At 39.4% G+C, this 131,769-nt stretch overlaps 1 protein-coding gene, 2 long non-coding RNA genes and 10 other non-coding genes across 13 annotated transcripts; 10 read left to right on the top strand and 3 right to left on the bottom strand.

Moving 5' to 3' along the window:
- The first annotated feature begins 50 nt into the window (after positions 1-50).
- On the top strand, positions 51-123 carry trnav-aac. Its single transcript has one exon. It is a non-coding gene; the product is annotated as a tRNA-Val (tRNA).
- Positions 124-641: 518 nt separating this feature from the next.
- Positions 642-4,538, bottom strand: LOC119775487. The gene is made up of 3 exons (XR_005279660.1): positions 4,484-4,538; positions 3,305-3,995; positions 642-706 (listed from the first exon to the last, which is right to left on the bottom strand). It is a non-coding gene; the product is annotated as an uncharacterized LOC119775487 (long non-coding RNA).
- Positions 646-718, top strand: trnav-cac. Its single transcript has one exon. It is a non-coding gene; the product is annotated as a tRNA-Val (tRNA).
- trnav-aac lies at positions 3,346-3,418 on the top strand. The gene has a single exon. It is a non-coding gene; the product is annotated as a tRNA-Val (tRNA).
- On the top strand, positions 3,935-4,007 carry trnav-cac. Its single transcript has one exon. It is a non-coding gene; the product is annotated as a tRNA-Val (tRNA).
- Positions 4,525-4,597, top strand: trnav-aac. Its single transcript has one exon. It is a non-coding gene; the product is annotated as a tRNA-Val (tRNA).
- Positions 4,598-5,112: 515 nt separating this feature from the next.
- trnav-cac lies at positions 5,113-5,185 on the top strand. Its single transcript has one exon. It is a non-coding gene; the product is annotated as a tRNA-Val (tRNA).
- A 528-nt stretch (positions 5,186-5,713) lies between these two features.
- On the top strand, positions 5,714-5,786 carry trnav-cac. Its single transcript has one exon. It is a non-coding gene; the product is annotated as a tRNA-Val (tRNA).
- A 287-nt stretch (positions 5,787-6,073) lies between these two features.
- On the bottom strand, positions 6,074-7,552 carry LOC119775486. Its single transcript, XR_005279659.1, has 3 exons — positions 7,451-7,552; positions 6,862-6,963; positions 6,074-6,363 (listed from the first exon to the last, which is right to left on the bottom strand). It is a non-coding gene; the product is annotated as an uncharacterized LOC119775486 (long non-coding RNA).
- Positions 6,303-6,375, top strand: trnav-cac. Its single transcript has one exon. It is a non-coding gene; the product is annotated as a tRNA-Val (tRNA).
- trnav-cac lies at positions 6,903-6,975 on the top strand. The gene has a single exon. It is a non-coding gene; the product is annotated as a tRNA-Val (tRNA).
- On the top strand, positions 7,492-7,564 carry trnav-cac. The gene has a single exon. It is a non-coding gene; the product is annotated as a tRNA-Val (tRNA).
- Positions 7,565-22,126: 14,562 nt separating this feature from the next.
- Positions 22,127-100,465, bottom strand: LOC119775492 (neuronal acetylcholine receptor subunit alpha-7-like). Its single transcript, XM_038273488.1, has 10 exons — positions 99,980-100,465; positions 90,759-90,898; positions 74,158-74,202; positions 59,339-59,448; positions 43,227-43,306; positions 38,532-38,699; positions 27,481-27,675; positions 26,902-26,988; positions 26,104-26,213; positions 22,127-23,256 (listed from the first exon to the last, which is right to left on the bottom strand). Exons 1-10 carry the CDS (start codon positions 100,056-100,058, stop codon positions 22,645-22,647), a joined length of 1,626 nt encoding a protein of 541 aa, XP_038129416.1. The 5' UTR covers positions 100,059-100,465; the 3' UTR covers positions 22,127-22,644.
- Positions 100,466-131,769: the final 31,304 nt, after the last annotated feature.

Raw genomic sequence — 131,769 nt, 5'->3', positions numbered from 1 at the left:
AATCCTTACCCATACTTGTCTTTCCATCCATTGGAGGATAGAAAAGGGGGGTTTCTGTAGTGTAGTGGTCATCACGTTTGCCTAACACGCAAAAGGTCCCAGTTTCGAAACCTGGCAGAAACAGCCTTGTTGTTGAATACCTGTTGTAAGCATCCACCCTAGGTGTGTGCTCAAAAACAACAATTTTTTCAAACCTTTTTATTTTTACCATTAGCCACCAGCCATCACGGTCAGCAAAACTGACTCTTGAAAAAACATGTCAACCAAAATAGATTTTCATGTTTCATGTTTTAGGCCTTTTAGTATTTCAGTGTAGTATGTGGTGAAATGGCAAACATGCAAATAATTGACAATAACTTTGTCTTGAATCAACCGTAACTAACCCATGTAAAGAAATCCACACACTAGAGGCTGGATACAATAGAGAAAATATGTATCGTCCCAATTGTGGGATATGTGTTTTATTTTCACCAACAGATAACTGGCTAGCTTACAACAGTACCAGTCAATCCTCTACACATTCAAATGGGCTTAGTCAGGTCCAGTGCAATGTGCAGAAACTCCACATTGGTATTCCTTGTCTGAATTTTTCATTAATCCTTACCCATACTTGTCTTTCCATCCATTGGAGGATAGAAAAGGGGGGTTTCTGTAGTGTAGTGGTCATCACGTTTGCCTCACACGCAAAAGGTCCCAGTTTCGAAACCTGGCAGAAACAGTTTTTGGTGTTGAATACCTGTTGTGACAGAGTTGTAAGCATCCAACCTAGGTGTGTGCTCAAAAACCAGCATTTTTTCAAACCCTTTTTATTTTTGCCATTAGCCACCAGCCATCACGGTCAGCAAAACTGACTCTTGAAAAAAACATGTCAACCAAAATAGATTTTCATGTTTTAGGCCATTTAGTATTTCAGTGTAGTATGTGGTGAAATGGCAAACATGCAAATAATTGACAATAACTTTGTCTTGAATCAACCGTAACTAACCCATGTAAAGAAATCCACACACTAGAGGCTGGATACAATAGAGAAAATATGTATTCTCCCAATTGTGGGATATGTGTTTTATTTTCACCAACAGATAACTGGCTAGCTTACAACAGTACCAGTCAATCCTCTACACCAGGGCCGGCGATTGCTATAGGCGAGCTAGGCAATTGCCTAGGGCGACAAATGTGTTGGGGGCGCCCTCTAGCGTCGCCCTTAGGCTTACTTCCCATTAATCATAGAATTAGAAAAAAAAGCGAATTAAACCGGTTATGAAGCGTCCGTCAGTTTGACTTAACCTTACGTATATATAAATAGTAAAATATGAACAAATAAATATACCACCGTTTTTTTATTTATTTTTTCACATTTAAGAGAAAATCGGAAAAGAGTCTAATCACTTTTCAAGCGCCCTCCAACCCGGAAGTCGTGACGTCAATCACTGCAGCATGTACACCAATATTTTGGAATGAAATTGTAAGCAAACAGATATTAAAAGTAAAACAAGTGAAGTCTGGCACTTAACTTTTCCTCCTCCTCCTGCCGCCGCAGTCGGGCCCATCTTAATCATCCACTCAGAGTACCGCTGGTAAGCGCACACAGACTTTGTAGCTTGTCCGGTCAGTTAAAAATAGTAATTGTGAAATCCGTGTTGTAATCGGAAGCATACAAGCTAGTTAGCTTGAAAAGTAAATAAAGTTTCAGACGTGCTGGGTGATGATGTGTTCAGATTGGCTCAGTAAAACGACAATTAGGTTATCATGATGCGTTCAAGTGTAACGTAAAGAAAACGGGAAATTTTGTTTTTGGCGAGAAATATGAGTAATACAGTTGTATATTCCTCTATATATAATTAAACTACTGATGCCAACATTGATTAAAAATTACATTTAATTTAAAATACAATTATTTATTTGTTAAATATTTTCCTAATCACTAAAAACATGATGAAAAGTGACAGTAGACAATACATTAACCAACAATTGTGAAAATATATTCTAGTTAGTTTTATGTCATTTCCAAGTGGCCTATTACATTAGCCATGTTTATTGAAGGCTAGAAACGTTTTTGTTATGCTCACCTGTTAAGCAATAGAAGCAATACCAGTTCTGTTAAAAACATTTTGTTGCATCGTCTTTCCACCAAATAACAAAAAAGTATCGATAGTGGTATCGATAAAGACTCGGATCGATAAGGAGTATTGATAAAGGTATCGATATCAATAAATATTAACGATCCCCATCCCTAATGTTGACATCATTTTTTTTTCTCAGTATATATGCAGCAGAATTATGTGCTATATTATTAGCTTGAGAATGGGTAGAAGATACTAATATAAATAAAATATTTTGTAGTGATTATCTGCATTGAGTATTCAAAAGGGATGTACAATAATCATCAAAATATATGAAGTTATGGCTGTTCATCATAGAATATGTGAACAAAAAAAAACAACAACTTCAAACTTTTAATTTTGTAATGTATTCATAAAAGCACTTTTGTTTGTAGAGGGTTAATCCTTTCTTTAATCACTAATCAATGTCCGAAATCAGGGTAAATATACCTGATATATTTTATTTAGAGGAAAATTTTGTTTAAATCTCATTTCTATTTATGTTCAAATGATTTAATTGAACTGGAACAGAAAATTTAATTTAATGTTTATCAATTACTTTTTTATGTAGTCCTTGGTTGAAGAATTTCTTAAATTTATTATTTTTTATTGTTTTTTGGTAATTTCTGAAATTTATTCATTTAATATTTGTTTAATGTGTGTTAAATTTGTTAATTGTCTGAAATAAATTCATTCAATGATTCAATCCAGTTTTTTAGCTATACTTTACCTAAGTGTCCTTACAGATGGTTGAAAGTGTTTTTGCACAGTCCTAACTTTGAGTGTGTAATAAATTATTTAAAATAATAAAAAAGAAAAGGTACTGAAACCTATTCTGGTATTTGTCTATACATCACTCCATGCTAAGTTACAGTTTTTTCTGAATGCTTAAACACAACCTTGATACTTATAGCACAATTTCTAAAACTATTAATACTTATAGCAAATCCACTCACTGAGTTCACAAAACTAAAAGAACAAACACTGCTTTGCACTCAATTTGCAATTATGTAACACACACTTTGCACAACTGTAGGCACAATTCACCGCACGAGGGGGGGGTGCAAAACTCAATCTCGCCTAGGGCAACCAAAGGGCTAGAACCGGCCCTGCTCTACACATTCAAATGGGCTTAGTCAGGTCCAGTGCAATGTGCAGAAACTCCACATTGGTATTCCTTGTCTGAATTTTTCATTAATCCTTACCCATACTTGTCTTTCCATCCATTGTAGAATAGAAAAGGGGGGTTTCTGTAGTGTAGTGGTCATCACGTTTGCCTAACACGCAAAAGGTCCCAGGTTCGAAACCTGGCAGAAACAGCCTTGGTGTTGAATACCTGTTGTAAGCATCCACCCTAGGTGTGTGCTCAAAAACCACAATTTTTTCAAACCTTTTTATTTTTGCCATTAGCCACCAGCCATCACGGTCAGCAAAACTGACTCTTGAAAAAAACATGTCAACCAAAATAGATTTTCATGTTTTAGGCCATTTAGTATTTCAGTGTAGTATGTGGTGAAATGGCAAACATGCAAATAATTGACAATAACTTTGTCTTGAATCAACCGTAACTAACCCATGTAAAGAAATCCACACACTAGAGGCTGGATACAATAGAGAAAATATGTATTCTCCCAATTGTGGGATATGTGTTTTATTTTCACCAACAGATAACTGGCTAGCTTACAACAGTACCAGTCAATCCTCTACACATTCAAATGGGCTTAGTCAGGTCCAGTGCAATGTGCAGAAACTCCACATTGGTATTCCTTGTCTGAATTTTTCATTAATCCTTACCCATACTTGTCTTTCCATCCATTGTAGAATAGAAAAGGGGGGTTTCTGTAGTGTAGTGGTCATCACGTTTGCCTCACACGCAAAAGGTCCCAGTTTCGAAACCTGGCAGAAACAGCCTTGGTGTTGAATACCTGTTGTAAGCATCCACCCTAGGTGTGTGCTCAAAAACCAGCATTTTTTCAAACCTTTTTATTTTTGCCATTAGCCACCAGCCATCACGGTCAGCAAAACTGACTCTTGAAAAAAACATGTCAACCAAAATAGATTTTTCATGTTTTAGGCCATTTAGTATTTCAGTGTAGTATGTGGTGAAATGGCAAACATGCAAATAATTGACAATAACTTTGTCTTGAATCAACCGTAACTAACCCATGTAAAGAAATCCACACACTAGAGGCTGGATACAATAGAGAAAATATGTATCGTCCCAATTGTGGGATATGTGTTTTATTTTCACCAACAGATAACTGGCTAGCTTACAACAGTACCAGTCAATCCTCTACACATTCAAATGGGCTTAGTCAGGTCCAGTGCAATGTGCAGAAACTCCACATTGGTATTCCTTGTCTGAATTTTTCATTAATCCTTACCCATACTTGTCTTTCCATCCATTGTAGAATAGAAAAGGGGGGTTTCTGTAGTGTAGTGGTCATCACGTTTGCCTAACACGCAAAAGGTCCCAGTTTCGAAACCTGGCAGAAACAGCCTTGGTGTTGAATACCTGTTGTAAGCATCCACCCTAGGTGTGTGCTCAAAAACCACAATTTTTTCAAACCTTTTTATTTTTGCCATTAGCCACCAGCCATCACGGTCAGCAAAACTGACTCTTGAAAAAACATGTCAACCAAAATAGATTTTCATGTTTTAGGCCATTTAGTATTTCAGTGTAGTATGTGGTGAAATGGCAAACATGCAAATAATTGACAATAACTTTGTCTTGAATCAACCGTAACTAACCCATGTAAAGAAATCCACACACTAGAGGCTGGATACAATAGAGAAAATATGTATCGTCCCAATTGTGGGATATGTGTTTTATTTTCACCAACAGATAACTGGCTAGCTTACAACAGTACCAGTCAATCCTCTACACATTCAAATGGGCTTAGTCAGGTCCAGTGCAATGTGCAGAAACTCCACATTGGTATTCCTTGTCTGAATTTTTCATTAATCCTTACCCATACTTGTCTTTCCATCCATTGTAGAATAGAAAAGGGGGGTTTCTGTAGTGTAGTGGTCATCACGTTTGCCTCACACGCAAAAGGTCCCAGTTTCGAAACCTGGCAGAAACAGCCTTGGTGTTGAATACCTGTTGTGACAGAGTTGTAAGCATCCACCCTAGGTGTGTGCTCAAAAACCAGCATTTTTTCAAACCTTTTTATTTTTGCCATTAGCCACCAGCCATCACGGTCAGCAAAACTGACTCTTGAAAAAAACATGTCAACCAAAATAGATTTTTCATGTTTTAGGCCATTTAGTATTTCAGTGTAGTATGTGGTGAAATGGCAAACATGCAAATAATTGACAATAACTTTGTCTTGAATCAACCGTAACTAACCCATGTAAAGAAATCCACACACTAGAGGCTGGATACAATAGAGAAAATATGTATTCTCCCAATTGTGGGATATGTGTTTTATTTTCACCAACAGATAACTGGCTAGCTTACAACAGTACCAGTCAATCCTCTACACATTCAAATGGGCTTAGTCAGGTCCAGTGCAATGTGCAGAAACTCCACATTGGTATTCCTTGTCTGAATTTTTCATTAATCCTTACCCATACTTGTCTTTCCATCCATTGTAGAATAGAAAAGGGGGGTTTCTGTAGTGTAGTGGTCATCACGTTTGCCTCACACGCAAAAGGTCCCAGGTTCGAAACCTGGCAGAAACAGCCTTGGTGTTGAATACCTGTTGTAAGCATCCACCCTAGGTGTGTGCTCAAAAACCACAATTTTTTCAAACCTTTTTATTTTTACCATTAGCCACCAGCCATCACGGTCAGCAAAACTGACTCTTGAAAAAAACATGTCAACCAAAATAGATTTTCATGTTTTAGGCCATTTAGTATTTCAGTGTAGTATGTGGTGAAATGGCAAACATGCAAATAATTGACAATAACTTTGTCTTGAATCAACCGTAACTAACCCATGTAAAGAAATCCACACACTAGAGGCTGGATACAATAGAGAAAATATGTATTCTCCCAATTGTGGGATATGTGTTTTATTTTCACCAACAGATAACTGGCTAGCTTACAACAGTACCAGTCAATCCTCTACACATTCAAATGGGCTTAGTCAGGTCCAGTGCAATGTGCAGAAACTCCACATTGGTATTCCTTGTCTGAATTTTTCATTAATCCTTACCCATACTTGTCTTTCCATCCATTGTAGAATAGAAAAGGGGGGTTTCTGTAGTGTAGTGGTCATCACGTTTGCCTCACACGCAAAAGGTCCCAGTTTCGAAACCTGGCAGAAACAGCCTTGGTGTTGAATACCTGTTGTGACAGAGTTGTAAGCATCCACCCTAGGTGTGTGCTCAAAAACCACAATTTTTTCAAACCTTTTTATTTTTGCCATTAGCCACCAGCCATCACGGTCAGCAAAACTGACTCTTGAAAAAAACATGTCAACCAAAATAGATTTTCATGTTTTAGGCCATTTAGTATTTCAGTGTAGTATGTGGTGAAATGGCAAACATGCAAATAATTGACAATAACTTTGTCTTGAATCAACCGTAACTAACCCATGTAAAGAAATCCACACACTAGAGGCTGGATACAATAGAGAAAATATGTATTCTCCCAATTGTGGGATATGTGTTTTATTTTCACCAACAGATAACTGGCTAGCTTACAACAGTACCAGTCAATCCTCTACACATTCAAATGGGCTTAGTCAGGTCCAGTGCAATGTGCAGAAACTCCACATTGGTATTCCTTGTCTGAATTTTTCATTAATCCTTACCCATACTTGTCTTTCCATCCATTGTAGAATAGAAAAGGGGGGTTTCTGTAGTGTAGTGGTCATCACGTTTGCCTCACACGCAAAAGGTCCCAGTTTCGAAACCTGGCAGAAACAGCCTTGGTGTTGAATACCTGTTGTAAGCATCCACCCTAGGTGTGTGCTCAAAAACCAGCATTTTTTCAAACCTTTTTATTTTTGCCATTAGCCACCAGCCATCACGGTCAGCAAAACTGACTCTTGAAAAAACATGTCAACCAAAATAGATTTTTCATGTTTTAGGCCATTTAGTATTTCAGTGTAGTATGTGGTGAAATGGCAAACATGCAAATAATTGACAATAACTTTGTCTTGAATCAACCGTAACTAACCCATGTAAAGAAATCCACACACTAGAGGCTGGATACAATAGAGAAAATATGTATCGTCCCAATTGTGGGATATGTGTTTTATTTTCACCAACAGATAACTGGCTAGCTTACAACAGTACCAGTCAATCCTCTACACATTCAAATGGGCTTAGTCAGGTCCAGTGCAATGTGCAGAAACTCCACATTGGTATTCCTTGTCTGAATTTTTCATTAATCCTTACCCATACTTGTCTTTCCATCCATTGTAGAATAGAAAAGGGGGGTTTCTGTAGTGTAGTGGTCATCACGTTTGCCTCACACGCAAAAGGTCCCAGTTTCGAAACCTGGCAGAAACAGTTTTTGGTGTTGAATACATGTTGTGACAGAGTTGTAAGCATCCAACCTAGGTGTGTGCTTTTCAATCGAACCTGCAACCCTAGAGTCTCTCTTTCTCCCCCCCCCAAGCAGACTATTGTTCCCCAGCTTAGGTTCAAAAAGACTGTTAGGTTAATTTGCTTTTCTACAGTCCCCTTAGGTGTGAGTGTGCGTGTCAATGGTTGTTGGTCCTGTTTGTGTCTGTGTTGTCCATTGATAGACTGGCAACCTGTCCAGGTTGTACCTTGCCTCTTGCCCAATGCAACCCCACTCGGGAGAAAATGGATGGATGGATGTTTTACCAGTCATAAAGTGAGTTCATAAAATTGTGTACCTGGAGAATACATAACCAATATACAGATGTGGACATTATTACAGTAATGGATATTTGAAAAATGTAGCAACATCAGAGATGTGCAAAATGACAACAGCATGTTTTTTAACTGATTAAGGTTTATATCAACACATTTACTATCTTTTGTACATGCTTGTCCCCTTTATTCCACTCTTTCTCATGATTGTAGTCTTTGTTCACTTTACAATAAAAAATGGAAATAAATGAATAAGAAACAGTTTTTAAAAGTTCAGAACTCATTCTTTTCCTGCTTTTTGTGTTAACTATCCTGGTTGCTAGGCACATTGCGTACAGTAGAGAAGGCCGCTGAAAGGTTGACCTGGTTGAATTAACAGCCAAAACCCTTTCGGTCTCCTTATTTTAATGGACTTTGAAGGATCCAGTCCAGGTAGACCGCGTCCTTGGAAGACGCAGACCATAAATTCGAACGCAGCGTCCTTTTCCCTTGCTCCTTTCTAGACTCCTCTGTCTACACCTGCTCCCAATTTGATAGCCTGGTCTTTGTTTCTGTCTCCCATATATATATTTCTCCTGTTTAGTCATTGTTTGCTGGTTCCTCGTCGTCATCTCTTTGTCCTTCATGTGAGTTTTTCCTGACGTTTTTTGTATTTTGGTATATTTTTGGCCTTTCCTTCAGTTACCACCTTTTCTTATTAAACTTGGAAGAAACTGCCTCACGTTCCGTCTCTGCATTTGGGTCCCTCAAGCCTCCACCCAACCTGACACGCTTGCTGTGTTTCCTGTGAGGCTCCATGAAAGGAGTTGTATTATTTAGTCTCTGGTTCCAGGAATCTCCTTAAAAACACAAAGAGATAAGTATAGAAGGCCTTTTCTGAGCTACCTGGCTCTTTGAAATAGCTTTTACTTAACCTGAACCTTTGGGTTCGAAGTCTGTGGTCCCTTTGCCACCAGGGAAAGACATCCCTACATATTTATCCCATATCGACACAGAGGGTAAATTGTAAAACCAGTTGTTCTCTTATTACCTCATTTAGCTTGTCTGAGCATCTAGTATGTGTGTTTTTTTTCCACTGCTGAATAAATGTCCCAGGGCTTTCAGAACATGGGACCTATAAGTAAATTAATTTCCCCAGGATTGCTATTAAACTTGTAAAACAAATCCAAGGGCTTTCGATATTAAAGGGGCTTGTGAAGACATATTTGATATTTATATCAAAATAACCTTTACTTTTCATTGTTTTTTTTTTCAGACATCACAAAAAATATTTAAAATGTCTCATATGCCAAGAGTGCACAAAACAAACATGAGATATTGTGAAAGTTAATTATGCAACTTTATTAACTTGTCTTCTGGGCTCCCCTAAACCTACTTAGTGTTGATATAAAAAGCCCTTACTTTCATTATCAGTGTTCATTGCTGTGTATCTCCAAAGTTCATTTGTTTCCCTAATCTGATTTTCGATTACACATCCAAATGATAATGAGTTTTGCTCAGTCTCAGAGGACTGCACAGCATTAAATTGATGTCTCTCGCTGTTTTTATCATACCACTGTGTAATTAGTTTGATCCTTTATTATGTCAGTTCATTATAGCTAGAGCTGTACATCATTTAAAGGAAAGAATCGGAGCACAAATGGTGCATGTTAGAGCATTCCATTCCTTTTAAAAAGAAATTATTCAATTCTGATTCAAAATAAGCTAAGGTGGATATGTATGGGTTAGGCCGGATAATTAATCGGTGGGTGTGCTAGATGTGGTCCGCACTTTGGTTCTTCCACCTTGGGTGGTCTTCTTATTAAGATTGACCTTTATGATTCAGCAATACATAGCATACATAGGTATTGTGCTCCCCGTTTTGTGACTGAGTTTTTAATTTTCGGTTATCAGTTGTTCTGTTTTGTTCTTTGGTTTATTTTCTATTATATCCAAGCAGTCTTTAGTTACTTTCTGTTGCCCCCTTGCGGTTGTTTCCTTTCCCCCTGGATTCCCTCTTGTCAGTTCCACTCACACCTGCTCTTTATTCAGCTAATTAGTGGTCATCTTTTGTCCTGCTACTGAACCTCTGCAGTCACTCAGGGATGGTTCCTTGTTGTTGATTGCTATTTCTTCATATCTGGCTCCCCATGTAAGTTTTACCCTAAAGGTTTTTGGTTCTTTATATTTTGTATATTTTGCATTTTGGATGTCCAATTAAATCAATCAAAACTCATCTCTGCTTCATTCATCTCTGCATTTGAATCCTCAAGCAATCCTACCACCATTGTTGACATACATACATACATACACACACACACACACACACACACACACACACACACACACACACACACACACACACACACACATATATATATATATATATATATATATATATATATATATATATATATATATATATATATATATATATATATATATATTGTGGCCACAAATTAGTACTTCTTGGGAACAAATTAGCGTTTTGTGGCCACAAATTAATATTTTGTGGGAACAAATTTCTCCAATGTCAGTTCTTGGGCTCCATAACAGAGGGAGATAGTGCCCTCTGTTTTTTTCCAGGAAGATTGTTTCTTCATGGGAAACAATCTTCAGAACACCTTCTCAGAGGTGGCTCTGCTGAAGATCCTCATCACAAGTCCCATAACCACAGTGGAATCTGAGAGGTGCTTCTCAACACTGGAGGATCGAGACTTTCCTCAGGAAAACAATGTCACAGGAAAGTCTCAATGCCCTGGCCATGGTCGCTATGGAGTAGAACCTAATCAAAACCATCCCTGACTTCAACCATAGAGAAATTTGCTTCTCTCAAGGACAGAAGGGCATCATTTATGTACAAAAAGCAAACCTGTGCATAAAAAAAAGTTTTTGTTTTTATAGTGTTTTCATAATATTTTTGTAGTTTGCATTCATGTAAATATACTGGTGTTATACCTTATTATGTGTTTTATTGTTTTTTTTTTTTTGTATACGTCTATTTTGAATTTATAGCCCCCCTGGCGAAAACTCAAACTGCTTTCACCCATTCATTCATTTACATACTGATGGTGCTAAGACAAATTGCAGCCACAACTTCCTTGTGGCACATCATCCCTGGTGACAGAAGGCCCTCTGACCACCATTGGTAGGCAATGCAGCAGAAGTATTTTGCCCAAGGACATAATGACTGAGATGGACGATATCCTTAATTGTGTTCATAAAAATTGTTTTACTTTTCCCACTGAATAGCTGAAGTATGCATTTTTGTCATGGTCCTGGTGATGATGGTAAGCTTTTTAATCTGCCTCTGCTCACCTGACTAATTGGCCGGGTGGCTGATTATGGCCAATCTGTTTCACCTGGTTCCCGCAGTTTCTTATGCTGTTTGCTTCCCTTCCATCAGCGCCAGATTATTCGAGCTGTTTCGGTAAGTGTTTTGACATTCTGATTCTTACTTGTTTTCTGCCTCCGGATAGTCATGTTTTTGCCTTGTCCCTGTGTGCTCTGTCAGTTTGTTTTTTGGACTGACTTCCTGGATTCTGCTGGTTGACGAACTTGGACTGTGTTACAGACCTCGGCTTGGATTCTCCTTCGTTACCTCTTCGGCTCTCTTATCTCCTGGTCTGTCAACCTGGTTTGGACTGTACTTCGGCTTTGGATTATCCCTCATGGACACTGTTGTTTCTTCACATCAGCTGGTGCCAGCTCCTCACCACACGGTATTCTGAAGCAGTAATGACCACAAGCGGCGGACAATCTCCCTCTAGATTTCTCCTCTCCCCCTGGAATCGGACTGAACTATCAACCAGAGAATCCGTGATCCACCCCACAGACGTTCAGCCGCTCACTTAAATTTCAGAAATATACTTGTTTGGAAGCCATCCTGATTTTGTGTGCTTGAATATTGGGTCCAAGGTTCTGAGGTCATTACACATTAAGTAAGAATGATTTTTTTTAGATGCAGCATTAAATTATTTGCCATTTTTGTTTTCAAAGATTAAACATTTCCTTTCATAAGACAATAAAACCTAATTTTAGGATTTATTACTTTAATATAGTAATAAACTTTTTCTAACTTTGATCTTCACTTTTCTGTAGGTCTCATGGCTGATTTCATTCTGATGTTAATATTGTCCCAGTGACTACTCAATATTAAGAGTGACCACCTTCCTGCACCAGTGTGATTTTAGGGGTAAAATACATTCAGATTGCTGAAAGTAGATTTTGTATTTGCAAGCTGAGAACACCACCCTTGAGTTCCCTATAATACTGGGCACTATGCCCCTGATTTGATAAAAGGTTTTCATATTTTTAAATGGTAAATAGTCTGTACTTATTCAATTTACATTCAGTTTTATTCACAGCATTTAGCAGCAAGAGAGTAAAAACTGCCTTTTAACAAAAAAAAAAAAAAAACTCCAGCAATACCAGGCTCAATGTCAGCTGCCTTGTACCAAGGCTGACAGGGGCTCAAGGAGACAGAAGGAGAAATACCATACAAATAAGCACAGACCTATAAATATTATTTATTTCAGAAAAGGTATTGACAATCCAGCTTCTAAGATGATTCTGTCTAGGAAAAAAAAGGGATCAAAGGGATGAAAGAGAGCACAGGCAGTTATTCATAGTAAAAGCTGACCCTAAAGCTATGTCAAGGAGAATAAACTGGACCAAATGAACTAAGCAGAATACATTGATCAAAATAATCTAGTTCATATTGCCAGATTTGGTGTGTGGCTTTTGTACACTGTGAGCTTAATGTTTTCAACAACCCTTGATGTAAATCCCAGTCAGATTTATTTTAGTTATTGTCTGCATTTCACTTTTCTTAACTATTTTCCTTAAAAAAAATCCAACATATCAATTTCAATTAATTGCTGATCCAGCCTGATAAACTATCAAGACATCAAACAGTAACAGATGCCTTAGATACTTTACAATTGTTGTTTTTATAGTAATCTGCTGCAAAAACCATTCGATTTCAGTTGGCTTTGTCATGGTCCTGGCACTGGTGGCTTGATTGCTTATTCCACCCACCTGTTTAGCTCTGCCTGCTCTCTCATCATTGCTTATCCCTTCCACCTGGTTCCAGCCCCTATATATACTGTTTGGTTTCAAGCTTCCAGTGCCAGATTATTCTAGCTGTTTTGGTAAGAGTAACTCTAGCGTTTAAACTACTATAGGGCTTGGGATCCGCGTTGCATTGTGGGACGTGGGGGCCATGTTGACTGCTATGCGAACGTAAACATAGCGCTGATACAACGTTGTTGTTGAAAGAAGAGACATAGAAGTAGAGAGAAAAAAGATGTTAAAATCCCGAAAAAGATCTGGAGTTTACCGGGACACATTAAATAGAGAAGCCACGGACCGGTATGTTGACAAAATCAGCATTATTTATAATTTGGATCCATATGAAGTTCCAAACAATGAGTGGAGCACCGATGAGTGAGCGCCTATACTTCAAAACAGTTCAGAAGCTACAAGTCCTTGGAGTCTCATGTGCAGTTCACAAATGGATGGGTTCAGGAGCTGAAGATAATAAAGCAGCAAACAGTGGGAACACAGTAATCCCTACAAAGGTAAGCTGTGCTCAGACGGGCTCTGGAACCTGCTAGTTTAGTAATTGCTAACCGTTAGTGCTAACAACCACTCACGGATGTAATGTACTTTTAACTAGCTGCTATGTGTTTCAAAGGTGTAGTTAGTAACGTTAACTGCCAACCCTCCCTAAACCCTCCGGGTTTCTCACGTATTTGAGCCTTTTCCCACTGCCGTTTTTATTATTTTCCCGTAAAAGATCCCAACCTTGAAGGAAAGAAACAAAGCAGGCTATAAAATAAAACCGTGCATCTGCAAATGCAGGGAACACAGTCTCATTGACATCGAGAGACTGTGGAAAGTTATGTTCGGTCGTCTTACAGCCGCGATCCAAACTACCCGACGACTCTTTATCTCTGACACTTGGTCTCCGTGGTTGCGCCTCTAGGCAGGAAAGCGGTGGAAAGTTAACCCATTTAGTATGTTTTTCCCATGGCGATCATGTGTTGCGCTGTTACAGCCCACAATACAGCAACGGTTTACTATGGTTGAAATCAAGTTAAGGTGAAATTAATCAAATTAAAACACGGCTGAGAGGGAGTACAGTACGCGGTAGTTGTAGGCAGTAGTCTGAGCAGCGGTAAAGGAGGCCATCAACATGGCGGCCACGCAAAGTAATTACGTCATGACGCCAAAGCCCTATTCTGATTATTCAGTTTGTGACCTGTGTCTGTTTTGTGGATCCCGAGTTTTGCTTCGGCCCTGTCTGTTCAATTAGTCTGATCGGCTCTGGACTGTGTATTGGATGCAACTGGCTTACCGAACCTGGATTGTTTTCCTGACCACGGCTTGGATTCCCTCATTGGTACCTCATCGGCTCTCTGATCATCTGTTAAACAAAGTTCTGGTTCGACTTCGGCTCCCTTTCTGGAAACACCTGTTCCTCAACGTTGTTTGGCTTCAGCGCCGCTCTTCTCACTGCGCTTCGGGGGCCGCGCCGGCCGGCAGCGGAGGCCCATCTCCTTCGCGGATTCCTCTCCACCCTCTGTGATCGGACTGAACTCTGAACAAGAGGATCAGTTTAATCCGCCCCTGCGGACGCGCCGTCGCACGCCGCTTTTTAATAAAGTCTGTCGTAACTCTTCCAGCTCTGTCTTTTGAATATTGGGTCCAAGGTTTAGAGCTCCCTGACAGGCTTATCTTACGTTTTTTGTCACTAAATGCTCTTTAAATGGTGAATTAGTGAGAATAACCTCTGAGGCTACAGGACCACATCAGACTTAGAAGGTATAATAAGCTAGTTTCTGAAATGGATCAGAATTGTGAATTCTGTGTGATTCTGTTATTGCTCCAATTGGAAACGATTTTAAACGAGGGTCAGGTGTGTAGTCTACAGTATATTATAAAAAGGCATCAGTCTGTCACAGTTGATTATGCATCAACAGTGTCACAAAACAGAGCAAAGATTATTTATTGCATTTGCTTAAGCTCTTGTATGACTCAGGTGGTGTTTTCTGCATACAAATCTGACACAAATAGAGAGAAAAAGAGACAGAAAGAGAGAGAGCAAACTGGTCAAGTTTGCAGGGATGGGTAGAATAAGGACAGTGCTTCTCTTATATTTGTAGTCTCTGAAATTATAATCGGCCAATTCAAAAGCACCATTACTCTACTGAGCTGCATTTGGGATACGTGTGGATGTTTTGGTAACAATACGTGTGTACAGAGAATTAAAATGACTAAAATCAGATTCAAAAGGGAATTTGTATCCCACCTGACTGGCTGGAAAATGAAGACTGACTGAGCCAACATTCAGACGGTGTCCTGCATATTTACCCACCTAATCTACAGCTAACCTATTAACTCTGGCTCCAGATTGTGTTAGGCATTAATCTCCGTGCTGCAGTTTGAGGTTTTGCATTTAACTTTAAACATAATCTTGCATTTGATATGAAGAAAGCTTCAAACATTTACTTGTGTTTCACCTGGTCAGTCACTGACATGCTTATCTTAATGGTAGCAGCATTTTGGAAGAGAAAATCTACGGACATACTGGGAAAAAGGGCCTTAGATATAAGGGAAGAAATGACCATACAGTATAACAGCAGGATGGGGGAAGAAGTATAATATACCTTCTACAATGAAAGTATGTTGAAAAGTATATGTCTAAAGAGAAGTCTTTGTTCAGAAGTTTGTAAAATGCATTGGACAAACAGGATCACAAAGAATAATGAACAAAGCATCCAAATTGGGAAAAGATATGGAAAATTTAAAACGGGCTTAGTTTATAATACAATATAACATTTAACATGTCTCAGCGCTGGTCATCTGTATAAGGAACAAGTATACCATAACTACAAATCTAAGAATGTAGATCCCCCTTAGTCTACAAGCTAATTAAAGGAGAATTCCGGTTTTTAACACTTTTAGCCCATTTTCTGTAGTGTCCAGGATGAAATCGAATGATCGACACCAAAATTTTGACAATTGGTCCTGTCTCTGCTTTTTGGCTAATTTAGAATCCACCCCTGCTTCAGAACGGCTTCCATAGAGCATGTCCGATAATGTCCTTAAAACAACCTTAAACGTTCTTTTTTTAAAATATGCTACTCACCGGGTCGTCAGCGCTGTTCAATGACGTTCCAAAAAAAGTTTCGTAAAGAAAAAACGTTCCTGTAGTGTTTTATTTAGCATTTTGTAAATCCCATTGAGTTCTGTTGGAATAGTCAATATTCCCCTGCCACCGGAAACGGAAATGGGGCCTGTTTACACAGTTGTAGTCTTTTCGCTTCACTCTGTGTACTCCGACGTCGAGGTGCTAACGTCTCTGTTAAACACTTTAAAAAACTCTGAAAATGGAATACGAAAGGTGGATTCTTGATTCTCGACGATTCTTGAGTCTCGAAAAGCAGAGACAGGACCAATTGTCAAAATTTTGGTGTCGATCATTCGATTTCATCCTGGACACTACAGAAAATGGGCTAAAAGTGTTAAAAACCGGAATTGTCCTTTAAGAGAAAGCATTAAGGTAACCAGAAGAGGTATTAGGAGATGTCTGGCCTCTATACTTTGCTGAAAGAGAGCCATAAAAAGCTACACTTTATTAAGACATGTACCAGCAGGGACTAGATTCAGACTTTAGCTTATCAGAAAATGTACATAGTTAAATAGGGAACATTAAAGAATTGTGACTGGAACAAAGGGAACCCCATCTAGCAGGATAGTACCATACAGTATGTTAAGGGTTACATTGCTTTAAATCAAAGCATGTTCACCTACAGTAAATTCAGTTGAGACCCAGTAGCAGTATGTGCAATATTTTGCTTGTATTTCACATACATATCTAATTAGAAATATTTTAAAAATTTTACGTCGGTATAAGTCATTTTGCAAGATGTGTCACGGTTGGGCTGAGGACCCAAATGCAGATATTAGTAGGCAGAGATGTGTTTTGGTGATTTAAGGAAGTACTCACAGGCAACTGAGGCAGAAATCCAAAAATCCAAAATAACGAATACAGAAAAAAACAGAATCTATGAGACATCAGGAAAAACATATGAGGAACCAGGAAAATACAAGGAACCAGCACTGAGGAGCTGCACAGGGAGAGTATATATATCTGAGACAGAACAAAGACTGGAGTAATGAACTGACAAGGAGCATGTGTGGATAGAAGCATCTAGAACAGGGATGGGCAACTCCAGTCCTTGAGGGCTGGTTTCCTGCAACATTTAGATTCATCCTTGGTCCAACACACCTGAATCAAATGGTTGAATTACCTCCCCATTATGCAATCGATTTCTCCAGAGTCCTTTAAATTATCTGTTTACTTGATTCAGGTATGTTAAGTCAAGGACATATCTAAAAGTTCAAGGATACAGCCCCTCCAGGACTGCAGTTGCCCATCTCCGATCTAGAAGGAAGCCAAGGGAAGAGGAAACAAACACAAGGGGGGAACAGAGAGTAACTCAAGAACAAAACACTGCTAGAAAACAACTACAAATACTAAGAATAAACTAAAACAGAGGGCAGAACCCTGACAACCCTTGGTGAGCAGTGAGGGAACAGATTGGGGTTAAAGGGCCTGCTCAGATTCCCAGAATGGAGGCTGTGGGGATCAAACCAGGTACTTGCAACCTTCGCAGAGCACAAGCGAACTGCTCTAACAACTAGGCCAACAAGAATTCCTGACAGACTATAGACTGAGCAAAAGGAAATCAGTTTATTGTGTTTAAACATAAAAGCAAGCAAAATAATAGCGCTTTTTGGTTTCTTACTCATGAAACAAACATTTACAGTATGTTTTTCGTGACTATCTGTTAGGGAGAATGATGCAGAGTGAGAAGAGAAGCAAAGGCAATAAGGAAAGCGAATATGGAACACTGGTTAAAGAAATTATTTATTTTTTTAAAACAAACAACTTTCATTTTTTAAATGTTGCTCTTTGAGACTGCTTTGTTTCCTGTCTTAAATATCACAATTTCACCATTTATTTTATCATTACTGTTTTTCACATTTCAATCTTATTTTTGTCATCATACACCCAATGATTAGAAGTTTTTGCACATAAAAAAGACAAATAAACATGAATAAGGACCAACTATCATGCCATCTTAAAACACATAAATACAACTAGTTCATGATTGCACCAGATCTCTGCAGATGACTCCTTTACGTATAGATTCTTGTCTTATTCTGTATTTTCAAAGTCATTTTTTTCCCATTCTCATTCTTTTCCCATATTTCTTGAACCCACCATATAAAATAAATGTATGCATTTGATGCAAAAAGATTGAAATTATTTAACCTGATTTTAACAGATATGTAAACAGCTATCCTGCTTATGACCTTAACAAATTGTGAATAAGAAAGCTAACCTTTTCTGGTTAGAGCTGCAGAAGAGTTCTATTGCTCAATAGAGCAAAATTACCTTTATTGCTGCAGTACTGTAAAATTTGCTTTGCTCAAAATGAATGAAACTCTAAACCAGAGCTAAAACATTCCTACCATTATTACCTATAAGTAGTTTTTTATTCAAATTTCCAGAAGAAATACAAAATGTCCTCTTTACATATAACTGATGAGTTATCTTCATTATTGGTTTTATATTATTGCTGCAGTACTCTAAATTTTGCTTTGCTCAAAATGAAAGAAACTCTAAACATTAATTCACTTTATACAGAAAGGCTTTACTTTTGGTTCTTTTAAATGTTTGTTTCAAAATTGAAACAGGTCCATCAACAATACTTACAGTTTTTTTACAGTCGCTAGGACACATTTCTCAATACTTAGGTCACTTTTTCAAAACTCTTCACACAGTGAGCACAACAGAAGTATATGTGGGCTAAACTGTGGATCATTTATCATTGCTTTGGCACAAAATGCATTCAATGACTACATCTTTCAAATTACATTAATTCTTTTCTCACTTCGACACAACAACCGCCAAAACTCTGTGTACCTACAGGACAATTTGCACATGCTTACATACTGTTTTCAAAACTGTTAAACTTATGTTCAAAACAATAACATAATACAAAACTGAATAAGACAGCAATTTGCTACATTTCTACAGGAATATTTTAATGAAATATATTTTACATCTTAAAATTAAATGCTATAAAAATAAGTGGACAATTGGACCAACCACAGCTGATTCTCATTGTAGATGAACATCTACACAGGTGTTACTCTTTCAATTTCATTACAAAAGGAGACAACTGCTGAATAGTTTTGTATTGTGATGTAAACATGGACCCAGCCAGAAACAGAGAAGTGGCTGAAAGAGGAAGAAGAGGGGCTGGGAGGGGGCGAGGAATACGTATGCGTGGTGGAAGAAGAATAAGAGGAAGACCAAGAGCTGTAGTTTCAGATGAGATCAGAGCTACTGTAATTGATCATGTAGTAAATCATGGTCTCTCAATGAGAGAGGCTGTACAGAGAGTGCAGCCAAATCTGCAACGCTCAACAGTGGCATCTATTGTTAGAGTTTTCCGGCAAACCAACAGGTAACTTGTATTCTGCAAGGGCATTTGACTGAGTTGCACATTACAGAAGTAAATAGACTTGTGTGTAATTGCTTCAGCATTTCTGCTTAGGACTCAACGGTTACCTCACACAGGTGGGAGAGGAAGGATGCTCACTGATGTGCAGGAAACTGCCATTGTTGATATGGTCATCAGAAACAATGGCATAAAACTCACTGAGATTCGAGACACAGTTTTGGCAGACAACATTACTTTTGCAAATATTCACAGTGTAAGCATCACAACTATTTCTAGAGTCCTGAAAAAACATCAGGTAAGGATGAAACAGTTGTACACTGTGCCTTTTGAGAGGAACTCTGAACATGTCAAGCAACTCAGGAACCAATATGTCCAGGTAAGATCACAATAAAATACAGAACTGTTTTTGAACAAAACACACACAAAGAAATTTTTTTTTGGTAATGTTTACTACTGTAACAGCTTATGTTGCCTTGTGGATTTATTTTCATCTTTGTGGATGAGGCAGGTTTCAACCTGGCCAAAACACGGCGACGAGGAAGGAATGTGATTGGGAAGAGAGCCACAGTGGATGTCCCGGGCCAGAGGGGTGCCAACATCACAATGTGCGCAGCAATATCCACTGATGGACTGCTGTTACACAAACCACTAATTGGGCCATACAACACTGAACGTCTCCTTGCGTTCCTGCATGATCTCTATGGAAGGGTTGTGCTAGGTGAGGAAAGAGATGCAGAGAGAAGAAATCCACCAACATTTATAATTGTATGGGACAATGTGGCATTTCACCACTCTCGTGCAGTCACCGAGTGGTTTGCAGCCCATTCCAGAATGGTGTCACTTTTCCTCCCACCTTACTCTCCATTCCTCAACCCCATAGAGGAATTCTTTTCCTCATGGAGGTGGAAGGTTTATGACCACCATCCACATAATCAAATGTCCCTCCTGGACGCAATGAATGCTGGATGCCTGGACATATCAGCAGAAGATTGTCAGGGATGGATCAGGCATGCCAGAAGATTCTTTCCTAGGTGTATTGCCCTAGATGACATAAGATGTGATGTGGATGAGAACCTGTGGCCAAATGGAGAAGACCGAGTAGATTAGCATTACTATTGTATCTGTATCAGTGGATGATGTGAATACAAATTCTTGTATTTTGGAATTACTCCTAAAAACAAATAGAAGACATAAAATATATTGAAGCATTCTGCATCATGTCTGATTCATTCCAGTAACCTCTATTGCAGTGAATTATTAACCGAGATTGTATAATGCTACATGTTGTTAGTGTTTTTTAGGTCATTGTTTTGTGGGTGACAAAGTGTGTTTGTTGGCTGTCAACCTTTGCTAGTGTTATGGAAGAATGTGTTGATTTGAGATATGTATGAAGTGATTTGGTAGTTTTAGTGCATTTTGAATGTGAAATGAACTGCTGTGCCAAGCTGAAAGTTGGTTTGGAGAACTGTGTGAAGAGTTTTGAAAAAGTGACTTAAGTATTGAAAAATGGGTGCTAGCGACTGTAAAAAACTGTAATACTCCATGTGCATTTTTTAAATTTCCAGTGTGTGTGTTAGTAGCGGATATGCCAGCTCATTTTCAAATCAGAAGAATCATGAAGGTTATCTAGCAGGTGGTAGCGTTTTGTCTGTTCTTGGCCAATTGATTTAATATAATTGTATTCAATCTGTTGCTCCAGTAGTTATGCTATGTCATGATGCTTTATTCCTCCTTAGTGTGTCTTACATCTTTTGTCATGGCTAAGTGCCACTTCTGAGAGGTTCACCTTTATGCATGACAAGCTGGAATCAATTTGTGTCTCATACCACTGCGGATCAGAGAACAACCGAGGGGATGGGCGACTTTTACAGCTTATTTCAGTCTCCCATTAATCCTTGTTGCATTTGTTGTCAGAGATTAGAAAGTGTTTGCCTTTTGCTAGGTATATAAAACAAAATGACTAAACAAAGCTCTGTGAAAAACACCAGATTTGGGTCAAATGCATTGACGTCAACAGTATTGTTCTGATGAAAGCTAAGAACTTGTTTAAAATCATGTCCGGCAGTCAAAAGTTATGCCTTTTATTCAAAATGTTTTGTCAGAACATTTCAACACAAAAAGATAAACAGACAACCTTCAAAGGATATGCTTTGTTAATAGATAAGACACACACTGTTTCAGCTAATTACACTAAATATATGTCAGTACAAATCATAGATTCAAAGAAAAATGTTGAGAATTCCCTTCTGGCAACATTTTTATGGATTAAATAACTACAAAGTCACAATTTGGGGTTACTTTTACTCATTCTGATAAAATTCCTTTTAATACATTGTTGATACAGAACCTAACTTTGATTTGCTAAAGGAAGAAGTGAAATGATTAATACAGACAGAAGCAATAAGGAGGACATGAAATGCCCTGTTGATTAAATTGTGGCATTAACGTACATATGTACGATAATATGTGTATATATTGTATATGTATTTGTATATGTGTTTGTGTATTTTCTTTTTCTTTCAAATATTGGTTGTATTCTTGGTTTTGTTTTAATGTATATTTTTTCAGGACCCCAGGAAGAATAGCTGCAGCATAGCTGTAGCTAATGGGGATCCTTTCAATAAAACTAAAACTAAAACATTATGAACAGTTTAGTTTGTGCCTTCAAGTCGTTTGCCAATAGGAAGACGTTACCTGGATATAACCTAAAGGAATATCTTCGGAACAGCTCCAAATGACACAAAACTAATATAGGTGAGTAGAACATGATGTAATTAACGTAAAATCAAGGGCCCAATATAAAAAAAGCAGCATTCCCCTTTAACAGAGCATAAACTACGAGATGGAGAGAGAATAGGCAAAGGGAGAAACAAATGTTAGGAGCTTATTCTGAGAAGAAATGGAGTCACAGTGGTCACAGCAGGTAAGTGTGCGGTGCATTAGGGATAATGTCGAAAAGTGCATCAAAGTGATTTTCTACATTATTAACAATAGCATTTAGCATCATCATCCCAGAAAGCCTTAAAGAGGAAAATTATCTTCCTTATAGAGAAAAATGTAAAAACATAACAAGGATTCTATGTAAAGAGGTTATAACAATAAATCAACATCCGAGGTTTTAACTAGAATTAGTCATAGATCTTTGTATAGCACAGATTTAATCATGTTTGGATTCTTTCCACAGTACTCTTTCTTTTTACGTCTCAGAGAGGTAACAAAGTAAGCTTATGTAAAGTCTTTTGAAACAGCCTCAATAAAATTTGGAGCTGACATTAGAATAGTGAATGTGCAAATGATAGAGAACAGAGAGAAAGCCACCAAGCATAATCGATCCACCACAGCAGCAGCAAACTTCCACTCACTGCAGATCTCCTCCCCCTCATCCTGGTCTCGGAAGCGCCTAGATATGTACTGCACTTCCTCAAGGATGAGTGAGATTTCAGGAATTTGCTCCAACAGCAATGTTCGTGTATGATCTGAGTGAATATCAGGCTGGGGAGAGCCACTGAGATGGTTTCCTCCCCCTACCCCTCCTTCTCCGCCAACTCCACATGTCACCAAGCCTGAGTCGGTGCTCGGTGGTAAGGTAGGGTTGTCTGTTCCCATAGAGTGGTAGCCAAAGTAAATGTTCATATTTCCATTGGTTGTAGTTGCCTGCGTGGAAGCCTGCCCTGGAATAGTGCTCATCTGGACGCTGGTGGCACTGGTGTGGTGCAGAGGAGAGTGAGAGTATTTGTAAGTTGGAGGGTTTCTAGAGTTCATTGTCATTTTATTTTCTTCTCCTGGCTTCTTCATACGGAGGAACCATGCACACCAGTTCAGTAGAATGACACGAACCTAGTTAAGAAGAAAATGAGATAATATTTTATGATATAATTATAATATGAGGCCAGAAATTACACATTCCGCATTACAAAATGCCACAGAAATGTAAATGATTTAAGACAATTCTCCTCTTTGAAAAAGAAAGCAGGGGTTTAAACAAAGCTCAGTTTGTACATTATTATTTAATTTCTAAGAAAGAAAAAAGCTATCTTTAACTGAGTTTATATGAAATTATAATGGTCCTCTATCTAAAACAAGGCACCAACTATAATTAACCACATTCAAACCAATCATAGATTTTCTTAGCAACAAAATGATGTGGACTAATCTGAAGCTTAGATCTTACAAAAAAGATATATGAAAACTTGCATTATCCCACATCCCTCCTTCATAGATCATACTTTGCATGGAATTCATCACATCTACAGGTGCCACATGGACCATACTGCCCCTCTGCATATAAATATGCAATGTCAGATGAATAACATTAACGCCTCACCCCAATAACCAAGACAGTGTCTTTAAGAGAAGGAGAAGATTGTGATTGTGAAATAAAGGTGTTGGAAAAGTGTCTGAGGTGAATGAATGGAAAATGATTCAGTAATCAATGAATGGAATGGGTGAAGGTAGCATTAATAGCATTACTTGAATCTCAAAGCTTGCCTGAAAACAAAGTTAGTCACATACTATTGAAATGCAGACTTTGCTCAGAAAGTAATTTATGATGTCATTTCAGAATCAGAATTAATTAATACCTTGCGGAAAATTCTTTTCTTGCAGTGCAACCATTTGCATAGGCGCATAGTAATTGAATATGATACATTACACAAGTTATTGCCCTTGTAGTGTCGCATTGTAGAGTCTGGTTGCAGCAGGGATGAATGACCTGCTGTAGCACTCCCTTTTACAAATAGGATGTAACAGTCTTTCACTAAAGGAGCTACTCAGCTTCTCTACAGTCTGGTGCAGGGGGTGAGAGGTGTTGTCCATGATGGGTGTGAGCTTGGACAGCACTCTCCTCTCACCCATTTCTTCCACTGAGTCCAGAGTGCAGTCTAGGAGAAAAACTGCCTTTCTCACCAGTTTGTCCAGTCTCTTTCTGCCCCGCTCTGCGCTGCCAGGGCCCCAGCAGACAACAACGTAGAGGAGGGCTGATGCCACCACAGAGTCATAGAAAATTTTAAACTCCAAAGGACTTCAGCCTCCTCAGGAGGTAGAGGCGGCTCTGGCCCTTCTTATACAGGGCATCGGTGTTATGAGTCCACTCCAGATTATTTTTGATGTGAACACCCAGGTATTTGGAGCTCTCCACAGTTTCTATGTCCTGTCTCTCCTGGATGTTCACAAGGGAGTGAGGTGGGGGGTCCTCTCCTGAAGTCAATCACCATCTCTTTGGTCTTACTTGTTTTAAGACACAGGTGGTTTTTCTCTCACCACTCCACAAAGTTCATGATGACCGATTGATACTCCAGCTCATTTCCCTCTGAAACACCGCCTACAATGGCTGAGTCATCGGAGAACTTCTGGAGATGGCAGCTGTCCGTGTTGTAGGTGAAGAGGGGAAGAGGAACGGAGACAGAACGGTGCCCTGGGGGGCCCCGGTATTGCAGACTGCCACCTCTGACTGACAGCCGTGCAGCCGCACGTACTGAGGGTGTTCGGTGAGGTTGATGGTCCAGGCAGCAAGATGTCTGTCCACTCAAGCATCCTCCAGCTTGCACCTCAGTAGCTCTGGTCTGGTGGTGTTGAAAGCACTGGAAAAATCAAAGAACATGACTTTTACTGTGCTCCGGGTGGTCTACAGTTGGGTTAGCACCTGTTGCAGCAGGTAAATGATGGCATCCTCCACTCCGATTTCAGATCGGTAAGTAAACAGTGGCGGATCCAGGATGGTGCTCACCACAGTGTTCAGGTGGGCTAGGATGAGGCGCTCCATGGTCTACATCAGGTGGAAGGTCAGTGTGACTCTAAAGTGGGCTGGTTCCTGGGGATGAAGCATTTTGGGAACCACACAGGAGGTACTCCAGAGAGTGGTGGCCACCCCCAGGCTGATGCTCAGGTTGTCATTGTGGCTGAAGACCCTGCAGAACTCATCAGCACACTTACTCAGCAGCCTTAGGGGAATCCCAACCGGTCCAGAGGCTTTCCTCTGTATCAGTCTCTTCAGCTAGCCTCTCACTTGCATCGCAGTGACAGGAGAGGGGAGGGGGGCAGGAACGTAGGCGTCTTTAATGTTTGAATAAAAAAGGTCCAGGGTTTTATTGTCCCTTGTTTTACATGTGACGAACTGGGTGATCATCGGGATCGTGGAAAGGAGGGAGGCTCGATTGAAATCTCCAGTTATGAGCAGGAGAGAGCAGGGGGTGCTGTGTCTGCAGCACCCCCGCAAACTCAAGTCGCAAACTCAGTGATGTAGCAGAGTAAGGCCAGAGACAGTTAAGCACTCAGATGATGTTAAGTGATCCAAGGCAGGCAGAGCACACCATTGTAGCCAAGCAAGCGCAGAGATGGGAAGACTGCATTTGGATTGAGCTCTGCAAGAGCAAAACTGGCGGAAAAAAGATTTGTCCGAGTTGAGCGTTCACTAGACAACTATTAAGTAAGTTTGTGGGAGATTTGAAAGCTGCACACCTGTCTCCAAGTCAGATTGATAACTATGAACTGATGTTGGTGGAACAACAAATATTACTAAGGGGATTACTGTTGCCCCTGTATAAACCCAGAATTTAAACAACTCAGTCTTTGTATGCATAACATTCATTAAAGCTTTTAGATGATAGCAGTTAGTAGAATGGAGGTAATTTTTATTTTGTTCAGATTTTCACACATAGTTACTAGTACAAGTCATTTTTAACGTACCCATTTAGGCATTTTCCCTCCTCTAGGATCATGATGGTGAAACTGTAGAACCAGTACAGTTACCACCACAGACAAGCCCACAATCATCATGGTGCTGGCAAAGTACTGTGCTGAGAAGAAATGGGAACATATTTACAAATCATGTATTCTTAAAAGGGTGATGAAAACTATGACATGAATAGAAATTGTAGCCATTTTTTTTTTAGAAATGGGGCTGAAAGCAGATTTCAAATCTACAATGCATTTAAAATGAAAGCGATACAGAATGTAGAACACAATTAATACATTTCATTGTATTTTTATGATAATGTGCAAGTCTGTTTTTCTATATTACAGCTTCTGTTCTTCTGCTATACAGACCTATCCAAATTTCATATATTTTCATGTTACATCATAAGTGGGTGAAAACCTATCAGACGGATTACCATTGAGCATCAATTCGAATTCGTTACACATCTTCTAACATGACAGACACATTGCTAATGGCTTTGTTTTATATGAGAAATTTGACAGATGACATAGGGCAACAGTTCTATCTGCTGCCTTCCCTCTCATTTCCAAGCCCACTGTCTTGTGTGCTCTAGTGTGCATTAGTGCCGTCTGATTCAGATAACCAAACAATTACTTGGTTCACCTCTAACTTTAATACAAAAACTTTTTTTACATGCATTCCTTTCATTCACCACATAAAATTAATCAGGAGTAAGAATTCACAAATTTAGGAAAGTGCTATAGATGTTATTTTCCTCTATCTTCTTGTAATGAGCTTTATTAAGTTACAGATAAAGGATGTCTTACCAATAAGAGGAACGGAGTCTGAAGTGGCAGGCATAATTTCTGCAACCAGCAGCATGAACACTGTTAGAGAAAGCAGCACAGTAATACCTAAAGAAAAAAAGATCAGAACACATGAACTGCTGTAATCATCTTTCTTTTCTCTAAGCTAATTATCAATTTATAAGACCTAAATATAAATGCAACTTCTAAGATAAGTATATGTTTCTTGAAGTGTTTGTGTTTCTCTTCAATTTGACCTTGTCTCACTGAGCAGCATTTTGAAAAAGCTGTCATTTCTAGGTTCAGGTGGTTATCTTCTGCTATGTTTATGATGCGGCTTTGTATTCATCTGCCAATAAACAGGATGCCTGAATGCTTTTCTGCAACCTTATTATCACCATTAGCATGCATAATTACATACAGAAAATTCTTAAACAGTGTTTGGAATGCAGATTACTGAGATGGGGAAGATATATATAGATATATATATATATATATATATATATATTTTTTTTTTTCCTATGTTGATGTCACTGTCCTTTTGTGTTAGTATAGTATTATTTTAATGGGGGCACAATATTGTGTGTTCTTAGTCTGTACCTAGTGAGATCTTTTCGCCAGAGTCAGCAGGAAGCAGAAAGACCAAAAGGGCTAATCCAGAAATTAGCACACAGGGAATGAGGAGGTTAAGACCATAGTACAAAGTCCTGCGGCGCATAGTGACGGTAAAAGTTACATCAGGGTAGGGTTCCTTGCAGCATTCATAGTACAGCTCATTGCGTTTCCCTGGCACACCTGGGGACAAAAATGTTATAAGTGTCAGAGGTTGACAATACATTTGTTGCTTTATTTTTTTATATCCTTATTTATTATTCAATATGAACAGTAAAATTATCACAGCAGTATTAGTAAGACGGGAAAGCTGCTGCGAGCTAGACCTGTTTTTTTGTGCCACCAAACTGAGCGCACCATTACCAATCGGAGCACACAGTACAAGACTTTTGTGCAATGCAATCTCACACACAACTAATAAATGTGTCTGGTGCACGTTATAACTCTGCCAGCTGTGCTCTCGCTCAGCAAAGTATCTTTGCTTACACTTGGTCTGCTCCTTGCTTGATCAACATTGTGTGTGCTCCCCTTTGCTTGCGCCATCTTTTCAATATGACTAGATAAATGGTAAGTAAACGAACTACACTGCCAGCTATATTAAAAGATACATAGAAATCAACTACACTGACCTCTTCCACCTTTTTCTTCTCACAGTTAGTGTATTTCCTTTAATCTACTCATTATAATATAAATGTTCCCTTGTATTCTCATAAAAAGTAAAAAAAAAAGCATTTCATTATTTCATTATCAATTCATTATTCCACTGTTTTAAATATTCTGGTCATTTTTGGCATTTCTGGGGAGTTTCTGTATAATTTCTTTAATGTGTATTGTATTGTAAGATTGAAGCTTTTTATTTTTCATCTACTACTGCTAAGATTGTAAATGAACACTGATAGGGAATTAATCATTAAACGAGGAAAATGAATTTTGTTAACTAGTATTAAAATATGTATTAAAATAAACATGCTGTTAATTGTATTAAAAGCATGTCTCTACCTTCTCATCTAGTTTTAGTCAAAAATTTATTTTTTTTAAATGCATATTGGGAGTGAGATTACTGGGATCCAATTTCATTTTTATCATATTATATATCCTAAAATGTAAAACTGATTTCATCCATGGATCGAGGAGGATAACATGAGGTTTTGAACTACACATCTGTCTCCTTATTCTAATGGAAAACTTCACCAGGAAAACAGCTCTCTAGAGTCATAGATTGATTAGATGTGTGGCTTTTTGTTAACAACACACAAAAGGTAGAATAAGGCTACGTTCACACTGCAACCTGAAGTGACCCAAATCTGATTTTTTTGGCCCATATGCGGCCTGGATCTGATTTTTTCATGGCTGTCTGAACAACACAAATCTGATTTTTTCCAATCCGACTCAGGCCACTTGGCTATGTGGTCCTGAATTCGATATGAATCTAATCTTTTCAAATGCGACCTGGCCATTCAGACACAGGTCGCATTTGAAAAGATTAGACTCATCAGACCTGAACGCCATTGATACCCGACAAAGGTCACTATTCTGCATCTTGCTACGCAGGCGGAAAGAAAAACAACAGCCACAGCAGATGACGATGCGGAGAGCAGTCTTTATGTTTAACCATATTGAAAAGATTGAGTTTTTATGGTTGCAAAAGATTGCTAGATGGCGCCCACACTACCATTCATGTTTACTTCCGTAAACACAGAGCACGCTGGCCTGTGACGTCATTGCACCCTCTATTGTGCATGCGAGGCACTTGCGTTGTATGACTGCAGTTCACACAGGAGATCACATACAGGTTGCATATACAGGTGCTGGTCATAAAATTAGAATATCATGAAAAAGTAGATTGATTTCAGTAATTCCATTTAAAAAGTGAAACTTGTATATTATATTCATACATTACATACAAACTCATATATTTCAGATGTTTATTTTGTTTAATTTTGATGATTACAAATGACAACAAATGAAAATCTCAAATTCATCATATTAGAAAATTAGAATATTGTGAAAAGGTTCAAAATTGATGGCCCCTGGTGCCACACTCTAATCAGCTAATTAACTCAAACCACCTGCAAAAGCCTTTAAATGGTCTTTCAGTCTAGTTCTATAGGCTACACAATCATGGGGAAGACTGCTGACTTGACAGTTGTCCAAAAGACGACCATCGACACCTTGCACAAGGAGGGCAAGACACAAAAGGTCATCGCTAAAGAGGCTGGCTGTTCACAGAGCTCAGTGTCCAAGCACATTAATAGAGAGGCGAAGGGAAGGAAAAGATGTGGTCGAAAAAAGTGTACAAGCAAGAGAGATAACCGCACCCTGGAGAGGATTGTGAAACAAAACCCATTCAAAAATGTGGGGGAGATTCACAAAGAGTGGACTGCAGCTGGAGTGAGTGCTTCAAGAACCACCACACACAGACGTATGAAAGACATGGGTTTCTGCTGTCGCATTCCTTGTGTCAAGCCACTCTTGAACCACAGACAGCGTCAGAAGCGTCTTGCCTGGGCTAAAGAGAAACAGGACTGGACTGCTGGTGAGTGGTCCAAAGTCATGTTCTCTGATGAAAGTAAATTTTGCATTTCCTTTGGAAATCAAGGTCCCAGAGTCTGGAGGAAAAGAAGAGAGGCACTTCATCCACGTTGCTTGAAGTCCAGTGTAAAGTTTCCACAGTCAGTGATGGTTTGGGGTGCCATGTCATCTGCTGGTGTTGGTCCATTGTGTTTTCTGAGGTCCAGGGTCAACGCAGCCACATACCAGGAAGTTTTAGAGCACTTCATGCTTCCTGCAGCTGACCAACTTTTTGGAGATGCAGATTTCATTTTCCAACAGGACTTGGCACCTGCACACAGTGCCAAAGCTACCAGTACCTGGTTGAAGGACCATGGTATCCCTGTTCTTTAATTGGCCAGCAAACTCTCCTGACCTTAACCCCATAGAAAATCTATGGGGTATTGTGAAGAAGAAGATGCAATACACCAGACCCAACAATTCAGAAGAGCTAAAAGCCACTATTAGAGCAACCTGGGCTATCATAACACCTGAGCAGTGCCACAGACTGATCGACTCCATGCCACGCCGCATTGCTGCAGTAATACAGGCCAAAGGAGGCCCAACTAAATACTGAGTGCTGTACATGCTCATACTTTTCATGTTCATACTTTTCAGTTGGCCAACATTTCTATAAATCCTTTGTTTTTATTGGTCTTCAGTAATATTCTAATTTTCTGATATGATGAATTTGAGATTTTCATTTGTTGTCATTTGTAATCATCAAAATTAAACAAAATAAACATCTGAAATATATGAGTTTGTATGTAATGTATGAATATAATATACAAGTTTCACTTTTTAAATGGAATTACTGAAATCAATCTACTTTTTCATGATATTCTAATTTTATGACCAGCACCTGTATTTGGAAATATGAACGGCAATGCGACAAAAATTGGATTTTGCAAAAAAATCTGAATTGAGCATCAAGGCCTGTAGAGTGAACGTAGCCTTCGTGCCTCCACTCTTCCAAAAGATGGAAATATAAAAAAAATAAGCAAGCATGAACAAGCAGTCTCATTTTACCTTCTGAAAACAATCTCTCTTTTTTATAGATGATTATAACAGCTATCTGGTTTTTGGCTTTGAGAGGTAAAGCAACACTAGGCCGAGTAAAAGTAACAACACAGTCCATGACAAATAGCCCTAACAGTTAGATCAAAGATGAACATAACTTTTCTCAGGTAAAAAAAACGCTCTTAGTCCTTTTTTTTTTGCTGGATATGTCCTCTAACAAGATTGCTGTACTAAGGAAGCAATTGCTGCTCTCTTCTTAAAGCAACACATTTTATCCAGTAAGATGTTTAAACGCAGCTGTTGTCTTGTTTTTTATCAGTATAATTTGAGCTCCGATCTGTTTAACAAAAGATTATGAATATATTAATTAACTAATTGGAAGTTCTAGTTAATTAATAGGTCATTCAAATCAAGGATAAAACTAATTAATTATTATCAGTTGAATGATTATAACTGTAATTTACTTACTGACCAGGGTTTTAGCCTCTTATCTAAAAGGTTGGACCCCTGAATCTGGCTGTTAAAAATTCTGTTGTCTTTCACCAATTTAGTAATTTAGACTATGGCTCTTAGCAAAGCTATTAATCACCAACCAAATAAATGTGTCTCTGTTCATTCGGATGCTACTAAAAAGAGAGTGAATCCAGCCTGAAGGATAAATCATTCACTTTGTAAAAGAAGCACAAGAGAGTCAAAATACAATGGTACCTTTATAAGCTACAATCAAACAGTATTATACCTAATAACTAAGTGCACTACTAAAAATAAGAGATAAAAGGGCAAGAGGGGCCCTGGACCCTTTCCCAACAGTCCTGGTAAAATCCAATCTCCATACCATAAGTCCCCTTATCACAAAGGTCATTAACTACTCCCCCTAGTCCGGCCTAGTTCTATCAACACTGAAAACTGCTATCATCAGGCCAATTCTCAAAAAAACCACCCTTGACCTTGAAGTCTTTGCCAACTACAAGCCTATCTCCAATCTTACGTTCCTTTCAAGTGTGCTGGAAAAAGTAGTTTCGGCGCATCTCCAGGACCATCTAAAACAACATGATCCGTTTGAAAAATTTCAGTCATTTTTTCACAAGGTCCACAGCACTGAAACAACCCTGGTCAGGGTCACAAATGACCTGTTGATGACAACAGATGCTGGCTCCCCATCTCTTCTTATCCTCCTGTACTTGACTGCAGAATTCGGTCATTGTGGATCACAACATCCTCCTCATTCGTTTAAGCTCCGTTATCAGAGTCTCTGAGTCTGTCTGACTGGTTTTCATTATACCTCACTGGAAGATCTGAGGATGTCACATTGGGAAAGGCTAAATTCCTGGCTCACAATGTCACCTGTGGTTTCCCTAAGGGCTCAGTGCTCGGTCCCCCTTTGTTTAATCTGTACAAACTCCCTTTTGGCTATGTCATCACCCAGCATGGGGTTTCACTCAATTGCTTTGATAATGACACTCAGCTCTACCACAGGACAAACCCAACATCCTCTGCTCCTCTGCCAACATCAACTTTGACCACCTGCCTGGAGGAGGTAAAGGTGTGGATGGAGCACAACTTCCTTCAGTTAAACAGCTCCAAGACTGAAACCATCTAAGTCGGCAAAACTAAGGTGGCGAAACGTCTTCATATATTGGAAACCAAGTCCAGTGGATATTTTTTGAATTTTTGCGGAAAGAAGCTAGGAAATGTGATCTCCCTATTTTTGGAACACACTCTCCAATCCCTCTTCCAATGCAAGAGAGTCACCAGTCTGCCAATCCAGGGGCACTGTCCTTGACCTCCACATGATGAAAAGAAGAGTAGGGTTGACCATGACAGGGCGACAACATCCAGAGAACTTAAGTACTCAGGTTGTTGGTCATTGACCTCCAAAGCCTTTCCTTGTTTTAGCTTTGTTGTCCCAGATTACCTGAATGTGGTTGACCTGGTCCCTGCAACAGGCTGGTAATGTGTCCAGTCTGCAAATAATCTCACAGTAAAACATTTCTATTATTCCATCTGATGCTTTAAATAAGGTGCTAAGCATGGGTGAGCTAGTCATGTTAGGTTTAGCAAAGCGTTGATTTGAACTTTGGGACTCTTTATGCTGATGTTTCATCTGAACTGGTTTATAAAGAGCTCTGATTTCGTGGTTTGAATGAGTGTGTTGTGAATGGCTGTGAATGAGTTTGTGTTTTCTTTCATCTTGAATTTCTTGTTTTTTCCCCTTTTGTCCTGAGGTTAGGGTATTAGAGTAAGTGAGGATTGTAGACCCAGTAAAACCTTGAGTAATCAAATTCATTGGGTTGGTCCTTTTCCTGAGTTTTATGGTCTATTGTCTGGAGATCTGAAACCCCTCCATTTTCGTTGGATATGAGCAGCCATTTTGTGACATCATAAATTAAGATACGCCCCATTGTAGTCCAACCCTTCCCCTTTAGTCATGTGATCACCATCCGGTAGTTTCCGAAAGGGGACCTCCATCTTAATCCTGCCTTGTTTACCCTGCATCAAAGCACCCTCCCTCCTTTATCTACCTAGGTTAGTTGAATGTAGTTACATTGTTTTAACAGGATATATCATTGTATTTCTATCTGCTATTGTTGAAGGGACATTAATGAATGTTTTGACATTGGTTCTCTATTGGATACCCTTTATAAGCTATCTCAACAGACTCTTAGACCCCTTCCTCCCCTCTTTCAAATTATTAATTTATTCTACCTTGTTTTTTTATTTTTCAGCAGTGTAGTGTGGCATAGGTGTTAGATTTATGTAATCCTGGATTATTAGAAATTAAGACATCATTGTTTAACTTGCAGTCGTTTGTGGTTTGTACAGCGAATTGTTTATCACTCAGGCCAATTCACCCTCCTTTTGGTGACATTTGTATAAACAGACACAAATATTTTCTTGATTGGTTATTAATAGCTCTAATAATTAACAGTTATTAATTATTCGACTAAGAACATAAAATTGGATTAACCCTCAATTTTGAATGATTTTAATAATTAACTTCAACTCCAGTTCAAGTTAATCATATATTCATAATCTACAGGTAAAATATCACAACATCAGCAAGTCAGCATGGTTGTATTAAGGAAGTGTTACTATCTGTTCTTATGTTGCGTTTGTTCTTATGGTCCTATAAAATAGGACTCCAGCAACACATTTTTGTGCTTTTCCAGATAGTCTTTAAACATCAATAAAATTTTCTTCAAATGCAGATGAAATCATAAGTGGTGATGATGAGGCAGTGGTGGAAATCTTTATAGGAATACGAGCTGAGAGAACCTAAGGCATGCACCAGAAACAGGTCTAGGTGAAGGATCCAGAATCACTAGTGACTGACACACCACTTGAAGTGGTTAAAGACTAATTGCAGTTGACTTTTTTTATTTTATCAGTGTTGGAAATATATACCTATTTTCCTGTACATTTGATATGAAGTACTCAAGCAAGGTTGGCTGTGTGATTTCCAATATTGTTGTGCATTTACATTTTTTGCTCACTGTGTTAAGCTACTTTTTCTGTTAATTGAAATTAAACAAAGGATACTTGGACTAAGGATTTGCAAACCTTATTTCATGTGTTTTTACAGGGTGAGGGACAAAGTTCCTAGCACACAGCTCAAAGAGATATCCAGCTTTGGCTCAGCCGAAGGTTTTGAACTGGGAATACATTACAGTTTTTGTATTCTTTTCTTTTTATCTGCATCTGAGAAAATCATAGGAAGCTATTTAAAAAAATGTGTCTTTGTGTGATACAACCATATTCAGGGGTTGCCACACCAATCATTATCGCCTGTTTTCGAAATGATTTTTTTTCCTTCTGGTTGTCCTTTCTGAGGCCACAGCAAATAAGTAGTGCAGATTTCTATTAGTTAGAAGCTGCATGTGTAGGTTATGAGGGTCAGTTTTAATCAAAGGGACAAGTATTTAACTTTGAAATCATAAGAAAGGAATCAAATACCTTCGTATTAATCATTTCCCTTTTTGAGAAATAAGAGAGTCGAATTATCTGGACTACAATTAGCAATCAATTCTGTGTAAAAATCAGGCTTATGTAAAGCAGATTTGATTATGTATTTAGTATGACAGACAACACCTGATAAAAATTTTCAAGCTATTTCATATTTTAATAGACATACTGTATCAGATAATGGCTCTTATGTAACAAAATAGCATTGATTAACGTCAAGTCATCAAGGGACTACAGGTGGAAATCATTATCTGCTTGCTATGACCTGACATCATGCATATTTCTTTTTTAAGTCAATGTATTGTCCCTATGCAAAGGAAATCATTGCACTTATCATCATCTTTAAAAAAACACCATGATCCATAAACACAGCTCATTATTGTGTGTCTTGCTAAACTGATTGATTTCCAACATTAATTTAATTTAAATAAATTAAATGCATCTAATTTAATTTAAATATTGTCACTTGGTGTTGAAGAAAAATAGCTTTTGTTAGCCACCTATTAACCTGATGGATTGCAGACATGCAGATATTCATAGTGTGTTTATGGGTGTGTGTTGGCCTTGACACTGGCATGGTTTGTCCTGAGTCATCAAGACCATTTGCATTCCTGGGAGGTTTGGCCTCTGACTTACTCTGAATACTTTTCTGAATTAAGCGCACTATCCTTGGACCAGGTGATGCCTTATACAAACCACATTACCCCCAAGCACTCACACATATCCCTTGGGGTACATGGGTAAGCTCATTTTCTTTGCAAGTCTGTTTTTGTCTTCAGATATGCTCTCTTGGCCATTGACTAATAACAATTAAGGAAGATATTGTGTGACATCTTTAATTACACATGGACAGAGATGATGGAAGAGAAAAAAGGTATCTGATTGTACCTTATCCAAGACAAGATAAAAGGAAAAGGATAATATCTGAACTTGTGACTCTGAATTTACCTTAACATTAAAACTTTGATATAAATTCAGTGCATATGTTCACAAAGCTAGTGGGTCCTTACCAATATGCTTATATTCATCCAGCTTCCAAAAAAGAAGAGGTATAGTTAGCAACCTACCCTTGACCACAGATCAGTAATGCATCAAGGTTTTAAAGAATGTGTTTTAATTGGACAAGCTGTCCATAGTAGTAGACATGGTACATGCAATCCACAGACATCAAGATAAAGGAGATTCTTGTGCTTTTATTTAGCATACCAGAAGCATAAACACCTGATCAGTCATATGAGGTAAATGTTTACTACCTTAGAACTTATTTGACTAATTAGATTTCTACTCCTCTTAAAGAGATGTCTTGTTATATTTTTTACAAGAAAATGTCTTTACAATAGCCTATTTATTTTACCCTTTATGATCAAAACATTGGTTGATCAGCATATAACACCTCAGCAGTTCAGCAACCATGCATTAATAGGCCTTTTACCTATTTTCCAATTTTAGCGGACGTGATGTCAAACACATCCATGTTGGATGCATCCAACCTAGCAAACAATCAAAGCATTATATTCAAGATCGATTTTGTAGATACTCAGAACAACCGGCATCCAGCCCAACTCAGACACCAATGGCAACTTCGAGTAAGGTGAGAAAGGTAAAAAAAACAAAAGTCTTCCAAAATACAAGCTACAAGATTAACCAGAAGAGTGCTGCAGCTCTACGTTTTGGCCACAGGTGGTAGTATCCATAATGCTTCTTCAATCAAATTTACTCTTTTTCAAAAAGTGACATTTTTAATGAAATTTTGACAGTTGATTCGAAAATTGTTTTCTATCAAGCTTTTCAAATACAATACTTGGTTATAAATTTGTATACTTCATTTCATATTGATTGTATATGTGGTCTTTTTCTCTTACCAGTCGTTGCATATGTTTTTAACATGGTGGTTTTAACAATACATATGCATTACACTGTACAGACAGATAAAAAAAATCTTATTACATAATTTTTTTTAAATATTCCTGACAAGCTCTGCCAAAATAATGAAAAATGAAATGGTCAAAAATAGCTTTTTTGGTAAATTATCTTTGGCTAACATGTAAAGACCTCAAACTTTGCTTTTCTATTCCTGTATAAATTATGCACAAACTTTATTCTCACTCTGCTGAGTTTTGCTTAAACAGACATAATCAAGTTATATGCCTATACAAACAAAGACCAAAATACATAAGGTTATATAGACCAAGTGTGCATCCTTTTAGCACAGACATAAGTATATATATGTGTGGCACTTGCACAGCTGTTTATTAGAGCCTGACAATGCAATGCCCTGTGACAGCTCGATATTGTCAAATATTAACTGATATTAATTAAATAAACAAAGACACTACAACTATATCTTATAGTGTGTCTTGGGGTTAATGCAATAATGGGGACATAGTATTTTTTCTGGATGAGAAGCATGACCTAAAACTTTCTGTGGCGGATACAGGCGTAGGGGGCGCCCATATCTCTCTTTTGTAGAACGAAATACATTTTTGCTTCCCAAAATCTTAAACATACTGCATTATATTAAGATTAATAGCCAGTACCTGTCACCTAGAACGGGCTGACACTGAAGCTGCGGTAAATAGGCAAATTATTTGTATTACATCATTCTCAATCAAAAACATTATTTAGTGTTAGGTGCTTTGGCTCACAATATTATCATGGCACTCTGTACAAAAGCAGAAATATGTGTAGGCCTATGTGAATATTATCTAAATACTGATAGAAAATTGTATATCTTGTTTTCTTTTTTTTTTCAGTGGGCCAACCACAAGTGTAGAAAATGACCAAAGAGTTAAAATTATTAGTGCATCAGCCTCTAATTACTGAATCAAGCAACTAAATCATCAGTAGAATTCAAATGGCAAAAATAGGAAAAACAATTAACTTGAGTAAATTCAGAAAATGTTATATTTCTAGTTTTAATTTAGTCCTAAAAACTTATATGTTCATCACTTTTAAGTCGTCAAAAGTTTTACCAATGCGTCATAGATAATTATAGAAATTGTTTCTCAAAGAGTTATGAAAAAGTTGTGAAAAAATATTTTGGCCTGACTGTGAGAACCCTGAAAATGTGAGAAAGAAATCTTTGCATCATATGAGGGTGATCTAACCATCCAAGCACATGCTCAGGGATCGACGCTCGGCTATGCCTAGAAATCCTGTAAATAACAGTTATGAACAGGACTGGTGACAGAGGGAAGCCCTGTCGGAGTCCAACATACACTGGAAACTTCCACATTGTACAGCAACCGGATGGCCCCTAGAAAAGGTCCCCTGACTCCATACTCATAGAATGCCCAAAGATATCTTTCAGTGTTTGTTCTCAGAAAGAGATTACCATATTTTCACAGAATCTTGATTCTAGGTTTTCTAACCATTTATAGTTTTTTGATTGAGAAACCGGATTTCTAAACAGTCATCTTAAGATACCCCTTAAACACACAGGCAAATGTGTAATCATATATGAAACAAAAGCTTACCATGTGGTTTTGCTTTTCTGATTTCCTTACCTACAAGGTCCCACTCCCCGTTGGGTATATATGTAGAAATATCTACATCCATCATCTGAAGATCCAGTAGCCAGCCATTGTGGGTCCATGAGCCAAATTTCAGGTCACACTTCTGGATATCGAATGGGAACCATCGGACATCAATATAGCATGTACTCTTTAGGATACCTGAAAACAGTACAGTAGTTACAGTGGGATTTTTTAACACAACACCAATGTATGAAAAATCTAGCATACATTTAATAAGTTTTAGGTCAGTTTTGTAACAGTTATGTGCACGGTGAAGCGGTATCGACATACAGCAAGTACGTACAATCCGGGCCCATTGCTGCCCCCCTCAGGACACTGGCTTGACGTATGCCAGCGTATGCTCATACGTGGGCCATAAGTTACAAGTACCGTATTTTCACGACCATAAGGCGCACCGTACTAAAAGGTGCACTCTCAGTTATGTGTCCCATTTCTGTATTTAACACACACATAAGGCGCACCGGACTATAGGGCGCGTTTCTTATATACAGGTACATGTCCTCTACTACCTTTAAATACCTCTACTGCGTATTTAAAAATACAGCGGGCCCAAAACTGAGTATGATTGTGCTTTATTCATGTATTTATTACAAAGTATTAATCAAACCTGGGAGCTGGCCGTGAGACAGACACATCGCAGATGACACAGCGCTGTGATCGCTCCTAAATTAACTTAAAATCCTGAAACCTGCCGACGGAATATGTTCGCTTTTATTACCGGTATCCTGGTGCCTGCAGTTTAAATTATTTAGATGAAAAACACCTGCCAGCCACCGCGGTGAACCCGGAGGCTGCCCAACCTAGAGGCTGCTGATGAAGGGATTTCTACTGTCGGTGCACCGCTGGTATGTGGGGGTCTGAGCGGCTCCGACAGAAATAGTATAGGCAGGATAATAATCTGGATGAACTGACTGCAATTATGAAGTTTTCAGGTGGCCTTTCTCACTTAAAAACATATTAAAACTACTTTATTCCCACTGATCACAGCAAATATAGCTGCAAGATTTAGATTATTTAGATGAAAAAACACCTGCCAGCCACTGCGGTATACGTGGAGGAGACCCGGCCCAGAGCTGTCAGAGTCACTTTCCGTGCAGCGCGGCTCCTCAGAAATAATGCCGGCTTTTGCGAAAGCTTGAACAACAGAGCCAGCAGACACGTTAGTCCAAGCATCTACAATCCATCCGCAAACGGTGGCGTAACTTGCCCGGCGCTGCCTTCCACTTATCCTGAAACTGTGGTCTCCGTCTGTCATCCATCGCTCCCACGCCGCTCGCAGCCTTACTTTGAACGGCCGCTTCACACCGATGTCGAGCGGTTGAAGTTCCTTTGTCAGACCCCCCGGGATAACGGCGAGCACAACGTTCATTTGATCCACCTTTTTTTTCACATCGGCTGTGAGATGGGCACGCAGCGATGGTGATGCGTGGAAAAAACCACCTGGTCTCCTCACATACACCTCCCTCAGCCACGCTTTCATCATCTCCTCATCCATCCAGCCTTTTTCATTTGCATTAATATCATATGTCATCAGAGCGCTGTGTCTGTCTCGCTGTCAGCTCCCACATCAGCTTCTCTGATCGGATGATGCGGCGCGTCCAGCAGCAAAACTTCAATTTTTCCATCTCGAGCAGCAGCAGCGTGTTGGCGGTGCGTCAGATGCTTAAACTCTCCCGACGCGCTGCGCCTGCTGCTCAAAACGCGCTGCGGGACCTTTTGCTGCGCCTATATGCGCGCCAACCATTGACTTTGCATGTAAACTCGCTGCTTCTGCTGCACCTGCTGGGTCCGGTTCACACCGATGTCGAGCGGTTGAACCCTTGTGGTCCAAGGGTAGGCATATATTACAGCGTTAATTTGTTTTCCCATGTTTTTCACATCAGCTATGAGATGGGCACGCATGGAGTTACATATTAACAGCGATGGTGATGAGTGGAAAAAAAACACCTGGTCTCCTTACATTCAGCCACTCTTTCATCATCTCCTCAATGAGGTGGTCTCAAAAGTCGCAGTTACAACACACATAGGGCGCACCGCACCAAAGGGCGCACCGCACATTTTGAGGGGAAAAAAAGACGTTTAAGTGCGCCTTATAGTCGTGAAAATACGGTAAGTTATCTGATCATTGACATACATTAAGTGTAAGTTACTCATAAGTCGTAGTGTCTAGCTTATCCAAAATCTATGAGTAACTTGCGCATCACTTGTGCGAAACTTATCAAGAACTGTGGGGGGCCGGGCCTGAAGCATGAACTAGATGGGTTAGTGTGGCGGTGACTCCACTCCCCTCCCCCATATCCAGATTATAGGTTCGCCTATTGGGTCGTCTGGTAATCCCAGCACCGGCCAGCAGTGCTGGCGGGTCCTTGGTCCTGAGATTAATGGATGTGAGTGTCTGTGCTTTTTTAAGTTATTTTTTTTCCCTCTTCATAGAGACGTTGTGTTGCGAGTGTGGGCACTAGGGTGGCAAGGCGTGATTGACACTGTGTATATATTTTATTTTTTTACTTTTTACTTGTCAGGTCCGGGTCTGAACTGCTCCCTCTCCCAAGAACATCTCAAGTCTCCTCTAAGTGCGGAGCCCAATCCCCCCAGTGCATTGTTGGTGCTTGGTGTTTGGGGGTTGATGCCCGGGCGGGTACTGGCTTATTCCTGACAGCTGCTCTGTGGAGCCTGGCCCCTGGGGCTTGGCCGGGGCTCCCGCCAGGGGGTGGAGCACCCCTGGGGCTTCAGGTCCAATGGCCGGATCCCCTTCGGGGGGGCTGGCTGCCAGCGGAGCCCGCGGACTGAGTTTTACAAGGTAATATATGCCTACCCTTGTGGTCCAACCCTCCCCTCCAGTCACCTGATAAGGTCCACCATTTTGTGATTCACTCTACACGGGGAATTTTCCATTTTGTTGCACCTCCTCCTTTCACCACATGGTAGGGGTTAATCATCTTGCTTGGTACTTCAGATCTTAGAAAGCCCCGCCTTTTTGCTAGGTTAAACTGTTTTGAATGTAGGGTTATCGCTGTGCTACTCTGCTATATTGGTAATACATTTGTAAACATTAACCATTTTAAGCTGAGTATTCATGTTGTTTAAACTACACTTATTATTGTAATCATATCTGCTGCTCTTTCAAACAGATACCATTGAATGTATTGGCATTTGGCATACCTTGGACAATTCCAGAAGCCATTTAAATGGACTCTTAGAACCCCTATTTCCCCTATTTTCGAGTAGTGTGTAGTGTTTACATAGGTGTTAGATTTCTGTAATCCTGGATTATTAGAAATAAAGTCATCATGTTTAACTTGCGGCTATTTCTGCTTTATACAGTGAATGGTTCATCACTCAGGCCAAATTCACCCTCCTTTTGGTGACATTTGAATAAACAGAGACAAATATGTTGTTTGTTTGGTAATTAATAGCTCTCCTGATAGCTTAGCCTAAGTCACTAAACTGTGGAAAATAACTGGATTTTAACAGCACGGAGTGTGAGAGGCCTAAGATCCTGGTGAGTAAACAGGTTATAGTTATAATTATTCAACTAAGAAATTTGTTAAATTAGTTTTACCATTTTGAATGATTTATATGATTAACTACAACTCCAGTTCTAATTAATCATATATTCATAATCTACCTGTAAAATATCACAACAACATATATAAAACCACAAAGAGTTTGCTAAAAACAAACAAAGGACTCCCAGTCTGCCTAAAACAGATTTTGTGGTCTGATGAGACCTAATTAAGCTTTTTTGGCAGTAATTCTAAGATATACTGTATGTGTGGAGAATATCTGACAATGCTCATCACCTGCGCAATTTCATTCAAACAGTGAAACACAGTGGTGGCAGTATCATGCTATAGAGGTGTGTGTTTTTTCAACTCCAGTGATTGGAAAACTATTGCAATTGGAGGAAAGATGAATGCAGCCAACAAAGAGAAACTCTTCCAGAGTGCTCAGGAGCTCAGACTGGCCAAAAGGTTCACCTTCAGACAATACAATGACCCTAAGCACACAGCTAAAATAACAAAGGTATGGCCTTAAAATGACTCTGTGACCAATTCTAAATTGCGCAGACAGAGCCCTGACCTTAACTCAAATGAGCATCCCTGAATAGTACTGGAAATGGCTGTCCACCTACAATCGCCATCCAATCTGACAAAACTGCAGAGGATCTGCATGGAAAAATAGCAGATGATTCCCAATTCCAATTGAAAGGCTTGTTGCATCCTTCCCCAGAGGTCTTATGGCTGTATTAACTCGAAAGGGTGCTTCCACTCAACACTGAGCAAAGGATCTGAATGATTATGACCATGTGATTTTTCAGTTTTTCTTTCTTATTTTCAGAATATTCTAAATTTCTGTTTTTTTTCTGTCAAGATTGAGTGAACCATATCTAGAAATAAAATAAACTTTTCTGATTTTAGTGAATGGCTATAGTGAAAGAAAGAGTGTAAAGTAAAAATCAGAACAGAAACAAAAAACTGGCAAAATAAAACCTGCTTCAAGGGAAATTGTTTGAAGTGCAACTTATAACTCAAACCAATAGTGCAATTTGAAAATGATAATTATTGTAGATTTTATAGGAATAAATGTTAAAGGCACTATGATATATTGCATCAAACACAATTAGAAAAGAGAAAGATAGGTCTATGATGTGGAAAATCTTACCTGGTGGAATATATTGGCAGGCGCCTGACGCATTAACCAGCACATTTGTATGAAAAGTTGCATCAAACCTCTCATCTGCACTACAGTGAGAAAATATATATAACTTTAAAACAGCAATTTCAAACAATCCAATGAAAGAAATTAAGTCTGAACAAAGAGTAAGCGTTCAAAATCAAACACAAAGAAAAAAACACAGACCAAAAAAAAAATGTTTGAGTTTAAAGCATAGATGAGAAGGATTACCACAGTTTGAAACCGGAAAACATGGCAACAGGGTGCAATAAAGCCTCTTCTTGCAGTGAAAAGTACAAATATTGCATCTTTCATAAAAGAACAACATCCAGATTGTGTTTCTGTCAGATTTCGTAAAACAGAACATATAGGCTGTATTTACTCAAACTGTAATCACAGTTAACATCAAACTGTGCTTTAAGTGTTTCCTGGAAAACTTTTTATAGTTCTAGTTAACCCGCTTCAAATATGTTTTAAAAAGTATCACACTGAAAAGAGAAAAAAAATTAGCATTTGTTGCTCTGATAGTATGTCTGATGTCACTACTGTCTTTAATGAAACAGATGGCATCTGATGAATTTGATCCTTCAACACCTGCAGTGTTGGGATAAAAAGCTTTGTAGTCTTATGACGTGATTATTCTTCAATCGCAGTTGCAATTTCTTTTTGCACCAAAGGTCAATAGAACATGCCTAGAAATTAAAATTGACACAGGTTGTCCAAAGACAGATAATGTGGCATTTTAAAACATGACATTAGATAAATTATGAATAGTAAATGCCACAATGCTGCTATTGCTCACCTCTGATTTCATGTAAGCAAATAAATAACATGAGCATATTATACATTACACAGCTAAATGCATCTCAGCTGAACAACAGTTTGCGTACATTGGGCCGGATTTATCAAGATCCAATTTTGCGTGCAGTAATTTGCGCTCGCAAACTGGAATTTTGCGCGAGGGGCTGAACCATGGTTTGCAGGTGATTTAACAAGAGCGATTGCGTAACTGGTGGAAGGTGCAAAACTGTTGGAGACGCCCTATTTAAATGATGGTTTTGCGCGTTTTGTGGTTTGCGGCAAAGTAGTTTGTAGTCTGTACAAACTAGTGCATTAAGAAATTTAAATCTTACAGTGACCCCCAACAAAAAAAATAAATAGGTAAATATATATATATATATATATATATATATATTTATTTATTTATTTATAAATTATAAATTGGCAACCTTTATTCCCTAAGGTGGTATGTGCTGCAGTAAAAAAAAACTAAACAAAAAAAAAACAGGTGTTTTGTATTGGCCTGTGACTGTGGATGAGATCCCCGCAGCATTTGGCACGTTGCTCCACAGGCGCAGGGGGAGAACCCCGACCCCGTCAGACAGCTCTTCTGAAAAAACGAGATTGGGAGATCCCAGCTCACGCTGCAACCGTACGCTGGAATGACCCAGATGCAAAAAAGTGCAATGTTGCAAGGAGTTTTGTGATATCTGGTATTGCGTGGGTCCTCCTTGTGGCTGGCTCCAAATCCATTCGGAGTTCCCCCAACAGCTCCAAAATGGCAATATGCTGGATAAACTATATGTTTTGATGATCGTTTCCTCGTTCATTGCAAAAATATTCACACGGAGTGAAAAAATGCGTTCTCTGCGTCTCCTTGCTTTATTTCCATGTCTCCTTCTTGCGACAATAACCGCTGCCATGTGTGCGCAATTACGCATACAGACCATTTGCACCTTCTTTTGAAACGTGTTAAATATAGAGTCAGATACCGTTAGCAAAATTGCGTTCAAGTTTGATAAATCACTTTGCGAGTGCTAAATTAATATATTTACATGTTCTCCTCCCACAAGACGCACTTTTGCGTGTAAACGCCCCATATTGCATATTCATTGCAGAAAAAGTACTAAATGGATCAGAGGCGCTATTTAGCACGTTTTAAAAACCAAATGCTATTAGCACGCTGTTGATAGGTCAGTTTGTACATTTTTTAGCGTGCGCAGTGAAATAGCTCACGTTTTAATACACGCAAACCTTTGATAGATCCGGCCCATTGTGTAAAAAATGGAAACTGATGACATTTCAGACACAATTGGACAATGGAAATGTTGATTTCACAAAATTTCACAATCCCCTCTTTTACATGAGTTGACCTGATTCCGGAGACAACAGATTTGAGTTTTAAATTGTCATTGTTTTAAACTGAAGATTCCAGCAAACGTGCAAACAAAACTTTAATGTTTATTTTCTCATTATGTCACACAGTGACAATAATTCCGAAATACAAATAGCCAAGAAAAGTAAAAGGACTATAATAACCAGAGTTGGATACTAAATAAACCCTAATTTATCAAAGCAAATTATTTAGTTTGGAATACTCGGATTCAAACTCTAAATAAATAAATAACATGGTGACGACTGAAAGCACTTTAGCCCAAGCAATGATTGAATGCTTATAAAAAGCCAGACACTAGCTTGACTCACCCATCAATTGTTACTGTCTGATATATATCTCTACCACTTACTGGAAGCAAAGGAGTATGACGAGCATACTTAAACTCTCCCTGAAGGCTTTTTGCTACAGTACATAAAATTTTATTATGTTCCTTTGCCCAACACCAGCTAACAAGCACTGTAAAATCTCTGAAGGTGTAGAGGATTTTTAGGAGGGACGTTTAATTACTGCCAGCTGGGAGATGATTGCTTTTGCAGCTTTGGAAAATAAACTTTTCTTGAGTCTATTTGTTTCTAACCCTAACCCAGAGGTGAATAGAGTACCAAAACTGCACTTAAGTGTAGCACTACATCATATTTTTACTCAAGTAAAAGTAAAAAGTAGCCTTTAAAGAAAATAGACAAGTAACAGTAAAAGTATTTGGTTAAAAGGCTACTGATGTACTGAGTAACTGATCTACTTACTAACCATGACCATAAAACTCATTCAATATTTTACAAAATGATGTGAAATTGAAAAAAATTGTAAGTGATATGCAAATGGTTGTGTTTCAAAGAATAAGATTAAAATAAACATAACTTACAGTACAGTAAGTACGTAATACAAAATAGGTGGAATGAACTAGTTCACAGTAAAAAAATTTAATTGATAAAATTAGCTAAATCAGTAGTTATAGTATGTAAGAATAGGTTAAATTACAGTAACCTTTATATTGTATACTGGCAGATTCATCAGGTGGAACATAACATTTAACCAATATGCTTGTTTCAGTAAGTGAAGTTGCTCACAATGCATGGTGTAGCCAGATATTGTACTCAAGTAAGAGAAGTGAAACTTTTATATATTTTACTAAAGTAAAAAGTACGATGCTGTAAAAAAACAAAAAAACATTTTCCTCAAGTAAATGTAACCAGGTAAATGCATTTAATTGCTACTCTATTTAATTTCCACTAAATCTTCAGAACATCCTGTATGTGTATAAAAAAAATATTTATATGTGTTTTTTTCTCATCATAGCGGGGTCCAGTTATGGTAAAGGTACTCCTTAAGTCCTTAAACATGACTATTTTTTTTTTTTCAAACAAAACTGTAGAACTGCCTGCAGAATCTTGAAGAGATGTTTAATTATTGTTAGAATACATCTTAACTTCATTACATTTTTTTAAGAAAGGAAATTTGTTTATGTTATGAGATAATACTGATCTGCCTTTGGTTGTTAGTCCATAGCTTTGCCTTGGGATGATAGTTTTAATATGATGCATTTTCAATTTTCCCTCAGCTGTGGCAATTTATTTGCACATTTCATAAGTTTTTATTTAAATTATATGGTTACATTCACGATATACAAAATAAAACCACAGACCGGCTAATAATAAAGTGCGACCCGACCAGTGATCACAAGGTGTACACACAGCCGCTTCAGCGGCTGCCGATGTTATCCTGTTAAATTACTGTTAATAGCTGTTATCAGTCACATAGAATGGCTTCAGATTTTGCCTACCAGTAATCTCAGTAGGTTGTTATCACCGAATTAATCCCAAACCTAATTAATTAATTAAGTAATTCCTTTTTTACTCATAGTATCAATCTATTTATGTGTAATCTGAAAATAATTTTAGTACTTCTTCATCTATTTAAAAAAAAAGCTTGATCGGCATGTCGTTCACATTGAACAACCCCTACCAAAAAATGTCATATCTTGTGAACTGTTGTCTGTGCGACTAAAACATGTGGAATTCATTCAAAGTAAAGATTTAAAACAAAAAATAAGGTAAGGTATACTCTGAATGAGGTATACTCTAAATAAAGTAGATACAAGTTTAAAGTAGGTAATTAGAAAGTGAAACTTAAGGTTTTAGACGTGGCCGAAGCGACTATTATCAGCCATAAGAAACCTACTAGAAAGGTGAGGAGGCGCAGCCTGGAGTAATTCTATGAGACTGATAACCGCTAATAACTGCCATTTAATGGGTGATCACATCTGAAACAGGGCAGTATATAATTACAGAGGCAGAAGAGAAACATTCACTGCATGAAAAGTGGGATTTTCGTCAATATGCGGCACTGTCGATTGTCGTGGAACTTCAGGTCAGCGGCAGTTTACGACAATTTGCAGGCTTCGCCGAAAACTCCCGTAAATTGTCAGAAATTGACGTGGACTCTCTTAGGCAGTGTTCCCCCCATGCCTCCCCCCCATGGAATTCTAGGGGAGGCTTTAACATGTAAATGAACATGCTGTGAGCTATACAAATGCAAATCAGGGTTGCAGGGGGGGTTTTACCCCAAGTGACATTTTTCTAAAAGGTAAGAAAATCTCTGATACAAAGAGATCAGGCTCAGTATAGCCTCTTACATTTTAGCTTGAATTGATTTATTTAATTAAAGTATAGAGACCAAAACAGATCTTTAGCTGACAGAGCAATACATTTAGAGCAGTAATTATTTAAAAAAAAAAAATTGCATTTAAGATAAAAAATAAAATGTTGTCTGTCAATATGCTCAATTCACAATTACTTAAGTGGAAAAGTTTCAAGAAATGAGTCTGAGATGATTCACTTTATAACATGGCGCATTATCCTGTTGGAAGTAGCCATCAGAAGATTGGTACACTGTGGTCATAAGGTCCGGCCAGGTCAAGATCCGCAATTGCAATCGCACCAAACAGGAAAAAGAACATTGACAAATTCCGGTTCGTCAAATTAAAATATTCCAGCAGCAGATCGGTAACTAGAAATTATAGCACAATTCTTATATTAAAAAAAAAAAAACTAACACCGTTTATTTAAATGATTGGATCCAAATTATTGGTTATTCACCAACAAGGAAGCAGATTTCTCATCTCCATCAAAATATTTATTTTATACCGAGGGACTTAAACTTTAATCAAATCCATTCAAAAGAAACTTCTTATAACAGGAATGAAAAGAGATGTTTGGGAGAAGAGAACAAGTTCATTCAAAAAAAGCAGTTTTGAATTATCCTTATCCCCGTTACAAAAATCTACAAAAATATAAATATATATTTGGGCAGAAACTGAACATATGCTGGATGATGCTGGGATTTTTTTAATATGTCATATTAAATTAAGCACTCACAGGATTCATACAGGAATGAGTGACTCTAATTTAATGCTATTTGAAATGATTTTAATGCCATCAACAAGAACAATGTACACAAGTTATTAGTGTACATGAAATATGAAGCAGCTGCAAGCACAGTTCCATGACTCCTGTATGTATGTAAACACACACACACACATATACGTATATATATATCCTCTAGCTTTTTCTCCGCCTGGAGCAATATAATATATCTGACGAAATTGTTTTTATAAGCATTTTTTATTAAAGAATTATAAATACTTCGATAAACATATTTAAATAATTTTAGTGCCAATTAAGGCCTTGATTTAAAAAAAATGAATGATTTTTTAATTATTTTTATTGATCCGCGGAAACCCTGGTTCATCTCACGCATGCTCCCTACGATCTCCAAGAAACTCAGAGCGGCGCGGTGTGCAGCCACAGTGGAGGATGTATGCTTTGCTTTGTGCAGTTTTGTTAAGTTTTAAACCTAAAACTCCAGAATATAGCTAGTACCCTGACGTTCTGCAGTAGTCTTACATGTCAAATACTGCTGATAATCCTTTGTTTCATGCAGTGCACTAAACTAGAGGATCACCCTATGTTCTCACTCTGCTTCCTGTAAGCTGTAAGGACAGGCGACACTTGGATATGTAATTTAGATTTTCACAGGTCAGCACACAATTCATATCATGAACAGATTGGAAGGCAACTTGAGGTTAGGTGACTTAACTAGGGTAATTCAACATGTTTCAGGAAAAAGCAGAATGTTGATAACAATATAATTCTTGTTTTTCCCTCTTTTTTATCACAATTAATTGTCCCCCCCACCGCCTGCCTCAGCTTGTTGCTGCCCCTTATGAATGTGGCTGCCACTCCCCTGTTTGAACTCCTGCACTACCCCCCAACAGGTACGAGAAATGTCATAGAGCTGTTTAGGCTATCATCCCCCTAGATAAACTCATGAATCTCTTTTCTTATGTAAATGTCCTACTAGAGCTCTCCACCATTTTCAGAGCAATGTTTCAGCACACACCTGTCTGCTGATGGATGTTATAAGAGAATACGGGTATATATATATACATATATATATATATACATATATATATATATATATATATATATATATATATATATATATATATATATATATATATATATATATACATATATATATATATATATATATATATATATATATATATATATATATATATATATATTAGGGATGGGACGATTTATGAAAACCGTCAGAATCGTTCGGTTCGACTGTCTCGGTTCGGTTCGCGTGTGTTTCGTTCGGTTCATGCGCTGCTCCTTTTTCTCATAGAGGAAGCGATTACACTCCAGAGCAGAAGGTGGCGGTACTGCGACCAAAGCCAACCGCCAGTAGTAAACAAGAAGAAGAAGAAGCGAAGCAGCTTAGCCGGGTGTAACAGGGAAAAAATCAGTTGTGGAGAATTGTGTCGGACTGGCGAGTGGGAAAGAACAGGAGTTGGAAGACGCGCCAGCAGCACTTTATAGGTCTGCTGTATGGGAGCGCTTTGCATTTAGAGTGACCTACGATGACAGCGGAAAGAAAGTTGTGGATAAAAGTGCAACAGTGTGCAAGCATTGTGCAACATGTTTTGTTTATGCTAACAGCAACATGTCATGCTAACCCCGAAATCCCTCATACTCAGTCAGCAACCCCCGCTGCGCTCCAGACCGGCTGCTCAAAGCAAAGAATACAGCCCCTACTGTGGCTTCGTCTGCTCCCCTCTGAGTTCCTTGGAGATGGTAGAGAGCATGTAACCTGACAACAGCCAGATGCATGAGCGAGACATGCATCTGGCTGTTGTCAGGTTAGAGAGCATGCACCAGATGATTAAATTCAAAGCAGCAAAACATACAGAAATGATCCAGGGTTTCCGCGGATCATTAAAAATAATTACAATCCATTATTTTTGGGGGGATTTTTTCATTAATTTCATAATTTTTTATGGAATTTCGGTGTAACAATCAACATGTATCGAATCGAACCGAAAACCGTGACCAGAAACCCTTTATCGAACCGAACCGTGGATTTTTATGAACCGTTCAATCCCTAATATATATATATATATATATATATACAGCTGCAGGTTTTTGTCCACATGTGCTTACCAACTTTGCACTCTTAAGAGAGACGTTTTGACCAATTCCTATCCAACTCAAGCTCAGCTATAATGGATGGTGGATGTCTTAGAACATCAATTTCCAAGGATTGCTGCAGATTCATAAATAAATTCAGTTCAAGGCTTTTCTAACAGATAAATATGTTTTGAAATGCACCTCCCCATTGTGTCTTTGGACATAAGATCAATCTGTGAGCCAGACTCACATTTTTGCATGTTTTATCGCCTTCCTTCCATAGTTTGCACATTTTTAGCTGCGTCCCTTTTACCAGGAAATCTTACTAGTTTCTGACATTGATAAAAAACAAAAAAATCAGCAATTTTCTGCAAAACATTTCTACAATCCAAAACATTTCTGCACCTTTCATGTATCACCATGATATGTGCTTAGGGAGGACTCTGAAATTACCTGAAAAATGTAGCACAATATCAGCCTTTCATATCAGTCAATTTTAAAAACTATTGATAACGGTTTTCTTTGTCCTCTTGAAATTAGTCTAAGGAAACAATCTCAAATTTGAATGGTATTTATATTTGTTTATATTTTTATTTGAAAATCACTCTTGATCTTTAAAAATAGGTCACCTCTACTGACAGCTTAGGCTTAGTTTTGGTGTGGAAGGTTGGGGGGCTATAATTCTTTCCTCTGCCTATGTCTCCAAGAATGTCATGTGTTTTTGGACCAGAGTTCAGTAGAATTATTACATAATTTATGAAATGTATTTTCTATTTATATTGATCAGATGTCTATCGTGGTATTGATGTTGATTTTCAGCCAAGTCATAGTTCAGGGTGAGGTGTCATTTTCCTACTATAAGAGCATTTTTACATGTGGACCAAGGTTTTTGGTTTTGATCTCAAATGGTTAAAACCTCCCTTATAATAAATGATTTACAGATCACTTACCATTTTTTGTGAAGACTTGAATTTTGAACCTGTCTCTCTTTCGTGGAAAAATGTTTCCATTTTCTGATGAGAGACTGTAGCTTGACCTGACCTGTATCCTGTCTTTCTTATCTTCTTATTGCTGTTTGTTCAATAACCATTCACTAAGGCAAGGGTGTTCAATGTTTCCAGGCCAAGGACCCCCAAACTGATGGCCAGATGGAGAGGGGACCACCTAATTATATATATTGTTTTAAAATTGTGTTATTTCAAACGGGTCCTATTGTCACTATTACAGATGGAGTAAAGTAACGAAAATAATTTAGCCCTGGGGTTATTAAAGTATTTCTGATTCTGATTCCTCCTTGATGGGACAGGTGTTGTGAATAAAACAGTGCCCAGCTTGAAAGAGCTCCAGTGTGTTGCTGAATGTGTGCATTGAAGACTGAAAGACATCTTCTGCCTCCATTTATCTGTTTACTTCAGTGTGAATTCAGTTGAATTCATGTTAATTTGCATTTAAAGACATTTTAATTAGTGAAAACAATTGCAGGGGGAGATATAAAAAAAAAGTCTAATCAACCAAAACTTTTACGATCCCCATGCAGTACCTCCTTGGACCCTCAAGGGGTCGCGGACCCCCTCTTGAAGACCTTCGCTCTGAGGCCTTCATTGTTGGGCAAGAAAAGCACCTTCAAAAACATCCCTTTAATGCAAATTGCAACACTGTACAATAAAGCATATGTGTTATTTTTGAAACATTTTCCTGTTTTATATCTGCTCATATTTAGATGAGTTTCATCATGACCTACATTTCCAATCGGGATTCCAAGATCTTATATCTTATAATTTTAATCCCTTCTCCTGCAATGTTCCTTTGTTATTAAAAGGATCCCAGTATTTTGCAGATGATTAATCCTGAAAGCATAAAGAACATCAGTCTCAACCCAGGTCTTAATCAGGAATTTTGTCATTACTGTTGTGATTTGTTTTCCTCACTGTAAGCGGCTTAATGTTGGATGTAATCTCTGTTACACAGTCAAACATTATGACTCTCTCTGGCATTCTCTCTCAACCAAGGTGTCTCATGTCTCACGAGGAAACTTTGAATCAACTTTAGCGAGCTTAAGCAAAAACCTGTTGGAAACTGTTGAAACAAGACTTTTTCAGTAATTTTTCTGATGAAGGGGAGGTTTGAAATGGGTCTGTAGTTCAACAACATTGATTTGTGTAAGCTTCTCTTTTTCAACAATGGTTTGATAATTGCTATTTTTAAGGCCTGGGGGAATACATGTGGAATGTGTTTATGATTTAAATCAAATGCATGTAAAACTTACTTAATAAAAACCTGTGGGTAAGTTCTTTTTTTTTTTTTTTGTCATATCCAGAGGTGGATAATCAAGTCAAGTCAAGTCAGCTTTTATTGTCACTTTCTTAATATGTACGAGACATACAAGGGAAATGAAATTACGTTTACTCTCTAGAAATATACAAATATACAAAAAATATACAAGACTGACATTTACAGACTGACATAAAGTGCGGGACATGACAGGTAACAGTGATTCAATTCAATTCAATTCAGTTTATTTATATAGCGCCAAATTCACAACACATGTCATCTCAAGGCACTTTACAGTTCAACCAGATCAAATTGATACAAAGTTTTCTATCTAAGGAAAACCAGTTGATTGCATTGACTCATTGACTCAAATACAATCCCCCACACTAAGCATGCTTGTAGCGACAGTGGAGAGGAAAAACTCCCTTTTAACAGGAAGAAACCTCCAGCAGAACCAGGCTCAGTGTGAGCGGCCATCTGCCGAGGCCGACTGGGGTTCAAGGAGACAGAAGCAGAGATACAAAAAGCAGCTGTAAAAGGCGGCCCCGTCCAGGAAACACACAGCCAGGCAGACGAGCTCCAAGGCAGCTCCCATGCCAGAGGACGAAGAAAGCACATCCACTCAGTCACGGTCAGAGAAACAGGACCACACTGGAAAACAGGCCGATCTCCAACATCTATAAACAAGGGTGTTGATAGAAGCAGCACAGCTGATGTTTCTTTCCAGGATGACGTCACAGCCAAACAGGAACAGACGAGGCAAAGCTACTCTGAGGAAAAGCAGAGAGAGCAGAAGGTTAGAGATTGAACTAACAGATTCTGCAGAATAGGAGAACAGAGAGAGAATGAAGCAGAATGATGAAATGGGGGTCCCTATGTCCTCCAAAAGTCTAAGCCTATAGCAGCATAACTATAGAGATAGCTCAGGATAACCTGAGCCACTCTAACTATAAGCTTTATCAAAAAGGAAAGTTTTAAGCCTAGCCTTAAAAGTAGACAGGGTGTCTGCCTCACGGACTAAAACTGGTAGTTGGTTCCACAGGAGAGGAGCCTGATAACTAAAAGATCTGCCTCCCATTCTACTTTTAGAAATTCTAGGAACCACTAGTAAACCTGCAGATTGAGAGCGAAGTGCTCTGTTAGGAACATAAGGAACAATCAGATCTCTGATATAAGATGGAGCTTGGCCATTTAAGGCTTTATATGTGAGAAGGAGGATTTTAAATTCTATTCTTGATTTAACAGGAAGCCAATGAAGAGAAGCCAGGACAGGCGAGATATGATCTCTCTTTTTAATTTTCATTAGAACTCTGGCTGCAGCATTTTGGATCAGCTGAAGGCTTTTAACTACAGTTTGTGGACTTCCTGATAGTAAAGAATTACAATAGTCCAGCCTTGAAGTAACAAATGCATGGACTAGTTTCTCAGCATCACCCCTGGACAGGATATTTCTAATTTTTGCAATGTTCCTCAGATGAAAGAAGGAAATTCTAGAAACCTCTTTGATGTGGGATTTAAATGACAGGTCCTGATCAAAAACAACACCAAGATTTTTTACTTTATTATCTGAAATCAGTTTAATCCCATCCAAATGAAGTGACTGGCTAATCAGTTTCTTTTTCAGAGACTCTGGTCCAAAGACTATAACTTCTGTTTTGTCTGCATTCAGAAGCAGAAAGTTAAGAGTCATCCAGGTTTTTATGTCTTCAAGACATGCCTGTAATCTATGTAATGGGTTAGCTTCATCTGGATTTATAGACAGATATAGCTGGGTATCATCAGCATAACAGTGGAAATTAATCCCATGCTGTCTAATAATTCTACCAATTGGGAGCATGTATAAAGTAAAGAGAATTGGTCCTAGCACTGATCCCTGTGGTACTCCACAGGTAACCTTTGAGCGTGTTGAAGATCTATCATTAACATGAACAAACTGAATTCGATCAGATAGATAAGATTTAAACCAGTCTAGTGCTGTTCCTTTAATTCCAACAAAATATTCAAGTCTTTCTAAAAGAATATTATGGTCAACTGTATCAAATGCAGCACTAAGATCCAACAGGACGAGCACAGATACAAGTCCATTATCTGAGGCCATGAGAATATCATTAGTGACTTTCACCAGAGCTGTTTCAGTGCTATGATGAGCTCTAAAGCCAGACTGAAACTCTTCAAAAAGTTCATTATGGTGGAAGTGATCGCAAACTTGTTTGGCAACTACTTTCTCAAGAATTTTGGATAAGAAAGGAAGATTGGATATAGGTCTATAATTGACCAAGTCATCTGGGTCAAGAGACGGTTTCTTAAGCAGAGGTTTAATTACAGCAACCTTAAAAGCTTTAGGTACATATCCCTGTAACAGAGATAGATTAATCACATCTAAAATGGAGGAGGAGATCAAAGGGAATACCTCCTTAAATAACCTGGTTGGAACTGGATCTAACATACAAGTTGAAGGCTTAGATGAAGACAATAATTTTGCTAATTCAGAGAGTTCAACTGGATCAAAGCAGTCTAAACCCAGTTCAGATTCCATGACTACCTCAGGTACAATCGCGGATAGAGGAGTGCTTATGATCTTATTTTTAATAAGATCAATCTTATTTATAAAGAATCCCATAAAGTCATTGCTGCTAAGAGCAGGTGGAATGGACGGTTCAACAGAGCTATGGCTCTGGGTGAGTTTGGCAACTGTATTAAAAAGAAATCTAGGATTATTCTTATTCTCCTCTATTAATGAGGAGAAGTATGCTGCTCTTGCTTTACAAAGGGTCCTCTTATACAGCAGTAAACCATTTTTCCAGACTAGGAAGGACTCTCGCAGGCCTGTGGAGCGATATTTTCTCTCCAGTTTCCTAGCATTTTGCTTCAAAGTACGCAGCTCTGCATTAAACCAAGGAGCAAGCTTTCTATTTTTAACGGTTTTCATTTTCAAAGGAGCTGCGTTGTCTAAGGCAATACGCAGAGAACTAGCAACCCCATCAACAAAATCATCAACCTGTGAAGGGGAATAAGCTAAACTTTTGCACTCTGCAGCACTGCTCAGTGACACAGAGGAGAGAGAAAGTGAAGCAGATTCTTTAAAATTTATAACTGCACTATCTGATAAAGATCTACTAAAATTGAACCTTCTTTTGGGGGAGGAGAACTCTGTTAAAGTAATCCTGAAGGTTATTAGAAAGTGGTCAGAGAGGACAGGGTTGTGAGGAAATACTGTTATTTCTTCACATTCTATGCCGTATGTCAGCACAAGATCCAAAGTATGAAGATGAGAATGCGTGGGACTATTCACATTTTGAACAAAGCCAATAGTGTCTAAGATAGCATTAAAGGCTGCTCTTAAGCTATCGCCTTCAATGTCAGCATGGATGTTAAAATCTCCCACTATGATGACCCTGTCAGTATTTAATACCAAATCAGAAAGGAACTCTGAAAACTCATCTAAAAATTCAGAGTAAGGACCTGGTGGACGATACAAAGTTACAAAAAGAAGAGGTTTTCTTGCCTTGAAATTTGGATCAGGGAAATTAAGGGTTAAATGTTCAAAAGAGTTGTAGGTATTAACTGTTTTGGGAGTAATCAGTAAGTCAGACTGGAAGATTGTTGCTACTCCTCCTCCTCGCCCAGAACTTCTGGGGATGTGAAAATTTAAATAGCTTGAAGGAGTTGCCTCATTTATGCTCACATAATCCTCTTGCTGCAGCCAGGTTTCTGTAAGGCAAAACAAGTCAATGTGATTATCACAAATCAAGTCATTAACTAGTAGACTTTTAGAGGAAAGCGATCTTATGTTAAACAGACCGCATTTAATTGTTTTAACTTTTTCCCCAATTTGAGTTATTTTGATTTTAATTAGATTATCATGATTTACTCCTTTGGGAATCTTTGCTAATTTATTAGATTTTGGTCGTGGGCAAGACACTGTCTGGATGGAGTAAAGAGTGGGTAACAGTAGAGAAGCTGCAGAGATGTGTGTTAAACTACAACTCTGCTTCCTGGTCTGCACCCTGGGTGGTCAGGGTTTTGGAGGACTAATAAATGTGGCCAGATTCCTAGAAAGAAGAGCTGCACCATCCAAAGTGGGATGGATGCCGTCTCTCCGAATCAGACCAGGCTTTCCCCAAAAGGATTGCCAATTATTAATGTAGCCCACGTTGTTTTCAGGGCACCACCTAGACAACCAGCGGTTGAATGACGACATGCGGCTAAACATGTCATCACTGGTCAGATCAGGGAGGGGACCAGAGAAAATTACGGAGTCCGACATTTTTTTGGCAAACTTACACACCGAAGCAACACTAATTTTAGTGACCTCCGATCGGCGTAACCGGGTGTCATTACCACCAGCGTGAATAACAATCTTACTGTATTTAACCTTATCCTTAGCCAGTAGTTTCAGGTAGGATTTGATGTCGCCCGTTCTGGCCCCCGGCAAACATTTGACTATGGTCCCTGGTGTCTCTAATGCCACGTTTCTGACTATGGAGCTGCCAATCACCAGAGTGGGCTTCTCAGTGGGTGTGTCACTGAGTGGGGAAAACCGGTTAGAAACGTGAACGGGTTGGTGGTGACCAGTGGGCAGAGATCCACGACTACGCTTTCTGCGTACAGTTACCCAATCGCCTGGCTGCTCAGGCACTTTTGGAGGACAGCTACGTGGGGGGCCTACTTCAACAGCCTGAAGCCTGGATTCTAACTCTGACACCCTCGCCTCCAAAGCTACAAAAATACTACACTTATTACACATCCCATTATCACTAAAGGAGGCAGAGGAATAACTGAACATCTGACACAGAGAGCAGGAGAGAGGAGAGGAAGAAGGAAGAGTTGGAAAAGAGTCAAGGGAGGGAGAGAGAGAAGCCATAGCAATGCTAAGCTAGCGCTAGCCTAGGCTAGCTACTCCTTGCTATCAGAAATAAAACCGTGTGAAACTGACAAGTGCTCAGTAGAAAAGTGCAGCAGAAGGTGCTATGTTTTAAAGTAGTCAGTTAGAGTTACTTAGATACAGAGATATCACAGAGAAAATAACTTAACTTCAGATGGAGATCCTCTGAACAGCTGCACACTCAGTTAATCCAAACAGGAAGTGAACAGGTCCAAACAGGAAGCAGGAAGCAAAAACCATGATAACATAAATATAAAGTATAGACATATATCCAGGTCAAGAAAGTAAAGACCCTGCTTAATTAACCTTCATCCTCTTCACTTAATGTGGCAATTAGCTCCCAGTCTGTGTTCTGGAGCTGGATATGCAAATGGGTGGAACTAATCTCTGTATCGGCTTTTTACTTACTGGACCTGGACTATCCACCATTGGTCTTATAAACACATTTAATAGGAACACTGCCACTTATCATTTGATAGGTAGTCGATCGATAAGCTCAATCAACAGTAGATTACTTCATTAATCATTAACTTGCATCCCTACAAGCTACCCTGATTTTGCTGACATCCAGCTGGTGATACAGTGGTACTGTGTTCTGATGGCATCTTCCAGCTGGACACACACCTTCTCAAAAAGCTTAAATAATCTCAAACTTCCTTGTTTTCTTGAACACAAGGAATATATGTCTAGATTCCAAAGTCCCCTGCAGCTACACAATTTAAATCCATAATAACACCTTGGAGTTTATGGATGTCCCCTTTATTAACCTGTGACAATTGTGTTGGTTTTATATAAACATGAGCCTAAATATCTGAGAATAATATTTTAAAACACCTTGTGGAATCTTTGACATTGAAAGTTAATGTATCTCTGAAGCCAAAATCCAGTCAATATTTAGAACAGTTTGCATAATTAAGTTACTATGATCTTGTAAAATTTTACCCATGTAGATGGCAAATATCTAACAGGAAAATACTAAAGCACAGAAGATGGTTGAAGGCATTATAAGTAAGAATCTAGTACAAAGAGAACCAAGGAGGATTTAAAAGCTGAACCAATTAGGAGATGTGATTATCAGATTCAAGTACAAGAAATTAGATAACTGAGCACTTAAAATTAAGGTTGATTTAAAAAGAATATGCTAAAACCCCATGCCCAAGAGGCTTAAATGACAAGGTTAAAGAATAAATCTAGGCAGTCAAAAAAAAAACAGTATTTTATATAACACCATTTCAAAGAGGAAAAGAAAAGATGGGTAAAAAAGTTAAATAGAGACAGAGCAAATAATGCCTACCTATTATAGAGGAGGATGTCTGGAACCCAAACCTGATTGGAAGGAAAACGGAGATTCTGAACCCCAGGGTAGTTGTCTGGGTTCCATGACAGATAAATATCGGTCCAATGCTGAATGAAAAAACAAAATAAGAGATTTAAAAAAAAGCTAAATTAATTAACTTATAAAGAAAAACAACAACTCGCTATCCTAAGCAAATACACCACATAATTTTTAATTTCTGAATCATATTTTATGATAAATGACTCAGAGAAATATTAAAACATCAAACTCCTTTAAAACCCTCTCTTTCTAAGTGTGATAAAGCAGAAGTCATCAAAAGTCAAACATTTTCCATTACAAAGGCTATTAGTTGTTGGCTGTAATACTTTGTCTCCAGCTTAGATTATGAATGTTGCCACTGAAAGTCTGCCAAGCCAACATTTGGCAATGGTCCCCTGAATCCCATCTGAAGTTAGTTCCATCCAGCAATCAGTGAAGTCAGTCCCAGTTCAAAGCACATTACAAGCAAACAAAGAACATTCAGATAATTTATTACAAGTCATTTTATTTGTAAGATGTGGTTGAGCATATATTCTTTAATTTTCATGAGTTTGTTTGGTGTATAAGTTGGCAGATGGATGAATTCACATGTTTAAGCTATAGGGGGGCTTCTCTATGATCACTGTATATGGAGCACATCTGTTCATTTCCTTATAAATATCTATGCATAACTGTGCATGCATGCATATGGTATTTTTTTTTACCTTCCATTTTAAGAGTTTTACCTTAAGAATATTTATGTATGTGATTTTTTTTTAAGATTTTGTCTTTCTATAATCCCCCCACCCCCCAAATTTGACTGTACATAATCCTGTTCCTATTTGAAATATCATATTTATGTGTGCTGACATATGTCTCCACTGAGGAGGCTAATAACTTAATTTTTGCACTTGTCATCACTAGACCTGGGTAGGTTTAATGTTTTTTCAATGTTGCCTGGCTTTGAAAAGCACAAAAAAAACCCTAAACAATGCAATCCAGCTCCCAAACTTCCCTCTCCTGGGTCGGGGGGATGGGGGTGAAAATGAGATATATAAGGCAGGAAAAGTAGCATCTGTCTACAAATAGGTTCCAAGTTATGAAACAGGAACATGGTAGGCATCATTAATTCAACACAGACAGTGGTAAAATGGTTGGCGTTATGTACCTTATGTTGGAGTGTATAAGTCCAATATACAAATGAAGCAAATTGAATAATGTAAAGGATTAAGTAGCCAAAGCAGTAAACATTTTTAATGTATGGTGCATTTCGTTTCTTATATTTTGGAATGATGTGAGTGACTTCACAATGTACATCACTCAGAGTGCTTTCGCTATTAACCAGCACAGTCCCATTGCTGTCACAATTAACTGAGTACTACTTTGTTACTTTGTTGGAAAATACTAATATAATACCTGAATCAATATGTTGCCTAAGGTATGTAACCAAAAAATAAACTCAAGATTGTAATTAATTACTTCGTCTTAGAAGGAATTTCTAATCCAGTGTAAGTGTTCCTGCATTGTAGCGGAGGGTATCGCTGTTTGTTCTTAAGTGGAGCCTCACTGGTGTTTGCAGGTAAGGTAATGGCAGTAGCATGCTTTATAAGAGACATACACTGATCAAGACTCTGTCAAAGGGTATTTAATTTTTAATAACAACAAGGATCATTAATGCACTTGATGCTTCTCTGCTTCTAAATATAAACACTCAATAAACTACTTAAGATATCACCTACATAGAACCTTTTTACATAGCTGCGCTGTATGGACCATAGACACAGCATCAAGTTCTTCAATGTGCTCAGAAGATAATTTAAGGTTAGGGTTGGGCATCCAGAATCGATCAGAATTGGTTCTAACCTCTCAATTCTCCCAGAATTCTTCAAATTTCCTTTTTTGATTCTTAGGTTTGTTCCCCTTCCTCCAACTAGAAATAGAAAATGCCTAATATCAGCGAAGAAGAATCCTCAAGAGTGTGTATTGTATATGCAGCGCAGTGCGGGACCGAAGGAGACTGAACAAACTAGTGAGAAAGGCCGTTTCTGTCCTAGGCTGCACTCTGGACTCAGTGCCTGAGAGGAGGGTGCTGTCCAAGCTCACATCCATCATGGACAACACCTTCCACCCTCTGCACCAGACTGTAGAGTGTTAGAGCAGCTCCTTTAGAGAAAGACTTTTACTCTGTTTGTAAAAAAGGAGCGCTACCGCAGGCTATTCATCCTTGCTGCAACCACACTCTACAATGATACACTATGGCAATACATTTTACCCTGTCCAATAACAACAGTTCTCTATATCTGACACCCAGTGCAATAACTATATATATATAAATACCCATGTAAACACCCTGTGCAATAACCCTGTATAAGGATCCTACTATTAAAAAAAAAGCTGCCATATGTGGACGCACTGAATATACTGTATATTTGAGCTTATGTTATGAGTAAATTCCTCCACTGTGAGATCAATAAAGTAAATCAAACAATCAATCAATGTAAGTAATCCTGGACTGGCCTGAGCAGTGATTCATGCTTCATTTCTAGCATGCCACCACTCCTGGATGCCAGGCTAGGGCATTACATTGAATGATTCTGGTTTTGATTCCTTTTTTCGATCCCAATTGAGTTTCATAATGCACGGATTCTACATCTATATATATATATAGAGAGAAAGATATAGACAGATTATAGATAGCTAGAAAGAAAGACAGAAAGAAACAAAGAAAGAAAGAAACAAAGAAAGAGTGGCAGCTTTGATCACTTCCTTGTCGAATAATTCCTACTAAAACCTAAGCCAGCTCTAAATTTTCCAATTCCATACCTCTGACTTTCTTCCAGACTTAATGTTGTTCACTTTGGTAACTTCAGTGTCTAGTGTAGATTTTATTTTTCTACTGCTCTCAGGCAAAACCTCTAGGCCTTCACGGAACTGCTTACCCTTTGAATTACCCTTCTCTTGAATTAGACAACTTATGAAGACACTTGCTTGAAATGGATATTATTTCTATTCTAAAGGATTGAAACAATGCAAATAAAAGTGCTCATGCTAAATTTATTCTTAGGAAAACTTGTTTTCCTTGACAATGACAAATTATTCTGCAGTTTTCAAATGAAGACAACACAAAACAATTCAAGTTTCATAAAAATGTACTGAATTCTTAACCTTTTAACCTGCCCCTTTTTATCTCACTATGTGACTGGTTGTTATTGACTGCATAATGCACTTCTTATGTCCCCATCAAATCCTGCTGCATCTGCAAAGTTCCCAAAGCCACCACACCAAGGCAGATGATGTATTAAAGAGGTGGCTTCATGAATAAATTACATATTCATAACCTGTAAGGCAGTCAGTAACCCACTCAACCTGACCACATCATGTTTAATGGGCTCTTTGACTAGACAACTGAACATCTTTGTTCATATTTTTTATTTCATATTTGCTGCTGTCTATTTATTTATCTATTTCTTTAAGTCCAAAGTAGGTCATTACACACGATTGGAATAAACTGCACTGTGTGAAGATGTTTCGGAAATTTAAAATGAACATTATTTAGAATAAAAGATTTTTTTTCTTTTTTTACAACAAACTGGCTTATTGAGCATCAGGAGGAATATTTAGAAATGTTGGATTTGTAAAATATTTAGGACCTCATTTAGGATTAATTTCTAATTTCAGATGCGTAAACACTCCTGTTTGTAAACACTCCAGAAACACATATCCGTTACACAATTACCGCCCAATAGGGATGGAACGGTTTATGAAAACCGTCCAAACCGTTCGGTTCAACTGTCTCGGTACGATTCGCATGTGTTGCGTTCGGTTCATGCGCTACTCCTTTTTCTCATAGGCGAAGTGTGTACACTCCAGAGCAGAAGGTGGCGGTACTGCGATCAAAGCCAACCACCAGTAGTAAACAAGAACAAGAAGAAGCGAAGCGAACCTTTCCACCACCACCACCCAACCAACAGATGTTGATAGTTGTGACATGCTAACAAAACACTTGTTTGATTTTTCATCAGATTTGTCAAGATGATGATTTATAGTTGATCATATATTTCTTATAAGTTCATAACTTTTACATATACCAATGTTTGATTTACTTACCCATGTCACAAAAGCTCATCTTTGCTCAGAGCCCTATTAAGCCGGGCGTACACTGTGATTTTTTCGTTGCACGCAGCTACAGCTCACTCTGTACGACGAAACCACAGGGTTTCGTCGTACAGAGTGAGTTCACAGCTCACGATGTATGTTTTCATACTGTGCAGCACAATACTTATATGCGATCTACCTGCTCATACTGTGCATCTAAAAACCACATCGGACTCAGCTCCACGGTGAGATGGCGCTACTAAGATTCGTCTATCCGGAAGCCAAACGAGTAGAAGAGGAATATGAAGCTCACTAGAGTGAAACGCACTGCAATTATGTGTGCTGAAAGCCCTAAAAAGAAAAGGCGACGACATATTTGGACAAAGTCATGGCTGAGCAAACGTGGCTACTATGGTCTGTCAATTTTACAGAAAGGCAAGGCAAGGCAAGGCAAGGCAAATTTATTTGTATAGCACAATTCAGTACAAAGACAATGCAAAGTGCTTTAAATTATTAAAATACAGGAAGATAAAACAGAATCAAAGCAAGTAAGAAAAAAAAATGAATAAAATAAAATAAAAAAATGCAGAAACAAAAAAGAATATTAAAAACAGTTGGGTTAGCATTTGATCAAAAATTTCTCCTTGGGCAGTTGACAAATCCCCAGAACCTTGCCTTTTGTTCTACTACCATAGAACTGCAAAACATTTCCCATTATCTACAGGTAATTTAACTCTGCCCGATATGCAATCTAACTTTGCCCGATACACACCAATCCTATGGTGCCAACCTGGATAACTGGGGGGAATCCCATTCTAGATTACCGACGTCTCAGTAAAATTAAATGCCTTCTGGTGGCACCTACAACCTTCCTCTCACTCTTAGAGAGAGCCTCACGTTCCTATGTGAGGTCTTTTTGTTCACAGGTGGAACAAAACCTGAACTGCCTTTCTGCTTCCCAGAAAGAAAAGTTATCTTTTATTTTGTCTTTAACATTTTTGTTTATTGCAACATTAAAAGACCTCCATTTCACTCATTGCGCACATGTCATGCTTCTGTGTTTTCATCTGAGAGGAAGAAGAAGAAGAATCCTTGATTTCGCATGCCCACTGAGCGATTTGCCCACGACGGTCAACTGAAAATCAAACATGTTTGATTTTCTCCCGATTCCTGATCGGGAGGTGGTCGTGGGAGGCTGATTGCCCCTCGTTACCCCCTGTACACTACATAAAGTACGACACACATTCAGGCTGTGTCATCGTCGTGGTTCTGCTGTTCTTTCTTTGCTCCTTGTTTTCTAGATTTATTAGCCTAATTCCGGTTTTGTTGTATTTCTAGATTTATATTAGTTCTCAAGTTTTTCTGTTGTCCTCTTTTGCCCTCTTGTGTGTGTATGTTCCTTTCCCCTTGGCTCCCTCGTTGTCTCCTCTCACACCTGTTCCTTGTCTGCTCGTTAGCCCTCCCTTTGTCTCTGTCTCCTATATATGCTCTCCCTCTGCTCTCACTCTTTGTTGGTTCCTTGTCTTAGCTGTCCTCCCATGCTGTGGTCTATGTTCCTCGTCTCTTCCTGGCTCCTCGTGTTTGGTTTTCCCCAGATGTCTCCTCTGTTTTGGTTTGCCTTTTTATTATTAGTTGCATTTTTGGATCCCTGCCTTTGTTTACTGTTTTGCCCCATTAAAACTCCCAAGAGATCTCCTCAGCCTCTGCCTCTGCATTTGGGTCCTCCAAACCACAACTAAACCCTGACAATAGGAACCAACCACAATGGACCCAGCAGAGCCCAGTCTGGACACCCTGAGGGATTTTTTTCTGAAGCTGGGAAAGGCTCTGGACACTATTGCCAGTCTCAGCCCGCCTGAGGAGAGGGTGAGTGCAGCTGGCCAACTAAGGCAAATTCTCCTCACAAACTGCAAACTCATTTCTCCCCCAGTGCTGTCTGAACTGTTTGAAGAGTTGGAGTGGAACCACCAAGCAGCCAGCGCCCAACTCTTCAACAGACCTCCACCACCCAAACCATCACTTCACCTCCTTCCAACTCTGCTCTCAATCGCCTCCAGTCCGGTTCCTCCACCTTCACCAGCTGTTGGTCCCCCCATGCCGTCTGCCTCCTCCAGGCATAAGCGCCGCCGGGGGAAGAAATCCATTCCCTCTCCGGCGGGTCAGCCTGACGCCTCCACTCCCTCTCCGGCGGGTCAGCCTGACGCCTCCACTCCCTCTCCGGCGGGTCAGCCTGACGCCTCCACTCCCTCTCCGGCGGGTCAGCCTGACGCCTCCACTCCCTCTCCGGCGGGTCAGCCTGACGCCTCCACTCCCTCTCCGGCGGGTCAGCCTGACGCCTGCTTCAATCCCACTATTCTTCAGGTCAGTTTCCCCTATGGCCTTGGCCGTCACCTCCATGATCAGCAGTTAGCTCCCCGAGTTAGAGATTTAAAGTCAGTCACCATGATTACACCCACTGCAGTCAGAGCACCACATATTGAGGAGTCAGAGTTATGGGACTACTTTTATGGGCAAAGGGAGGATCTATTCCCTTTCCTTCCACCTCCATCAGTTCCCTGTCAGCCAGCACATCCCAAGCCCTTCAGCGGGCCAGTGTCCTTAGCTCCAGAGCCCTTTAGCAGGCTGGTTTACCTAGCTTCAGAGCCCTTTAGCGGGCCGGTTTACCTAGCTCCAGAGCCCATTGACGGGCCAGTTTACCTAGCTCCAGAGCCCATTGACGGGCCAGTTTACCTAGCTCCAGAGCCCATTGACGGGCCAGTTTCCCTAGCTCCAGAGCCCATTGACGGGCCAGTTTCCCTAGCTCCAGAGCCCATTGACGGGCCAGTTTCCCTAGCTCCAGAGCCCATTGACGGGCCAGTTTCCCTAGCTCCAGAGCCCATTGACGGGCCAGTTTCCCTAGCTCCAGAGCCCATTGACGGGCCAGTTTCCCTAGCTCCAGAGCCCATTGACGGGCCAGTTTCCCTAGCTCCAGAGCCCATTGACGGGCCAGTTTCCCTAGCTCCAGAGCCCATTGACGGGCCAGTTTCCCTAGCTCCAGAGCCCATTGACGGGCCAGTTTCCCTAGCTCCAGAGCCCATTGACGGGCCAGTTTCCCTAGCTCCAGAGCCCATTGACGGGCCAGTTTCCCTAGCTCCAGAGCCCATTGACGGGCCAGTTTCCCTAGCTCCAGAGCCCATTGACGGGCCAGTTTCCCTAGCTCCAGAGCCCATTGACGGGCCAGTTTCCCTAGCTCCAGAGCCCATTGACGGGCCAGTTTCCCTAGCTCCAGAGCCCATTGACGGGCCAGTTTCCCTAGCTCCAGAGCCCATTGACGGGCCAGATTCCCTAGCTCCAGTGCCCAGTAGAGGGCCAGATTCCCTAGCTCCAGTGCCCAGTAGAGGGCCAGATTCCCTAGCTCCAGTGCCCAGTAGAGGGCCAGATTCCCTAGCTCCGGTGCCCAGTAGAGGGCCAGATTCCCTAGCTCCGGTGCCCAGTAGAGGGCCAGATTCCCTAGCTCCGGTGCCCAGTAGAGGGCCAGATTCCCTAGCTCCAGTGCCCATTAGTGGGGGGGTTTCCCCAGTACCAGAGACTCCTGAGCCCGTTATCAGGCCGTTTAGCCTAGCGCCAGAGACTCCTGAGCCCATTAGTGGGCCGTTTAGCCTAGCACCAGAGACTCCTGAGCCCATTGGAGGGCCGTTTAGCCTAGCACCAGAGACTCCTGAGCCCATTGGAGGGCCGTTTAGCCTAGCGCCTGAGACCCCTGAGCCCGTTCTGAGTCATCCTGATTTCCCTGAGCAGGCTACTAAAGGGCTCTCTGAAATAAAGCTAAGCAGGCGCTCCAAGCCTCCACGGCCCCTCAGCGGGCGCTCCAAGCCTCCACAGGCCCTCAGCGGGCGCTCCAAGCCTCCACAGGCCCTCAGCGGGCGCTCCAAGCCTCCACGGCCCCTCAGCGGGCGCTCCAAGCCTCCACGGCCCCTCAGCGGGCGCTCCAAGCCTCCACGGCCCCTCAGCGGGCCCCCTCTGAGGCTGTTCCTGTGCCGCAGTCGGCGGCCCCCTCTGAGGCTGTTCCTGTGCCGCAGTCGGCGGCCCCCTCTGAGGCTGTTCCTGTGCCGCAGTAGGCGTCCCCCAAGGTTCCTGCGGCTGTGTCAGAGACGGCGTCGCCGCCGGGGACCTCCAGAGACCCTCCTTCGTCAGAGACGGCGTCGCCGCCGGCGACCTCCAGAGACCCTCCTTCGTCAGAGACGGCGTCGCCGCCGGCGACCTCCAGAGACCCTCCTTCGTCAGAGACGGCGTCGCCGCCGGCGACCTCCAGAGACCCTCCTTCGTCGGAGACGGCGTCGCCGCCGGCGACCTCCAGAGACCCTCCTTCGTCGGAGACGGCGTCGCCACCGGCGACCTCCAGAGACCCTCCTTCGTCGGAGACGGCGTCGCCGCCGGCGACCTCCAGAGACCCTCCTTCGTCGGCGACGGCGTCGCCGCCGGCGTCCTCCTGGGGCCCTCCTCCTTTGTCGGAGTCGGCGTCGCCGCCGGCGTCCTCCTGGGGCCCTCCTCCTTCGTCGGAGTCGGCGTCGCCGCCGGCGTCCTCCTGGGGCCCTCCTCCTCCTTCAGAGACGCCGCCGGCCTCCTCCTGGGGCCCTCCTCCTCCTTCAGAGACGCCGCCGGCCTCCTCCTGGTGCCCTCCTCCTCCTTCAGAGATGCCGCCGGCCTCCTCCTGGGGCCCTCCTCCTCCTTCAGAGACGCCGCCGGCCTCCTCCTGGGGCCCTCCTCCTCCTTCAGAGATGCCGCCGGCCTCCTCCTGGGGCCCTCCTCCTCCTTCAGAGACGCCGCCGGCCTCCTCCAGAGGCCCTCTTTCGCCGCCGGCCTCACGGCCGCCCTCCAGAGACTCTTCCTGGCCTCCGGCCTCACGGCCGCCCTCCAGTGACTCTTCCTGGCCTCCGGCCACACGGCCGCCCTCCAGAGACTTTGTTTGCCCTCGCCCACCTTGGGTGGGTTGTTTTGGTTTTGTTTGGACTCTGCGTTTGGTTTTGTATTTGGTGCCCTCCTTCCTGGTTCCCCCTCGGCCCACCCAGGGGGGGTTATTTTTTGTTTCTGGACATTTTGGGCGTCTGGGATCCGCCCTTAAGTGGGGGGCACTGTCATGGTCGTGGTTCTGCTGTTCTTTCTTTGCTCCTTGTTTTCTAGATTTATTAGCCTAATTCCGGTTTTGTTGTATTTCTAGATTTATATTAGTTCTCAAGTTTTTCTGTTGTCCTCTTTTGCCCTCTTGTGTGTGTATGTTCCTTTCCCCTTGGCTCCCTCGTTGTCTCCTCTCACACCTGTTCCTTGTCTGCTCGTTAGCCCTCCCTTTGTCTCTGTCTCCTATATATGCTCTCCCTCTGCTCTCACTCTTTGTTGGTTCCTTGTCTTAGCTGTCCTCCCATGCTGTGGTCTATGTTCCTCGTCTCTTCCTGGCTCCTCGTGTTTGGTTTTCCCCAGATGTCTCCTCTGTTTTGGTTTGCCTTTTTATTATTAGTTGCATTTTTGGATCCCTGCCTTTGTTTACTGTTTTGCCCCATTAAAACTCCCAAGAGATCTCCTCTGCCTCTGCATTTGGGTCCTCCAAACCAAAACTAAACCCTGACAGGCTGAAAGTTGGGCCAATCGGAAAATTTTCGCATGACTGGAAAGTCGCCCAGAAAAGAGCTAAAAAACACACAGTGTAAGTCCGGCTTTACTGAACCACTTGCTGAGGAAAGCTCTCGTCAGTGTCTGGTGTAAATTTCAGTTTTCAAACAGACGCACGTATGCCACTTTGCTGCAATTGCATGCTGTTATGCATCCGGTGTATTTACTGCTCATATCGGGATGTGTTTGGCCAGCAATGGCACTACAACACCATATTCTAAGGTTAAAGATATTTACTATTCAAGTTTACTTTGTACATTCGGTTATCTATATGGAAATAGCTTTTAAGTATGATTAAAATGTCACAATAGTTCTATCCAGAGTTCTTCATAAATCCTTTTGTCTTACCTTTGTATGTTTGGTTGATAAATGTCCTGACCATAAATTAAGTCACTTCTACAATTTTAAGTTGATAAAATGCTACAGCACCAAAAAACACATTTACACAGTTTTAAATAAAAGCTAAAAAGCATATATGATTTCACTTTGAAACTTTTCTATCACAACATCCTTTAATATTAATCAATAGTGCCACGGACACAGAAACACACAAGCTATAAATTCATATTCCACTTAAAGAATGGCGATTTGTTACATATGCGCTGTTCTCTTGAAGCCATTGAATCCGAGGCCCCTCCAAACGTTTTGCTCAATCACTTTTCATCACACTTCATTTGGATGCACACAGAAAACAGTTGGAGCCCGTCCTCATGATGGGTAAGTTTGCTCTGCTCTGTAACACCCTGCACATGAAATACATGACACGCACATCTGGACCTGACCTGTTCTGGGCCAATGTTCGCTGTGGAGAGCGCTGTAACCAAGCGTTCATTGTGCACATTAGTCCACTGGTGTGAGCCACACAGACTGCCTGAATTTAGTAGCAGTAATACATTTTTCTGGCTCTGGCCCACTATTCAAGTGTGTCAGTCAGGCTCAGGTCAGGTCGTGGCTTTGAGCCTTTTTTCAAATATTAGATTCTGGCCTTTCCCTTGATATATTGAGTGTTTAAATATGTCAAGCTCAACTTTTTAGTATTCCTCTGAGGATGAATGAAATTAATGTAAAAGGCTGGCACTGGAAGGTGACTTATTCGTTATAAATAGGTAGGGAAATAGTTAAATTTTATGTACATGTTAATCTATTATTGAATAATATGTACAGTAAAGTGATTCTTTAACATTGGTTTCAAACATTTAATGGAATCAATTACTATTTAAAGTTTTAAATAGTGTCCAGCATGAATATGCATAAATATGGGTGAATAAGATCAGTTAAAGGGAAACGCCGTTTTTTTTACATTGGGCCCTTGATTTTAGAAATGTTTGGTTGTAAAATATTTAGGACATTTACACGCGCCGCTTCGTTTTTAAAAGATATAAATATAAAAAATACAACCGCGGATGTCTAGGGGACAGTGATTTGTCTACATGTTATGAATGCTGGTGTACCACAAATGATAAATTCTGAACAGTTTATTTTGTGCCTTCAAGTCATTGCCAATAGGAAGACATCATTTGTATATAACCTAACGAAATATCTGCAGAACAGCTCCAAATGACACAAAACTCATATGGGTGAGTAGAACATGATGTAATAACGTAAAATCAAGGGCCCAATGTAAAATAAAACAGCGTTCCCCATTAATGTTTGTTGGTAAAAAAAAAAAAAAAGATTTATTAATTTTTTAGCTATTTCCAACACAGTGCTACAACTCCTGTAAAAACCAGACCTCTGTTTGCACTAGTTACTGATGGGTCAGTCAATTGTAAATATATTCCATGATCCCCAGCATGAAACTGACAAAACCACCTCAACATTACAGCCTTGGTTAGATGTCTGGAGCCCAGGACATTGATATGACTCATCTATGCTCCAAGCAATCTGGGGACTTTAGTTCAATCTCCTTTGTAATGGAGAGCAACACACTGAGCAGGGGATCCTGCAAAGACAATCTGCTTGCTGTCTCTTTCTGACACCATAATCTAAAAGAAAGCGCAATTTGAGGTCTAAGAGTTTTATTTCTACTTTACCATTGCAAATTGGGAATATCCCATTTTACAGCCATTTGTGATCTCTTATTTAGATGGTAATGTAACCGGCCTTCAACAAAGTTTAGTGGAAAGGATAAATAAAAGTGCTGGATAACATTTACTGTACTCTGTTCTATTTTTTGTACATTGTCACATCCTTTAGTTCCAATATAAAACAAAAAGTGCTTGTTCAACTCAGCTAAATAGTAATAATAATACAAGCTCTTTCCTATACACATATGAGAAGACCTTAATCCATTACTGTCTACACGGCTCTAAATATAAATGTGCTTTAATGGAGATTACCGATCACAATTTCTTTTTTTACAAAAGTTAAAATATTGTATTTCTCAGAAGACTTATCTGCTGTCTAAGCTTACATCCATCATGGACAACACCTTCCACCTTCTGCACCAGACTGTAAAGTGTTGGAGCAGCTCCTTTAGTCAAAGACTTCTACATCCTGTTTGTAAAAAGGAGTGCTACCAGAGGTTATTCATCCCTGCTGCAACCAGACTCTATAATGCAACACTACAAAAGCAATAACTTGTGCAATATAAAATGAGCAATTTACTCTTTGATACTGTGCAATAACTGTTTCTCTATATTTGACACCTAGTGCAATAACTATAAATACATCTAAACATCCATCTATATAAATACCCATGTAAACACCCAGTGCTGATCCCAATGATCCTAATATCATTTTTTTTTTTTTGTAATATGTGGACACACTGTATATACCATATATATTCAATGCACCCTTTTTTCCTTTTGGCACATTCTTCTTCTTTGTTGTGCTGAGCTAAGTCAATCAATCCCCATTTTTAGGTAAAAAAAAATGCCCTAAATTATTCATAGGTTGGTCATCCATGCATTTTTTGTCACAGTTATCCCAAGCAGGGTCGCAAGGAGTGCTGGTGCCTATTTCCAGCTGTCTACAGGTGAGAGGCAGGACACACCCTGGACAGGTTGCCAGTCCATCACAGGGCAACAAACAACCATTCAGACTCACACACCTAAAGACACAGTCATTAAATAGTCATGTTTTTTGGACTAGGGGAGGAAGCTGGAGTATCCTAAAAGAACCCATGCATGCTTAGGCAGAACATGCAAACTCCATATAGGAATACCCCGGGCTCGGAGTCACACCCAGAGCCTTCTTCATGCAAGGTGACAGGGCTACCCACTGCTCCACTGAGCAGCCCCTACATTGGTCACATTTAGGTTAAAAATCATATCTTTAAAATGTAACATATTTTTTCTAACTGTATCAATATTAATATTCAGGAGGTGCCTAACAAAGGTCCTAACATAAATCTAATAAAGAATCCATAGAGAGAGCAAAAATAACAGTTATAGCAAAGAGTCCCTGCAAGCTCATAGACCTGGAGCTCAGTCCAACAATTAAACCTCACAATACAAGATGTAAAAAAGAGTTCAGTTGTTCTAATGTAGAGTGAGCAAACGTCCTCTTTTGCCCAGACATGGCAACTTTTTACATCCTGTCCGGGGCATCTGGAGGGGAATTATAAATTCATGAAAATGTCCACTTTTAATTCTTTTTATAGGACCATATTTGTATGCTTATATCAATTGGGACTTTGCACAGAATACTATGGTACTTTGAAGCGTGACATAATTCTTGAGGTATTGCCTTGTGGGAGGCTCTAGCAAGACACCCCCCCGGCAGAGCAGCCAGCATTGAACACTAAATCCCCAAATTAAACTGCAAAAACAATTTTGCACATACTGTCCCAGTTGCAACAAGTGGGAGGCTAAGAGCATTGTGTGCAGGGCTGGCAGACGTTTCAGTGTCTAATAAAGTTGCTGGATATCTTAAATCTCACATGGACACTGAGTACTTTGCTAGACCTGGGAAAACACAGGGTGCTATAAATGCAGCTGAAGGTGCAATAGCATTTCATACTGTCAAACACCACAACAGCTAAAGGTCCATGGATTACACCAGTAGAATGGGGTGCCAATTGACAGTCCTAAGTGTTTAGACCATGTCGAAAATCTGAAGAGCTTCATAGATAGATGCAACAGTGAATAGTTCAGAGGCATGCAGGTGCACCAGAAGTGGACCAAATATTTTGAGAATAAAAAGTGGTGCATGTTACTCAGAACTACTAAATATTGCAGTTTGTCTTTGCAAATGTTAAGAGGGTTTTTTCACTGCTGCAGAGCCAGTGGACCAAGGAGAGGAAGCAGCTGCCGGCTAAGTCACTGAAGGTGATTCTGTTAGTGCACAACAATTTTGACACTTCTTTCAAAACTCTTCTGTGAATATTTTTTGAACAACCAAAAACTGCTAGGAAAGCTCAGCTCTACAGCAAAATATGGATGACCAGACAAGGAGGATTAGGAAAAACAGCAAGATGAAGAAGAAAAGCAGGAGGTGGAAGAAATTATAAGAAAGACAACCAAAGATTAAAAATATAGATCTAAAAGTATTGGTATTTATGTATTTTGAAAGAGAGCAACAATTTTGTTACTGGTTGCTATAGATTTCATTTCACTACAGAAGTTATTTTTTTACCATTGAAGTATAATAAAGCATGTTCATTAACCCCCGAGAAGCCTGTTTAACTCAGTCTCAAGGCAGGTAAAAGTGTCATCCTTTTAAGAAATAAAAATATGGTCACCCTATTCTAAGGTCCACAAAAAGTGAACATATTTAACATGACATTATTTTTCATTGCATAAAATATATATTTTACATCTTACATTTAAAAGTCATATTTATTTTACACTTTTTTACTATCTTTTCAGAGAATCCTGTCTAGTTTCCCACCAGAAATATGGTTTGAATACAAATATTACAAATAATATTATCAGATCTAAAAGTGAAAAAAGTTTTTAACATAGATCGAGAGCTAAGCTGTCGAGAGCTATATCAGGCCGCTGCCGCCAAGCACCGCCATGATTGTATCAGAGCAAAAAAATAAAAAATAGAAATGTCCATGAATCACATCATTGTAGATTGCATTAATCACAGATTTAGTCAGCAAAGAGACATACCAGTTGCAGCCATGCATTTGTGATCAGTACTTGGTTCTTCTCATCCTAGAGGAGAATAGAAGAGAGAGGATTGTTAGTCGGAACTTAAACTGAGTTCAAACAAAGAGTAAATCAATATGCTACAGGAAGAGAGACAAAAAACAGAGCTGATGTGTTCGCTTAAAGACAATATTGCACTCCATCTTATACGTATAAAGCATTGCCATGTACTAAAATGCCTTATAATAAAAGGATCAGACGACAAAGCTGTATTCAAGAGGTCCTTACCAAAAGTGGCAAGAGAAGATAGAATGGTTAGATTAACTTTTTATTTTTAGGTCTGGGAGAGTATAAAAGTAAAAAAGGAACAAGTTAGATTAAAGCAGTCCAAGAGGGTCATCCTGGTGCAAGTAAAAAAATTAGAGCAAAAACAAAAGGACATTTCCCAAAAGGTATTATTGTGTTTGAAAGAAAAAATCTTTTTTCATACTGAAAACGATACTAAGGAAGCTGGCCAACGCTTTAAACCCATTTCCTTTCATGTTGATAAGATAGAATCTCTTAAAAAGTCACCAGTAGTCTCTTTTCTTATCATATATATATCTCTAATCTTGTTTTAGCGAAAAATGTATCTCTCTCTTAAAACTTGGAAAGTGGTACAGTATACTGAATAACACACATAGGAATATTTATAGATGAAAAATCAAAGGTCCAATTTAGGCATGGGCTGGTTATTGGTTTCAAGGTACGCCCACTAGAAAAAAAGTCAGGCTTTCAAAACTGCTAGTTTCCCACCATCCTGTTCATGTGTTATAACCGTATCTTTATAAATCACATCAGACGGAGTGCTCAGGCTGTGAGCAGCTCCAGCACCATGACCTCTCCCGTTGCACTCATCTATGTAGTGGCCAGTTCAACAGGATGGATGTGCACTGCTGTGCTCTGAAATCCACTTATGTCTGCTATATGGTAATATTTTAGTTGCTAAAGAATGCGAACTAATAAGGAACTAATGGGTAGTTAACCAGTACTTAATGGGGAACACCCAAATAAGAGTACCTAATTAGGAACTAATTGGTAGTTTACAAGGAAACCCAGGAGGAAATCAATAACCAGTACCTATTAGAAGGCTACTGGTTCATTATGCAAAATTAAAGTAGAAATTCTCAGTGTTGGCTCTGAATAAACGCTAAAGCTGTGAAGTCACAGCTTATGAAAAACAACTTTACTGAGTATCAAATTATTGGCTACACTGTTAAAAAAGTAAATGGCAATTGTTGTTCTAACACACAATTGTATTGTAATCCGACTCAGAAATATAAATTTGACATCTAACAAATAAATACACGTTTGCCCAACTCAAATTCTCAGAAGTTGGTTTAACAAGGAGTTTTAAATCGCCTATACAAGATTTTTTGAGTTCCCTCAACTGTAAACTCATGGGCATGCGCACTGCTTATGTTCATGGACACGCCCACTACGGTACGGGGTTTCCTATCCCTTTCTTCAAGGGCACAGCCTTTTTCCCTCGTGTTTGAGAAGATTGGCGGACATTGTGATTTTATGCATCTGGAGAACCACGGAGGAACGACCCTGGGACCTTACCAGTTTTCCCGGTGAGTGCTGCAAAGTACAGACAGTTAGCGGTTAGCTCCGTGAGTTAGCATTCCCTTGTGGTGTATTGCCACCGAGTTGAAGCATGAGTTCACATGTTTTTCACGTTCTGATGAAAGGAAAAGCAGCGCACGTGCACGTGTATAATGCGCGTGTGCGCGTGCGTGTTTATGCCGCGCATGTGCGGGTGAGTGTTTATGCATAGAGAAAAGAGTGTGCCTGTTATTTTCATTGTACAAATGAAAAGAGACATTAAGTTGAGTGTAATAACTTATTAAATTTCTAAATTGTTTTATGTAGTGCAGTGTTGTTGCACTCAGGCACAGAATATTACAAGACTACATTATTTTACTTTCTTAATCCGATGTGGGTATTTACTGTTATTTACATTATTTACATGTGGATTTTTTGCTTTCATGATTTTATTTGCTTTACAAGAAAAACAGTGACATTAACATTTTATATGTTAACCCTGTAATGCAGCAGTTAATTCGTAATGAGTTAGAAAAGTTACATTACACACTGAAATTTATCATACTTGGAGAGATATAAACTGTACAGTTAAGAACAAGAAGTGAATGGATTTAACTAAGCCCTGTTGTGCTATGCAGGCTGGGTTTTTTGGATACCCTGGATTCTGGATTCTCTCCTTAAATGGAGATGGCGAGCCAACCGTGTGAACATCTGGATTTGGACTGAAGAGAAGGATTTGGACTGAAGAGGACTTTCTTTTTTTGCATTCATCGTCCTGTCAGAGTGGTAGGACTAAAAAGAAAAACTCCGAGATAAAAAGGGAAAACCTTTTTCTTTTTCCGTTGGGAAACAAGACATTTTATTTCATTTTATTTTTTTTAAAGGGGTGCACCCAATTTAAAGAGACTACAATTGAAAAAAACAAACTGAAGGCCGTCCAAATTTGTAAAACTGTTATTTTTTCATATATGTTAATACACTTACTTCACAAAAAATTACCTGTGTGTTTTCCTCTTACTAAAATGGTGTCTTACTGTTTTTTCCCTCATCATCACTCTTACGAATCTAGAACATTCTGGTCCAGTGTCATGTTACTTTGATCTGTGCAGTTAAGATTATGTTGTTGAACATGGTTTTATACTGTATCTATGCAATGTTTGGCTTGAAGCAATAAAAATGTTGTATTAACATAATTTTTTGTGTGTTGAATGATTGGTAGTGAAGACGATTGGTAGGACTAAAAAAACTGAGTTGATAGAACTCAACTTGCAGATAACACTACAAAATCTGAGTTTGTAGAACTCAAAATCTATATGTCAAACTCATAAAACAAAGTTGATAGAACTCAGAACTTAAAGGTGAAACTCAAAAACCTAAGTTGGTAGAACTCAAAATTTCTATGTAACACTCCAAAAACCTAAGTTGGTAGAACTCAAAATTTCTATGTAACACTCCAAAAACCTAAGTTGGCAGAACTCAAAAATCTTTGTAAACTCAACCACAGTGAATTTAAGTAAGGAAAACTAAAAAAACTAAATGCATCACGTTGCCTAGAAAATGTAAGTTCTGTCAACCTCTATTTTTTTTTCAGTGTAGCTATTATTTCATGCACTCTGTTATATCAATCATAATATCAATTGGTTCCTAAGGAACTAATAAATACCTAATCACCAAGTGCCAACTAATGTTTTTGTTGACCCTTTAGTAAAATCAAAATACCCCCTAGTTCCTGCTTAGGAAATCTGTGTATACCAGGGAACTAAGCAGTAGTCCCATAATAGGGCAGGGCTGGGTGTTACCCAGTAAATACTGAGAAACCACCCATTAGTTCCTGATTACTTCCATAGGTACTCTCTAGTAGTTAAGCATATTTTGTGATCTTAATTGTAAAGTTACCTATGTATTTAAGCAGCTTTAAGTGAAGGGATAAAGTGCAGAATAGCTGTACCCACGTACTTTGTGTATATTTGTTGATACTTGTAATTTCTCTTGCTTTTTTGTGTATGAAATGATCTACACAGGAAAAAAAAAAGACAAGTATGAAGGGACATTTAATGGGGAATGAGAGCTTGCAAGGGAGCTCAATTTTGGCATGAAACTTCTGACTTTAAGAACACTTTACCAAAAAATGAAATGAACACTTTTTTTTTTCTTACTTTTTTTTTATTACTGATGACATTTCAGGATAAAAGTTGAAAACATAATACATCATACTGTGACACTGGGATGTTTTTGCTTAAAGGTATAGAGGATGATCTTATATTTCTGGGTGGATCATCTAAATACTGTAAGTGGTCCTCCTAATTGTCAATTATTCTGGTGATATGTTTACATAAGGCTGTCCTACGTGTTATCTATCTTTTTCTGAACATGCGCGATTTCAGTTGCATATATGTGGTGTGCTACAGTTTGAACCAGCCATTGAAGCTCACCTTTTTCACTGTGGTTCTTTGAAAATGGCTGAGGATTGTAAGCGAAAAAGTTTGTACGAGGTATTTGAGAAGAAAAGAAAGGCCTCAGAAGAGGCAGATATTTCCTGGAATGCTTGCACAGAGATCTCTCCTCGCAAAGCACAATGGCATTTGCTGTCACAGCAGCACATAGTCGCCATAGACTGTCGCTACCCAACCATAAAAAAGATGGCACAGGCACCGTGCAGTGGAGGAGGAGTTACCTGACGAATAGGGAGCAAAAAGCAGTGATCATCTGTCTGAATGGTCAGTTAACTGAGTTTGCTATATAGTCCACTATATAGTCCCTGCTATATGTGGACACAGTAAGCTTGTATTAGCTATGAGAACAGCACATTTTAAACAGGGCCTGCACAGGGAGAGATGGGCTTGTGCATGCACTTGCACCTGCATTTTTTTTTAAGTGGAGAGGGCGGATCTTTTAAAAAATCCTCCACAATACCTTCAAGTCATATCATCAGAATTTCATCCTGGCCTATGCCTAGTTTATCTGTATTCTCCCACACAGTGAAAAACAATTTGCTCTACAAAGTTACTAATGGTTATGTCTGTCTTTATCCATGCCACTGTGTAAAAAGGTGGCTACAATCAGACAGGGCCAGTGTTAGCATGGAGGCAAGAAGAGAAAACAACAAAGAAATATTACTCAAAAAAAACACTTTAGATTTTACCTTTCATCTCACATCTATATGTCCTCTTTTTTTTACTGATGCAGGTTGCACTAAATGTATAAGATATAAAAATTGTATGACCTCTTCAGCTGCTGTTCTTCAAAAAGTTCCTTCCTTTACAGCCCTTTAATAAACATACAAAACTATTATGATTTAGGAAATAAAAAGGCTCTTAGTAATCCCCAACAGTGACTTTAAATATGAATCTCACTTGCTTAGCTAAATTATTAAATAATCATAAGAAGTAAATGCTCTTTCCTTGAAAAAAGCACAATTAACTCCGCTCTCACATTACTTCAAGTCTGCCCATAAATGGCTAATCAGTCAGGATGCTTCTAAATGCATAAGCTGTCAGTCTGCGGCCAAAACATTGTTCACTTAATAATTTTCATGAACAAAATTATCAAAAACCTGCTAAAATTTTGCAGTTGGTAGAAAACTAAAGAGCTTTTTCTTTTTTTTTTTTCCTTTGTATCTCTAAATGAATCTCCCAGAATCCATGCCCCTCCATCTTTTCTAGGCTTTCTCCTCTTTACCCGCTTCCACACTCTATTCACACTTCAATCTTATCTTAAGGCCCTTTTCTCAGCTGCTAGGATACAACAGCCCCCTATTGTGTGCCTTACAAAGCAACATATTTCTGTGTTTTTTATGTGCGATATACTGTATACAACTTGACTTTGATTTAACGCCACAGAGTTTTTATTCAGTTTTGTGCTTGAAATAGAACATTTTTGTCATGATGGATTTCAGACAGCTGCTTTTTGTCTTATCAATATGTAAAACCAAACACAAACATGATATTCTTTTTTTATACCAACCCACTACTGTGTATGAGGTGGCAAGGACTTGTTGAACGTATTAATGTCTATTAGCTGATATTGTTATTAATGAATGCATTATATTTCATCATATTCCCTGCACTAAAGACCAAAAAATATGTTTTGGCTTTTCTATAGTTCCAACAGATCCAACACCACTTACACATACTTCTCAACTATCGTGTATATAATCTGTAAATATTTTATCTGCTACTATCGGTCATTATTAATCCTATATTATAACCAAACTAATATGTATATATACATATATATAATCCATATCATACATTTCCTGTATAATCTGTATATAGTTCCATATTCATTTATTTTATAGCCTCTTAAAATTACACCCTGTTTATATATTCCCTTTATAGTCCATGCATACTCTGTACACATGTAAATAAATTAGTGCTGTCAAAATTATCGCGTTAACGCAAGGCCATTTTAATGGCGATAATTTTTTTAACGTGAGATTAACGCTATGTGGTTTTATGGTACAATTTTCCAAGTACATCCCGCTGCAGCCTGCGGGAAGGCGGGGCTATTTTCCCCCAGTCTGTGTATTTTCCATAGGCTTCGAGAGCGGAGCTCCTCAAGGAAAAAAGACGCTCATACACTGGGTGGCGCTAGTGCCTTTTCTTTAAGCCCCACCACCAACAAACAAGTTGAGTGTCTGGTGCCTAGTAGCAACCTGAAATACGCTGAGAAAACAGATTACTGAGGTGAAATGGAATCTGCTACGGCACTCTTGCTGTCTGTGTACGCCACAGGTCAGTATCGTGTGTGTGGGTGTGTGGGTGTGTGTGTGTTCTCATTTTTGTTAAGAGGCTGAAAAGTAACTTTCTAGAGCATAGACTACCTCCATCTAGTGATGTCGGTCAATTGATTTTGATGTATTGATTGAAAATTGTTCATTATTACCTTGGTTAATTGACATCTAATGTTAACTCTACTAAATTTTATAGCAGTAGGGTAAAATGCTTGTCTTTGTTCAAAAGACTGTATTAACTGTAAAGACTGTCTTATACATCAGCCTGTTTTCAGGGCCTTTTTTTTGGCTACATATTTGTTATTTTTTGCTACATGCCTCCCCATCTTCTTGCCATATGTTTCTATGGCATAAATCAGTATCTGTGACCTGTTTTCATTTTAAAAAAAGAACATTGGCACAAACCTAGCCTGTATGTATTTTTTGTATGTCATCGAGAGTATTTAAATGATTTTCAATCAGAAAAAAAATTTGTGATTAAAATGCGATTAATCGCGAGTTAACTTAGGCATTGATGCGATTAATCGCAATTAAAAAAATTTAATCGATTGACAGCACTAAAATAAATATCTATATCCTCTATAGCAGGGGTCTTCAACGTTTTCCAGGCCAAGGACCCCCAAACTGATGTATAGATGGAGCGGGGACCCCCTCATTATATATATTGTATTCAATTGTGTTATATCAAACTGGTCCTATATGTAACGAAAGTAATTTCTCCGTGGGATTATTAAAGGATTTCTGATTCTGATTCCTGGTTGATGGGACAGGTGTGAATGAATCGGTTCCCAGCTTGAAAGAGCTCCTGCACTGCAAAAACATTCTACAAATGAGTAAAAATGTTTTAAAATAAGTGTATTCACCCTTAATTTAAGCCGGAAAATAAAATGATCTGCAAATGCAATGAGCATTTTTACCCTTGAAATGAGATAATTAGATATTATGCCCTTGAAATAAGAGTTGTTTTTTCTTATTTTAAATGTTAATGGTCTTATTCCATTGGCAAAGTGTCTGCTCAATTTAAGAAGAAATCCACTTATTTTAAGAAATAATTACTAAATTAGATTAACAGTTTTTGCAGTGTGTGTGTCTCTGAATGTGTGCATTGATGAGTGAAAGACATCTTCTGCCTCCATTTATCTGTTTACTACAGTGTGTTGAATTCATGTTAATGTGGATCTAAAAACATTTCAATATGTGGAAAAAATTGCAGGGGGAAATAAAAAAAAAGTCTAATCAACCAAAACTTTCGCGATCCCCATGCAGAACCTCCGTGGACCCCCTTGGGGTCGCGGACCCCCTGTTGAAGACCTCCGCTCTATAGCAGAGGTCAAGGATTAGTAGACCAGGGTCCGGATCCGGACCCACCTGCTGGCTAATCTGGACTCAACCTGATTTAAAACATTAATAAATTACTACAGATTGCCCGACAACTGTATCTAACTTCACTTGTGCCGCTTCTCCTGTTAATATGGTAAAGCCCTCCGGAGCGTCTGGGACTAGGCTAAACGTGACACAAATTAGCCAATGAGCTGTGTCAGTCTGGGTCGCTGCTGCAAGCTACTTTTAGACACAGCAGGCAAACCTGTGGCAAGCCGGGCGATGGGAAAGAATTAGACGAGAAAAAAAGAGCAGAGAAACTGTGGCCCGCTTGAAAGGCTTGGATAACTAGTGACACAAAGGTGAAATAGCGTGCTCAAAGATGACCCTGCACATTTTGAGTATGTTTGGCTCAACCTACTGCTGTGAAGCAGAATCCCCCGCCATAAATAAGATCAAAAATAAATATCGATCCATGCTCACGAATGAGCACCTTGATATGTGCTTGAGAATGGCTTTGTCTCCATTCATACCCAGGTTTAAAGCCTTGCAGGGCAACGTAAAGCCCACTGCTCTCATTAAGCCATAAAAAAAGAAAGAAAAAAAATCAAACCGTCAGTTCAGGTGTTTTATAAAATATGTGAATCAGGAAATTGGCTAAATACCAAGCTGAACGATTTTTGTTCTCTACTTAAAAAAACATCTTAGATTTTAAATTTGGACCAATGTTTTTTTATTTAACAAAGTCATTGTATAACATGGATGCACAAACACCTAATTTTCTTTCAGTGTTAAATTCAGTTTAAAGTAACAGATTACAGATAAAAATTTCTCCGGACCTTTACTAGTTGTTGATTTTCTTTATTCGGACCATGCTGATTTTTTATTGGTTACCCCTGCTGGATAGATGCAAACTACATTTTGTTGCTTTATACTTGTTACAATGTAACAAAAATAAAGTTAAATTCTATTCTATTCAAATAATTGTTAAAAATTGGGGACAAAAATCTAATTAATTGCATTATCTAAAGCCTCTGATCTGTGCCTTAAAATTTAAATCCTGCATATCCTTCTTGATACCAGCTGAGCTGCAGGGTTTCTTAAGAGCCCATTATGGAGATCAAAAGGTTAGGTTTAAATAGAGTCTCTTTCACACTCACTCTTTGAGTAACCAGGGTAAGGGTTTTACATTGACCAATTTCTTCATGTTTCGTTTCCTATAAATTATCTGTAGCTATGTCCTGGGATAAAAAAAAAGCCTTACACAGGTGCCTGATGGGAATAAGCTTGCTTTCATGTTTATACAGCTCCAACATTGCCATTACTACCAAAAAACATGAGTATAATTTAAATAGCAATTGTCTAACATTAAGTAGCACCCATGAGGTGAAAGGAAAAGTATTCAAGATATGCAATACCTCGCAAGTCAATAAGCACTTGAATTTTTTTGTAAATGTCTTTCCAACATGGAAGATATTACCCTTTTTTCAATGTTATTAGAAATTCAACATGGAACCTTATGGCAAAAAACTCAGAGGATTTAGAAAAAAAAGAGCTGCTGAATATGTTAGTGAAGATTCTTAGTCATCCAGGTCATAATCATTCCAAAAAAGAAAGTTAAAAACAATCCACTGGACTCTGTTTCCAAGCTGGAAGACATTTTGCTTCTCATTCAGGAAACTTTTTCAATTCAAAATGTCAGGAATAACACTGAGTTCGAGATTTTATAGAGTAGCCTATCAAAACCTTGTTTTGGTTTTGAAAACATGCAAACTGAAATTGACGAAGGGGTCCACCCCTTTGTTGGCCTGGCTCAATAGGCAAGGTATTCTGCTCTAATGTACAGGGGTTGGGGTTGCGATGATAGAGGGAAGGGATTAACTCAATTGCTGCTTTGTAGGTTTTTGAAAGCTGAAATCTCAGTCTACCCCCTGGACTAAGATTATATTTTCTTTCTTAAAATAGATGGCTTCCTTCAAGCCATTCTAAAACCACCTATTTTCTTTGTCCAAAATGTGAACATCCTGGTCCTCAAAAGAATGTCCTTTGTCCACAAGGTGTAGATGTACCGCACAATCTTGTCCCGAGGAAGTAGTTCTTTTGTGGTGGGCCGTGCGTCTGTGGAGAGGTTGTTTGGTTTCTCCAATATAAAGATCAGAGCATTCCTCACTGCATTGAACTGCATATACCACTCCGCTCATATTTGGTCTAGGATTTTTTTTCTTTAGGATGAGCTAGTCTCTGTTTAAGGGTCTTGTCTGGTTTGAAATATACTGATTTTGTGTTTGGAGAAAATCCTCCTGAGTTTTTCAGAGACTCCCGCAACATATGGGACGGCAATGTTTTTGCGTTTAATCTTCTCACCGTTATGTTCTGCTGCGTGTCTTTTGGATTGTATTGCTGATTTGACAAACACCCAGTTTGGATATCCACAGGTTTGAAGAGCATCTTTGATATGCTTCTGCTCTTTATGCTTCCCTTCAGTTTTTGTAGGGACATGCTCTGCCCGGTGTTGTAAGGTCCTGATGACTGAAAGTTTGTGTTCTAGTGGGTGGTGTGAGTCAATAAGAAGATATTGGTGTGTGTGAGTGGATTTCCTATACACTTCAAAGTTGAGGTTTCCATCTCCTTCCATACTCACCAAACAGTCCAGAAAAGGTAGCTTGTTCTTGTTGGCATCCTCTCTGGTTAATTTGATATTATGGTCAAACGAGTTGAAGTGTCTTGTGAAGGCTTCAACTTCTTTTAGCTGGATTTTGACAAATGTGTCATCCACATATCTAAACCAGTGGCTTGGTGGTATTTCTCTGAAGGTGTCCAAAGCTCTCATTTCCACTTCTTCCATGTAAATATTGGCTACAATTGGTGACATGGGAGATCCCATGGCACAACCATGCTTCTGTAAAGATTGTCCCTGATCTTTTGTCTTTCCACAGCCTTTGTCTTTCAACAACCTATTTCAAGTTCAGGGATATTTTTTTCAGACAGAAAAATTACATATTCAGAGCTGCTGGATATGCTCCTTTTTGGTGATTTAGAAAAGGATGAATCACATTGTGATGGAGCCACTACCACATTTCATTAATAGAATGATGTGTTGAGTGGCATGCAAGTTCTCCAGATATAACTTTTTGTATAGAGGGAGAAACTTTAATGTTGGCAGCATCTAACTGAAAACTGTCTGGATTATTCCTTGATATTTGTTATGTCTTTGAACAATATTTGCAAACCATTGAGGCCTTTAGAGAAGAGATGTAATTAAACTGAGAGGAAATGACAAAAAGACTATTTAAGAAGCTTTAAGAATCATATGGCTTTGTTGTATTTCACTTTACTTTGGGATATAAATATAAATCAGATTGAGGAAAAATTCAACTTTTTCAGATTTTTATTTGCAAAACTAAGAAATTAGAAACATTTTTTTCATGTCAGGATCATGCTTAAATTTCTTTTGTTACTTTGCTAATATTAATGCATGTACTAAATGTTACAGGGAGAGAATCTTGTGTAATAGAATTCAAATACTTTTTGTCACACAATTGTTAATAATATAATAGTAAAGCACATTTTATTTTAATGTGTACTGTAAAGTTTGTATTAAGCTGGTAATGATCTGGGATTGTATATTTATTCCTTTGAGCTTGATGTCCTACCCAAGCTGCTTGCAATTCTATCCATTTAATAATTTCTATCAGTCCTAGAAATTAAACTAATAATAAAAAAAAAAAAAAATGTAAATGTTAAAAAAATGATAAATCTTTTTTAACATTATCTGTAACAAAATTATTACAATGAAGGACCATACATTTTTTTCAATCTCTTGACATACAGGTAAACCATTGTACTTAAACCAATTTATCTTGATTAATATTTGAGTTAAAATTTTGCTGAGGTAGTCATGCGGTATGGTGACCAATCTGTGCTTTTCTCTCTGGGTTTCTGTCATCATTTATGGTGTGGCACTCCTTCTGATGGTCATAACCTGACCCAGTTTTATGGTTACAGCCACCCAGAAGCAGATGGAGAAATCAAAGGGCGCATCGCACACAAATAAGCTCTCATGCTCAACTAGCTTTCCAATGCAATATTAAAATCAATATTATATGATGTAAACTGAAAAAGGAAACCTCTCTTTCTGGAATGAACCTCACTTCAGTAACTACTATCTCCGATTTGTTGTTTTAGCACATTTAAACAATCAGACATTGTGCTATTTCAGAAGCTGGAGACAGTTAACATTAATAGTGCAACAGGAAGCCTACATTGCAGGTTTGCAAGCCCTTCCTCCCATTATTTAGCATGCATGAAGAGATGTACATGTCTCAAGACAGGGCTGGGTCAGGAATGTGATGTCAGATTTTTTTTTTTTTTTTTGGTTGAGCAGTATATGTGGTGAGTCTAACCAGCAGGACGCCATGTGTTTTTCTGTATGAAAGAAGGTAGAATAGACTTGAAACAGTAGGAAAATGTAACGCAAATACTAGCTAATTAAACTGCATATTTCTTTATAACAGCTACAAGTCTGACATGAAAAAGACTGGGCAATATGATCCTTTTTATATTTAATGGTCTTTTGGGAAATGGAATGTAGAGGACACAGAAAAGTAGAAGTACTTTCTGTGTTTGTAAACACACATAAAAAATTACAAAGAGGCATTTAGATAAACTTAGGTTTAAAGAGTGTAAACCCAAACACCTGCATCTCATTAGAGTGTATGATACTCATACAGGATTGGAATGCTCAGGATTTCACTCTTACATTCAAAGCTCTGAATCAGTAACAGAATTGAAATAAATAACAATATTCTTTTTGTTTTAAATTCAAACAATGGATAAACTCCAAAGAAGTATTTTTGTTATTTCAATGGTAGATTTTAATTTTACGCATATACACAATTAAAGAAAAAAATAAGGAAATATTAAGTTTTTTTTTTAGTTTTTTTTTTTTCGTTTATATGATAGGGACAAGTATGTTTCATGAATCATGTCACACACTACAAAATTTTAGCTAAGGCTAATTCTCAATGCCTGTCCCCAGTTAGGCTTTTACACAAAACACAGTGACTGTACACAAGAAACAACAGAACAAATTACACACTAAAACATCACAGAAATGAGATCAGGTCAGTTAGATTATTAATGTTCACATGACTGACCTCTCAATAAAAAGTCTTTAAGTTTATGTTTAAAAAGGACCCAGTTTGACTCTCCCTTCAGTTCTGCAGGTAATGTTTTCCATGTTTTGGTGCCTTGTACTGTACAATGAAAGCTGATTGACCGAAAGAGGTTTTGCATCTGGGTACTTGACAGTTTCCACTGTGAGCTCCTCTTGTGACTGAGCCCACAGCTCAAGTCAGAACCAATTTTTTTGGCCACTTTGGTGCGCTTAAAATAGTAATTTTATAAATTTTTCATTAGCTTACATAATAATCAAACAAAAGGGATAAAAAGAGAAGATAAAACAAAGATATTAGACGTTTCTACAAGTGGTCATGCCATTCAGAATAACATCAAGATGTCTATACCAGCCAAGGACAGCCCAGAAATGAAGAACAAAGAAGGAGTGCTACACCACTGACAAATACAGAGGTTGTGTATGAATACTGGGTCTGCATCCTTAAAGGGTTCTGATGGACAGCAAATACCAAACAGGCCTGTAGTGAGTGGCTGTGAATTTAGACAGTCTAGCCTAACCTAGCTGTCCCCACCCTAAACTCAAACAATCAGGTTGATGACAACAAGGTCAAATTTTCTTTCTGCAGGAATGAGGATGAATTTAACACTATAGCCTTGTCATGATCTTGGCACTGATGACTGGGTTAATTACTCATTTCATTCCCGTCCAATTCTGCCCGGTTGCTCATTAGCTCTCATCTGATCCACCGGCTACTGCCTCTCTTTTTCTCTCTAGCCAGTGGTGCAAGTGTTTTTAGCATTTCCGTAGTGTTTCTGTTTACCTGATTCTGACATGGCTCTCAACCATTGAGCTTGCCTGTTCCTGTTCTGTTTGCTTGACCGTGCTTCAGACTACTAGACCTCTGACCCTCGTTGTTCCTGTTCTAGGGTTGTCACTAGGGATGCATGATATTGGGATTTTGGCCGATATCCGATATGCCGATATTTTAAAACTCATGTAGCCGATAACCGATATCGATACCGATGTTAAAGCTGGTGATATTTTGCAAATTCTTGTGAGATTTTGTTAGTAAAATAGATTGATACCGCATCAATATATCAACATATAAAAATATGGCAAAATTTCATGAATTTTCGGGGGATTTGGTAGCATAACGATGACATATAGCAATATTTCATTAGTAAAAGAGATTGATATGGTGTTTTTAAATGGCAATATATCAGCATATGAAGATATTGTGATATTTTAATGTATCAATATTTTTTCCCTCGTCTTTAGAAGTTTTTAAGTCTGTAAAAAAAAAGTTTTTGAGGAAGAAGAAGTAGTATTTTTATTAATTTTTTTAGACTTTAGAAACTCAGAAGCTGATCAAATATCGGGTTAAATATCGGTGGGGTGGCCGATGTCCGATATTCAGTTTGAAGGCCGATACAGGCCGATACCGATAGGGGGCCGATTATATTGTGCATCCCTAGTTGTCACGATACTAAACTTTTCAACTCGATACCGATACTAAGGAAAATATTCGATACTCGATACCATTTTCGATACCACAAGGATAAAAGACTACAAAATTCTACAGAAATATTTTCATTAATAAATAAAATACAATAAACAATAAGAACAATATTTTGAGGCTGTATGCTGTGCACAAAAACTTATAAAATTTAAATTAAGTGTTCCTTCCTTGGCTATGCTTTGCACACATAACAATGACACCAGCCAAACCAGTTAAGAAACAAAAATAAATCTCAGCAGCTGCAGCTCTTACAAAAAAAGTCTGAAACTGAAAAGTGCACAGAATTATTCAATCACACAGTGTTCTGAAAGTGCATTGTCCTCTATTCTGCACTTTAGATGAATGACTGCTTAGGTGCCACTGGTGGTGGCACTGAGTCTATACTTTTAAAAACGAGTATTGTATCCGGATACAACATTTCAGTATCAATACTTTTTTTGATTATCGATACTTTTGACAACCCTATCCTGTTCTGATCTGTTTTTCCAACCTGGCTTTGAACGCCTGGACCTCTGAGCCTCGATGTTCCTATTCTGATCTGGTTGCCTGACCTGTCTTTGGACTCCTGCTTCTTCTCTGTTCTCCGGGGCTGCAGCATCTGAGACACTGTAGACATCTTGTTAGCAGCCCACCGGCTGGATCCTACCTTGTTCTCTGGACACTGACTGAAATTGTAAACCAGGTTAGTGACTCACCTTTTTAATCGTACTTCATTAAATTTAAGTGGTCACTAACCTGTGTTTTCCTCTCTCTCAAGTTTCCTGCCTCAGATGCCCTAGCTGCTGCTACTGCAGATCTGCAGCCCGTAATTTTAATAGACATATTAAATAAATTGAATAATCCCACTGTCTGTCTTACCTGAATACTGGGTCTGTTTAGAGTCATGACAAGCCTGGATTCTGACTTTATGTTTTCTTCTTTCTTTTTTTAACAGTGTCCTGTCTGGCAATGTGGCAATAAGAATAATTGTCTTGACTTTTACAAGTGGAGCAGTAGAGCTATTGTCATAATTATGCAGGGAGTTTTACAGATTATGTGGACACTGCAATGTAAATAGAATCGATGAGGAAAAACAGAAAAAAAGGAGAAAAGATGAAAGAAAGAGGACATAGAAAGGAGATAATGATAAAACATTTTCAGTCTGCTTCATCACCTGTGACTTTATGTTTTCTGCTTTGGTTAATTTAATCACAGAGGAACTGGTGTAGTATTGCCATTTTCATCTCTAATGTGCTATGCCTTTCCAATAAAACATTAAATTCAAATAAAAGGAACTTGTTGTGAAGCTTAGCTTTTATTTCAGCCAACATTTGCTCAGTCAGAAATAAAACACCAAAATAAGCCAATCATTTATAGCTCAATATCATCTGACGGAGTCATATTGGTGTTTGATTTCACCCCATGGTGAAACTCAGTGGTAAAACAATGTGCAAGGAGTCATGTTGTTTTTTCCTCTCAGAAGTCAGGAGAAGGACAAGTTGGCTGTGAGCACAGCTAACATTGGAAAACACAGGAGCCGTTATGAAATTCAGAAACATCATAGTAAAGGGTAATATTTGAGTTTTATGAAGCTAAAATATCTTAACAGTTAATTTGGGGTCACAAAAAGTTTAACATATATTTTTTAATCACAATTACTGCCATTGTCATTCTCCATTTCTGCCTCTCCACTTCTTGACAATTCTTCTTCAAATTATGAAGGATACACATCCTTCAAATCTACAGAAAAGAAGTAGCCTACTAATTTGTCGAGCAGGTTTGAATGCAGTCTTGGAATTGTAACAGCCCGTCTTGCAGCGCTATAATATGATCACCCTACAAATGCAGCCTTTGTAGGGTACAGCCCCTTAATTTGGACACAGCCAAGGTGTTAAGATTGGTTCCTACAAACACTGGCATCCCCACCATGGGCATGGTCTCTTTTGTTAGCAACATCTTTGATGGTGCTGGCTTACTACTACAAACACTTTACTATACTTTTACGGAACTTTACTATACTCTCCAGGGTGATTCATACTGCTGTTCGGTAACTATTACTATTATACTAAGTCTACCGTGTCTGGAGTGCAAAGGCTTTTACTACTGTAAGTACACAGTTTTTAAGTTAATCTGTTCTTGCATAATATGGAACAACTTGCTCTTCCGAAGACTAGCTTGAAAAATGATTTTAAAATCGGCTACAAGAACAATGAGGTGCAATATTCACAAAGAATATGCATGAACATTAAATTTATCATTTAAGAAATACAATGAGAGTAGTCAGCATGGGTGGGAAAGAACTTTACAGAACACAGACATTCGACAAAAAAAAAAAAAAAAAAACTTACCACATCAATAATCTGTAGCAATGTCAAGCCAAGTTCCACAAGAATAGGTGCAGAGTCATTTTGGACTGGTCTCTCTAGACGGTTGTAGTTTGCCAACAGCTCATTGTACAGTTTCCTCTGGTACACTCCGCCATGACAAGCTGGAAGGGATAAATGGAGAATTACTAAAGAAAATCAGGTAGAAAACTTGTTCAACAGAAAGAAGAGTTGATAATCTGATCGGAGTATAATATACAAGTGGTTTGTAGAGGGTTAAAGTTAAATAGGTTTTCACTTCTGTCCCATACAAAAAAATAATAATCTTATGCTGTCAATCCTGGGACAGAGTAAAAAAAATTACATAAGCACTCAATTATAAAGATAACATAATTATACATATCTCTTATTATAAAGGTCTGCACGTGTTGAATTTGGTACTTTTTATGGATTGTCTGAAATAAAGATATTCATTGATCCTTTTAAATTTAGTAGGCCAGCTTGAGCAGCCGTTTAGTATTTTCTTGGATGACAACTTTATGAGTAAATTTTTGTTTAAGTGCTACTGTCAATTTAATTTTTGACTCTCTTGCTGGTCCTGCTACTGCACTTGTTGCAATTGTACAGCAAATTAATAATGTTATTCTGGAAATCTTTTTGCAGCATTATACAATTCAGGCTTGTTTATAAAGTATCCTGATATAGCAGCAAATTTAGGAAAAATGGGGAATTATCATGAGAATTGGTAAATTCAGTCTCTTACTTTAGACAGTGTACTCACAAGGCATGTTGCTGTTTTTCTATTGCTTATTAACATAGTTCAGTCTAAAACTGTTTCATCTGGGGCTCAGAACCTGTCTGCTTCCTGGGCAGTATGATACCTAGATGTTAGAGCTAGGTAGCATTCAGTTTATGCATAACTGTTTGAGCTACATGTCAGAGTCAAAATAAGGTCTTAAATTTTTACAGATGGACAAGACTCCTGGATCGCCACAATAGTCTTCCTTTTGACTTGTATTATTTTTTCTCTCTCTCTCTTTCTCTCTCTCTCTCTCTCTGTATAATATCATATAAGGACCCATTGTTTTAGGGGTGTTTCAGTAAAATGTATTCACAAGGGTAATTCTAATTAATTCAAATGTTGTGAATTAACCTTTCAGGACCTCATAAAATCATGACTTCACTATCTTGACTTTCTTAATTTGTTGAAATGTAAAGCAATTTTTATTTGCTTAAAATAATATTCTCCTCTCCATTATTCAGGCATTTAAAAATAAAAATGATTTTGTTATTTGGCCCAAATCAGAAAATATCTGGTGTAATTTAACAGAAAGTGTGAAACATGATACATGTAATCTTATAGTCTATATAAATGCCATGTCTCATATCTACATGTATTCATTGACATCACCATTCAATGAATTATGTTTGTACTAAAAATGGACAATTTAATTAAAAGACAAACCAGTGGTGAAGCACCATCTGGTTCCATGCGGCGAGTGAATCACTGTTTTGTTTTTATTTGAGAAAGTTATAGATTTCCTTTAAAAGCGATATTAAATATTTTGGCATATTGCATTGTTGTTTTTGCTTTCATATTTTCAGATAACATTGCAGAAAAATACATGTACAAAATAAAAGAATAAAAACTTAAAGGTGATTATCTCAACAGAATAGCAGAAAAAAATTGAAAAAGCCAGATTCGGTGTATGCTAAATTAATGTGTGTGAAATGTTTGTTTTACTATATATAGTTATATTTTGTGGTTGAACATCATTAAGTAATATTATTTTAACACAATTTGGAATAAGTTAGCATTTACTAAATTCAGTTATGCTGACAGACCCTAATGCTTATTGGGTAAGATATCAAGTGACGTGCAAAACTCCAGAATAGAAGATGGTAGTAGTGTGCCACCTACTTTTAAGAGTAGGCTTAAAACTTTCCTTTTTGATTAAGCTTATAGTTAGAGTGGCTCAGGTTTTTCTGAGCTATCTCTGTAGTTATGTTGCTATAGGCTTAGACTTCTGAAGGACATAGGGACCCCTTTTCAACATTTTGCTTCATTTTATCTCTATTCTCCCACTCTGCAGAATCCGTTAGTTCAATCTCTAACATTCTGCTCTCTCCACTTTTTCTCATAGTAGCGTCATCTGGTCTGTTCACCAGATGGCTGTGAGACCACCCTGGAGAGAAATATCAGCTGTGTTGCTGCCATCAACACCTTTGTTTATAGATGTTTGAGATCGGCCTGTTTTTTTCAGTGTAGTCTTGTTTCTCTGACTGTGACTGGCTGCAAGTGCTCTCTTCATTCTCTGCCTGGCTGTGTGTTTCCTCACACTGAGCCTGGTTCTGCTGGAGGTTTCTTCCTGTTAAAAGGGAGTTTTTCCTCTCCACTCTCGCTACAAGCATGCTTAGTGTGAGGGATTGCATCCGAGTAAATGAGTCGACGCAATCAACTGCTTTTCCTTAGATAGAAAACTTTGAATCCTTTTGACTGTATGATCTGGTTAACTGTAAAGTGTCTTGAGATGACATGTCTTGTGAAGTGGTGTAATATAAATAAAATGAATTGAATTACTGTCCCCTTTAGATGTTCACTGAGTGTTTCATAGTGTGATATATATGCTTAGCATCGTATAAGCAATAGCAGAGTCCGGTTAACACACACTTTGGTTGGTAGCACAGTTGACACAATGATGCAGTAGATGGACAGTGCATGCATGTCCCTTAATGAATTTAGCACAGTCTATGAGCATATACTATAGAAATATTGATTTTCATGAGACAAAATCCTGTAAATTTTCCCCTTCATATATATGGCTTAAAGTTCTCTAGTGTAGTCCATGCAATTCCAGTGTGCAGCAATTGTAGGGGTTAGCAGGAGGAGCAGCAGAAGCATCTGGACACACTTTACTGGAGTCTGACCTTAATGTGGACAAGAATCAAAAATGAAGCAGCAGAAGCTTTTTGCTGCTTCCAGCGCTTGCTATCTGAATGTGGCATTACACCATAAGTAGAGTTCTAGTATATGAAAACATTTTAAGAATTCTGTTTATTTTTTTTAATTCATGGATGTAAAATAATGCGATTTTATTTTTATTGTATTTAGTTTTTTTGTAAAGTCAAATGTTTGTCTTTGTTTTCCTCTGCATTTGCCATAAAGTTCAATCTCAAGGAATCCCATTTGCTGTTATGTGTTTATCCACCCCCTGCTCTCAACATGATATCAAGTGTCACAAACTAGGTTGAGAAATTTGTACATTCTTTAAAACAAATATAGATGTCAGAATTGACTTATTGAACTTGTGATTTTCATATGACTGAAAGGACTCTTAACAAGCAATTGACAAATGCTAGTCTTGTTGGATCGGCACAATTATAGTTGTTTTGTATCATTTTAAAATATAGTTGTACCTACCCAATTAAATTGTCTCACCTACACTGCAACCAAATATGGATACATATGTAGAACTTACATTAAAAAGTTACATTGGAGTTACTTGTCATAATTAGCTAACTTTAATGCCAGCTTTTGTTTACTCTGCATGTTTAAATTAATTTCATTCAAAAAATCTGTCCTTTGCCAAATGAGCATGTACTGTAATAATTGGGTGGAAATACTTTCCATATATTTATATGTTCACCCAACCAATTATTATTATGTTGGACATACCACTTGTAATTGAGTAATAGAAACACCAACACCTTATGTTGAACTAGCATATTTACATGAATGTGAAACAAAACATAAAATTCTTGCTAATTTAGCATATAATGATTGGGTGGCAATACATTCCATAATTTTTTTATGTTCATCCAACAAAAACATTTTTTTGAGTGAAGGGATGAGCAACAATAAGACTTGGTTATTTCCTTAAAAGAAAATCCTTCCATCCATAAAAAATATAAATATATAAAAATGTATAAATAGACAGCTGCTTTGACTACAAATGTTACTGCAATCAAGAGAACATTGAAATTTTTTGAAATCCTCTGTCCCTCAGACTTACAATTTTGCTGCAAAATGAAACGGTCTCAGCTCTCATTTCTCCACTGACCCCTATCCAAATGAGTCGTTGCACCACAACACATTTCACGCATTACCAAGCGACAGCTGAGATACTATGTGGATGGCTTTACAGCTAATGAAGCAAAAATTAAAAGGAACAGCTTGCTGTGCATTATGTGAAATGGTGATGGCAAGTGTCAGATTGGGTACCCCTAAATCCAGGATGGAAAGAAAATCTGCATAATGATGGGGGATTGTCAGCCAACAGAAATATGGAGAGGCACTCGAGTGAAATGAACCAAGAAACTACATTCTGAGTAGCAGAGACCCAGTCAGAGGGCTGTGGTAAAAAGATACATATATCCAAATGGCAGGAAATGCATATTGTGATGCAGTGGGTAAGTGAGTACACAGTGGGAAAATATATATATAAATATATATAAAACTGTTTTTCTCACCCCTCGTGGGGTGGTATGTGTCATCCTCAAGCTCGGGTCCTCTACCAGAGGCCTGGGAGTTTGAGGGTTCTGCGCAGTATCTTAGCTGTTCCTAGGACTGCGCTCTTTTGGACAGAGACCTCTGATGTTTTACCTGGAATCTGCTGTAGTCACTCTCCCAGTTTGTGGGTCACAGCCCCTAGTGCTCCAATTACCACTGGCACCACTGCTGCTCTTACTTTCCACATCTTTTCTAGCTCCTCCTTCAGTCCTTGGTATTTCTCAAGCTTCTCGTGTTCTTTCTTCTTGATGTTGCTGTCGCTTGGGATTGCCACATCTATCACTACTGCCTTCTTCTGCTGTTTGTCGATCAACACGATGTCTGGTTGGTTAGCCATCACCTGTTTGTCAGTCTGGATCTTGAAGTCCCATAGGATCTTAGCTCTTAGATCCAGTTACAGTTATATATATATATAACTGTAACTGGAGTGTGTAACAAAAGTAACTTCCCCCTGGGATTATTAAAGTATTTCTGATTCTGATTCATGTATGTGCATAATTACGTGTTTGACCACAATTTGAGCTTAAATCACTCTTTCATTTATTGTTCTAACACACAGGTAGTAGGGCTTGTGTTCATAAACAATATATCACAGTCCGAATCACATCTGATTAAAATAATATTTGCCACCCCTACCAGGGAGGGCAATGCACATCTTAAAGTATCAGAAAATATTATGAATTCCCAGCGGGCTGGGAATTGAATAAAACAGTCATTCACAACAGCTGTAAAACCCACCAAACATGTTCTCTAGTGACAAAGAAGAATGCAGGTTCCCATTAGATTATTGGCTCCCGAAGTAAGAGCTTCTCATAAAGATGGGGGCTCGTCAGCTCTTTAATTCAGCTCTGCAGAAGTCTTGTCTCTTCGTTGGTGAGTCAGTTTTATGGGGCAAATAAATGCCAAATGTGTGAATTAAGGACATTTGTTCTCGGTCAATGCCTTCTAGCATGTGCGTGTGCACTTTTTTCATCGATTTCCAACTTTTACTTCTTCCCCCCGGCGGCTGAAGAAAAAACGGAAAGTTACAACTTTGCATAAGTCATAAGTTTCAAAGAGTGGGGAAAAAAGTAGCGGTTTGTAGTCTGGAAAATACGATAATTTGTTCAGATTAGTATTGGACTGGCTAGTTTATTTCTGTTTGTTTTTTTAATTATAGTAAAGAAGTATGGCAATAGGGTCGAAATGTAATCAGGACATCAACACAACAACACCCTAGTTTTTAAAAGAGGCCTTTTAATGAAAACAAGATAAGGGATTGGTTCAAGATTTTCTGGATATCTGTGCATGTGTCTAATGGAACAGAGACATTCCCATATTTAATTTTTTCCCAACAGCATGAGGGTTACCTCTTTTCTGGGGATGACATCAACAAGATGTGCAGATTCTAAGGTCTAAAAATTCAGCACCACACAAAACTGCTGAAGTGTGGAAGACTCTGAGGAGGGTCAACCCAAGAAAGGCCCCAGGCCCCGATAAAACACCTTTGATGACAATTTCACACCCCTCCATGATTTCTAAGTGGGAAAACTTGCAAAAATAGCAGGATATTCGAATACTTATTTTCCTCACTATATGTACAAAGAGCTGTATCTACTTCCTGACCCACAGAAGTAGGAGTGATCTTTCTTCCCTACAATGAAAAGTACAAATTAATAGCTTGGTCCTCTTCTTAAGAAACAAGTCAAGAATATGTATATAACATCAGTGACTAAATGTATTTTATTTTCTCTTGAATCTCAGTAAGTATTATGAACTCACTGAATAGGTTTTAATCTACTGAGTATTAAATGAATTAGGCTTGTCCCGATCCGATCCACGTATCAGATCGGGACGCCGATATTGGCAAAAAAATGCGTATCGGCAAAGCATGTAAAATGCCGATCCAGTTTTTTTTTTTTTATCCGGTCCGTATTTTCCAGTTTCGCCGATTGAAACGATCCATTCCACTATTTTGCGCCAGTGTTTCCCTGTTTTGCATTTTTATTAAAACTTACAGTAATACTTGCACCTTTAACTGTTTACGGTTTTACTGTTCACTGTGCAATTTCAGATTGCTATTCATAATTTTGTCCAGTTTGTGTTTATCTCTTAATAAACAGGTAAGTTTGTTGTTACCAAGCATTGTGTTTTATTCAATCTCACCTAATTTAGCTGGCTAGATGTTATCAAGAGTACTAAAACCCTTTTCAACATGAGTCTTACAACTAAGGCTAAATACTTTAACTTAAACTTAAATACATGCTCGGATAGGCTGGTATCGGCCAGTATCGGTATCGGATCGGAAGTCCAAAAACAATATCGGTATCGGATCAGAAGTGCAAAAACCTGGATCGGGACATCTCTAAAATGAATCAATACCAGTATGGCCATCCTGAGTTGCAACATTTAAAAACTAACCTTCCTTAAGGGGTGTAAAAAAAACAACAACCCCTCCTTAAGGAAAATGGAAATCTACGTTTTTGTTTTTTTTCCCCCCTAATTTTAATTGATGAACATAATGCTTTCCATGGGGCATCCCCAACAGCCTGTACTGTAGCTTCAAGCGAAGAAAAACACAGAAAAAAGCCACTTCAGGCCAGTAGACCAAAGACTGACTCATAGTGAATATTTAATGCATCCCAAAAAAGCAGGTTAGCTTACAAGCTGTAAAAACTAGAACAGGAAAAATAAACATACATTTCAATGTTGAGAATGATAGAGTGCATGACAACTGCATGAAAACGAAATTAAGACTTTGAGTTACTCAACTAAAGACTGAGGATTGAGGCAAACATCCAGCTTCATCTGTCTCTTGAAAGCCACTTTTTCATCTGACATTTTCAAGTTAGATTTTATTATGAGATTAAAGTTATTACTACATTCTACTTTTGATTTGTTTAAAAATCTAAACAAAGATACTCTTTGCAGCAGCATTTTGAGGGTATTTAACTTAGACTACTACATATACAAATTTCAGCTCAGTGAAAATTTGTGAAAAGTGCTCCCTTTACAAAGACAGGCAAAATATGCATCCCCCTTAGGCAATCTGCACATGATGAAGACTCTAAGAAGTTTTCAAATCTAATTCCAAGCATATTTATTTACAAGATTTTCTAACAAATCCATGTATGTCTGGAACTGCACAAAGATGACAACGCAGGTGCATTTTCAACCCTTTAGGATGAAATATGTAAATTAAAGTTTCAGCAAATTCCCAAACACTCTCAAGTCATTAAAACATCTAAAAGGAGGTCTTATTGCTCTCACTATTCTGTTATGCCTGTCCCCAAGGCTGATTATAAAGTATTTTACACTGCAACTAATCAGCAAACATGGACAATTATCCAAATCAAATTAGATATCCAATCATGTACCCTCATACCTTGTCTTAATTACACGATTTTGTTTTCAGTGAATTTTTTTTTTAATATTTGAAATAATAATGAATGCAATCAGTAAGAGTGCCCTAAGCTACATCATGAATAAGTGTGTTAATGACGACATCAGCCCCTCATTCTGCAACTTCCCAAACATTTTAACTATGAACTGCCACAGCAGGTTCGTAATCAAAATAATATATATTCCAACTAAAATATAACCTTAATATGCCTTTATGATATAGTTAAAGTAATTCTGGGTAAATATCACAGCCATTGCAATAAATGGCGAAAGCCAAAGCCTTCCGTTGGCTGGTGTAATAATGACTTTATACTGTTCTTTCCGTTACTTACACTAATATTGTAAATCAGGAAAAAAAATCCTACACTTTTTAAGCATGAATTCTCATTTATTTTGTTCTTATTGGTTGTCTGTATCCATATGGAGTGGGTGTGTGCAAGCCTGTGCATTTTTTTTTCTTGGTTGGTGTATTTTTTTTGGTTGATGTCTTGTAAGTGTCTCTTACTTTAACGCAAAAAAGTAATTTAAGGTAGTATGAAGGAGCAGCTTAAGAGACACTTAGACTTAGCTTTAGTCATTTTGTATACACGAGTGTATACAAAAAGAAATTTTGTTTAAAACAGCTCTAGACAATTTCATTTTTTAAAGTGCAGCCTTGACAACATTAAAACATTTAAACTTTTTTTTTTTTTTATAAATAAAATAACCCATTTTACGCAACATTCAACAGTCTAATGGCAGTGGGGAAGAAACTGTTATGGAATCTGCTGGATTCCATGACAATGACAATAAAGCTTAACATATGTTGAAACCTGTGGTAGCCTATAGCCGCCAGCTGGAGGATTCATGTAGTTTCTGCTCCTTATTATCATGCAGATTAACTGGGTCTGCAACTGCAGATTTCAGTGATCGACCTCATGAACTGTGTTCACCTGCGGGACGTACTCCATATTGAGAGGCAGATCCTGCAGTTGGCTTTTACGCACACTAATTCATCACATCAATTTTTGCAATTTGTGTCATGGTTACTTAATTATGGCATTAGATTGAAATTGAAATAAAGCAAAACGAATGTAGAAAACCAATGCAAATAGTCTATGCGGGGATTACTTTTCTGACTGAAAAACACAAAACATGCATAAGAATCCACATGGGGGCTCTGGAGCGTTTTGTTTCTCACGTGCGTATAAATTTGTCTCTCGTACCAGATGTGGCCGCATCTGAACAAATCTCTCAAACAGACATTCTAACCTTCCTCACAGACATGGTCGCCCAGGAAAAAAAAAAAAAAAACTGCATGGAAATATGCGCATTTTGATGAATAACGGGGAAAATGTAACATACAGTTACCTACCTTGATAGTAAAACATCGCCCAAAGATAAACTCCAACCAAAACAGATCCATTTCTCTTTCGGAGCTCCATCTTAAGCATTAGACATGAAGTCTCCCCTGAAGCCAAGAAGAAACGTCAAAGTTGGTAGAAGAGGCGCTTTGACAGACTGCTGGTGCTGCTCTCCCTCCGGTACGTCTGTCTCTGTCCTCCTCCTCCTCTGATGACAGGGCAGACGAAGACACGCGAGCACAGGATGTCTGTCTTCTTGTGTTTAGGTTTCCTGTGACTTCAAAAGTCACTTTGGATCCAGCTCTGTCCTCTCTCTCCCTTATCTCTTATTGTGCTTATATATATTGTTTCATGTATCAAACCTGCGGAGCAGCGTGTTTCCTAATGGTAACCGACAGCCTGTCAGCTGAGCGCACCGTCAAACTTCTCCAGGTTGGTATCCGCTGCAACCTGGAGGCTCGTTAAATACAGGAAGGTAGAAAGAGCGCTATTAAATGTTGATGATGCCAATACATCTCTGCCAGAGGACGAGAAGCCACACCCTTAACCCGAATTTATTTGACAATACGACTTAGAATGATTCAACTGGTTTTTGATGTTAGAGAACTAAAGGTAAAAATTACACCTTAATATTCGCATATATTTGTCTCTTTAGTTTCATTCCCCCTCCCCGAATCTCTGCACCAATTATTAGTTTTTCTTATTAAAAAACAGAAAATAACGATTGTGTTGTTGTAGCATATATCCGTACAGGTGAGTTGAAAAAGTTAAAGTAAGTTGAACACTTAAGAAATATAAATTGACCTTTCTTAGATAAACACGTTAGAGCAACTAAAAGGAGTAGCTCAGTGTTTTATTTTATTCTCAGGAAACTGTTGTCAGTTGTTATCTGAAGAACGCGATGTAAATGTAATAAAGTGAAAATAAAAGAGCTTAAAAGGGAACACTGAATCTTTTTACATTGGGCCCTTAACTTTACGTTATTACATCATCTTCTACTCACCCATATGAGTTTTGTGTCATTTGGAGCTGTTGTGAAGATACTTGGTTAGCTTATATCCAAGTAACATTTTCCTACGGGAGCATTCCGCTTTGTTTTTAAAAAATATAAATAGAAAAAATATAACAGCGGATGCCTGGGGGACAGTGATTCGCCTACATGTTATGAATGCTGAAATACCATAAATGATAAATCATGAACAGTTTAGTTTGTGCCTTCAAGTCGTTGCCCATAGGAAGACGTTACTTGGATGTAACCTAACCGAATATCTTCAGAACGGCTCAAAATGACACAAAACTCATATGGGTGAGTAGAACATGATGTAATAACGTAAAATCAAAATAAAAAAAGAACTTTAAGCTCAGAGCTTATTCTCAAATGTGTTATGTGTGAAAAGGGGGCATGCCTCAGGGTTCTGTACTACCCCTTCTTTTATTTACACTTTACATAAATGACCTAGGACAGAATATTCCAACTTCTTTTTTTCCATTACTATGCTAATCATGCTGTCACATACTGTGTAGCACCTACCCCTGCTAAGGCCTTTAAATATTTACAACATGTTTTTGATTAAGTTCAGGAACAGCTTTGTCATCTTCAATTTATACTAAATGGTGACAAACCTACACTCTGAATTTTAAAGTTTTAAATGGAGTGTCAAATTAAATTGACTCTTTAAGAGTTATTCCAACAACAACTGGAGTAAGATATACACTATATTGAGTTCTAATTTAACACTAATTCTGAGTGGGACCAAATGCACTCTGAATGTGTTACTTTACAGTGCACAATTTACTGTGTAAATGTATGCTTTTTATTTCTTCAGCAATCATGAGATCTTTACTGAATCAAAAACTTTCAACAAGAAAAGGTCAACAAATTGAGTTGGTGTTCAGTTTTGAATATTTAGTTTTTCTAATTGATTATCAATTGTCTTTTAAGGACCACATTCTGCTTCTTGCTAAAAACAGAAACTTATTTTTGGATTTTATTACTGAAATACGTGCTGTTTTTTATTTTAATTAAAGGTATAGTGAAGGATTTTCACAAAGTTTTGAAAAGACCCACCCTCTCCACTTTAAAAAATTGCACATGCACAACCCTGTGCCTGCTTCCGAGAGGGAAGCACAGGTGTGTGTGAGAGCCTTCAGGTGCCCATTTCTCCTCATGTACGCTTTGTTTAAATGTTACTGTATGCACCCCTCATAAATGTTTACTTTCCAAAAGAAGATTTTAAATTTTTCCACTATGTCAGACTCACCATCGCTAAGTTAAAATGGGGAGGAGGCCGTAGGACGGTCTTTAGTAAACATATCACCAGAATGACTGACAATTAGGAGGAGCACAAATTTTGGGGATCCACCTGGGGGGAAAAAATGAATCAACTATACCTTTAAAAGGGAGTTTGTGGAAACATCCTTCTTGTTTGTTATTGATTTTGGAGATATGTGGCATATCAATTGCCAAGCAGCTTTCAATAATATAATTTTTTTATCTCCTGTATATTGCAAAAAATAAAAAATATCCTGTCTAGGAATGATGCTAAGAAACTAATCCAATATATACACCACATCATAATTACAGAGGTGCTGTATATATTGGGAGACTGAGCCAAGACAGGCTAATCAGCAGATTGGGAACAGGTGTGGACAAGACCAACTAGGAGGAAGCCAAAGGGAAAGGAAACAAGCACAAGGAGGCAACAGAGGGTAACTAAAGAACTCAGCACTGGTAGAAATCAGTCTTAGACTTATTCAGATTTATTTTGTTATTTTGTATACACAAAGGGCCGGATCTATCAAAGGTTTGCGTGTATAAAAACGTGAGCTATTTCACTGCGCACGCTAAAAAATGTACAAACTGATCTACACTATATTGCCAAAAGTATTTGCTCACCCATCCAAATTATTGGAATCAGGTGTTCCAATCACTTCCATGGCCACAGGTGTATAAATTCAAGCACCTAGGCATGCAGACTGTTTTTACAAACATTTGTGAAAGAATGGGTCGCTCTCAGGAGCTCAGTGAATTCCAGCGTGGAACTGTGATAGGATGCCACCTGTGCAACAAATCCAGTCGTGAAATTTCCTCGCTCCTAAATATTCCACAGTCAACTGTCAGCTGTATTATAAGAAAATGGAAGTGTTTGGGAACGACAGCAACTCAGCCACGAAGAGGTAGGCCACGTAAACTGACGGAGCGGGGTCAGCGGATGCTGAAGCGCATAGTGCGAAGAGGTCGCCAACTTTCTGCAGAGTCAATCACTACAGACCTCCAAACTTCATGTGGCCTTCAGATTAGCTCAAGAACAGTGCGCAGAGAGCTTCATGGAATGGGTTTCCATGGTCGAGCAGCTGCATCCAAGCCATACATCACCAAGTGCAATGCAAAGCGTCGGATGCGGTGGTGTAAAGCACGCCGCCACTGGACTCTAGAGCAGTGGAGACGCGTTCTCTGGAGTGACGAATCGCGCTTCTCCATCTGGCAATCTGATGGACGGGTCTGGGTTTGGCGGTTGCCAGGAGAACAGTACTTGTCTGACTGCATTGTGCCAAGTGTAAAGTTTGGTGAAGGGGGGATTATGGTGTGGGGTTGTTTTTCAGGAGCTGGGCTTGGCCCCTTAGTTCCAAGGAAAGGAACTCTGAATGCTTCAGCATACCAAGACATTTTGGACAATTCCATGCTCCCAACTTTGTGGGAACAGTTTGGAGCTGGCCCCTTCCTCTTCCAACATGACTGTGCACCAGTGCACAAAGCAAGGTCCATAAAGACATGGATGACAGAGTCTGGTGTGGATGAACTTGACTGGCCTGCACAGAGTCCTGACCTCAACCCGATAGAACACCTTTGGGATGAATTAGAGCGGAGACTGAGAGCCAGGCCTTCTCGTCCAACATCAGTGTGCGACCTCACAAATGCGCTTCTGGAAGAATGGTCAAAAATTCCCATAAACACACTCCTAAACCTTGTGGACAGCCTTCCCAGAAGAGTTGAAGCTGTTCTAGCTGCAAAGGGTGGACCGACGTCATATTGAACCCTATGGATTAGGAACGGGATGTCACTTAAGCTCATATGTGAGTCAAGGCAGGTGAGCAAATACTTTTGGCAATATAGTGTATCAACAGCGTGCTAAAAGGATTTGGTCTTTAAAACGTGCTAAATAGCGCCTCTTATCCATTTAGTACTTTTTCTGCAATGAATATGCAATATGGGGCGTTTACACGCAAAAGTGCGTCTTGTGGGAGGAGAACATGTAAATATATTAATTTAGCACTCGCAAAGTGATTTATCAAACCTGAAAGCAATTTTGCTAACGGTATCTGACTCTATATTTAACACGTTTCAAAAGAAGGTGCAAATGGTCTGTATGCGTAATTGCGCACACATGGCAGCGGTTATTGCCGCAAGAAGGAGACATTGAAATGAAGCAAGAAGACGCAGAGAACGCATTTTTTCACTCCGTATGAATATTTTTGGAATGAACGAGGAAACGATCATCAAAACATTTCGTTTATCCAGCATTGACATTTTGGAGCTGCAATTCCAGTGATTTGCTCCTCACAGAGCGTCAGCTGTACTTGTTCCTCAATGCTCGTCAGAGGCATCTCATCTACTGTGCCCCCTCCTGTTTTGTTCGTAGTTGTTTTGTTATATGCCAGTTTTTCTTTGGTTCGCCTTCTTATATCCTGGTATCTTCTTTTTACTTCATCCACTGTTCGCAAGGTTTCACCAACAGCGTTTACTTTATTACAGATTTGTTCACATATAGCGTTCCTCTGTGTGACAGTCACACTTTTTTGCTGTAGTTCACTTAAATGTTTGTTGACTTCATCCACCAACACCTCCATTTCCATGGGGTCGAATTTCCTTTTGCGCTTTCTGCTGTCCAAACTTGCCATGCCGCAAAACCACCAAACGCGCAAAACCATCATTTAAATAGGGCGTCTCCAACAGTTTTGCACCTGCCACCAGTTACGCAATCGCTCTTGTTAAATCACCCGCAAACCATGGTTCAGCCCCTCGTGCAAAATTCCAGTTTGCGAGCGCAAATTACTGCACGCAAAATTGGATCTTGATAAATCCGGCCCAAAGTGTAAACAAAGAGAAATTTCTTTAAAAACAGCTCTTTAGACAATTTCATTTTTTAAAGTGTAGCCTTGAAAACAGTAAAAAATACATAAAAACTGTAATATAAACATATGACTGTATAATTACAGTTCAAACATTTCATTTTTTTATAGTAAAATATAATATATATTAGGGCTGCAACAACGAATCAATAAAATCGATAAAAATCGACTTTTAGAAGCGTTGGCAACGAATTTCATCATCGATTAGTTGTGTCGCGCGATTAATGCGTCATCCGCCGCGCCGTCATCACTGCCTCTTGAATGAAAGAGGAAGACAAAAAAATACGGCAGAGCGAGTCAGCACTGCAGGTGCAGTGTTGCCAACTCAGCGACTTTGTCGCTATATTTAGTGACTTTTCAGACCCCTCCAGCGACTATTTTTTCAAAAAAGCGACTAGCGACAAATCTGGCGACTTTTTACGGTGTCACTGGCGGCTTTTGGAGACTCTTACGTGAAAGCATGTATCGTTCCTACTCTGCCGTGGGGCGCCTCCCCCACCCCAACCACGTTTTCCCGAAGGAGTCCCTCTCAGCGCTGCAGTCAGAGCCTCAGCGTCCAGACTGCAAATGAAGCGCGCATGCACCGGGATTGATGGCGCAAATTGATCACAATAATTAAAATAGCCTGCGCTTTGTAAAGCGAAAAAAGTCGTAACATGCAACTTTTGTCTAAACAAATTAACATGGCACGGAACCACCATGTTTGTTTGGTTTTAAAGTGGGGAAACGTTATGTTAGTTTCTCAGGTAGCTCATCTGATGCTTTCCTTACCATGTTAGTAGGTTACAGACAGTGATAAGGTTGGCTACTTATTTTACTTTTAATTTCATTTGAATTAGCTTAAGCAGTGTTTACATTTACTTTATAAATAAATTAACTTGCAAATTATGAGGGCAAGGCTTTTAAAGTTTAAATCTTCTGGCAAAGATAAAGTAAAGAAGATCCTGCAATTTATGGAAGTAAAGCAGAATAAAATCCAGCAAGATCAGTAATATGTCAATTAATTATATGCCACATTCCCATGTAAATATCTGTCTTTGGAGGATGTGTTTTTTAGCACCCCTAGTTCTCTAATTTTTATTCCAAATACAATTTATAATTTGAATCACAGGGCTATTTTTATCTCTATGGTTCAGTATTTTCTCAAGTAGCAACTTTAACTGCTATACTTTCCTGTCTTAAAAGGCAGAACTCTTCTAGTCTAAAAAAAACTCATTAGTTGAAATGGGGGGACCTATTGTTTGAACCCCTTAGGGGCTTTAAAAACAAAAATGTCTTTTTATGTGCTTTATGAAACAAAGTAGCCTATATTTTGTGAATGTACAGCTACATTTCTCATGTAAGTTTGCGTAGTTTTAACACAAACATTTATTTTTCATATTGCACCAGTACAGTTAATGAGCAACCTGTACTTGTGTGCTTGTTTGTTCTGTCTAAAATTTTTATTTTGGAATAAAGAGGTTCATATAAAAAATATATTTTGTCCGATTCATCGATTAATCGAAAAAATAATCGTCCGATTCATCGATTTTTAAAATAATCGTTAGTTGCAGCCCTAATATATATAATGAAATACAATAAAATAAGTCATTTTACATGACATTCAGCAGTCTAATGGCAATGGGGAACAAACTGTTATGGAATCTGCTGGACCCGCATGGAATGCCTCAGAGTCTTCCCAGAGGGCAGCATGGAGAACAGTCCATTTGGGTTGGCTCAGGACACGCAGCGCTGGGATGAAATGTCTTTAATGGAGAGAAGAGGAGTCCCAATGATCTTCTTTGCAGTTCTCACCACTCTTCTCACCTTCTTCCAGTCTGACGCGCTGCAGCCTCCACAAAACACAGTGAGACAGCTGGTCAGAACGCCCTCTATGCTACTTCTGTAGAAGGTGGTGAGGATGGGTGGAGGCAGGTGAGCTCTCCTCATCCTCCGCAAGAAAAACGTGTGCTTTTGTGCCCTTTTGATCAGTGAGGTGGTGTTTACATTCCAGTTGAGGGTGTCTGTGATGTGCACCCCCAGGAATTTGGTGCTTTTGACCACCTCCACAGCTGAGCTGTTGATGACCCTTGGAATGTGGTTAGGCCGGTGTTTCCTGAAGTCTAAGATGATCTCCTTTGTATTCTCCATGTTCAGGATCAGGCTGTTAATCCAGTACCAGTCCACCAGCTGCTCCACCTCCTCTCTGTAGTTCTGGTCGTTGTCATTACCGATGAGGCCCACCACCATGGTGTCGTCTGCAAACTTCACGATGTGATTGGTGGTGAACCTGGGGACGCAGTCATGTGTCATCAGGGTGAACAGATGTTAAACAAATCAACTACAAAAACATAGAAAAAAAACAACCTAAAAATTAACCCAAGCAGAGGGCAGAACCCTTACAGATCCAACATGCCTCTGCCAGAGTTCTGCTGAAAATAAAAAAAATTTATATATATATATATATATATATATATATATATATATATATATATATTTCTCCTATTTGTTCCCCTCATTGAATTAATGTTAAATACAAATAAGAATGTGAAATCCTCCTTCTCATGTGTAAAGCCCTAAATAACTAAGCTCCATTTTATATTAAACCTCTGATCAATCCTTGGCTGCATTTGAATTTATGGATTGTGTCAGCATAAGGCCAGATTCGAAGGCGGATTATGTCATAGTGTGGCGGACGAGGTCTGGTCGGATTCCAAGACTCCTCGTTTTGCGGCCTGTATATGCGTCTTTCTTTTTATTGTATCATTATTCAGTGTATCCTAGCTATCCTTGGTTATCCCAGGATTTATTACCAGACCAAGCAAGCCGTCTGCTTCGTGATCAGAGGAAAAAGATGCTTTGCGCCGAACAGTGGTGAATATTGGAAGTTCAGTTTAATATAATACAAGTACGTGAATAGTTCCCTCTGAAATGAATGAAAATAGTTGTTTTAATGGTTATTGAGTCAGATATGTGGCGGGTAATATTGGATTTATCTAAAGGTTTTTATCTGTTACCATGTAAATGGTTTTGGCTGTACTTTAAGGACAGATTGTAATATATCTGCATTGTGGGGACCCTGATATTTCTATTTTGCACAGTTTGCTTAACTAAGTATTTTTTGTTGTTGAATATAGCAGATTTTGCAGATACATTTTTAAATATACATTGTTTAGATTTACTTATATCTTTCTACCCCTTTATAGAATAGAATAGAAAATCCCTTTATTGTCCCAGAATGGGGGAAATTCTGGTGTTTAGAGCAGCAGAAAGATTATAGGAAAAATGGTCATACAAATGTGGACCTCAGTTTAATGTATAAGAATAACATAATAGCGAAGAGTTAAAAGATTAACAATACAATACTGTACTGTAAGTGTCTTAACAATACAAAAAACTGTGCACCTGGAGAATAAATGACCAATATACAGCTATGGACATTTTTACATTGATGGATATTTGAAAAATAGCAGCAACATCAGAGATGTGCAAATTGACAGCAACATGTTATTTAACTGACTAAGGTTTCTATTATTAAATTTGCTTTCATTTGTTCATTCATTTGTCACCTTTATTCCATTCTGTATTCTCATGGGTGTAGTCTTTGTTTACTTTACCATAAAAAAAAGAAAAAAAAAAACTTTCATGGTTGCCATGCGACAGAGCGCATGGCGGTAAAAGCTGCCGAAGGCTAGACCTGTTTGAATTCACATCCATCACTCTTTCTGTCTCCTTATTTTCACAGGCTTCGAAGGATCCAGTACACGTAGACCGCATCCTTGGAAGACGCAGACCATAAATTTGAACACAGTCCGTGTTTTCCAAACAGGGCTCTTTGCTCTCAATCTGCAGGTTTACTATATTTCTAAAAGAAGAATGGGACGCAGATCTTATCAGGCTCATCTCCTGTGTAAACAATTACCTATTTTAGTCTGTGAGACAGACACCATGCTTACTTTTAAGACTAGGCTTAAATTTCTCATTTTTGATTAAAGCTTAAAGACAGATTGGCTTGGGTTATCCTGAGCCACCTCTAAAGTCATGCTGCTATAGCCTTAGACTGCTGGGGGACATAGGGCTCCTTTCAATCTTTCTCTTTTATTTTGTCCAATTTTCCAATTCTGCAGTATTTTTTAGCCCACCTATGGATCAGTGTTTCTGTGTGCCTTTTGCATTTCTGCTTCTGTCTCCCTGGATGTAGCGGAAACATGTTAAACTGAAACAAGTGGAGAGATGCAAAAGCTAAAGGATTTCCGATGCTTGGAGCAACGGCCAAAATAAAGAGAAAATAAACTACACTCAGCTGCCTGTGAATCCACAGATATAGCCTTAGAGGAATCTGCCAGTTCAACGTCTGAAATCACAGAAAATGAGACTGATATGAGCTTCACGAATGGTAAGTAGAAATGGCTATACAAGTTAGCTGATGTAGCTCAAGCAGCAATTGTCATTGCACACTCACTCAATTTGTAGGAACAATTCATAGGGCATTCATTTAATTGGTCTATTTAATTAATCAACTTTATTAGAGTAAATTTACAGAAATAACATGAAATAAATAGGTGACTGAAAATTATATATTGTGTCAAAGTGTGTTTCAATAATTATCACACTATGCTTTGTACTCTCTTGAAAATCTCCTTGTTTTAGTTTTTTCTTACCTACGAACTCCTGGCAAGCAGTGTGGAATGAGGGTCAGGTTATGATTCCTTTTATGTTCTGGTATTAGTTAGCACATGGGTGTAGGCAACTGATGTTATTATAGATGTATGTTTAGATTTAGCAGTAAGTTATGTTAGAAATACAGGTAATAGTATACTTGAGGGTCTTGCTATCTGAGGAGTTGGTTTCTTCTCAATCCGGTCAGCAGGTTGAAATGAGAACTGAGCAGCTGAAGTGTTTTCCCTCCAGAATAAGATTAAGCGGCATGAGATCCCCAGGGCTCATGAGATTGCTCAGAAGCTTACAAAACAGGGCGGCCAGGATTTGCATCTAAGCAGGGTAAAAGCTGTATCAATCAATGTGCTGGCTGAGACAGATATTTTATTAAGGACAATATATTCTGTTTGACTGTGGAGCATATTGCAAAACAAATGCAGGCAATAATGTAAGAGTATAGTCTCTTCTTCAAGGACATTTTCCATTAACATTAATAAGGCTATATTTTTTTAACCACAAGCCGACTGTAACAATCAGTGTTCAATAAGCAAGACCAAACAAGTAGCACAAAAGAGAGACAAACTTATAGAGGTCATGGATGTCAATTGCAAAGCAACAGAATTCTTCCCGATCTAGGACTAATCTATGATGCATATTCAGAACTGTCAAACTTATTCCAGTAGCCTAAGCAGAGTATATCACTCTTTTAAACACAGAAAAACTATTAAAATGTAGAATTCATGTGCTGAGGTTCTTCAGAGTATCCCCAGGTAAAAATATATATGGAAGCCACTGAAGTACAGCCTAAAAGGAAATTTTGGATCTATTCACCCCAGAATCAAATCCTTTATACTTTCTAAACAACAGAGTATCTAAACCTAGTATAAGTTATTTTGAGACAGAAGTAAAGAGACTTTTTAAGAGATTGGCGAGATATTTAGTTTAAGACTAAAGTAGAGGGCCTGAAAGCCTTAAACCACTTATTACTTGCATGATAACAATGCCATGTACAGTAGCATAGGTAAGAATCACATGGGGAACCAGTAAATCTTAATATTTTATATACAAAAGCAACAGGTATCTAGAGCCGAGACCTGCAGGAAGTCAGCTAAACTTTCTGGTTGGTCTCAGGAGAGAAAGCAGACTCATCCGGAAGGAGTTGGTTGATAACAACTGATGACTAATTAGTTTGCTTACTTGAGAGATGAAGGAGAGTAGCATGGATCTGTTGGGGTTTGATTCAGCTGGCTTTGCAGACTGTACCCTAGAGGTACAGCAGAGTGTGAGTGAGATCAAATAGCATTGGTACCTTGCAAGAGACGCCATGCTGGACAGCGGGCAGGCAGGTTATGAAGACTGAGAACTGCTGCATACAGGTAAGACCTTTTCCATGAAGATCCGAGATGAACTGAGGTTCACTGGTTGGAAAAATTACAGAGTCCACCTTAAAAGAGATTCATGAGAAGACCAATTTCAACAATATGGATATTCCTGGTTTAGGTCTTTGGCTGGAATACCATCAGAGGTAATCAGCAGCAACAGGTTTCGCCCCAGTCATTAGCAAAGATCCTCTCCGTGACAGGAAGCTCACTCACACCAGAAAAAAACAGCAAAACCTAGAGACCCTAACACTGCATGAAAAGTGGGATTTTCGTCAATATGCGGCACTGTAGATTGTCGTGGAACTTCAGGTTAGCGGCAGTTTACGACAATTTGCAGGCTTCGCCGAAAACTCCCGTAAATTGTCAGAAATTGACGTGGTCTTGGGTCTTGGGTCCTGTTTTGGGCTCCGGTTTTTCCGCTCGCACTTCTCCTCTTACCTATTTATTTATGTTTTTTGTGTTTTTTTTTTGTTTTTTTTTTCTCTCTTCCTCGGTGGGGGGGAGCGGTTGCGGGCGGGTCGGTGTCTGGTGTCCGCTGTCGCATTGTGGGGGCTCCTTTTTTTTTTTTTTTTTTTTTTTTCTGTGGGGGGTTTGGCATGTCTGTTTTCTCGGGGGGGCGGGGGGGCCTGCTGGGTGGGGGTCCTGCTGGCGGCGCGCCGCTGGTGTGTGGGGGTCCGGGCGGCTCCGGCGGGGGTAGTGTTGGGGGGCCGGTCTGGGCGGGCTGGCTGCGCTGGCTGGGTATTCGGGTGGGTTTTCCCTCCTGGAGGCATGGCGGGGCTGCTCTGTTCCCGCTGATCGCGGCGGGTGGGGCTGCGGGGCGGGTGGGGGCCTGGAGTGGCTATGGCCGGCGCGTGGTGGGGGGCCGGGGCGGCGGAGCTGCTCTGGCCGCGTGTCAGGGCCTGGTGCGGGCGGCGGGGGGGGGCGGTGGACGTGGCTGGGCTGGGCTGCTTTGGCTTCGTCCGGTGGGGGGGCGGCGTGGTTCGCTCCGCTCTGGCTTTGTGCTGCCCCTCGGGCTGCTGGGGGGGGTGGTTGCGCCGGCTGCGGTCTGCTCTTCTTGCGGTTTTGCGCCGGGCGGCTTTTCTGCTCTCGGGCTGATTCTGTGCGCGGTGTGTTTCGTTGCGCGCTGTTGGCATCGGTCTTGGTGGGGTGGGGCTGCGCTTTTGGCCGGGGGGGAGTTTTGGGGGGGTCCCGCGGCGCTCGCGGCGGATGCGCATGGGCCCCGGCCGGGGGCGGGGCCGCCTGAGTGTTTTCCTGGGTGGTGCGGTCGCGGTGGGTGTTGCGGCTGGTCGCCGGGACTTGGTGCTGGGGGGTGGGGCGTGTTTCGGTGCTCTGTGGGGCTGGGGCGTTTCGGTCGGCGCCGTGGGGGGGCTGGTGTTCGGTGCCCGGCCCTACTTCGGGGTGGCCGGCTGCCGGCGGGGCCCGCGGACTCGTCCCCGCAGCTCCCCGGGGCGCCGGCATGGCGGTGGCTGGGGGGCTTCTTCGTGGCTGTCTCTCCTCCTGCCTTGGTGGGGTCTGGTTTCCGGGGCTGGCCCCGCCTTGGTGCCTTCGCTTCTGGGGTCCCCTTGGGCGCCTGGGGCTTTGGGTCTCCCGGCGCTGGACTCAGTGCTCTGGGGGGTGTGCCTCTCCGGCTCTCCACAACCACTATTGAGCATTTTTTCTATGGTTAAAACTTTACATGCACAAGTTCACCCTCACAAACAACTACAGGTGCTAGGCTTCAGGTACTTAGAGACCCACTTCCAAACAGAAACCCCACATTCATATCTTCAGGTAACACAGAGTACATGTCAGACTTAATAATATTACTTTAGCGATAGTTTCAAGGTGTTTGCTTTATTGTATATCTCGTACCATGTTTTTTGGTTGTGCTGTTCTTTTTTTTTTTTTTTTTTTTCCATCTCATTACAGGCGTTGAAGCAGACTGAAAATGTTTTGTCATTGTCTCCTTCCTATCTCCTCTTTCTTTCATCTTTTGTCCTGTTTTTTTCTTTTTCCTTCTTCTTCTTCGGTTTTTCTGCTTTACTTACATTGCAGTGTCCATATGAACTGTAAAACTCCCTGCATAATTATAATAAAGCAATTTATATACATGTAACAAGTGGAGCAGTATGGCAATTGCGATACCGCTACACTTGTGAAAGTAAAATCTGTTGGGCTCCTTTTGGCATCAAGACAATTATTCTTATTGCCACCTTGCCAGACAGGACACTGTAAAAAAAAAAAAAAAAAAGAAATTGACGTGGACTTTGTTAGGCAGTGTTCCCCCCATGCCTCCCATCCCATGGAATTCTAGGGGAGGCTTTAACATGTAAATGAACATGCTGTGAGCTATACAGATGCAAATCAGGGTTGCAGGGGGGGTTTTACTCCAAGTGATATTTTTCTAAAAGGTAAGAAAATCTCTGATACGAAGAGATCAGGCTCAGTATAGCCTCTTACATTTTAGCTTGAATTGATTTATTTAATTAAAGTATAGAGACCAAAACAGATCTTTAGCTGACAGAGCAATACATTTAGAGCAGTAATTATAAAAAAAAAAAAAATTGCATTTAAGATAAAAAATAAAATGTTGTCTGTCAATATGCTCAATTCACAATAACTTAAGTGGAAAAGTTTCAAGAAATGAGTCTGAGGCCCCGTCCACACGAAGTCAAAACGAACACGAAACGCTGATATTTTCCAAAACGTTTGCCGTAAAGATGGAGACGTAAAATAAATGTGAGCGTCCACACGAATGCATGAAAACGCTGCAAAATGTATGCCAGGCCTGTAAGATGCGCTGTGGTGCCAAAGCAAAAATAGGCGACGAAATGTTGGGCATGCGCACTAATATTTATACATGGTTGCCCTGCGGGTCCATTTTCGTGGTTCAGTCAAATTCAGGTGCTGAAATATGTCGTCGATATTGCTCTGTTCTTCCTGGAGATATTCCAGAAGAAGAAGATTCTGTTGTAAGCCCGACAGCAGGGTGAGTAGCATTAGCAGCAACGGCGCCATTGTTGTTGTGATACTGGTCGCGCATGCGTGTTTAGAGGCGACGCTATGACGCTTGTGTGTAAAAAAAAATATGCGGTTAGAGCGTAAAGATGGAAACGCGAAAACAGCGTTTCGAAATCTTCCCACTCTGAAGGCTGAATAAAAAAAAGATCGTTTACAGACCCCTGAAACGCCGGCTTCGTGTGGATGAGAGGCTGGTTTGGTGAAAAATTTAGGCCAGGGTTCGGCTTCGTGTGGACGGGGCCAGAGATGATTCACTTTATAACATGGCGCATTATCCTGTTGGAAGTAGCCATGAGAAGATTGGTACACTGTGGTCATAAGGTCCGGCCAGGTCAAAAAGAACATCGACAAATTCCGGTTCGTCAAATTAAAATATAGCAGCAACAGATCGGTGACTAGAAATTATAGCACAATTCTTATATATATACACTATATTGCCAAAAGTATTTGCTCACCCATCCAAATTATTGGAATCAGGTGTTCCAATCACTTCCATGGCCACAGGTGTATAAATTCAAGCACCTAGGCATGCAGACTGTTTTTACAAACATTTGTGAAAGAATGGGTCGCTCTCAGGAGCTCAGTGAATTCCAGCGTGGAACTGTGATAGGATGCCACCTGTGCAACAAATCCAGTCGTGAAATTTCCTCGCTCCTAAATATTCCACAGTCAACTGTCAGCTGTATTATAAGAAAATGGAAGTGTTTGGGAACGACAGCAACTCAGCCACGAAGTGGTAGGCCACGTAAACTGACGGAGCGGGGTCAGCGGATGCTGACGCGCATAGTGCGAAGAGGTCGCCAACTTTCTGCAGAGTCAATCACTACAGACCTCCAAACTTCATGTGGCCTTCAGATTAGCTCAAGAACAGTGCGCAGAGAGCTTCATGGAATGGGTTTCCATGGTCGAGCAGCTGCATCCAAGCCATACATCACCAAGTGCAATGCAAAGCGTCGGATGCGGTGGTGTAAAGCACGCCGCCACTGGACTCTAGAGCAGTGGAGACGCGTTCTCTGGAGTGACGAATCGCGCTTCTCCATCTGGCAATCTGATGGACGGGTCTGGGTTTGGCGGTTGCCAGGAGAACGGTACTTGTCTGACTGCATTGTGCCAAGTGTAAAGTTTGGTGGAGGGGGGATTATGGTGTGGGGTTGTTTTTCAGGAGCTGGGCTTGGCCCCTTAGTTCCAGTGAAAGGAACTCTGAATGCTTCAGCATACCAAGACATTTTGGACAATTCCATGCTCCCAACTTTGTGGGAACAGTTTGGAGCTGGCCCCTTCCTCTTCCAACATGACTGTGCACCAGTGCACAAAGCAAGGTCCATAAAGACATGGATGACAGAGTCTGGTGTGGATGAACTTGACTGGCCTGCACAGAGTCCTGACCTCAACCCGATAGAACACCTTTGGGATGAATTAGAGCGGAGACTGAGAGCCAGGCCTTCTCGTCCAACATCAGTGTGCGACCTCACAAATGCGCTTCTGGAAGAATGGTCAAAAATTCCCATAAACACACTCCTAAACCTTGTGGACAGCCTTCCCAGAAGAGTTGAAGCTGTTCTAGCTGCAAAGGGTGGACCGACGTCATATTGAACCCTATGGATTAGGAACGGGATGTCACTTAAGCTCATATGTGAGTCAAGGCAGGTGAGCAAATACTTTTGGCAATATAGTGTATATAAAAAAAAAATAAACTAACACTGTTTATTTAAATGATTGGATCCAAACTATTGGTTATTCACCAACGAGGAAGCAGATTTCTCATCTCCATCAAAATATTTATTTTATACCGAGAGACTTAAACTTTAATCAAATCCATTCAAAAGAAACTTCTTATTACAGGAATGAAAAGAGATGTTTGGGAGAAGAGAACAAGTTCATTCAAAAAAAGCAGTTTTGAATTATCCTTATCCCCGTTACAAAAATCTACAAAAATATAAATATATATTTGGGCAGAAACTGAACATATGCTGGATGATGGTGGGATTTTTTTTAATATGTCATATTAAATTAAGCGCTCACAGGGTTCATACAGGAATGAGTGACTCTAATTTAATGCTATTTGAAATGATTTTAATGCCATCAACAAGAACCATGTACACAAGTTATTAGTGTACATGAAAATGAAGGAGCTGCAAGCATAGTTCCATGACTCCTGTATGTATGTAAACACACACACACACACACATATATACGTATATATACACTATATTGCCAAAAGTATTTGCTCACCTGCCTTGACTCACATATGAGCTTAAGTGACATCCCGTTCCTAATCCATAGGGTTCAATATGACGTCGGTCCACCCTTTGCAGCTAGAACAGCTTCAACTCTTCTGGGAAGGCTGTCCACAAGGTTTAGGAGTGTGTTTATGGGAATTTTTGACCATTCTTCCAGAAGCGCATTTGTGAGGTCGCACACTGATGTTGGACGAGAAGGCCTGGCTCTCAGTCTCCGCTCTAATTCATCCCAAAGGTGTTCTATCGGGTTGAGGTCAGGACTCTGTGCAGGCCAGTCAAGTTCATCCACACCAGACTCTGTCATCCATGTCTTTATGGACCTTGCTTTGTGCACTGGTGCACAGTCATGTTGGAAGAGGAAGGGGCCAGCTCCAAACTGTTCCCACAAAGTTGGGAGCATGGAATTGTCCAAAATGTCTTGGTATGCTGAAGCATTCAGAGTTCCTTTCACTGGAACTAAGGGGCCAAGCCCAGCTCCTGAAAAACAACCTCACACCATAATCCCCCCTCCACCAAACTTTACACTTGGCACAATGCAGTCAGACAAGTACCGTTCTCCTGGCAACCGCCAAACCCAGACCCGTCCATCAGATTGCCAGATGGAGAAGCGCGATTCGTCACTCCAGAGAACGCGTCTCCACTGCTCTAGAGTCCAGTGGCGGCGTGCTTTACACCACCGCATCCGACGCTTTGCATTGCACTTGGTGATGTATGGCTTGGATGCAGCTGCTCGACCATGGAAACCCATTCCATGAAGCTCTCTGCGCACTGTTCTTGAGCTAATCTGAAGGCCACATGAAGTTTGGAGGTCTGTAGTGATTGACTCTGCAGAAAGTTGGCGACCTCTTCGCACTATGCGCGTCAGCATCCGCTGACCCCGCTCCGTCAGTTTACGTGGCCTACCTCTTCGTGGCTGAGTTGCTGTCGTTCCCAAACACTTCCATTTTCTTATAATACAGCTGACAGTTGACTGTGGAATATTTAGGAGCGAGGAAATTTCACGACTGGATTTGTTGCACAGGTGGCATCCTATCACAGTTCCACGCTGGAATTCACTGAGCTCCTGAGAGCGACCCATTCTTTCACAAATGTTTGTAAAAACAGTCTGCATGCCTAGGTGCTTGAATTTATACACCTGTGGCCATGGAAGTGATTGGAACACCTGATTCCAATAATTTGGATGGGTGAGCAAATACTTTTGGCAATATAGTGTATATCCTTTAGCTTTTTCTCCGCCTGGAGCGATATAATATATCTGACGAAATTGTTTTTATAAGCATTTTTTATTAAAGAATTATAAATACTTCGATAAACATATTTAAATAATTTTAGTGCCAATTAAGGCCTTGATTTAAAAAAAAATGAATGATTTTTTAATTATTTTTATTGATCCGCGGAAACCCTGGTTCATCTCGCGCATGCGCTCTACGATCTCCAAGAAACTCAGAGCGGCGCGGTGTGCAGCCACAGTGGAGGATGTATGCTTTGCTTTGTGCAGGCGGTCTGGAGCGTCTGGATTTCGGGGTAAAACTCCTCTTGGACGCGATGGCGACTCTGCATCGAACAAGACGAACTCAAAGAAGAGATGCTAGCGGTAAATATATGTTCGATTACTGCCTGCTAGGCTAAAAGCAGCCTAGCCTAAGCTACGGCTAATAGCAGCCTAGCCTAAAGCTACCCCTAACAGTAGCCTTGCAAGAACAAGCTTGATAAAAGTGTATTTTTTGTGATTCACAGGAAGCAGTACGCCGTCTTCACAACTCGGAGACTAATTGCAGGCGCTATGAACCGGAGCAAGGGTAAGATTTAAAGAATATGCTTTCATTCTGCGGTAAAAGGCAATGGATACGGATAGATACCGATCATAGCTTAGCATCATTTTGTTTTCACAGACCTCCTATTTGCTCGGAGCCATATCAGCAAGTCCAGATTTGCACGATGTTGATAAAGACGACATTGTGTGTAAGTGACTTGTTTTAATGTTTTCTCCTTCCTTGTTACTGTGACTTGCGTTTGATTTTTTATTTATACCACTCTCATTTAATTGTTTTCCAGCTGCCTGTAAGACGTATTTTCAGACGGTACGCAGGAGCTTCAGATATACGCAGCCAGCCAACACGCTGCGTGCGGAGGCAATCTGCTCGGAGTCGGGCCAGAAGAAAGAGGGTAAGACTTTATTTGGTGACTATTTTTCAGGTGCATTAATAGATGTGTTGTGTCCATACGCAGTGCGCTGATTCATTGTTTTTTTTTTTCAGCTGCTGAAAGCGAGGCAGAGTGTGCTAGCAGATGAGGAAGTGGAACTCTGGAAGTCCGCCGTCGTCAGCGGTGTCTCTGGATGGATTGTACGGTCGCCGCCATTTCGTAGGCCGGATCTCACTGAACTCTGTGTTAAGCTGCAGTCCCGGTTAGAAGCGATGCCTTAGTACAGGGCCACGCACAGTAGGCGTCTGCACATCGGACCTGCCTCGGAGGGAATGCTGCCAGTTACCTCCAACCCCGAGGAAGCAAACGGACCGTTCACGGAGTTTTAATTTTTAGAAACGCATGTGTTTGGATACGCGTTGTATATAGTTTTGTGTGTTTCAATAAAGCTCTTTCTTTGCGTAAACAGCTTCCTGGCAAATTTTCATTTCCTGTATAAATTCATTCATGTCCTTGATGGTAGCATAATAATTGTGTAGTAGTGTAGGATAACATAAATACACACCATATGAATGAATAAATATATGAATGAATAAATATATATATATATATATATATATATATATATATATATATATATATATATATATATATATATATATATATATATATATATATATATATATATATATATATATATATATATATGAATAAATATATATATGTAAATTTAGATGTAAATATATATATATATGCCAACCAATCACGAGCGACTTTACTTGTTTAAAAAGAAGTGGTTCCGTCCAATACTCAGTAAGAAAATTAAAGCCTGGCGTGGCCACGTGTGGTTTTGCTGCCAATCACGAGCGATTTCATTTGTTTGAGAATAGTGGTTTCAGCCAATACTGGGAAGGTTATTCAAGCCAGACCTGGCCAGCCGCGCGGGTTTGCTGCATTCATATGCTAATTAGGGCCATTAGTACAGCTGATCGCTCTCCACATAAGTCAGAGTCCGTTTCCGACAATTTGTGGCACGACAAACGCGGACAAGCACGGGTTGCAAATTGTCGGAAACTGACGAAAATCAGGCAGATCTGCGGGAGTTTACGGGGATGAAAATCTCACTTTTCATGCAGTGTAACATTGTCTGTTGTTGTCAAATGTAAATGATCTTATGATGTATGATCTTATGAAGTATAAATGGGCCGCCTTTTAATCCTTTTGAGCACAGGAAGTACATTACAACATGATAAAGGAAAATCCACTCAGCAACACAGGTAAGAAAATACATGAACCTAAGGACAACAAATGTATTTTGAATATTTTGTAGACATTTTGAATTGATTTAACCTGTCTTCTGTACTTACTTCTTTACCATGTTTATGTTTTGGGTTTCTACTGTTTTACAACATGTTTTAAATTAAAACCAAATGTTCTAAATGGTTGTAAAACTATTTAAATATAGGTGACAGTTTTGTTATTTCTCTTCCTCCTCCCCAAGTCTTCATGTCTTGCTCTTTCTTTCATCTCTGTTCTGTACTCCTTCAGCTCTGCCTGAAAGCTTCACTGATAACCTCGGACATTTACAAGAATACCTACAGCGTTCATGACACTCATTATCTATCACACCTCCCAGTTTGCTCTTTTCCTCGGGTTAAAATTCTTCCTCTGCTCTCTTTCTGCTATTTTTTTTCCTTTCCCCCATAGTCTTGCTCTGGGAGTAATGTCTGTGTAAAGCCATGTCATCATAGCATTTAAGGTGGTTTAAGTTCAACCTGCAGGAACTTGGACTTTGACATTTTCTCTTATGGCCACTTATTTATTTGCTTTGCCATGTATGTCAGCTCTCTTTTTGTATTCAAGACAATCCTGTGTTGTTACATCATACATACACTATATTGCCAAAAGTATTTGCTCACCCATCCAAATTATTGGAATCAGGTGTTCCAATCACTTCCATGGCCACAGGTGTATAAATTCAAGCACCTAGGCATGCAGACTGTTTTTACAAACATTTGTGAAAGAATGGGTCGCTCTCAGGAGCTCAGTGAATTCCAGCGTGGAACTGTGATAGGATGCCACCTGTGCAACAAATCCAGTCGTGAAATTTCCTCGCTCCTAAATATTCCACAGTCAACTGTCAGCTGTATTATAAGAAAATGGAAGTGTTTGGGAACGACAGCAACTCAGCCACGAAGTGGTAGGCCACGTAAACTGACGGAGCAGGGTCAGCGGATGCTGACGCGCATAGTGCGAAGAGGTCGCCAACTTTCTGCAGAGTCAATCACTACAGACCTCCAAACTTCATGTGGCCTTCAGATTAGCTCAAGAACAGTGCGCAGAGAGCTTCATGGAATGGGTTTCCATGGTCGAGCAGCTGCATCCAAGCCATACATCACCAAGTGCAATGCAAAGCGTCGGATGCGGTGGTGTAAAGCACGCCGCCACTGGACTCTAGAGCAGTGGAGACGCGTTCTCTGGAGTGACGAATCGCGCTTCTCCATCTGGCAATCTGATGGACGGGTCTGGGTTTGGCGGTTGCCAGGAGAACGGTACTTGTCTGACTGCATTGTGCCAAGTGTAAAGTTTGGTGGAGGGGGGATTATGGTGTGGGGTTGTTTTTCAGGAGCTGGGCTTGGCCCCTTAGTTCCAGTGAAAGGAACTCTGAATGCTTCAGCATACCAAGACATTTTGGACAATTCCATGCTCCCAACTTTGTGGGAACAGTTTGGAGCTGGCCCCTTCCTCTTCCAACATGACTGTGCACCAGTGCACAAAGCAAGGTCCATAAAGACATGGATGACAGAGTCTGGTGTGGATGAACTTGACTGGCCTGCACAGAGTCCTGACCTCAACCCGATAGAACACCTTTGGGATGAATTAGAGCGGAGACTGAGAGCCAGGCCTTCTCGTCCAACATCAGTGTGCGACCTCACAAATGCGCTTCTGGAAGAATGGTCAAAAATTCCCATAAACACACTCCTAAACCTTGTGGACAGCCTTCCCAGAAGAGTTGAAGCTGTTCTAGCTGCAAAGGGTGGACCGACGTCATATTGAACCCTATGGATTAGGAACGGGATGTCACTTAAGCTCATATGTGAGTCAAGGCAGGTGAGCAAATACTTTTGGCAATATAGTGTATAATAAGGTAGAGAGGTGGTCTTGAGCCCATGTTATCAATCTACAACTCTAGAACACCCTCATGCTTTAACAGTATGAAAGCTAAGAACGAGTGTTGAAGTTTATAATTTATTGGCACTTGAAACTATTCTGAGCTTAATAAAGTTAGCTTACGTCAAATACAAAACATAGTTTTTCAGTTTACCATGTACAGAAACAGCATTTCAGTTTTTCAATTACTGTTAGATTGGTGTCATTGTAGTTAGAGTAAACCCCCACACTCTGTGTCCCTGAGCAAGACCCTTAGCCACAGACTGCTCCCCGGTCGCATAAAGCTTTCCACTGCTCCCTAAGGGATGGTTTAAATGCAGAGGATAAATTTCATTCTGATGTACATTTGAAGTGACCAATAAAGTGGATTATTCGAATGCCTTGTTGGATATACTGATGAAGATTCTCAGTCATCCAGGTCATAGTCATTCCGTAAAAGTTAAAAAAAATGTCCACTGGACTTGGTTTCCAAGATTTGAAGACGTTTCTCCACCTCTCCAGGAAGCTTTCTCAATTCAAATGTCTGGATCCGCAGTGAGTTGAGTCTTATATAGACAAGGCCTTGTATTGCTTGGAAACATGCAAATGGTAACCGATGAATGGGTCGTTTGCTTCCATTGTTAGCCTGTAATATCTGAAACCTGTCTATGATTCTAAAGGTCAGTTATTAAAGGGGGGGATTGTCGTTAAAGGGGGAGATTGTCTCCTGTAATACCTGAAACCTGTCTATGATTGTTAAGGGTCGGTCGTTAAAGAGGTATCGTTCACCGGCTAGAGCGAGTAGGTGCTTTGTTCCTCTGTGATGGGGTGGGGGGGTGTGGTGATATCTGGAAGGGATCAGCTCTACAACTGAATTGTGCGTTTTTGGAAGCTGGAATCTGAGTCCACCACCTCTGATTAAAGTTGGTGTTTCTCTCTTAACATAGATGGCTTCCTTCAACGCCCCTCTCAAATCACCTATTTTCTTTATCCAGAATGTGAACATTCTGGATAAAGAGACAGCAGAAGCAGCTAGTTTACATGGAAGGTCTATGGTTGAAGCACCTCAAGGTGCATCAAATGGTCCTGCAGCACGCGTCTTGAGCAGCTGAAGCAGAGCCTTACAAGCATCTGACGCATGGGACACACTGCAAAAGCAGCAGATGCTGAAGTTGGAAAAATTGAACTTTTGCTGATCGACGTGCCACATCAACAAATCAGAGGAGCTGATGTGGGAGCTGGCAGGGAGACAGACACAGCACTGCTGATGCAGATCAGTATGATCACTCCACTGAAACAGCTTATTAATGCCTATTTAATGCCCAGCGACTGGGCCAGAGGCTGCAGTTGAAGGGGATTTCCAGTGACAGAGCTCCGCTCATTAAAGAAATACATGAGGACGGGAACACATACAGTATTTATTGTTTTTATTCCAATTTTATTTTATTTATTTTTAAATTTACTAAACCATCAGATTGATTGAAAGTTATGATCATTTAGATTTTATAAAAATCACTGATATATTAAAGCAACTTCATTGAAAAATTACTTCCTTAGAAGTGTGAACAACATTCATTATAGCACAATTTCTGCCATTAATTGAATATGGTGGAAAAATATGTATTAACAAGGCATAAAATACTTCCTTTAAGAGTTAAAAATCTGCTGACTTTTATAGTCGTAAAGACCATCCAAGACACTGGAGTCTATATATTCCTGTATATATTCCTGCAGCCATGTTTCAGTAAAACACATAATATTTCAGTCCACTGGCGTAAGTTTCTGAAGGACTGGTGTGGACATTTACCCACCAACTTTGGCATGGAGTGTACAGTCCCCACCAATAATTTCCGCTGATTTATTTTAGCCAACAGTAACTGGGGTTTGGTGCAGCTGTCTGTGTTCAGAGCGTTTTAAGTCAGTGATTTTCCTCGCTCTCCCGTTGCTGTCGAGACCCACCTCTCTGTAAAATATTGTCGGATCTGTCGCTTTGGGATATAATATTATTTGGGTTCGCTATTCACTGCGTACATAGTAGCTACATGGTTGGAGCAGAGAAACACAGCAGCACTCAGCGAATTTTAATTGGCAGCTACTTCAATATATGTTTGAGTAAAATTTAGGAGAAGGGTTGGTTAAAACAATTAGAGATGCCACCGAAAAATCCGTTCCTTACACATAAAGAGCTTTTTCAGCTAAAAATGGCAACAGAGTCAACATTTATATAAGTAAAAAAAGCTGGGCTTCTCAAAGGACCATTACTCAAAGTTACAGCTTAAAATCAACACATATCTGATGTTTTCTTATTGAACAGAGAATCAGACTGCAGAGGTTCTAGATATCTGGAAAATGATTTTCTCTGGCATCATTATATTGGTAGACTGGTTCATAAATCTGTTTTTAAGCAGAGCAGAGACACAGTAAGGGACAGCTGCTGATTTAAAGGTGAAACAGATTCACTGGCATATGCAACATGCAATAAAACATATATCCAAGTTCACAAGATAAAAAAATATGCAATGCTATAATACAATTCAACATAACTTTTTGTCTTTTGTTGTTCAGCAAGACTCAGAAATAGCTGTGCCAGCCAACCAAGAGACTGACAGACTCACAGGAAACAGACTTAAAATTAAAATATGAGAACCCTGCAAGAATTAAAGCACACACAAAAAAAACAGTGTATAAATGATTTTTGAAATATAAGGTTCAACATATAGATTTTGGCTGTCAATGACATATGGGAAGAAATTTTAAGTTTGATTATGCTGCTTGTGAAGGAGGATAATCAGTGATGTAGCTTAAAGGGAAGCCATGCATGGATGGATTGATGGAAGTGAAGTTGTGTCCATACATGATGCATGATATATTGATGTTGGCATCTGATATCGGCTATTATTCGTCATTTTTTATACATTAATGTTTTTGAGCCCTTTATAAAGAATGAACTAAAGGCAGACATTTGTCTAACTATAAATATCAGTATACTGTGGTACTCTTGTGTTCTCAACAATAGGAAAGCATCCAATAAATATATGATTGAGCTCTTTTTTGGAAACTATAAACCCTATTAAATACACTCGGGTTGAGTAGCTGTAGGTCCATCAGCTACTATCTTTAGAGCATCCCCACCTATTTTTATCACAAAGTTACACCATTGTTTCACTTTCAGCATCCTGCCTAGGGCCTTACTAGGGCATGAAGTTCTTTAAAACTGTGAACACTGATGAAACAGATGATTTGAATTTTCTCCTCTCTCTCTCCTTACTCCTACTGTGCATCCTCAGTGCCTCTTTTTTTAAATTAATCTTGGACTTGGGGAAGGAGGTGAAGTGTTATTTCTGCTTTTGATATGTTAATTAGGTGCTGCCGGTTGTAAAAAAAAAAAAAAAAACTTTGTATGGTTTTTAATCATGAGAAATGTCCAAAATCTGAAAAGATAAGCAAAAATGTTTTCAGCTACACTGCATCGCAGACCAGAAGAGAAACCCCTATTTTGATTTTCTTTTTCTCAAACAAGTGAAACCAGTATTTTTTATCATTAAAAACCTGCATGTAAAGAATGCATGTTTAGATTATTCTTTGAGATACATCTTAAAGTGACATATCAGATGTTGAAAGGACAATTTAATCTTTTTATATACCCAGGCATTCCCCTAAAAAAATCCCACTTCTCATCCTTACAAGCTTTCCTTGACTGCTGCTGTATGGCAGAGTCAGAGAAAACTCTCCACATTGCCAGATTGGAATGACTCTGTACATTGATGAATGATGCTCCCTAGGATTTATTATTTTGTACAAGTCAGTCTTTTTTAAATCCATGATTAGAACGAAAACAACTTGGGTTGAGCTCTGATATGTAGTTTTTTTTTACTGTATGTCCAAACTAACTGGAACAAAATTATCTGTAATGTTTCAGATTTTCAAAAAATCCTTCCTTTATTGCTATTAAGCTAAAGCACTGTCACAACTCAGGTTTGAATATTTTCTTAACAGTAGCAGTTAAATATGCTTCAACACTGACACTCATTTTTTAAGAAATTTAGGAGGTTTAGATTTTAATATTAACTCTGTCTAAATTATTTCAGCTACTTAAGTAGTTTTTGAGGGAAATTTGGTTACATGTTAACTGCTTTATATTTAGTTAAACTTACATAAGATTTTTGGTTTACATAAGAGATTTTGCTTTTCACAACAAAATTCACAGGTTTTTGCATTTCAGGTACATTTAACTAATGCTTCTTGTCATGCAGTTGAATAGATTTAATAATTAATTTTCTTGCAGCCTGAAGGGAAAGCAAAGGAATATAACTTAGAACAAAAACAGCACTTCAATGTCCTGAAATATTTTGTAGAGTCTCAGTCTCAGTCCGTTACATTAAACTATTTTCTCCAGTTCAAAGACACCTTATTCATTATTATCAGGTCTTCTGTCCCAGAGCGTATCTGTCATGTCACACAAGCAAACATGAACACGTGTGAGTTTACAGACCCACACCTGTCTGCATGACTCAGATCTGTGGCTGTGAATAATGGAAGAGCATGCTGAGGTCAGACTATCAAGTGTGAAGGGGGCAGGAGGGGCTTTGTTCATGCATGCCAGACATTTCTAATAAGACGGAAAACAAACTCTGTCATCCAAACAAACTAGGTCAAAACAACATGACATCATTGAGGCTGCCATCTGTGACAAAATTGTTGATGATTGTCTGAATAACTGAAAATAAAGTTTAATTCTTAAAATTAGAAACTTGTTTTTATTGGTTCCAGTGTAGCTCATTTTTTTATTACCAATTGTTAGTTTTTTTATTTCTTTTTTTTATTGTTTGCTTGTCAGTGGGAAGCCCTTTATAATCACATTTGTTCTTACCTTGAAATTTAAAAGAAATATATTTTCTCCCATCTAGTGGTTATGTTCTGTCATTGCAGACAGACCCTGACCGGTACACTTAATGATCTGTTGAATGTGTTCATTTTATGATCTGGTCACCTAAAAACACAATCACCAAAAGCGTGTTAATGTGTGAACATTGATGAATTGAAAATTAAATTGAACAATGTTAATGCTTATCAATTGATCAGCCTCCTAACCTATCAAAATTTATCTGAAAACATGCAGTTTGGCTACAAATATGACGTTAAACTAAAGCATTAGGAGATTTATGAATAGTCCTCATAATTTAGACTTAATTTAAAAACAAGGGTTGACACCTTGATCAAACATAAAAAAAAAACATGTAAACTGATTCAGGAGTTATGATTATTTTTTTTCTAAATTAGATCTGTTTACTACTGATATAAACAAATAAAAGAAAACATTGCAAAACAAAAGCAAAAAAAATTACTAAGAGAAGAAAATACAGTACTCCACCTAAGGTGTCACTTGTTGCTGATTCACACTTAGCAAACAATTTAGTTCAATCAACCTAAAGGTATGCTTAAAAAATGCAGCAAGGTTGTCCTGTTTTTTTTTTTCACAAACTAGTTTTCACTACAAATAATTTGATTATGTGGATCACAACAGAAGGATTCTAAATTAGTTAAAGATAGCATTTTAGCTGACAGTACATCATTAAAGTTTGACCAAGTAAGTCATTATAATGTGATTTTTCTATCATGCGATGTTATATACTAAAATACATCATTCTAATTTTATAATAAATAAAGACCTAATATATATAGTTTTTACGATTTCTATGCTTTCTGTTTTAGATTGACTGTCTTAGTCGTTTCACACTAAACCTGCATAATGTTTCATTTTTTGTGTGCCTGTAATAAACTGTAGGTGCACAAGAATCATTTTTGTACAGTGGGCTCCAGTCAGGGAAATGAACAACACAGAAGCAAAGCATTTAGAGATGTTGCAGTTGTATCGTATCTGAAATACCACAACAGCAAAAACACAATTGGGATATAGATATAATATCTAATATAACAAAATATCTGATAGATGTAGATATTCAGATGTAGATATGAGATATAGATATACCGTTTAATACTAGAAATACCAGATGGGTAACAAACAAACCAAATCTTTGTTAAACCTTAGCTTAATACATTAATCTACTTAGCTCAGTAACATAAACATCCATCCATCCATCGGGGTCGGGTCGCGGGGGTAGCAGTTTCAGTAGGGAGGCCCAGATGTCCCTCTCCCCAGCCACTTGGGCCAAGGGGAATCCCAAGGCGGTCCCAGGCCAGCCGAGAAACATTCCCCCTCCAGAGTGTCCTGGGTCTCCCCCTGGGCCTCCTTCCGGTTGGATGTGCCTGGAACACCTCACCAGTGAGACATCCAGGAGGCATCCTAATCAGAGCCACCTCAACTGGCTCCTCTCGATGTGGAGGAGCAGCCGCTCTACTCTGAGTCCTCCCCGGATGACTGAGCTCTTCACCCTATCTCTAAGGGAGAGCACACACTACGGAGAAAACTCATTTCAGCCGCTTGTATCCGGGATCTTGTTCTTTTGGTCATTACCCAAAGCTCATGACCAGAGATGAAAGTAGGAACGTAGATTGACCGGTAAATGGAGAGCTTTGCTTTTTGGCTCAGCTCTCTCTTCACCACAACAGACCGGTACAGTGCACGCTTCACAACTTACTGCAGGCAATGCAGACAAGGCTCTGACACTGGTCATACAGAGACCTAATAGCCCTTATTAAAGGGCCCGGTACTCTATACTCCCGGAGTAATCCCCACAGGACCCCCCTAGGACATGGCCGAATGCCTTCTCCAGATCCACAAAACACATGAAGACTGGTTGGGCAAACTGCCATGCACCCTCCAGGATCCTGCTTAGGGTGTAGAGCTGATCCAGTGTTCCACGGCCAGGATAAAAACCACACTGCTCCTCCTGAATCCAAGATTCGACTATCCGACTGACCCTCCTTTCCAGAACCCCGTAATAGACCTTACTAGGGAGGCTTAAGAGCTTAAGACTGATCAGGAGCTGATACAGCATCAAATCCATAATTTTCTTAATTAGGTATTAAAATGAGGAAATGAGAAAACACTGTGAATTGACCCCGCCTTCAGCTCTCTGTCTGCCCGGCAGACTTATCTGACCCTCCGCAGTCCTTCTCCGATCCTCCCCAGTTAGCTTTTATAGCTAGCCCAGGCCAGCTGTAGCTCTCACTCGCCTTCAGAGCTCTGTTTGCCGAGCAGGCTCTCTCCGATCCTCTGTTGTGCTCCTCAGCTCTCTTCCTGAGCTAGCACCAGTTAGTTGCCACCCCTACCACTTTGATTCCTTACAGCCCCAGAAGGGGCACGGCTAAAGCTCTCTCAGCCTGTGCTCTTGCACTGATTTGCCACTGCTACTGCCTGAGTTCCAGAACGCAGTCCCACTTTACCTCTGTTGTCCGGATGATTCGTCCCGTTGTTTTGGCACTGTGTGTCATGATCTTGGCGCTGATGACTGGTCTGATTAGTCATTTTATACTTACCTATCTCTGCCCAGTTCTCATTATCGTTCATTTGATCCACCTGCTTCTTCAGCCCGTATTTAACCAGCCTTCAAACCAGTCATCAGTGCCAGATTATTCTAGCCCACAGGTGTCAAACTGGTTCCAGAAAGGGCTGTGTGGCTGCTGGTTTTCTTTCCAACCAGACTCCAGGCATCTCATCAAGTCATCATGTTCAGATTGGATTCAATTGATGAGATGACTGGAGTCTGGTGTGCTATTGCTTGGTTGGAAAGAAAACATGCAGCCACACGGCCCTTTCTGGAACCAGTTTGACACCCCTGTTCTAGCCTTTGGTGAGAGTTCTCTAACGTTCTGATTGTCTGATGCTGACCCGTTCGACCTCTTGTCTTCTGAGACTGCCTGTCCCCGTGTCTTCGGACCCCTGCTGGATTTCTGCCTTTCTGTTTACCGAACCTGGAACTGTTCCCCGACTCCGTTCTGAATTTCCCTTCAGATCCTCTTTGGACCTCTGATCTCCTGGCTCTGACTAACAAGCACGTCTTTGACACTGTCTTTGACACCATCTTAGACACCGGTTCTGATTTCCTGCCTGTGCCCTGACCTCTGAGAGACCAGCGCCTGGGATTATCTGAGCGGTACCGGCCGTGTCTCGTTGGCAGCCTACCTACTAGGAACTTTGTCATCCTCTGAGCTTGGATTGAACTCTAAGACCAGGTTAGTGACTCACATGTTCATTATCATCCTCTGGCAGATAGACATGGTCACTAACATGTGTTCTCTCACCCAGGGTGCAGACCAGGAAGCAGAGTTGTAGTTTAACACACATCTCTGCAGCTTCTCTACTGTTACCCACTCTTTACTCCATCCAGACAGTGTCTTGCCCACGACCAAAATCTAATAAATTAGCAAAGATTCCCAAAGGAGTAAATCATGATAATCTAATTAAAATCAAAATAACTCAAATTGGGGAAAAAGTTAAAACAATTAAATGCGGTCTGTTTAACATAAGATCGCTTTCCTCTAAAAGTCTACTAGTTAATGACTTGATTTGTGATAATCACATTGACTTGTTTTGCCTTACAGAAACCTGGCTGCAGCAAGAGGATTATGTGAGCATAAATGAGGCAACTCCTTCAAGCTATTTAAATTTTCACATCCCCAGAAGTTCTGGGCGAGGAGGAGGAGTAGCAACAATCTTCCAGTCTGACTTACTGATTACTCCCAAAACAGTTAATACCTACAACTCTTTTGAACATTTAACCCTTAATTTCCCTGATCCAAATTTCAAGGCAAGAAAACCTCTTCTTTTTGTAACTTTGTATCGTCCACCAGGTCCTTACTCTGAATTTTTAGAATTTTTAGAGTTTTCAGAGTTCCTTTCTGATTTGGTATTAAATACTGACAGGGTCATCATAGTGGGAGATTTTAACATCCATGCTGACATTGAAGGCGATAGCTTAAGAGCAGCCTTTAATGCTATCTTAGACACTATTGGCTTTGTTCAAAATGTGAATAGTCCCACGCATTCTCATCTTCATACTTTGGATCTTGTGCTGACATACGGCATAGAATGTGAAGAAATAACAGTATTTCCTCACAACCCTGTCCTCTCTGACCACTTTCTAATAACCTTCAGGATTACTTTAACAGAGTTCTCCTCCCCCAAAAGAAGGTTCAATTTTAGTAGATCTTTATCAGATAGTGCAGTTATAAATTTTAAAGAATCTGCTTCACTTTCTCTCTCCTCTGTGTCACTGAGCAGTGCTGCAGAGTGCAAAAGTTTAGCTTATTCCCCTTCACAGGTTGATGATTTTGTTGATGGGGTTGCTAGTTCTCTGCGTATTGCCTTAGACAACGCAGCTCCTTTGAAAATGAAAACCGTTAAAAATAGAAAGCTTGCTCCTTGGTTTAATGCAGAGCTGCGTACTTTGAAGCAAAATGCTAGGAAACTGGAGAGAAAATATCGCTCCACAGGCCTGCGAGAGTCCTTCCTAGTCTGGAAAAATGGTTTACTGCTGTATAAGAGGACCCTTTGTAAAGCAAGAGCAGCATACTTCTCCTCATTAATAGAGGAGAATAAGAATAATCCTAGATTTCTTTTTAATACAGTTGCCAAACTCACCCAGAGCCATAGCTCTGTTGAACCGTCCATTCCACCTGCTCTTAGCAGCAATGACTTTATGGGATTCTTTATAAATAAGATTGATCTTATTAAAAATAAGATCATAAGCACTCCTCTATCCGCGATTGTACCTGAGGTAGTCATGGAATCTGAACTGGGTTTAGACTGCTTTGATCCAGTTGAACTCTCTGAATTAGCAAAATTATTGTCTTCATCTAAGCCTTCAACTTGTATGTTAGATCCAGTTCCAACCAGGTTATTTAAGGAGGTATTCCCTTTGATCTCCTCCTCCATTTTAGATGTGATTAATCTATCTCTGTTACAGGTATATGTACCTAAAGCTTTTAAGGTTGCTGTAATTAAACCTCTGCTTAAGAAACCGTCTCTTGACCCAGATGACTTGGTCAATTATAGACCTATATCCAATCTTCCTTTCTTATCCAAAATTCTTGAGAAAGTAGTTGCCAAACAAGTTTGCGATCACTTCCACCATAATGAACTTTTTGAAGAGTTTCAGTCTGGCTTTAGAGCTCATCATAGCACTGAAACAGCTCTGGTGAAAGTCACTAATG

The sequence above is a fragment of the Cyprinodon tularosa genome, unplaced genomic scaffold (assembly GCF_016077235.1).
Source record: "Cyprinodon tularosa strain WSP-4 unplaced genomic scaffold, ASM1607723v1 ctg873, whole genome shotgun sequence".
Taxonomy (NCBI): Eukaryota; Metazoa; Chordata; class Actinopteri; order Cyprinodontiformes; family Cyprinodontidae; genus Cyprinodon; species Cyprinodon tularosa.
This window is presented reverse-complemented; position numbering and strand designations above follow the sequence as displayed.

What these genes read in the sequence shown, in the direction of transcription:
- LOC119775492 (XM_038273488.1), bottom strand. Translation starts at nt 100,058, where the DNA reads ATGCTTAAGATGGAGCTCCGAAAGAGAAATGGATCTGTTTTGGTTGGA. An exon ending in CAAATGCATGGCTGCAACTG is followed by an intron (nt 59,449 to 74,157) that starts GTATGTCTCTTT and finishes TTTTTCATTCAG; the next exon opens with CATTGGACCGATATTTATCT. An exon ending in TGGCGAAAAGATCTCACTAG is followed by an intron (nt 26,989 to 27,480) that starts GTACAGACTAAG and finishes TTTTTTCTTTAG; the next exon opens with GTATTACTGTGCTGCTTTCT.